Source organism: Lepidochelys olivacea (genome assembly GCF_965140295.1).
Source record: "Lepidochelys olivacea isolate rLepOli2 genome assembly, chromosome: 5".
In the NCBI taxonomy this organism is placed as follows: domain Eukaryota; kingdom Metazoa; phylum Chordata; order Testudines; family Cheloniidae; genus Lepidochelys; species Lepidochelys olivacea.
Genome location: NC_140415.1, coordinates 26099336 through 26243514, shown reverse-complemented (window position 1 = coordinate 26243514; position 144179 = coordinate 26099336). Strand labels below are relative to the sequence as shown.

The window sequence follows — 144179 nt, the reverse complement described above, 5'->3', positions numbered from 1 at the left end:
TCACTATTTTCTCTGGTATCATCCCATCTATTACTTATGTATCTTGACCTGTTCGCTTTTTAGCCTGATTTGGCACATTCAGCAACCGTTTTCAGCATCCACAATGACGCCTCTGTCTCTTTTTTGAGGTGGACACTAAAATGTCATTAAGAAAATTAAAGTTGCAAGGTTAGACACATGAAAGCCTGGAAATGCCAAGATAAAAGGTTGTACATCTTATGTGTGTTAAAATGGCATAAGGCAGTATTGTTATACAAGAAAATCTGTATCCTGACTTGTTTTCAAATACGGATATTGTGACAATGCGTCTCTTTCATCATGTCAAGACTCAGCTTTTCTCCCATGGGTGTTGAGGAGGCCTGGGGCAAATCAGTCCCACTCCAGAGGCTTAGTATTTCACATTGGTTTATTTACAGTGTTTTACAGGGTAAGCCTTAGGGGTGGCCCGAGGGCTTCTTTAAACAAAACCCAAAACATTACATTTCCTAACTCCCACTGGAGTACTGCCTCTTCTTATGCTGGCTACCAGTCCCCAGCCATTTGCTCTAACCTATGCCTGGCCTCTCCCCAAAGAGAAATAAACACAATATTTCTCTTTACAGGAGAAAACAGCTCTTTACCTAAGAAGCAGCCTTTTCTCTCACTTCACACGACCCTTCTACACTTGCTTCCCATCCCTCCTCTCTTTTCTGTCTCATTGAAGAGGTTTTTAAAGGTTACAGGCTGCCCTTGATTTGACGCAGGTGTCCATAATTAACTTGAAGTAACCTCTTTCAGTTTATAGGAAAAAGACCTTTAACCATTCTAAGGCTGATATACCGGTTTCAACCACTCTTCCAGAACTGTCAGGTCTGACTTTGTCACAATACAGTATGGATAGATATTATTTCACTTTTCATGTATCCAGAGCTGCTTTGGTTTCCATTTATGTGCATGTATACCTTGTTTCTGTTTTGCATGGATTTGCATTCCCCTGAGTTTTAGTCTAAGTTTTTGGCTTCCTTTGAATTCTAAGTGAGATTCAAACCAAAATGCTGTTTTGCCTGAGCTGGGGCAAAAATATGAAAAACCACCAAGTTTCAAGTGGTTTCAGACTAAAACTATAACTCAACACAGGTTCATGTGAAACTCAGTGCAAGCCCAATGTCTCCTGATTTCTAGGTTTAATTATGAAGGCTTTGCACAGATCTGAATCACCACATCACTGAATTTCCTCACTTGATCAATCCTTATTCCCTATGTACAATTTAATGAAATCTGTAGGAAACTTTCCTCTGAACTTGTACTTTAAACATGGGTAAAACTTGAAACAAAAATAATTTGATTTGTTTAAAACAGCTTTCTACTCATGTCCACTAGATGTCAATGTAAACAAAGAATTAGCACTTCATGAGTTAGGGTGGACTTAATTCCTATCTACTGGGTTGGTGCAAGGCCTGTGAACCCTCTTAAACATAAAGAGGGAGATAAGAGCATGGTCTACACAGTAGGTCTACGTAGCTCTAGTGCTCAGGGGTGTGCTGACCTAATTCCCAGTGTAGACACAGCTAGATAGATGGAAGAATGTTTCTGTTGAGTTAGCTCCCATTGCTCGGGGAGATGCAGTTCCTTCAGTGATGGAGAACCCCTTTCTATCACTGTAGGAATTATCTGTACTATATCACGACAGTGGCATAGCTATAGAGCTGTAGCACCCACAGTGTAGACCTTAAATCATTTGATTGGCCTTCTGCACTCAATTCACTCATAAGGAACAAGTGCCACATCTCTCCCAAACACATCCAATATTTCAGTGGTCGATATGGAGTTCCACTTTACTATCAATGATAATAGTAATAATTATTATATTTGTTTTACAAAAGGTATTCTTAGGAACATCAATAAAAGATCAGAGCCTCATTGTGCCAGGTAGTAAGACTTTCTAATCTGCACCCTAGCAAATGATTCCATTGTAAAATGCAATATTGGCAAGTCTGAGTCTCAAAAAATCATGAGACTGGTTCGGGGGGGTGGGGGTGTCTGGAGGAAGATTTTTCTTTCTTTCTTTCTTTCTTTCTTTCTTTCTTTCTTTCTTTCTTTCTTTCTTTCTTTCTTTCTTTCTTTCTTTCTTTCTTTCTTTTCTTTCCAGGAGCTGAGGCTTTCAGAAAATCACTAAATATTGAGAGACTTGGGCTAGATCACAAGAGTTGATAACACTAAAATTGATTGTGTAAAATCTTCATCAGAGGGCAGTAGGGTGACCAGACAGCAAGTGTGAAAAATTGGGACGGGGGTGGGGGGAAATAGGAGCCTATATAAGAAAAGGCCCTAAATATCAGGACTGTCCCCATAAAATTGGGACATCTGGTCACCCTAGAGGGCAGAATTATTTTGTGATCATAGAAAACAGCAGGTTCAACTATTCCTTGACTTACATTGGTGCCATAATTTACATGTCATAAAGAACACCCTCGGAACTTTTCACATCCTGTCACATTTATTACAAACAGTTCAAATGTATTTCAGAATGACATCACTGTAACAAGGCTAAATTAACAACAAAAAAACCCCATGCTTCAGGGTATAAACAAGTCACTGAGACTGGTCACAGCAGGAGCTGGGAAGGAATCTCCTCCTTCCCCCCACATACAGTATTGGCTAGGTGCAGCATGAAAATGTTTCATTTTCTGCTCAACCATCAGGACAGACACGTCATCCCTCCAAGAGCACAGAAGGCCTGACAGGCGGCAGAATCAATGTGCATTCACTGTGCAGGGGCAAGAAGGAGATGAGTGGAGCCCATGCAGCAGGTCCAAAATCCCTCTATATGTCAAAGTTTTGATTTACAGGAGTTCATCTATATTACTTAGCACCATTTTAGGATGGGTTAGAGCAGGCTGGTCAGGATAGCATGGGGCTAAGGCAGGCATGATCACTTAGGGATCTGTTTCTATATAGTTTCATCAATCAATCCCACTCATGGAAGCAACAGTCTATCATGGAGGCTATTACAACCCTGAGGCTGTACTATTGTCCTCAAAGAGGCCTAGAGGAAGGATTCCAATCCCCCTGTCCAACACAGAACCTTCCTGTACCAACCTCTTTACTCAGGTTTGGTGTAGGGACTAGGAAATGGGCCACAGGTGTGATGTTGGTGAGGGACTAATGGTCTGATGTGGTGTGGGAAATGGCATTGTTCCAATGTCATTTTGGGATGTATAAGTAGGGGCATAGCAAGCAGATCGAGGGACGTGATCGTCCCCCTCTATTCGACATTGGTGAGGCCTCATCTGGAGTACTGTGTCCAGTTTTGGGCCCCACACTACAAGAAGGATGTGGATAAATTGGAAAGAGTCCAGCGAAGGGCAACAAAAATGATTAGGGGTCTGGAACACATGACTTATGAGGAGAGGCTGAGGGAACTGGAATTGTTTAGTCTGCGGAAGAGAAGAATGAGGGGGGATTTGATAGCTGCTTTCAACTACCTGAGAGGTGGTTCCAGAGAGGATGGTTCTAGACTATTCTCAGTGGTAGAAGAGGACAGGACAAGGAGTAATGGTCTCAAGTTGCAGTGGGGGAGGTTTAGGTTGGATATTAGGAAAACCTTTTTCACTAGGAGGGTGGTGAAACACTGGAATGCGTTACCTAGGGAGGTGGTGGAATCTCCTTCCTTAGAAGTTTTTAAGGTCAGGCTTGACAAAGCCCTCGCTGGGTTGATTTAATTGGGGATTGGTCCTGCTTTGAGCAGGGGGTTGGACTAGATGACCTCCTGAGGTCCCTTCCAACCCTGATATTCTATGATTCTATGAAATGCTACGTTTCTAATCAAATTTCTTCTAGGAATTCACTGAAGGGAACAGAGGGTCTATTATCAACTTGATACTTGAAGGATTTATATATATAACTTCTGTTAATGTAAAAGGGAGTTCTCTACATAAATGTTCTGCCCACCAAGACAGTAACTGTCACCACAACTTGTGAGTGATGGAATTAATTAATTAATTCCTTAGCCTTAAGCACACTTGGGTTACTACCCTTTACAATTTGCAATATATACATGGCATTATTCTATTTGGCCAGCCAAAAGAATGCTTGTGGGTGAAATAATAGGCACTGGAGTCACTGCATGTTGATCTCTGCCTTGTAACCAGACTATTAGCCTTTTGTAATCCTGACCCACATAAGGTGAATGGGTGCTCGTGTGTGTCATGGCCTTATTTGATTTTGATTGTGATGGGGTGAGCACCCCACACTAGCCCTGAAAGGGTTAAGGAAGCTGAGAAAGGGCTAGTTAGTGAGACAGCTACACATGAGGGGATTAGGCTGGGGAAGCAACCCCTGTTTGGAAGATGGAGCTCAGCTGAGCAGGTTTTGGCAGGCTAGTCTAAAGCTAGGGAGCTGGCAACAGAAGTGGCTGGATTGAAGAAGTCTGCAGCCGTCCTCTGTGTACTAGAGAGGGAAGGAGGGAGTCTAGGAAAAGAATAGGACCCCAGGAACCTGGCCCTGAGGAAAGGAAGTACCCTGACGAGACAAGGGTGGGGAAGGGAGCTTGTGGGGAGGCGAGTAGGAAGCAGGCCAGGGAGAGAGCAGCAAGGCTGGGGACTGAGCAGACCTTGGCTGCATGCTGTAGGGTCCCTGGGTTGGAACCCAGGATAGTGCGTGGGTCTGGGTTCCCCTACCAGCCCCTGATGGAGTGGCATTGCCCGGACATTAGCTCCAGTGAGACTGGAAGGGGAAACCACCTAGTGACCTGGCCAGAGGGCTGAGTCATGAAGAAGAAGCTGCAGCTCCCAGAGTGAGAGAATGGCTGCAGAGTGAGTGAGAGAGAGTGAGCACTGGTCTACACTAGGAGTTGAGATTGAATTTAGCAGCATTAAATCGATTTAACCCTGCACCCGTCCACACGACGAAGCCCTTTTTTCGACTTAAAGGAGTCTTAAAATTGATTTCTTTACTCCACCCCTGACAAGTGGATTAGCGCTTAAATCGGCCTTTCCGGGTCGAATTTGGGGTACTGTGGATGCAATTAGACGGTATTGGCCTCTGGGAGCTATCCCAGAGTACTCCATTGTGACCGCTCTGGACAGCACTCTCAACTCAGATGCACTGGCCAGGTAGACAGGAAAAGGCCTGCGAACTTTTGAATTTCATTTCCTGTTTGGCCAGAGTGGCAAGCTGCAGGTGAGTGCAGAGCTCATCAGCAGAGGTGACCATGCAGAACTCATCAGCAGAGGTGATCATGATGGAGTCCCAGAATCACAAAAGAGCTCCAGCATGGACCAAACGGGAGGTACGGGATCTGATCGCTGTATGGGGAGAGGAATCCGTGCTATCAGAACTCTGTTCCAGTTTTCGAAATGCCAAAACATTTGTCAAAATCTCCCAGGGCATGAAGGACAGAGGCCATAACAGGGACCTGAAGTAGTGCTGCGTGAAACTTAAGGAGCTGAGGCAAGCCTACCAGAAAACCAGAGAGGCAAACGGCCGCTCCAGGTCAGAGCCCCAAACATGCTGCTTCTATGATGAGCTGCATGCCGTTTTAGGGGGTTCAGCCACCATTATCCCAACCGTGTGCTTTGACTCCTTCAGTGGAGAGGGAGGCAACACTGAAGCAGGTTTGGGGAACGAGGAAGGTGATGATGATGATGAGGTTGTAGATAGCTCATAGCAAGCAAGCGGAGAAACCGGTTTTTCCGACAGCCAGGAACTGTTTCTAACCCTGGACCTGGAGCCAGTACCCCCCGAACCCACCCAAGGCTGCCTCCCAGACCCGCCAGGTGGAGAAGGGACCTCTGGTGAGTGTACCTTTTAAAATAGTATTCATGGTTTAAAAGCAAGCGTGTTTAATGATTAATTTGCCCTGGCATTCGTGGCCAGTACAGCTACTGGAAAAGTCTGTTAATGTGTCTGGGGATGGAGTGGAAATCCTCCAGGGACATCTCCACAGAAGGTTTCTGGGGAGGGCAGCCTTATTCCGTCCACCATGGTAGGACACTTTACCACGCCAGGCCAGTAGCACGTAGTCAGGAATCATTGTAGAATAAAGCATTGCAGCGTATGTTTGCTGGCATTCAAACAACATCCATTGTTTATCTCTCAGTGTTATCCTCAGCAGAGTGATATCATTCATGGTCACCTGGTTGAAATAGGGTGCTTTTCTTAAGGGGACATTCAGAGGTGCTCGTTCCTTCTGGGCTGTTTGCCTGTGGCTGAACAGAAATGTTCTCCGCTGTTAGCCACGGGGAGTGGGAAGGGGTGAGGGGCTAGCCACGTGGTGGGGGGAGGCAAAATGCGACCTTGTAACGAAAGCACATGTGCTATGTATATATTGTTAACAGCAAGGTTTACCATGAAAGTGTGTACCCATTGTTCTATAAGATGTGTCTTTTTAAATACCACTCTCCCTTTTTTTTTCTCCACCAGCTGCATGTGTTTCAAGGGTCACAGGATTTTCTCCTTCCCAGAGGCTAGCGAAGATTAGAAGGTGAAAAAAACGCACTCGTGATTAAATGTTCTCTGACCTCATGCTGTCCTCCCACACTGACAGAGCACAGACAAATGCATGGAGGCAGACAATGTCAGAGTGCAGGAAAGCACAAAATGACTGGGAGGAGAGGTGGCGGGCTGAAGAGAGGGCTGAAGCTGATAGGTGGCAGCAGTGTGATGAGAGGAGTCAGGATTCAATGCTGAGGCTGCTGGAGGATCAAACTAATATGCTCCAGCATATGGTTGAGCTGCAGGAAAGGCAGCAGGAGCACAGACTGCCGCTACAGCCCCTGGGTAACCAACCGCCCTCCTCCCCAAGTTCCATAGCCTCTGACCACCCAGCAACTCCATCCCAGAGGATTGCCCAAGCAACAGAAGGCTGGCATTCAATAAGTTTTAAAGTTTTAAACTTTTAAAGTGTTGTGTAGCCTTGTCCTTCCCTCCTCCACCACCCTCCCGGGCTACCTTGGCAGTTATCCCCCTATTTGTGTGATGAATTAATAAAGAATGCATGAAAGTGAAGCAACAATGACTTTATTGCCTCTGCAAGCAGTGATCGAAGGGAGGAGGGGAGGGTGCTTAGCTTACAGGGAAGTAGAGTGAACCAAGGGGAGCGGGTTCATCAAGGAGAAACAAACAGAACTTTCACACCATAGCCTGGCCAGTCATGAAACTGGTTTTCAAAGCTTCTCTGATGCGCACCACGCCCTCCTGTGCTCTTCTAACTGCCCTGGAGTCTGGCTGCGCATAACCAGTGGCCAGGTGATTTGCCTCAACCTACCACCACTCCTCCTTACTCTCACAGATATTGTGGCGCGCACAGCAAGCAGTAATAACAATAGAAATATTGGTTTCGCTGAGGTCTAACCGAGTCAGTAAACTGCGCCAGTGCACTTTTAAACATCCAAATGCACATTCTACCACCATTCTGCACTTGCTCAGCCTGTAGTTGAACAGCTCCTGACTACTGTCCAGGCTGCCTGTGTATGGCTTCATGAGCCATGGCATTAAGGGGTAGGCTGGGTCCCCAAGGATAACTATAGGCATTTCAACAGCCCCAACGGTTATTTTCCGGTCTGGGAAGAAAGTCCCTTCCTGGAGCTTTTGAAACAGAACAGAGTTCCTGAAGATGCGAGCATCATGTACCTTTCCTAGCCATCCCACGTTGATATTGGTGAAACGTCTCTTGTGATCCACCAGTGCTTGCAGAACTATCGAAAAGTACCCCTTGCAGTTTATGTACTCACCGGCTTGGTGCTCCAGTGCTAAGATAGGGATATGAGTTCTGTCTATGGCCCCACCACAGTTAGGGAATCCCATTGCAGCAAAGCCATCCACTGTGACCTGCACATTTCCCAGGGTCACTGCCCTTGATATCAGCAGATGTTTGATTGCGGTGGCTACTTGCATCACAGCAGCCCCCACAGTAGATTTGCCCACTCCAAATTGATTCCCAACTGACGGGTAGCTGTCTGGCGTTGCAAGCTTCCACAGGGCTATCGCTACTCGCTTCTCAACTGTGAGGGCTGCTCTCATTTTGGTATTCATGCGCCTGAGGGCAGGGGAAAGCAAGTCACAAAGTTCCATGAAAGTGCCCTTACGCATGCGAAAGGTTCGCAGCCACTGGGAATCGTCCCAGATCTGCAACACTATGTGGTCCCACCAGTCTGTGCTTGTTTCCCGAGCCCAGAATTGGCGTTCCACGGCATGAACCTGCCCCGTTAGCATCATGATGCCCACATTGCCAGTGCCTGTGCTTTGCGAGAAGTCTGTGTCCATGTCCTCATCACTCTCGTCACCGCGCAGATGTCGCCTACTCGCCCGCTTTGCTTTGCCAGGTCCTGGTGCTGCATATACTGCTGGATAATGCGCATGGTGTTTAATGTGCTCCTGATTGCCAAAGTGATCTGAGCGGGCTCCATGCTTGCCATGGTATGGTGTCTGCACAAAAAAAAGCGCGGAACGATTGTCTGCCATTGCTCTGACGGAGGGAGGGGCGACTGATGACATGGCTGACAGGGTTGGCTTACAGGGAATTAAAATCAACAAAGGGGGTGGCTTTACATCAACGAGAAAAAAAACAACAACTGTCACACGGAATGGCCTCCTCAAGGATTGAACTCAAAGCCATGGGAAAAGCAGGCTAATGCTCAACCCAATGCTCAACCCACTGAGCTATCTCTCCCCCAAGTATTTCAGGCAGGACTGAATCTCTATTAAACTTTTCAAGGTGCTCCTGACAGACCTCACTGAAACAATTGTCAGCCATTGATTTCACAGAGGGAGGGAAGGAGGGGGGAGCAAATGAATACAAAACAAATCTGGTCTATTTCTTGTTTTGATCCACTCCATCTATCTTTTACATCTTTGGCTGGCAGCAGACGGTGCAGAAGGACTGTTAGCCATCCTAATCTCCTGTCTGCTCGGCAGAAGACAGTGCAGTAGGACTACTAGCCATCCTCATCTCCTGGCTGCTCACCAGAAGTCAGTGCAATAGGACTGCCAGCAGGACTAAAGAGAACGACCTGGTCGAGTCACTCCTATTTCAGTCCCTGCGCCCATGTCTGCCCAGGCGCTCCTGACCGACCTTACCGAGGCAGCCAGGAGCACCTCAGACATGATGATGATGGTTATCAGGCCTATTGCACCATCTGCTGCCACAAGGCAATGAGCTGCTGCTGTGTAGCAATGCAGTACTGCGTCTGCCAGCACCCAGGAGACGTAGGGTGACAGTGAGCTGAGCGGGCTCCATGCCTGCAGTCGTATGGCGTCTGCACAGGTAACTCAGGAAAAAAGGCGTGAAACGATTGTCTGCCATTGCTTTCACAGAGGGAGGGAGGGCCTGATGACATGTACCCAGAACCACCCGCGACAATATTTTTGCCCCATCAGGCATTGGGATCTCAACCTAGAATTCCAATGGGCGGCAGAGACTGCAGGAACTGTTGGATAGCTACCCATAGTGCACCACTCCGGAAGTCGACGGTAGCCTCGGTACTATGTAAGCACTCAGCCGAGTAAATGCACTTAATGCACTTAGAGCATTTTGTGTGGGGACACACACTATCGACTATATAAAAATGATTTCTAAAAAACCGACTTCTATAAATTCGACCGAATTTCGTAGTGTAGACATATCAGAGAGTACAACTGCAGGAAGGGGTGTTGGCCTGGCTAATTCCCAGAACAATCAGGAGGTGGTACTGCCTAATGGTGAATAGAGCACCCTGTGACAGGGATATATCTTATCTATAGTATCCAGAGCTTTACTGCTCAAGATCTTTCTTGCCATCATGTATTCCCCCAAAATACACATAGATTCAAATCAAACTTATAGGCCTGATTTGCAATTTAGCTTTCAGCTTCCACAGAAGTTGATGGTAGTGCAGAGCACTCAGCACCTTGCAGGAGATTGTTTTGGTCAGAGGATATTTAGAGATCTTAGTGTAGCACTTTATATGACCCACCACTTAGTTTTCTAAGTAACTAGCTTTGGAATAATGTTTCCTTTAATTTGGCTGCGTTAATAACCAAAGGTGGTAAAATCAGTTTAAAAATTTCCATAAACACAGATTTTGTGCAAACATCTCAATTATTTTTAACAGTTTTCTTAAAATTAATATAGTTTGATGGTTTTAAAAGAGCACTCACCACACTTTAAGTGTACATCTCTGGCTTGACAGAAGGGGTCACTGAAGAACTGTTAAAAGAGCAGGAGTACTTGTGGGACCTTAGAGACTAACAAATGTATTAGAGCATAAGCTTTCGTGGGCTACAGCCCACTTCATTGGATGCATAGAATGGAACATATAGTAAGAAGCTATATATATATACATACAGAAAAGTTGGAAGTTGCCATACAAACTGTGAGAGGCTAATTAGTTAAGATGAGCTATTATCAGCTGGAGAAAAAAACAAAAAACTTTTGTAGTGATAATCAAGATGGCCCATTTAGACAGTTGACAAGAAGGTGTGAGGATACTTAACTTAAGGAAATAGATTCAATATGTGTAGTTTCAGAGTATCAGCTGTGTTAGTCTGTATCCGCAAAAAGAAAAGGAGTACTTGTGGCACCCCAGAGACTAACAAATTTATTTGAGCTGTAGCTCACGAAAGCTTATGGTCAAATAAATTTGTTAGTCTTTAAGGTGCCACAAGTACTCCTTTTCAATACGTGTAATGACCCAGCCACTCCCAGTCCCTATTCAAACCCAAATTAATGGTATCTAGTTTGCATATTAATTCAACCTCAGCAGTTTCTCGCTGGAGTCTGAAGAACTGTTGGGAGCACATCCCTCTTTCACAGCTGGAGGGGTCTCTGCAGAACTGGCGAACTCCTAATGCAGTGTTATTTCCTCAGAAACATTGTGCCATTTGCTTGAGCAGGTTTTGATGGGCCATGTATTGTGGTTCAGTATCACCAACCACAGGTGTTCAAAACTCGTAAGTCAGGCCTCCGAGAATCCTGAGACTTGCTTAAAAATAGTAAATTTGAGCTATTGCTTCTTTGCCTTGTGATTTCTGAGCCTTTAGGTTACACTTGAGTTATATTTTCAAGCTCTTCTCTGCAACCATGAGGGCTAGAAACTAACATTTAAAAAAATAAAAACAGATTCTCCTGCAGTCACTTGACTCAGGGAGTTTGAAGTACAAACACCTATTTCCATAAGAGTTGGCAGCACTGAAAGAGGAGGCAACACAGGCCTTGATCCTGTACTATGCAGTGGCCACTTTGCACCAGCACAAAGGTATAGCCAATGGATCTAGCCCTAGAATAGCTCCCCTGCCCAGGAGAATTCTCACGTGGGCCTCAGTTTCTTTGTCACTTCTCTCCTGGCTGCCAGCATGAGGGCTGCAGATGGAGAGAAGGCGTGGTGACCAGGGCCTTCCGTATGGTCTGGGGATACCTGGCAGCCTTCAGGGGCCCTTGGCAGCTGGTGGAGGCTTGAGCAGCTGTGTTTGGGGACTGGCCTGGCACAGACCAGCCTCTGGCAGAGTTAAAGCTGGTTGAAAGGAGTTGAAGACTAAGCAAATCTTCAGTTGAAGCCAGGTAGGTGAGGGGAGCAGGTTTCAGCCCCTCTGATTGGCTGCTTCCCCTTTTCCCGCCTGTTGGGGTTATAAGCAGCCAAGCAGGCAGTGCTCTCTCCTGCTTCCCTCCCCTCAGGAGAACTACTCTCAGAGGAGGGGAGGAGGGCTGTGAGAGCTAAAGAGCCCAACAGTGCAGATCAGTACTGCTCCCTTTTCCCTCCCCTCCTGTAAGCAAGGGACTGCTCCTCCTTCCTGCAACACTCAGCCTGGGAAGGGGGAGAAGAGCCCCCAACTGCACCCCTCCCCTCCCCAGGCCTGGGAAGGGAGGTGAAGAGCTCCTATAGCTTCAGGAAGAACAGAGTTGAGCAGAGAGGGCAGGACTGGGGGGTGGGGGGAGGGCGAAACAGATGTGGTGATGTTTTCATTTCTGTGTTTAAAAAAACAAACCACCATTTTTTTCAGACTACTTTAGGCACTGGGGGAATGAAAAAGGCCTTTGTGCTTCTCTTCTTCAGATGCACTAAGTGTTCCTTGGCCACAGCTAAAGACCTGAATCTTAGTCTATTGATTCATTCCTAATGTGAGGATTTCTCTGAAAAATCTTTACAGTGGTCAAGCACAAGCCTCCTGCTTCTTTGCTCCTGCTCCTTGTGGAGGCAGGGTGTAATTGTTACACCTTATTTCAGTGTTCTGCCCCGTTCCATCTGTAAGGACTGTGCTGCCTGCTGCAAACTTCTGCTTTGTGGATTTCAACCTGTTCCAGAAGCAAGACACACTGTATGCTTGCTAATGGAGACATCATCCTTGTTCAGTCTTCTCTTGTTCTCTTAATATAAATAAAGTTTGTTCTGTCTAAAAGTATATGGAAAAGCAAATGGTGCTTTCCCCCTTCTATAGGTTCGAGCCCTGTCTCTAAAACACCAGGATTCCAAATGCAGAAAGTTTCCAGTGCTAAAATTTTCATTTAGCCTGTTCAGTAACAATTGACTGACAAAAGCAATCTTGTTTGATCATTATAAAGTAAAATGGAGGCTTTGAATGATGCTTACATAAGTGTTGTTGCATCTCCTAGCTTGAAGTGGTTTCCATCACATACAGGGCTTACAGTTTGGTTCAATGGCTCTCCGCACCCCCACCTATACAAATTGACTAACCAATTTATTTGAGCATAAGCTTTCGTGAGCTACAGCTCACTTCATCGGATGCATACTGTGGAAAGTATAGAAGATCTTTTTATACACACAAAGCATGAAAAAATGGGTGTTTACCACTACAAAAGATTTTCTCTCCCCCAACCCCACTCTCCTGCTGCTAATAGCTTATCTAAAGTGATCACTCTCCTTACAATGTGTATGATAATCAAGGTGGGCCATTTTCAGCACAAATCCAGGGTTTAACAAGAACGTCTGAGGGGGGTGGGGTTAGGAAAAAACAAGGGGAAATAGGTTACCTTGCATAATGACTTAGCCACTCCCAGTCTCTATTCAAGCCTAAGTTAATTGTATCCAATTTGCAAATGAATTCCAATTCAACAGTCTCTCGCTGGAGTCTGGTTTTGAAGTTTTTTTGTTGTAATATCGCAACTTTCATGTCTGTAATCGCGTGACCAGAGAGATTGAAGTGTTCTCCGACTGGTTTACGAATGTTATAATTCTTGACATCTGATTTGTGTCCATTTATTCTTTTACGTAGAGACTGTCCAGTTTGACCAATGTACATGGCAGAGGGGCATTGCTGGCACATGATGGCATATATCACACTGGTGGATGTGCAGGTGAACGAGCCTCTGATAGTGTGGCTGATGTTATTAGGCCCTGTGATGGTGTCCCCTGAATAGATATGTGGGCACAGTTGGCAATGGGCTTTGTTGCAAGGATGGGTTCTTGACGGCTTGTAGTCCATCTTTGTGTGGAATGTTGGTGTAGAGGGCTTCTACATCCATAGTGGCCAGGATGGTGTTTTCAGGAAGATCACCGATGGATTGTAGTTTCCTCAGGAAGTCAGTGGTGTCTCAAAGGTAGCACATCGGCGGAAGCACTCTACGTAGAAGTCCAGTCTGCTGTCTCGACCTTCAGGAGGAGTCCACCTAGAATCCTTCTTTTTGTAGTGTTGGTAGGGAGGTCTCTGTGGATTAGTATGTTGTTCAGAGGTATGTTGGAAATATTCCTTGAGTCGGAGATGTCGAAAATAGGATTCTAGGTCACCACAGAACTGTATCATGTTCGTGGGGGTGGAGGGGCAGAAGGAGAGGCCTCGAGATAGGACAGCTGCTTCTGCTGGGCTAAGAGTATAGTTGGATAGGTTAACAATATTGCTGGGTGGGTTGAGGGAACTATTGCTGTGGCCCCTTGTGGCATGTAGTAGTTTAGAAAGTTTAGTGTCCTTTTTCTTTTGTAGAGAAGCAAAGTGTGTGTTGTAAATGGCTTGTGTTGTAAATGGCATTTGCTCAAAAAGCTCCCTGAAAAAGCACAAGATCAGATCCGCACAGACACACCCCTGGAACTCTGACCTGGGATATTCTATCTACTACCCAAGATCCATAAACCTAGAAATCCTGGGCGCCCCATCATCTCAGGCATTGGCACCCTGACAGCAGGATTGTCTGGCTATGTAGACTCCCTCCTCAGGCCCTACACTACCAGCACTCCCAGCTACCTTTGAGACACCACTGACTTCCTGAGGAAACTACAATCCATCGGTGATCTTCCTGAAAACACCATCCTGGCCACTATGGATGTAGAAGCCCTCTACACCAACATTCCACACAAAGATGGACTACAAACCGTCAAGAACACTATCCCTGATAATGTCACAGCTAACCTGGTGGCTGAACTTTGTGACTTTGTCCTTACCCATAACTATTTTACATTTGGGGACAATGTATACCTTCAAATCAGTGGCACTGATGTGGGTACCCGCATAGCCCCACAGTATGCCAACATTTTTATGGCTAACTTAGAACAATGCTTCCTCAGCTCTCGTCCCCTAATGCCCCTACTCTACTTGCGCTATATTGATGACATCTTCATCATCTGGACCCATGGAAAAGAAGCCCTTGAGGAATTCCACCATGATTTCAACAATTTCCATCCCACCATCAACCTCAGCCTGGTCCAGTCCACACAAGAGATCCACTTCCTGGACACTACAGTGCTAATAAACAATGGTCACATAAACACCACCCTATACCGGAAACCTACTGACCGCTATTCCTACCTACATGCCTCCAGCTTTCACCCTGACCACACCACACGATCCATTGTCTACAGCCAAGCTCTGCGATACAACCGCATTTGCTCCAACCCCTCAGACAGAGACAAACACCTACAAGATCTATATCAACCATTCTTACAACTACAATACCCACCTGCAGAAGTGAAGAAACAGTTTGATAGAGCCAGAAGAGTTCCGAGAAGTCACCTACTACAGGACAGGCCTAACAAAGAAAATAACAGAATGCCACTAGCCGTCACCTTCAGCCCCCAACTAAAACCCCTCCAACGCATTATTAAGGATCTACAACCTATCCTAAAGGATAACCCAACACTCTCAAAATCTTGGGAGACAGGCCAGTCCTTGCCTACAGACAGCCCCCCAACCTGAAGCAAATACTCACCAGCAACCACATACCACACAACAGAACCACTAACCCAGGAACCTATCCTTGCAACAAAGCCCGTTGCCAACTGTGCCCACATATCTATTCAGGGGACACCATCACAGGGCCTAATAACATCAGCCACACTATCAGAGGCTCGTTCACCTGCACATCCACCAATGTGATATATGCCATCATGTGCCAGCAATGCCCCTCTGCCATGTACATTGGTCAAACTGGACAGTCTCTACGTAAAAGAATAAATGGACACAAATCAGATGTCAATAACATTCGTAAACCAGTTGGAGAACACTTCAATCTCTCTGGTCACGCGATTACAGACATGAAAGTTGCGATATTACAACAAAAAAACTTCAAAACCAGACTCCAGCGAGAGACTGTTGAATTGGAATTCATTTGCAAATTGGATACAATTAACTTAGGCTTGAATAGAGACTGGGAGTGGCTAAGTCATTATGCAAGGTAACCTATTTCCCCTTGTTTTTTCCTAACCCCACCCCCCTCAGACGTTCTTGTTAAACCCTGGATTGTGCTGGAAATGGCCCACCTTGATTATCATACACATTGTAAGGAGAGTGATCATTTTAGATAAGCTATTAGCAGCAGGAGAGTGGGGTTGGGGGAGAGAAAATCTTTTGTAGTGGTAAACACCCATTTTTTCATGCTTTGTGTGTATAAAAAGATCTTCTATACTTTCCACAGTATGCATTCGATGAAGTGAGCTATAGCTCACGAAAGCTTATGCTCAAATAAATTGGTTAGTCTCTAAGGTGCCACAAGTACTCCTTTTCTTTTTGGAAAAAGGAACTTTTACTGTAAAAATTATCTTTGCCACATGATGGCAGCAGAATCCACCCTGACCAAATTTGGCTATCATTGCTGGGAAACATTTACAGCTTTTAGCAAGCTGATTGTTAAAGAGCCACAGTACATCAAAAAATGAAGCACTGGCAGCATTTGAATAGCTTTTTCTCATTGTGGGGGCTAAGTGGCACAGTGGGTTCATGCCATAGTCTTTTTCTTCTGGAGACCTGGGTTTACATCCTGGCTTAGCTCATAAATGAAGGCAAGTTGGGTGGTCTCATCCTAGTTCCCATGTGTGCACATCACAAAATCTGCCACACAATTTGGCACTGCTGGCAGTCTCTGCTTGGGAGAGGAATAGGATTAGAATAGCCGGGGTGCCACAGGTCAAGAGCAAGGTGAACTGGCACAACTGCATGGGGAAACTTGTACAGCACCTGTTTATACTGAGCTAATGATAGGCACTCTTCGTCAGTGGTACTAAGTTCATTCTCAATTTTAAAAACTATTTCAGTTTGGTTTATCTTCTATGAGCCAAGTCCAATGGTCTTGGCTTTGTTGTCGCTCCAGTTGACATTAATGCAAGTTTTATCTGAGTAAGGAATGTAGGATTTGGCTCTGTTTTCATGCATAGCAGCAAGGAACAAATTAATTTAAAATTTATTTTAAAGTGAACTTAGTTTAGCTGTTCATACACAGAGCACCAATAGCACAGTCAATGGCAGGTCAGGCCCCCTGAGCATCTGCACTGGAGGCACCACCTCTCTGGAGGGTTTAGAGGGTAGTCAAGTCTCAAAGTAGGTATTTATATCTCCTTCATTACCATAGTAGCTGCATACCACACAATCTTTAGTGTATTTATCCTCACAACATCCCTATGAGCCAAAGAAGTACTACTATCCTCATTTTACAGATGGGAAACTGAGGCACAGAGAGGCTAAGTGACTTGCCCAAGGTCACACAGGCAATTTGTGGTGAAAAGAATTGAACATGAGTTTGCCATGTCACACTCGAGTGCCATACCCAGTGGATCATCTTGCCTCCATGTCCAAGTCAACCGTTGGCTTCTCAATGCAGGACATTAATTACAATAACTTCTATGTCTTAAAAAGTTGTAAGTCACACTCTATCTTGTATGGTATGTTCAAAGAAGAGTTACATATGTAATCCAGTATTTGGCACAGAAAAAATGAATGCTCTCAAGCAACAATATGCTTCTTCCTTTCTCCATCTTACTTCATCTTCTTCTTGGACTGCTATGTCTCTCTCCAAACAGCCATAACTCCGCAGAACAATTTCTCATTCCTGAAGAGGATTTGTGTTTCCAGTGTAAGAGGACAAACATCCTTTGCTGGAGATGTTCCCTGCATGCTTTACAGGTTCTCTGTACATTTGAAAGTTCATATTTTTAAAGAAGGGAGAATTGTATTTTGTATCTTTCTCCAATTTCACAAAGAAACAAAACATAGCCAAACTTTTTAAAATCAGAAATAGTTTCTGGTATCATGCATGTAGATCCAGAGTAACTCCATTTGTTTTGGATATCAGAGGAATTAGGAGAATTAAAGGAGAAACTATATTGAGATGAGATTTTTCCCTTTGGGAAACAAAGACTTAGAGCTATTCTGATGAGAGAAGAGAGGCAATAGTGAGGGAGTTTGCAAGAGAGGGAAATTGGAGAAATGAAGAGAAGAGGAGAGAGAAAAAACAGGAAAAGGAAAGGGGAATATGAGTAATGGAGAGGCAAGGAAAATGAAAGAGGGATTGAGAAGAAGGAAATGATGGAGGAATGGACATAAGTTTTTGTAGCCATATAAATAATAGTTAGCTAACAACAGGGAGAATATTAGCGAAACAGGAAGTTATTTATTGCCATTTCTTAAAGGAGTCTTGCGAAACTACTGAAAAACCAAATGACAACACAGAGAAAGGAAATAAGAAATAGTAGCTGTGGGGAAATTAGAAATACAAGGTGCCTGGAGAAAAGAGGTTGTGTAATGACTTCAAGTCAAAGTTGCAGAAACTATCAGAAGCCTGCATCCCAAGAAAGGGAAAAAATTCATAGTCAAGAGCTGTAGACCAAGCTGGATGAGCAAGCATCTCAGAGAGGTTTCAGAGTAGCAGCCGTGTTAGACTGTATTCGCAAAAAGAAAAGGAGTACTTGTGGCACCTTAGAGACTAACAAATTTATTTGAGCATAAGCTCTCATGAGCTACAGCTCACTTCATCGGATGCATCAGAGAGGTGATTAAGAAAAAGCAGAAAGCCTATAAGGAGTGGAAGATGGAAGGGGTTAGCAAGGAAAGCTACCTAACTGAGATCAGAACATGTAGGGATAAAGTGAGAAAGGCCAAAAGCCATGTAGAGTTGGACCTTGCAAAGGGAATTAAAAACAATTGTAAAAGGTTTTATAGCCGTATAAATAAGAAGAAAACAAAGAAAGAAGAAGCGGGACCACTTAACATTGAGGATGGAGTGGAGGTTAAGGATAATCTAGGCATGGCTCAATATCTAAACAAATACTTTGCCTCAGTCTTTAATGAGGCTAATGAGGAGTTTAGGGATAATAGTAGGATGACAAATGGGAATGAGGATATGGAGGTAGATATTACCACTTCCAAGGTAGAAGCCAAATTCTAACAGCTTAATGGGACTAAATCGAGGGGCCCGGATAATCTTCATCCAAGAATATTAAAGGAACTGGCACATGAAATTGCAAGCCTGTTAGCAAGAATTTTTAATGAATCTGTAAACTCAGGGGTTGTACCGTATGGCTAACATATTTCCTATTTTTAAGAATGGTAAAAAAAGTGATCCAGGTAACTACAGGCCTGTTATTTTGACATCTGTAGTATGCAAGGTCTTGGAAAAAAATTTTGAAGGAGAATGTAGTTAAGGACAATTGAGGTCAATGGTAATTGGGACAAAACACAACATGGCTTTACAAAAGGTAGATCGTGTCAAACCAACCTGATCCCCTTCTTTGAGAAGGTAACAGATCTTTTTAGACAAAGGGAACACAGTAGATCTAATTTACCTTGATTTCAGTAAGGCATTTGATACGGTTCCACATAGAGAATTATTAGCTAAATTGGAAAAGACGGGGGTCAATATGAAAACTGAAAGGTGGATAAGGAACTGGTTAAAGGGGAGACTACAGCGGGTCACACTGAAAGGTGAACTGTCAGACTGGAAGGAGGTTACTAGTGGAGTTCCTCAGGGATCGGTTTTGGGACCAATCTTATTTAACCTTTTTATTATTGACCTTGGCACAAAAAGCGGGAATGTGCTAATAAAGTTTGCGGATGACACAAAGCTGGGAGATATTGCCAATACAAAAAGAAAAGGAGTACTTGTGGCACCTTAGAGACTAACCAATTTATTTGAGCATAAGCTTTCGTGAGCTACGAAAGCTTATGCTCAAATAAATTGGTTAGTCTCTAAGGTGCCACAAGTACTCCTTCACATTGCCAATACAGAGAAGGACCAGGATATCATACAGGAAGATCTGGATGACCTTGTAAACTGGAGTAATAGTAATAGGATGAAATTGAATAGTGAAAAGTGCAAGGTCATGCATTTAGGGGGGATTAATAACAAGAATTTCTGTTATAAACTGGGGACGCATTACTTGGAAGTAACAGAGGAGGAGAAGGACCTCGTAGTATTGGTCAATCGCAGGATGACTGAGCCGCCAATGTGATATGGCCGTCAAAAAAGCTAATGCGGTCTTGGATGCATCAGGCGAGATATTTCCAGTAGAGATAAGGAGGTGTTAGTACCGTTATACAAGGCACTGGTGAGACCTCATCTGGAATACTCTGTGCAGTTCTGGTCTCCCATGTTTAAGAAGGATGAATTCAAACTGGAACAGGTACAGAGAAGGGCTACTAGGATGATCCGAGGAATGGAAAACCTCTTTTATGAAAGGAGATTCAATGAGCTTGGCTTGTTTAGCCTAACTAAAAGAAGGCTGAGAGGAGATATGATTGCGATCTATAAATATATCAGAGGGATAAATACTACAGAGGGAGAAGAATGATTTAAGCTCAGTACCAATATAGACACAAGAACAAATGGATCTAAACTGGCCATCAAAGGAAGTTTAGACTTGAAATTAGACGAAGGTTTCTAACCATCAGAGGAGTGAAGTTCTGGAACAGCCTTCCAAGGGAAGCAGTGGGGGCAAATGACATATCTGGCTTCAAGACAATGCTTGATATGTTTATGGAGGAGATGATATGATGGGATAACCTAATTTTGGCAATTAATTGATCTTCGACTACTAGCGGTAGATATGCCCAATGGCCTGTGATGGGATGTTAGATGGGGTGGAATCTGAGTTACTACAGGGAATTCTTTCCTTGGTGTCTGGCTGGTGAGTCTTTCCCACATGCTCAGGGTTTAGCTGATTGCCATATTTGGGGTCGGGAAGGAATTTTCCTCCAGGGCATATTGGCAGAGGCCCGGGGTTTTTTTGCCTTCCTCTTCAGCGTTGGGCACGGATCACTTGCTGGAGGATTCTCTGCTCCTTGAAGTCTTTAAACCACGATTTGAGGACTTCAATAGCTCAGACATAGGTTAGGGGTTTGTTACAGGAGTTGGTGGGTGAGATTCTGTGGCCTGCGTTGTACAGGAGGTCAGACTAGACAATCATAATGGTCCCTTCTGACCTTAAAGTCTATGATATCTATGAATGAGCCATATTGCCTGTTTTCAGAGGCAAATGTTCCTGCAGTGATTTTGGGAGTTTCACACACTTCTGATGGATGCATTTGGGAAATTTATTTGTAAGGGCTTAGTCCACCAATTGTGTGTATTGGGACTAATGTTTCCTCTGTTACGGCTGTGAATCTTGCTGCTTTTGCTGATGTCCTATTTTTTGTTGCAAGTCTGTGTTTCTGGTGTTACATGATGCTACACACCATGTGTCCTGCTTTCTCTTTCTCTCCATTTGTTAATCCATAGTTGCACTTTATGCTGATCTTTCAATAGAGTGATGCCATTAGGAGCTGCAAGGGGCTTAGCCACCCAGCTCTCATTTATTCTACCCTGGGAAACAGTGCAGTTCGATCACACTGGAAGTAAAGTGTGCTGCTGAATAGATGGTTGGCACCAGGCACAGTGTAACTTGCTATTTTATGAAGGATGTGGTATGGTGTTAGTTGAACAAAATGGCATTTCTCATAATGGAGTACAAATGTCACTGTGGAATTTGTGCGAGTACAGTACTTCAAACCGGGAGACAGAAGCACTTTGCTCTGCCCATAATTGATTTTCTACATGAATGATCATTTTCCTTTATGCTGCCCACATGCTGCTTCACAGACATAAACTCTGAATAGGGTGTTCATTATGTACCCCAACTCCCAAATAAAAGCGCTATTGAAAAACTGTAGAATGTCAAGGCCCTTTATCCGGTGAAGGGGGCACTGTTTAACAGGTAGAGCAATTGTGTGGGTAAGACTGCCAAGTGATAAACTAAACCGTTGTCTTTAGCTGTGCCAATGATGGTAGTAACTCCAGAAATAACAGGCCTTTTAATCAATCTGTAAGCAGGAATATAATGGTTTATTACATAAAGTTGGAGAAATCTCACTGGTTCAGTTTATGTACATGATTGCTCTGCAAAATTTCATACAAAACATTTTGCACTTTCTAATACCTTTCAGCCAAAGTGAATGTATTTCACAGTCAAATTAAGTTCTACACGCCCCCCCCCCCCGAGGTAATTATTATTTATTACTATTAACACTACCCATTTTACCAATGGATAAACTTCAGTAAGTACAGAGCAAGTAAGTGGCTTGGCCAGTGTCACACAATGAGTCAGTGGCAGGGCTGGGAATAGAAACTGGACTATCCCAGACTCTCAGTCCCTCTTCTAATAGCATTCCAAAAGCAAAGGCATTCCCATGAGTAATGTATCCAGAATATCTATGTGCATATGGTTCCTTCATTAACAGAAAAAATTCTTAGCAAAAAAGGGAAGAGGCACAATTATAGTTTTAGGTAGAAAATCCTCTGGTTCCCCCCTCTGTTGGAATTCAGGCACGCAATCCTCAAGGGGTCTTCTGGAGGGGTAAGCTACATTTAGGATGAATCCAGTGTGCTCTACCACAGCGGTTCTGAACTTTTTTGGGCTCAGGACTATTTGTAAATGTTTATGACCTATTGCGCCCCAGTAAATAGTCTGGGGGTGAGGGCCCAGCAGTGGTTTTGGTCAGTTCCTGCCCCCCAGAGGGGATTGGATCCTGCCTGGCACTCACCCCACAGTGACGACTCCTGCAGCTCCTGTGCTGTGGGGCTGGCTGGGCTTGGCTCTCCGCTCCAGGCGTTGCAACCACTGGGGTTGCAGAGCCACTCAGGTTTGGCCCTGCCCCTCTGACGGGACCAAATTTGTGTGAGTGGAGTTCTGACCTGGCTCATGAGGTTTCAGTGCCACTCACTCAAATTTGGCCTCCTCAGACTCCTGTCATCATGACGGCCGGGCCAAACCTGAGTGGCGCTGGGACCCCAGAGGCTGCAGTGCCTGGAGCAGGGAGCTGAGCCCAGCCAGCCCCGTGGGACGGAACCACAGAAGCTGCCACACGACCCTTTGAAACATTCTGGCGACCCAATTTTGAGGAATCCTGCTCTAACATAGCTTGAGAAACTTTGTTTTCTAGCCCCACTGCATGTGCTTTGGTCAGCATCATTGGGTCAGATCTCTGGCTCTGCTACAGCTTCTTTGTGATGTTCCAGAGCTACAAACAGCCTCAAACTTAAGTTAGAGAGCTCGCTGAGAATTCACCCTACATAAGGGAGTACCTATGTGGCACAGCAACTCTTATACCAATCTATTAGGGGCATAGGCAGGGCTACATTGTTAGACAGTAATATGCTAATGTCAATGGGATCTAGGGAAAAGTTTGCAGCAGAGTGTGGAAGTTGGGAGAGTTTGACTACTGTGTCTTTTTCCACTACAGTAGGAAATTATACAGCTGCACTGGTGCAAATTTCTAGTGTAGACTTGCTGCAATGGTATAAAAAATGGCTTGCATTGGTGCAGTTTACTTCTGTCCATTGGGGACTGTTTTGAGCTGGTGTAGTTGGATCAGCCTTGGTGCTGCTCTAACCTGTGGTGAGGCCAGCTCATGTGCACCAGGAGAATCAGAAAGCTGTAACCAGCTCCTTAATGCCCCCACCTCCTCACCTGTACCCAGTGGATCTCTGCACAGGAGATGATCTGAGCCACTGCATTTATTGCCACTACAAACTAGTCATCAGTGTTTGAAATGTCTGAAGCAGTTTTTCAAGTTCACATGCAAGAATTCACCTTAAGTCTGTTAAACAGCATGAGAGAAGTGTGATTGTTGGTTTGCAGTCTTTTCTATTAGATACTGTACAGCGAATAATGTCAGATGCTATGTTACTTTTCATCAAGACTGTCTTCTCCAGAAGCAAACACAGAAGTTAAAATTTTAATTAACATTTCAAACCCATTTTACAGCTTATCGTAATGACAAGTGCATCTCACCATGTTAACATTCAGGATAGCATACTAAAAAAATGAGCACAGACATCATTGTAAAAGGAAATTCTGACAATTGTGGGACTGGAAAGGTAACCTACAGTAATATTCTTCTGGGTTCTGTTGGATTTAAATTACCAAAGAAAAGTCAGTTGAAGGAAAACAATTTTGAGGACCTTTTATTATGGCCTACAGCTTAAGAGGTCATTGTGGAATATTTGTTTTAGGACCTAGAGGCAAGATGGGGTGGGAGAACACCACATCCGAACAAACTTCATGAAAGAGGAGTGATTTTAAGCCACTCATCACTCCTAAAGAGACATCAAGGAGGAATTATCTAAAATTTGAAATCTGGGTGGAAGTATGAGAGCATCCCAAAGCCCACTCAGTGGTGTCGAAGATCCTGATCCTGCATTATTAAAGTCAATGGGAGCTTTGTTATGGACCTTTTTTCTTTTACTTCTGCCTCTTGTAGTCCTTTAGACTGTGTTAGGGATACGTTTGTAATTTTTTGTATTAAATATTAGTTTCATTTTTTTCTTGTTAATGGGTTGTTGCTTGTTCAGTTCTGCAAATAAGTAGCCTAAATTTGATCTACCCTTGACATCTGGTCATGTTTCAACCAATACATGAGAGACTAGGGAGTTTCCATTCTGCTCTGAACAGTTATAAGTTAAAAAAGTGGATGATGGAAGCTCCTTGGCTGTGGATGAATTCTCCAGTCTTTGAAACCTGCAAACTAGAGGTAATCTACTTAGGGAAACACTTTCCATACACAATTCTAGTTATAGTTCGAATGACCAATCATGTGGCGTTACATCTAGAAAAACTCCCTACTTTGACCCACCAAAGGAAGTAACTATTTTTGTATTTTAGGTCATGAAAACTAAACTAAATCACTAGACAGTAGAATTGTTGAAAAAAAACTAATACACCCATCAGTGAAAGTGTAATTAAACTACTTCTCAATTATGTTGTAATTCGATGGGATTGTAAGGCAGAACTGAGTTCTAACCATCACAGCATACTCTTTTCCCCCCCAGATTTTATTTTTCTTTGCTTCATTGTGGTGATACCCTAATTAAATCTGTAGGCTGTGGTGGAATCGGTGTTAGAATTATATTTTCTAAATGATTTCCCTGCATTGATCTATGCAATTTACAAGTCATATGAAAGCTCTCATTATACTGTATCTTCAGATTCACACATCTATATGAATTTGAATTTGAACCAAAATAAACTTAACTTGAATTAACATTTCTTTCTGGTTTTTTTTACATCTTTTTTTCCCTTTGTCACATTTTTCTTCCTTTAATCGCCTTTTGCATTCTGTGGAGGCTAACCGTTTTATTCATGTGAGAGTTTAAGAAATGGGCATTTGAATTCTTGAGAAGTACTGATGCATTAATAAGCTTCTGCTGGGTAAAAAGTACAGGATTTCCTGAAACCGTACAATATGAAAGTTCAAATCTTTGGAGTGTGTTTGAAGATTTCCCCACTACAGAGAATTTGAAAGAAATCACACAATACCAGAATAATGTAAAACTATTTTTATTGAAAATACATCTACAAAGTAATGTTTCTCAATCCACATTGGGTGCATCTAAATGCAGAGCCAATGAGAGATGGGGAATGGAATCTTTCTATAGTAATTGATTTCCATAAGAAACAAAGTTAGTAAAAAAAAAATCACAAACTTTGTGACACAATTCATTTTTCTCAACTTATGTCATAGAAAGACAACCAGTTACATTATGTCTTTGCAGGGTATTTCCAAATAGAGTCTCAACAAAAATTAAACTGTTACTCCAGACATTCTAAAGTTAACTTTTATAAACACACACTGAATACAGGATCTATATAAAAATATCTCTAATTACATATCCGAAGATGCCTGTCTGCATTCTAGGTTTTCATTCTGTTAGCAAAAAAAGTTCACATTTTATCACTTTCAGACAGAGATTCATCTAGAGCTTTGAGGTGATTAAAGCACTGACAGCTGAATACTCTCGGCTAAATTCTGCTCACTTCACTCATGAGTTGTTCCTGCTACCATTGGCTGGCCTGCTAAAAATGAGTGGTTTCAGAGTAACAGCCGTGTTAGTCTGTATTCGCAAAAAGAAAAGGCGTACTTGTGGCACCTTAGAGACTAACCAATTTATTTGAGCATGAGCTCATGCTCAAATAAATTGGTTAGTCTCTAAGGTGCCACAAGTACGCCTTTTCTTTTTTCTAAAAATGAGTAGGATTTGTCACTCTTGGAAAAAGAAGCCTGCCTTGTTGCTTTAAAAATGGGAAAAGACTGCCTTCAATCATCACACTCATATTTTCACCACAGTTACATTGACATTTACATATCAATTCTTATGGTCTTCTGGAGACAAAAGCTACAGATGTTTTTGAATGTTTGGCAAGTGGCAGTTGTGGTATGACATGGGAATGTCTCAGTTCTGTCTCTCTCTCTCTTAGTTCAGACCAAATCCAAACATTTAGTTCAGAACAAATCAAACATAAAATAGACCACTCAACTAGTTTTGTGCTTGTGGATTTGTATTCCTCAGTTACCTATCTCTAACTGCACCATAAATCTTTCCAGTTTGACTCCTACAGTAATAGAAGGAGTGGAAAAGGAAAATATATACAATTAATATTTTTCATAAAAGGGTTTTTTCAGGGAATAATCTTGAAATGAACAAAAAAAAGCCATAGGATTCGGAGTATATTTCTCCCCCCCCCCTTTTTTTTTGTTTCCTTCTCTGTGTCTTGAAGGAGATCTACAATATTACTCTTAAAATCTTTTCTTATTATATTTTTAACATTTATTAAATGTATTTACTATTCTTCAGTTTATATATATTTTTCCTAGTAAGTAATAGAGCACCCATTAGTTTTGCTTTCTAAAAATTTATTTTTTATATTTGAGTTGCTGCTGGTAAACCCAAAAAGATATGGGAACCTCCCAGTGAGATGGGGAGTTCTCTCCCCTATGTAAAACAAGGAATATTTGGCTAATAGTTTTACTACTTATTCATGGAATGACACCAGGCTAATTGATGACAATATTTCCATTTTTTGAAAGTGACCTCTTGGTCACAGGTCTTCCAGCAATGCAATTTCAGCAACACAGCAGGTTTACAGCCCCATCCAATTAGGTTCGGAGCATCTCTTGCCAGGTATGAAGTACCTCTTGCAAAGTGCTGGCCCTCTCTGCTATTTTTATTACATATTATTTAGATTGTGAATGCACCCACAGTGTGCTATGTGCCTTCTGAGCACAGATGAAGTACACCTCCCACCCCAAAAAGCATACAATCCTTCAAGCACTTCTCTGCATATGTGTAACATTGCTCATGTGAGTAGTGGCATTGAAGTTAAGGGGACTACTCAGGTGAGTGAAAATACCCATATGCATAAGTGTCTGCTGGTCACTGGGAGCTGAAAGTGCTAAGCACTTGTCAAGAACTGGCCCTCACTGACCCTAAAGTGTCCTATTAAGATGAAATCACCTCCTCAGAAATGACATTTCAGCTCAGCTGATAAAAGTGCTGATTGTGGGTATTTTTTTTACCTGAACATCTCTACTTTTTTTTAAATTTAAAAGTCCTCCTTTTTATTGTCCTGCTAGTAATAGGATAAAGAAATGACATGTCACCAGAAGGGAAAAAAAAGAAATCCTGTTAATTTCCTTGTTTGGGTGCAGTTGTCAAGTTAAAAATGTTGATTTGTGTGCTTACTGATGTTAAGAAATGGGCAATAGGTATTTAAAAAAATAAAACCCTTTTCAGGCTGTATTATCTATTGTGACTTTCCAGCTTATAAAAACGAGATCACATTTACAGGATTGAGTAACATATACACTGGTATGTTTTTTAATGATTTAATAGACACTCTCCCTCTTCCCCCTCTCCCCCGCCCCCAGTTAGCACATGTCTAGCAGGACCAGTATGATAACTCGCCAATTTTTTTTTAAGTGGGATGCAAACACATACCTTGGGCACTGCTAATTCAGAATGTTTTTGATCAGCTCTGTTCCAATGCTATCATATGGGGGAAAGCAAGATATAAATGGACTTCTTGAAAACAAGATATAAATGGTTGTAGAAAGTATGTTTCCCACACTCCTAGTGTTGGAATCATGCCTGGTCTATCCTACATCTTGGTTTCACTGTCTAATGGTTTTTCGCTCTCATTTTCCTGTGAGATCAGTTGGTATGGTTTTTTCATTTCATTCTCCTCTATCACAGAATTACCCATCTCAGCATCCCTGTTCTTCAGCTCATTCCGTGACAAATGTTCAACAATCCCTGCACCAATGGAGTCACCCAAGACATTTGTAGTGGTACGAAGACGGTCCCTGTGGAAAATAGTTGCGTTAGTCTTGTTTTCCCCACTTGTTTAAGTGAAACATTCAGAGTCTCGGTGTAAAATAGCTTTTGAAAATAACCATGAGATGATCCAATACTTCTATGTGTATTCATCTATCAGAAATGTTAATAGCATTACTCCATCTTTGCGGAAACTAACAATTGTACCAGAATTCTAAGCCTAATGCAGTGACCTGAAACATAATGTTACTAGCCATTTCACAGGATGATATGATTGCTATGTTATGAGTGGGCCTGTGGGGGCTCATGTTTGGGGGCTTGTGAGTATGTTACAATAAGTCAGGTGTAATGACCTCCTGATATCTGAATTGACTGAATGTTGCCTTCTTAGCTGTCATTCCCAGAATGAAAATAAACTATTGTAAATAATCTAGGCTGAGATTCATGCGTGCTGCAAAGGTCCAGAGCAAGGGCCTTTGTATCTCTTAAGACTCCCCAATGATTGCACATGGAGACTGCAGGCAAGCAGCCTGTCACTGTATGACTAGCCCCTTTAAGGGCAGATGGGCCCAGCCCTGCCTGTGACTGATCAGCTGCATCCCAGTTGAGGTTTTGAGTAATTTCAAAGGGAGTTAGGCACTTAAATACTTTTGAGGAGCTGGGTGCTGGTCCATATAAAGGCCAGCAAAAATCAGTTGAGCTGTAGGATGGCAGGAATGCTCCTGTATGAGTTCCTGTGTTAGGAGAAAGATCTGGAGTGGCTGAGATGTGAAGGAAAAGCATCTGGGAGTTATAGTCCATAGTGGTCACAGGAAATAATTTTTGACATTTTTGCTTAAGGTTTGGTTCAGCCAATACTCTGTTGTGACATTAGTTCTTCTTGGGCTAGTGGACAGCCCAGCATCTTACCCAGCTCTTCAGGGGTGTAAATATAACCCCTACGTGCTGTGAAAGGGTTGCACAGAAGGCCCCAATGGTAAAGGGCTGGAGGAAGGTCCACAGAGGAGCTACTGAGACATGTTAAACTCATAACACAGCCCATAGGCTGGAATAACAGCTGGAGGGGAGGAAGAATACACAGCAATCCTGGAGGCAGGCTGGGGCTGGATTTCACCTTCTCATCACATCCACCTGTCTAGACCTTAAATGTTTGGGATCTATACACATGGTGAGAATTTCACAGAGTTAGTGATACCCTTAAAAACTGAACATTGTTGTCATAAGTAACACTACTGTTGGGGTAAAGTTCAGTTTTCTTTCTGGTACTCACTGAATCACAACATGAGCCACGGTGCTGCTATATTTTCAGTCCTAGAATAGCACCATCCATAGGCAATCCTGTGAGGAATAGCATAAAGCGTAGGGATGGGCAAATGACCCTAGTATTGGGAAACTGTTTAACCTCGCATATATTTCATCTGAATTTCCCTGTACTCCCTCTCAATGGGCTCAAACGCTTCTCTACACTTACTTTGAGCTGCTGTCAGGAAGTGGGGGTGGTAATAGGAATGAACAGTTAGGTGAACTCTCATCCCTCTCTGGATGTCTTCCATGGGAGAACAACAGCCATTTCATCTCTCCCCTGCCTTCTCACTTTTAGCAGCATTCCCCTTTACTCTATCTAGATAAGAAGTAGGACTGTGAAAAGGACATAACATAAGAAGGGCCATACTGGGTCAGACCAAAGGTCCGTCTAGCCCAGTATCCTGTCTTCCAACAGTGGCCAATGCCCAGTGCCTCAGAGGGAATGAACAGAAAAGGTAATTATCAATTGATCCAAACAAATACTCTCTGAAGAGCTGGGATGGAGAAAAGGGGAAAAATGGCTGCTATCCTTCCCTGACAGACATTGACATGGAGTGGAGGAACACCTACCTCTTCAATTACCCTAGCCCCACAAAGGCATCTCCTGGTAAGTGGATCAGCCTGTCTGTCACCCTTATTTGCACTGGCAGACATGGAAAGGTTCTTGGCTTCTGCTGCTGACAGTGATGCTGTTCTATCCCTATAACCATGCACAGAGAAATGCAGCTGGGCCTAAGGGGATTCCACAGGTACTTACAGATGTAGGAAGGTTGCTCAGTGTTCTCCTCCTTTAGCACAGTGGTTCTCAACTGAGGGTCCATGGCAGCTGAAGCCTGGAGCCCTGAGCCAGCCCCCAACTCCCTTTCTCTGGCCCTGGAGTTTTTATAGCATTTTGGGGAGACCTCAGAAAGAAAATGTCGAGAACCCCTTCTCTAGCAGGCACAGAGGTGGGGAAACAAATGAGTCAGCCACATTAGCCAAATGTCTGGCCATATTCAGATGGCTGATAAGGCTAATATTCATATTATTCAGAAGACTAACTATTCAATTCATCCATCCTTAGGGAAAGCACACAAACCTTCACTGGTCTGGACAGCCAGAAGGGTTGGGATAAATCAACTCTAAACTGATCCACTGAATTTTCAGACTTTGAGCCTCCTTCATGGTAGGATAAAATTTTATTCTTCAAAATAACCACATTTTTCAACTATTTTCAGTAAAGGAATAAGCCAACTAATCACATGATCACAAATCAGAAATTATCAGAATGTCCCTGTCCAATGTATTTTATAATATGCTATAGCCCTTTAAGGACTCTGTAAGAAATACTCACAAGAACCAGTCTACTGCAATGATAAGAGTGATGTCCTCTGTAGGCAAACCAACAGATGTCAACACAATGACCATGGTGACCAGTCCGGCTTGAGGAATTCCTGCAGCCCCAATACTGGCAGCTGTAGCTGTGATGCTGTGTAGAGAGATGACAGTGAAGAAATAAGTCAGTTTCCAAAAAGAATCCTCCTTACTATTTAGTAAACATTTTAAAAGTTATGAAGAAAATTACTGATTTTAGGATGAATACATGTTATAATTATGATAGCAACTAGCAGCCCCAGGGATGGAGCAGCACACCATTGTACTAGGCACTGTACAAACAAAAAAGGAAAAGACAATTTTCCCAATTGTATAAAGGGCTCTAGAGAAAAATCTGAATCAAGGCAGGCGTTCGAGTGGATGGTTTTCTTTCTGATTTTTCATACAATTTCACATTGTTGGAGAAACACATGGTGCAGAGACCTAAGGGGTCTTTAAGTAGAAATGCTTATTGTAGAGACGGGTCTGAACTAAATCCCCAGTCTGAACACATGCAAACTTTATGAAAGTGTGGATCTGGATCCAAACTTCATAGTTAGCCCTTATCTTAATAATGGCTGAAACCCTGGATCGAAGCACTTTTGGGCTTTAGAGAAATGTGGATCTCGATCTGAATTTTCTTGGTCTCATCTCATCCTTGTTTGATAAATAATCTTCTTTATCTTATGGAGGAATCAAGATTTAAAGCACAGATCTAATGATAACACATCATTTATCATCCCTATGTAATACTAGAGAACTTAATCTAAAAGACAGTATGCATATAATCCATAGCAAGTTTCATATATGTACTGGAGAGCAGACATCCAAAACCAAAATGAGTCATGAGGGTCTGAAAGCAGAATTTTCCCTTGTCTTGATTGAATATTGAACTAGGATGACCGTTTTTAAAACTAGAAATGCTTCTTACAGCACAAAGTTCATAATTAACAAAATCTGAGATTTCTCCAATTCATTTGTATTCCCTTAGCATTAGTATTGTAGCATGTTACTGTGTTGATTGCTTATGGTGCATACTTCACATGCAGCTGAATCACAAATAGAAAGAGACAATTAGACAACACCAACTATAGTACTTTGCTATGTCTCAGTAACACCTTTTCTGCTCCTAGCATTCTTCATAGTAACAACTTACTCTAACACAAATTGCAACTGGAGTATGCACCCACTGGACAGCACTGTGCAGAATATAAACCTACAGCTCTTAAGCGCTGCACAGATACTTAAGCTATCTAAAGTAAAATACTTTTAAAATGATGGCTGTTGCTGACCCTCTTAAATACAATGATCAGTTGTTCACACCATTGTTATTTAAAGGCACGTTGAATCAAAGTATATCGATAATGGTTTCTGTACCTGATTGTGATAATCTGCCCAAAGTTCAGTTCAAAGTTGTTAACCTGTGCGATGAAAATTGCAGCCAAAGCCTCATATAAAGCAGTCCCATCCATGTTAATTGTAGCACCCACTGGGAGCACAAATCTTGTAATACGCTTGTCCACTCCATTATTCTCTTCTAGACATTTAAATGTTATGGGTAGGGTGGCAGAACTAAAACAAGAAAAAAAGACAATATACATACTCATTTATATAATAATCTTCTATACTAGAGAGGAGTAGGCCTGAAATAGTGTCCAAAAGCATAAAAAATTAGTCTATGACAATGAATTTATTCAGTTATATCAGCCTATGTTGTTCATCATACCAATAATATTATAGCGTAGATTTCTCAGACGTAGATATTGTTTTAACTTTGTGGGCCTAGTAATTACAGCAGTACCTCCAGTGATATTTGTAAATTTCTTCATGGCAGAAAACCATCTTTTCTAATGCTGCATGGTATTTGTGTAGACTAAGGCCCTCTCATTGACATCTGTTGGAGATTTGCATATGGACTGCAGGATCGGAAACATTTTGGTCAGATTTTATTTATAATTGGGATTTAAAATTTCATAGCGTACCTTGAAGATGTTCCCAAAGCTGTGATCAATGCCTGCAGAAGTCCTCCAATAAATACCCAAGGGTTCTTACGAACAACCAGGAAGTAGAGTAGTGGTAGAACAATAATAGCATGAATGAGCAAACCAATGATAACTGTTACAGTGTACATGGCAAGTTGTCCACCAATCACACCCATATCTTCCATCTCAACAATTTTCCCAGCAATCAAGAACATGATACCAACTGGGGCATACCTACAAATAAGTAAGCAAATCAATATGTGTGAACAAATAGATGTTTGTTTGTGTACAAAGTTATACTGATATAATGACCATAAACCATCCTGGACCCAATTCAAGATCCTGGGCAGTGGCAAGTCAACCTGGTGGAGGCTACAGCAGTGAAAGTGGCTGCAACACTTGCATGGCTCTGCTGGGGTCAGGGACAGCAAAGAGGAGGTCAGGAACAGAATGCAGTCAGTCCATCTCCCAGCCATCGACAGCTGATGGACTCCTGTGGAGTCCTGACTGCCATTTAAAAGCCACTTTAAACAATTCCCTGAGGATTCCCCCTGTGGGGGAATGCCTGGGTTGTGTAGGGCTGGCGTAGTGGCTCCTTTGCTACCTGCCTCCTGGTTCCCAGTGCTGAATGTGGTTGGGGAAAGAGGTACAGCCAGAAAGCTATTAGGTTTGGCTCATGCCAGGCTGCTTCAGTCCATAGGCAGCTGGGCATGGGATAGGTAGAGCCACCTGGAGGCTGATTTTATGATGGAGACTGTGCACATGGCTGGGGCTTTGCAAAAGTAGCTTAAACCACTTTCCTCTGCTGTGCCAAATACTACCCAGCCAGAGCTGAGGTCAGGCTCTAATGCTCAATATGGCAACCTGCTAGTTAAGGTATATAAAAGATAATCTTAACTGCAGCTGGACTTTTCACAGGGTCTTATTTACAAAGTTGTTACCTGTCATTTTACTACACTCATGTAAAATAACGTAACTTGATTATGACATTGATTATAACATTACTCTTAGCAGCCATCAAACCCACCTTGAAGTTTTCCCAATGTAATAATTCTCTCCCCATATTTTAAATTCTCAAACATTTCCAGTATAATAATAATAATTAATAATGTTTAGAGATGTGATTGTAAAGGACAAAATGTATGAAAAAAATATTAGAAATTTTTATAAAAAATAAACTTTATAGCTTTGCATCCATTACTTAAGGAGTTTCCATGACACTGGAGATGTATAGGTGTGTAAGATGATCTGCTGTAGCAAATGAGGGAAGATGTCATTTCATAAATGAATTGTTGTATTTGGCCTCTGACTGAGAAATGTTAGACTTTGTAAAGATTTTATGGTAACCCTTCTGAACAGGGATTTAATTTTTATTTGTCTGTGGAATACCATATAAAAACTAACAACAATTCACAGGAGAATGAACATTTGTGAATAGTAGTGACATATTACTATGCTATGCACATTGCAAACGCAAATAGTGTTCTGAACTAATGAAAATAATGGGCATATTGTTGATGAATGGGATTGTGACAAGGTGCCTATCTCTTCCTCCCTATAGAGTTAGAGGGAAGGAGTGATAAGAGTTAGGTACGGTAAGAGAATCTTTATATGCCAAGCAAACTCTGTCATGGACTCTAAAGAGTATATTTACCTCTTAATGGTAATGACAATAGGAATTACTTACATGCATCAAGAGATGAATATACATTAAAATATTTAGATCCTTTTCAGATGATCAGTGTGCAGAACTCAATTTTAAAACATTATGTTTAGTTATAAATAGCTAAACAGGTATTATCCTTCAGGACTGGATCCTCAGCAGCTGTCAGTTGGGGTAGGTCTAGTGAAGTCAATGGAGCTATACCAATTTTCAGCAGCAGAAGATTCTTAGATTCATAGATTTTTAAGGCCAGAAGAGACCATGATGACCTCACTGTACATTAAGCTGTGGGGGCATTGTCTGGCTTGAAGGAAAAGATGTGTGGCCCTTTTTAGGCTGGAAAGGCTGCCCCCCTGGAAAGACTGCTGAGTGTGAGAGTGACTTGCTGCAGTAGCTTCAGACCAGGTCAGTGTGCTGACCCATCCCCTGCCCCCAGTGACTGGAAAGAGAGGGAAGACTATTTAGGTCCGTGCTGATGCAGGAAAAGCCCTCTTTTTACCTGGATCAGGTAGAGCAGCACCAATCCTCCCACCCCCAAGAAATAGTTAAATACCAGGTTTTTCATGATCCGCTGTGCAGATGACGCCAGTTGCTCCTTTCTCAGGGGTCTGGGAAGGCATTTTTCCCATACCACCAGATTGGCCAAGGCAAGGTGGGTTTTTTCACCTTCCCTACAGTGGGTTGGGGGCTTAGTTGGGGCAAACATGAAATGACGGTTAGGCTACAATGTCTCGACTCATTATGTAAATGTGGGTGGATATCTAGTGCAGGTACTCAATAGGGAAGGGATACAGTGATCATATAAAATGGATTGGTAAAGGATTTAAAGGAGATATTCTTTAAATGAAGAGAAGGGGGGCTTCAGGGCTCCTATGACTGGCACAACAAGGAGCCAACCCCACCTCCTTTATAGCCCCTCTTAATCTACATTTGAGCGGCAGAGGTGGTGAGATTCCAGCAGTTGGTTGGCTGGGGACCAGGATGGGTAAAGGGGGAGGGCTGATAGCAGCGCCTCCCCCTCAGATATATGTAAACGATTATGGAATTACCTGCATTGTACACTTTTATCTGCCAGGTACTCACTGACATTTAGGAATAAACGTGTGGCCTAATTAAATCACAGCCAGTCTCTCCTGTCCTCCTTCCAGCAAAGCTGAACAATGAATTTCTAATCTGATCTCCTACGAAACACAGGTACTCAGTATCCAGCACATGCTGGTGCTGAATGTTCAAAACATTTTGACATAATAATTTAACATAGCACTTAACAGAGGCACTTACCACATGATTAGAGCTACCAATCTCATGATAGCTTCATTAAGGCTATCAAAGAAGTGTCTTAATGGCTGCCCTTGCTCCTTCATGTTCCCAATCACCAATCCGAAGCTTATTGAGAAGACCACCAGTCCCAGTGCATTCACTCCATTTACGGCACCTGGAACAGGGATCACCTCCTCTTTCATTCGAGTTAGGGTTTCCATTGCTTCTGATACATTGTTTATTACGGAAGCCACCACGGATGTTTCATTGGGTGGAATTGCTACTCTAAATATTCTCTTGTCATAGTTTGTTTTGAACTTAAAAAAAAAGAAGAAAAGACAGAAAACAGAGTGACTTACTGCAAAAACAGATGAGTACACTTGTCATTTATCACTCTCATGTGAAACTAGCAGTATTACTTCCCAATTTTAAAATGTCTTTTGAGTTATTAGTTTGTGTCATATTTAGGGGTAAAATAAAGTTTTAGGGTGAAATTCTGGATCTCCTGAAGTAAATGGAAAACCTCACATTGGCTTCAGTGGAGCCAGCATTTCACCCTTATTTTCAAGAATTCATGTGCTCAGATTAATATTTCAAACATACAGCTTTGATGAAAGCTGTATGCTTGATCAAAGCTCTATGTTTGTCAGAGATATGATTTTTGTGACAAAACTGTGTCTTTTAGTTTTTGTTTTTATAATGAGTCATGATTTTTTCACTGAGTTTGCCTACTACTCAGCAAGACTTCCATGAATTGGCCTTTTTTGGCTCTTTATATGCTTTTAAACTATTGATTACAGATATTTCATACTTTTCTACTGGAAAAATAAATGTAAGGATAATATAAGTATCATGACTTTTCCTTTTTTAAATACTGAAATTAGGACTTTTACATATTTTTTCCCTAACAAAGCCATGAATTTTTCTCTCTCTTTTTAACCATTTGTTATTGATTTACCTCTTTTTTACAAAATAATTTTGTTTCGTGTGACCACTGACATCAGGTGGACAAATGAGATTCAAGTTCTCAGCATTCTCCAAATCTTTGCTTTGAAAATAATATTCCACAATGTATTCATTTCTATTTTTCCCAGGATAATTTCATATCCTGCATATTTATATCTGTACCAGAAAACAAATCACAGCCCTATCCTGTCTAAACACAAGGAACCTAATTCTCATTTACATAAAGGCATCTTTACACCTCCCTGGGTAACATTTTTTAAAAGCACCTAAGTGACTCAGGAACTTTTATCTCATTGCACCCAATGGTATTTAGGCATCTAAGTCACTTAGGCAATATTGATAATTTTACCCCATTACACCTACCCACTGATAATGAGGATCAGACCCAAGGAATTCAGTATTATTAATATTATTAATAGTTCAAAACTATTGCAAGACTTTGGAAGTTTTTAAGTGAAATGAATGCACAGTTGGCATTCTTGTGACTAAGAACAGGAACCTGAGTGTAGGGGAAGAAAAGAGTTCAACTGGTCTGAGGTATGGTTAGATTCCATACATCAGACACACACTCTTGATGCACTGCTCAAGAATATTTGCTTAACCATTGCAGTCAGGAAGGTGGATTCAGTCCTTAACTCCCAGTGGAAGTACCTTTCTGAAGATTTAGTGGAAACCTTTTATACAAGGACACATTTGTCAAAATAGTCAGATATTCAAGGGTTTTAAATAAAATTTGTAAAGAAACCACTAATCACTAATCATGCAATCTGAGAAATGGAAATTACCTAGAATTTATAATTAAAGGAATATTATTTATTTGACTCAGTAATATCTCTCCAGGTACCATCTGATGTGGTACTTCAAACATTTCCAACTCTTTTTCCATGCACCTAGCAATGGTAATTGTGACTTATATATTTGTATTCTTGCTTTTAGGGGGAAAAAAGTGCCCAGGAGGCTTTATGAATGCAACAGGTCTGCAAGCGGTGAATGTGCAGGAGTGGTGGGTATGTAAATTACACAATCATTTTTTTTTAAATTAGACTTAGGAGACACTGAGTTAATGTCTTCCATCTTGCACCAGTTCTCAAATTCCATTTCAATAGAGGGAAACACTTGATCCTTTATTAGATAATATTATCTTTAAGGGCATGAAATAGGGTATCAAGTTCAAGGACCGTACAGAGAGATTCAGAACTCTTCTGCTGATTCATCCTGATGTCAGGTGCTAGAACCCTGCACAGATGTAGAGCTTTTCTTCTGACTCACCCTGTCAGCCAGATTATGTCATCCTTTTAATGCCAGACCAGGATATGAAAGGGTCTGAGTGGATAATGGGTGTCATTCTGAGGCACAGAAAACTAGGGTGTAAGACACAGTATTAGTGCAGGGAAGAATTCTAGTTGGTCTCAGGAGAAAATATAGGCTGAAAATATAGGCTATATATATTTTATTGTTGCCTTTTAGGTTACAATCAAGGAAACCCCAAGAAGAGGGTAAGTTTGGCCTGAAGCCAATGAGTGTATTGTGTTAGGAGCAGGGTGGGAACTCCACCTGCATACAGATAGTGTCAGGGCAAGATGAAACAGCTTCTTCACAAAGGGAGTAAATGTAGGAGGTCTTGAAATCGATGATGGAATTGCTGAGTCATCAGCATCAACCGCAGGCTGCTGTTCAACAAGTCTTGCTGCCATTTATGTAGGAGTACCAACGGCAGCAACATTTCCAGGAGCAACTGCTTTGAAGTCTCTGTGATGGACTGTGTTCATTGGTGGCATCACCTAGTGGTTAGGGGGCTAGGCCTCTGCTTGCCCCACCTCCAATATTTCCCCTTGGCTACAGTCATGATCCTTCAGTCAAGTCACCCATCAGTCTTATTTATTTGCAGGTTGATAGAGTCCTAAGGAAGTCATGGTGTCCCCCACCCTCAGGATTGGGGTTGAGGGAACCTTTAGTCTATCTATTGATCCCTGTGGGTGTCCAATCCCTGCTGCAGGATTCTAAAGGTCTATATCCTCTGCTTCCTTCCCCGAGGGAGAGTCTGGAAGTGAGGATTTTCATGCCCTTCTTAACAAGCGGGATTCGGAAGGGAACCCAGGCCCCCTACTCCATTAGTCTGTGGCCCAGAGTCTTGTAAGAGGCCAATGTCCAGCACCCAGGACTGCCTTTAAGCTGTCTCCCCAGACCACTTCCTACCACCCACTCTCTCACCAAAGCCTTGCAGTTTGCCTCAAAGTAGTGAAAGAAGAAGAGAATAATTGAACCTTCAGCCCCTCTGGGCTCAGCAGGCAGGCTCTTTCCCTCAGGGAAAAGGTTTCTGCAGAGCCCTTCTTCAGGAGCTCTCAAGATAGCTTTTTCTCCCTGCCCTATCAGGTCCCTTCTGCTCCACCTCCAGCTGGCACATGCTTTGCAGGTGGGGCTGGATAGAGTCACCTGGGCCCTGAGTTTCTCCTTAACACCTTTCGTTCCAGTGTGGGGTTTATACAACAAATCACAGTCTCCTTAACTGAGATGCAGTGCCTGAACTGCTAATAAATCCCAGCCCTTTTCAGTCCAAGCTGGGAACCAGAAGATGGTCACTTTTAAGTAGACAGCTACTGCATCTCAGTGGGAGGATGACTAGGTTATCTGTGTGGGCCCTTATGTGAAGGGAAAGGCACAAGCTATATATTGGGGGCTGGGTGAGGATATTTCTATAAATTACAGTGTTAAACTGAACTCTGGTAGAGTTCGATCAAAGTGACATTTTAATGTCTTACTTACTGATACTGCGCGTCTTTATTCTTTTGACTATTTCTTCAATGGAACTACTCATGAGAGTTAAGGCTATTCATGTAAGAAAAGCATTGCAGGACTGGGGTATCAGGAAAACAAGGTTGTTATATTTTTGGCAGTAATACACCATGTCCAAGTTACCAATACATGATGGGCCAGAGATCCTCACAAGCCGATGGAGCTATGCTAATTTATACCAGTGGCGGATATGGCCCCTTCGTTTCAAGGTAGAGCCTTTTTTCCCTTGATAGCATTATAGAGATTAAAATAATGGCATTATTGGACTTTTGCAAACTATGGTGTTCTTTCAGTAATAAATAATATATTTCAAGATGAATTTTAATTAAATTATCCTAGTATGAAAACAAACAGTATTGATTGCCTTACATACCAAAATGAATCATCACTGTATTTGGTGATACAAACCATTGAAAGCAATTTGATTTGTATTTACTGCATAACATTTAAATTAGCAAACTCGTACTAGTGTAGTCGAACACTTCAGTAATCAACTTGCAAAAAAGATAGTGACATAAAATGGTTACTATTAAAATTCAGTTTTTAACAACAGAGGTAACACCATGGTATGTGAGATAATGCAATTAGAATATAATGTAAATTTGGTGACTCGGATACGTGGTATAACTTTTGGTGAAATATTTTTTAATGGTGACCATTGTACCAGCTCAAACCTCCTAACCTGCCACTACCAATGTGAAATACACTATAAGAGCAAAAATAAGAAACACTTCTGTTCCATTGTGCAGGGACTTGCAGGAAAGAATAATAATAAATGGATGAACAGGTTCAGAAAAAATACAGTTAGCAGGATGAACCTTGCCATTCTCTTATGTCAGACTTTCTTGATTTCCAACATTAGGTGCCACAAATTTTTCTTTGTGATACTTCAGTAGGCTTCAGGTTCCACTTATTTTCAAGTGAAAACCGCTAAAATGCTGACCATCCCACAAGCTCTTGTGCTTCCTTTCCTTCCCCATGACCATCCAGTTCATCTTGGTCTCCCTCGCCCCTGTGACATAGCCTCAGAATGTGAACCCCAGCTGCAGGTTGCTAATTCTTCTGGGTCATACCATAGGCTCTTCAAATTTAGGGGAGGAAAAGAAATGAAGGGATCAGGGTCAGAGACAGAAGGCAGTGCCAGGGATCTATTAGAATGTCACGAGTGAGAGAGAATATGGGGATTATGAATGGAGAAGAGTTTGAATAAATTCATCTAAGCTTCAGATAAGCACCCGAGCTATCTGGATACTGACTGGAACTGAATCTTTTGAGATTCATCCACTGCTAGTAGAAACCGCAAAAACAAGTTGTCAATGTACAGTGGAATGAAGACTGACACTTATCACATGGATGTACACAACTGGTGTAAAGACTCACACAATTTGGTTTAACCCTATGGGGCTAGCAGTGATCTGAACCTGTTATTGATGCACTGGAAGAGATGCTGAGAGAGACAGGGAGGTAGTAGTATATGTGTTCTTCCACAGTGGGAGAAGAGAGTAACACAAAAAACAGTGACCTAGGCAATTCCCAAACATCTAGGGAAGTGTATTGCCTAGATTAGAATGGGAGGTTGGTAGTGATGATGAACTGCCTGAGGAAAAGCAGGGGGCCAGAGCTGGTAAAACTGATTTATTGGGGAGGGGGAGAGCACTTTATATTTCCTGACAAAATCTATGTGTCAGCACCTTTCTTTCCAGCGTGACACACCAGGGCAGTGTGGGTCTTTGTCCCTCTCTAGTGCCTGGTCCACATAAAAGTCCACTATAGGCTCCCTCAGCCTGTGGGGCTAGAGCCCAGTGGTGGGGGCCTGACAACCTTGTGCTACATTTTTGCTGGGAATTTGTTGGCAGGGTTTTCCCAGCTCTGACGAACATCCCACGCATGCACCCAACAGGAACTGAGGAGGGCTTTTTTGCCCTGTAGTGACTCCCCCTGCCCACCAGTGGCTGCTATGGTGCTGGCGCTGAGTGCAGAGAGACTGTCTGCTCCACCACTCCTCTTGCTGGTGCAGCTCTTGTGGAGATACCTGCTGGCAGAGAGGGGGAGTGCAGGGAGAGGAGGCAGCAGCTTGTTGCCTCGGGGTTTTGCTGATAGAGCAGGGAGGGGGACAGAGTAGGAGGTGGGGGTGGTCAAAGGGCTGAAGGGTGGAAAGGAAAGCGGAAGCAAGAGCAGAATGGGGATTATGTTCCCGGATTACGTTCCCCTTTCTCCTGCTTTCCTCAGTCATGCAAATGGAAAACAAGCGTCCACCTCAAGGAAACGAGTCACAGTAAGGACAATATAATGTCGTATATCACAGTATTGTAGCATACCATTAATAGTTGATATATATGTGAGCATGGGCTGTAGCCCATGAGAGGACGGAGTACAACATTTGGAAATAACTGGTCTGCTCCACTGCTGCTTAATAGAGCTACTCTTTTAATTCAAAGGTAAAGGCTCATGTTTCCAGTGCTGAAGGTCATAGATTCAAACCCCAATGATTCAAACAGAATCATTATACAGTACTTCTATGTAAGGCAGGGGGATAAAACCTCAGTATATTTCATTACATTATTTCCTGTGTGGGCTAGAAGGATAAAGAAAGAAAAGGCTCTAGTGCATATTCAGCAAATCTCTTCAAGCAAATACATTCATTTTTGAAGGAGACAACAGAGCTGAGAACCGTGTGACCACAGAATTCACCACATAATCTTATTTTTCAAAAGATTATCACAACTGCTTGATTTTGATGCAGATTTGATGCCAATTTGGATATTGAGTTGTTGGCAATTATGGTTTCCATATTTCTGCAGCCACACATCATTGTAATCTCTTGGGAGCAAAGGATTATGAAATATATGTATCAGAATTTTCAGTCTTTATGCCAATATTTAGAATGTTAGTGAACCGGACTATGCAAGTTAAATAATACCTTCTTCACAAGTCTTCTGAGAAACACACCAAAAACCCTTAAGGTAAGTTTTTGAAAAGAAGTCTATAGGGCCATTGTATTTTGATGTCTAAATACCTTTGTAAATCTGGTCCATAATTACTTCTGCTGTGAAATGGATTGATATTTTATATTACAGATTTGATAAAATAATTTCTAGTTTCTAAAAGTTGCACTGTATTGTATCTATCTTACTTGATTTGAAGTTCAAGGGTATGATTTAAACATTAATAACGCCGATATGGACAGATTTAAAGAGATGCTTTCTCAGTAAGCACAGTCTAATGATGAAAGGGACCAGCCAGAAACAATTGTCCTTAAATATCTCCTATTTATTCAGCTATTTCTGGCAACTCTTCTATACTATGAGTAAATTGTGAAGCATGGTATGTTTGTCAACAAAACCTACAGAACATTTTTATTTGCATAACAGTTCTTGCATTGTATAGAGTGGAAATTGTGCATTTAAATAAAAATTTAACTCTCATACTTAAGGTAAAATCTCCTTGCATATATTGGGTTTAAAACAACTAATATGAACTATTTTGCTGTTCACTGCTATCAGTCATTTAAACTGGCCTCATTGAGGTGTTTGTTCAGAACTCTTTTCCACGGTAGCTTGGAGTGTTACTGAGACTATTTAATAAGACTAGACCCCTTGAGTGCTGAACACATGAAGATGAGACATTTTAAAGATATTGTAAGGCATAGAGAAGCCTCAAGATACAGCTATGGCTCCAGGCAAAGTTTCTGATACATAATGAGGGGTTCTCAGACTGGGGGTTGGGACTCCTCAGGGGATTGTGAGGTTATTCAACGGGGGGGGGGGGTGTCACGAGCTGTCAGCCTCCACCCCAAACCCCGCTTTGCATCCAGCATTTCTAATGGTATTCGATATATTTAAAAGTGTTTTTAATTTATAAGGGGGGTTGCACTCAGAGGCTTGTTATGTGAAGGGGTCACCAGTACAAAAGTTTGAGAACCACTGCACTAATGAATGGTGTATAGCATCAGCTAAAGATGAGAAACTACAGTATCAGAAAGAAATAATCATATTCATGGCAATATATATGTATATGTAGAAAGCTCACTGTATTCATGTATTGCCCTCCAAAGTTTTTTAAGGGAATTTAAAAATCTCACTAGTCTCTTTTATTTTTCCCTTTTAACAGGAATGTTGGTTAGGGCTAGATTACAGGTGGAGGAACACAATAAGTAACAATTAAGTGGCATTCCTGCCTTATCATCAGGCAGTAAGTGAGAAGTACAAGCAATGCTTTATATTAATTTGACCTATATGCTTTGCTTTTGAAGTATGCAGAGTTAGCTCCTCTACTTCCAACCTATGTTCTTTGCAGACTTCCCATGTGATATTCCTGGATGTGTTCCAGCCTTTGTACCACTAGTACATTGATTATTCACCATCTCTTCATCCCCCTGAGCCCAATATTGTCTTTGAAAAGAAAATTCTCCATTGATTTTCATTAAGCTTGCCTTTGGCTCATGAATCACGCAAATCTGGAGAAGTTTTAATTTTTGAGCTTGCTGGCCCAGGTGGGTTTTCCCAGTTCTCACAACAAGTACCACTGTACAAATGAACAAAAACAAACACCCATTTTAGTTCATTTTCTTTAGCTGAAAAATAATAGTACACGTCCATGACTGCTGTAAGGACAAGCAAAATCATTGGCTGTTCCTTAAAAATACATGAATAACATATCAGTCTTTAATTTACTACATGAAAGATACCACACTGGAGTTTCAATTAGAAATAACAGCACATTTTTACCTGTTTAAAGCAGGCTTCCACCAAGTTTGGAGGGAACATGTTTCTGTGAAAAGGAGAAAAAATGTCAGAAATATTAATCACATTCTAGCAACATATTAACCAGTAGCTCAGCTGATGGGGATAAACTGATTACTGAAGGATCACTAAGATGAAAAAATACATGTGTATATGTTATAGTGAATAGGGCCTCATTTATAGTATTACCTTATTACCTTTTCAGGACAAAATTTTGGATGGTTTGGGCAAGCGAGTAAAGAACTGTGTTTCAAATCCTACATAACAGAATGTTGGTGGGTTTGCCAAATGAACACGATTAGAGGGTCTGTACTGACTCTTTTTTGGTATAGGTATTTATTAAAATGATCTGGATACAGATTAACTTTGCTCAATATGAAATGCAACTCCGCTTCTTTTCAAATGAAAACTGCTGACATTTTGACAGTCACACAATCTAGGGTATTGTGATTACTAAAAGGGAATAGTCAATATGTTTTCCTAATTAGAGCTGGATGAAATTTTTTGACCAAAACATTTTTTTCAGCAAATGATGCAGATTCAGTGACACTTAAACATTTCACATATTCACGTCAATTTTGCCAAATTGTTTCAGTAAAAAACAAACAAACAACCTAACAAAATTCCCCCCAAAATACTGAAACATTTTGTTTTGACACTTTCCAAACAAAGTGTTTCAATTTTTTGATCTGTAATGACTTTTTGTTTTGAAAGTTCCTTTTATTTTACTTTTTTAAATTAAAAAACATTAATGTACAAAAATGAACAAAAATGTTTCATTTTGTTTGACCCAAAGCAATTTTTTTTTCAGTTTTCAGTTTGCCTAAAATTTTGAAAAATTTTATTTTTCATTTGATCCAAAACAATTTTTTTATTATTTTTTGAAATTGCCAGCAAACTGAAAAATCCGTTCATACAGCTCTCTTTCTAATGTTTAAAGTACATTTGACGTGGCATACAGTATTTTAGAGTAATATTTTATACGTATTACAAGTGTTTTTTCCACAATGCTGAAATTTAATTATCTTGGTGAGTGAAAGCCTCTTCTTGCTCCATTCTGGAGACCCCCTTCCTGGCAGCCTGGCTCTCGGAGGCCTCCATCCATGTCTGTGCTCTGTGACCCTCTCTGCTGGAGTTAACAAAGCATGAACTTCTTCTGAATTTCTTGGTGGTAAAGCCACTGGGTTCACATTCATTATCTGCTTCCCCACTTCCTGGCACACCTGTGGAACATCGGTTGGACAGAAATGGCACTGCAGAGTTTCTTTTAGCTTGGAGAAAACAGGCTACATTACTTCTGCTCCATTCTTCCATGCATTTTATCTACTTTCCCCTAGTTTCTCTCTCTTCTCAATGCAAATTGAGCAGAGGTAACCATATGGCCCCAAAGCAGGGGCCGCCATGTAAAGGAAGATGAATGACTAAATGAATAGATTCAGGTGGAATGAGATTCTTGTTGGAGACGGGGGCAAAGGAGAGGAGAGGAACTTGGTGTTAGAAGATGTAGTATGCGGGCAAGGAGAGGAACTTGTGGAGGCAGTAAAGCAGGTTTCTGAGCACAACATTGCTTTGAATTTTAAAAGCAGTTTCTTTCCTTGCCACTTTGTTCGGCTGCTTATTTGAAAGTACTTACTGTGCTAGTTCTGTATTTTGTAACGACACTGTTGGCATCACCAGCTTCAAATGAAGTTTGGCTAGTTTAGCTAGTCACTGTCCCAGATTTTCTGTGTTAATTTTCCTTGTGATGTACATCTAAATATTGCTGTTGTTGCCATTGCTACAGAAGATGTACAATATAATAGCCGTACCTGATTAAGTCAAGAAAGGCATCTGCTGCTGTCACTTGCATAATTTTGCCTTCTCTGTGCATATTTTCCTTTGTACCTTTCCCAGGGTGGATGATAACCACAATGATTATGCCAATTATTACAGCAATGATCGTAGTACTCATGTAGTAGACAATTGCTCGCATTCCCATCTTCCCTGATGCTTTACTATCCAGGGCAGCCGTTCCTAATAAATTTAAGCACAAGGACATTCACCTCATAAAACTGTGCGTGAAGATTGTAAACTCAGCAACCTGAGGCTTTGTGAGAGGAGTTCTAATAACAAGTACATTTAAAGCAACCGAAGTTATACTGGCCTAGTAAAACTACTCTGTTCCTCTTCACAGGTAGTGCTGCTATTGTTACATCCCCCGCCCCCCATGCTTGTTATTACATAATTATCTGTTAGGAGAGCTTAACTCTCCTCTGAATTATCTGGTTTTAGCAACTGTTGGAATCAGGATAGGGAACTAGAGTGACCATTGGTCTGATCCGATGTGGCAATTCCTTTGTACCACAGAGATAATACATTGAGTTTTGGTTATCAGATTAAGTGTAATCCAAAAATGCTTCATAGAAATCTGATGCACTTAATCTGGAATGGCAGGGAAGAAATCACAGAGTATCTTCAGACAATATTGGCTACCTGATGTGTTTATAGAAGTGTGTGTGCATGGAGTGCCGTTCTTAAATGTTTAGTACAATGACCTGGGTTTACCTCTGGCCCAAGCCATGGGAGATTCAAATAGATTAAGTGACATTAGTTTAATTCAGAAAATCCTTGTGATTGTATGAATTAAACATTTGGAGTCTTTTGTAGGCATCCCAAAAGTTTGAGATATTAATCCTAACACTTGGCTGATCTTAGTGCAATTCTGATTTAATGTGGATACCAGGGTGCCCAATGTGGCATCTACTTAATCATCTGTTGACTGGGTTGCACAAACAGGGTCAGATTGTGGTTTTCAAGTGGAGGAGCCTTTCTGTAGTAGGAGGCCCAAGAGGAACTGTGGCTCCCTAAGTAAGAATTTCCCAAGGATCCTAGGAAGTGCACAGTTGGGGTGGTTGATCCATCACTCTTTCAACAGATATGGTTACTGCTCCTCCTGTAACCACTTTAAGGGGTGAAACGCCTTCCCAGTCTGCATTTGGAATGCTAACGCAGCTATTTAAAATCAGTAATTATGCTTCCATTGAATTTGTACCTACCACCTGTGGAATGATGCAAGGGATGGGCAAGGATCTCTATACCCTCTCCATCTCCTCCTTATGGACTCATATAGTGTTGGGCACTATCTAGCCTAGGGTATCTACTGTTTCTGTCTGTCTGCCTTTCTAGATTCTTACATTGATACCAATCACCATAGTATCTGAGCATTGTCTCTTCATTTATATCTGTCTTTGAATTTATGAAGTACAGTGAAAGGCACCCATTTTGTGCTCAGAGAACCTATCTCATAGGTAAAACATGCAACATATAAAAAAGGGACTGCCATGAATATAAAGAATCTGAACATAAATAATATGCAAACCTAAAACAAGAACCATAACCTAGTTAAACTGATTAGTTTTTGTAAAATTTATTATACATTGTAATTGCTGTAAATATGCACTGTTTGGAGTTACAAGGGAATTACCCTAGATGTACACTGATGTAACTAAGATCAAAAGAGATATCTGGGTTCCATTCCAGGCTCTGCCATAGACTTCTGGTGTAAATTTGATCATGTCACTTAGGCCTAACCTTTCATTTGCACTACCCTTTTTATGTAAAAATTGCACCCACAAAATGTTGCAGAAGAAGATTGCTATACTGACATCTTTAACTGCCTGCATTATACTTCTAATGCAAGGACAAAATTTTACAGGCACAAATTGCATTGTCAAATGGGAATCCAACCTTTGGAATATATGGCCTGTCACTCCTCTGTGCCTCAGATAATTTGGGGTAATAATGGGGTAAAATGGGGTAATAATACTTGCCTATGGTACCTCACTGTGATGTTGTGAAATCTAATTCCATATTTGTTATGTGCTTTGAGATCCTTGTATGTTATATACTAGTGAGTTCAAAGTATTAGTATTGTTGTTTTAAACAGGAAGTAAATCATAAAAACCCTTTTATCTAGGAATGGGCATTGCTTTCCTCCCCCCCCCCCCGCAAAATTCCACAAAAGAATTCAAATATTCACCCTACTTTACTAATATGTCTAAACACAAACTTAGTAATTGTTGGCCCTTTCTGGTTCCATAATGCACATGTACAATTTTTATACCAGATGGGATTTGTTAGGATTATGTTATTTTTAGTTCTTCAATGTGATAAAAAAATGTATAATTAACAAAGATAGAAAGAAAATGTGAGATTAACAAAATCAAGAATAAATTTATATTCACTTTTTAAGTCAATTTGTTCAAAACTTTGCTTATGTATTTTGAGTTTAAATGATCATATGTTCTTATTCCCCTTGTACTATATTACAAAACAAGTAACAGTATGCTGTGTATTTTTTTCCTCTGCATTTTAGCTAAGATCAGGTATAGTCTCTGTTATATCCTCTGTCAGGAGATACTGTCCTGCTCTTGCCAGGTGACTGGGGGCTAATGCTGAGTGCATTTACTCCCGGAGATTTTGTAGGTTTGGCCTCTTGATGCTTTTATAGGTTTTACCATCTCCTTGTACCACTGGCCAGATACCCCGGGACTGAGTGGCCTCAGCTCCCAAAGTCTGTGGGAATTGGGGCTGCTCAACACCTTTCTGGAGGTGATCAGCACTTTTGCAGAATCAGACCCTATGATCATATTTCATTGTTGGACTGGCATGGGGGGAGTGTGATGAGCTGGATTTGTTGTCTTACAGTACGTCTACACTACAATAAAAGACCTGTGGCTCAGCTGCAGCTGGACCAGGTCAGCCGACTCTGGCTCATGGAGTTTGGGCTGCTGGGCTATAAAATCGCAGTGTAGATGTTTGGGCTTGGGCTGGAGCCTGAGTTTTGAAATGCTCCCCTTGCAGGTACTCAGAGCCCAGGTTCCAACTCAAGCCTGAATGTCTACACTGACAGGTTTCAGAGTAACAGCCGTGTTAGTCTGTATTCACAAAAAGAAAAGGTGCCACAAGTACTCCTTTTCTTTTTGTGAATGTCTACACTGCAATTTTATAGCCCTGTAGTCCAAGCTCTGTGAACCTGAGTCTGCTGACCTAGGTCAGGCCTGGGTCTTTTATTAGAATGGACATACCCTGAGGGGCTGATCCAGAGCTCAGTGAAGTCAATGGCTTCAGTGGGTTTTGGATGAGACCCTGAGTAGGTACCAGGAGTCATACTCTTTTCTGACTAAGCTGCATTCCAACTTGGCTTCCTCTTCCGCGTTCATGCTGTGATGTTGCCTTGTATTTAAATTGTTCTGGTCTTATTCCTGCTCTTCTTCTTCAGACAAAGGATTTTCGAGTTTGAGGCCAGGAGGGACTGACTGCTCTGCCCCCTGTTCTTGACCTTTAAGAGTACTAAAATAAATGTTCAAGATAGAGTGTTGAGAGACAAATATTAACAAACGATCATGTTTCGCTATATGAGGAGAAGGCAAATTTCCACCTCACAGCACCTCCTGGGCGGTACTGAGTATCCTCACCTCTTACTGAAGTCATTGAGAGCAAAGGGCACTCAGCACCTCATGAGAAGCTGCTGGCACTTTGCAGGATTGAGCCCAAAGCTTTCAATAGCTTTCATCGTGTCAACACTAAAAAAATTATCCAAAATAATTCAGATTTTTTAAAGCAAGAAAGAATGAAAGCTTTTATTTTCTTAATTATTTTTAAGGGTTGACGAAGCTTCTTAGGGCTGAATGGGTCTCTGGCAAAGTCCTTAATGGAGAAGCAATAAAGTTAGCTCTGAGGCTTTTATGTGTCACAGGCCATTGTGTACATATTCTTTTCTTCCATAGAAAGCCAGCAAAAGCTCCCATTGTTCTGTGGAGATGTATGTGCCCCTTTAATCCTGCTCGCAGCTCGCTCTCCCACATGGCTGCTGGCTCTCAACTACTTTGCCATCTCATTCATCTCTGCTCCATCTTCTTCTTCTTCGTATGCCCTCCCCTTCCCCATGGGCCTGGGAAACTTGCAGGCCCACTGGTCACCATAAACAAGAATGCCTTGAAGTTGTCAAGGCAACCGTGAGCAGAGTGCTGGTAATTTTTGTATCCACGCACACACAGGCTGAATGGGAATCATGTTTAGGGGAAAAGAGGTTTCTAAGATTCAAAACAAACCCAAATTCCTGCCCCCCACTTCACATACTCTCTGCCCCTTTTCTCCTGAAATGAGTGTGAATCAGTCATACTGTGGCTGAAATAAAGACATAACACGCAGTTCTCCAGAGTGCTTGGAACAAAGGGCAAAGCAGTACATCACTCCCTAACAAAGGTGCTAGATAGGAAATTGAACAAAATGTTTTGAGAACTAGGAAAGGTAGCAACAAGTATGGTAATTGAGAGGGAGTGCAAAGAGTTGCAGTTAATTATTGGCATACAATAATTACAGACTGCACCTTACCAAAAATGGTTGACTACCAGCCACTATTTTATTCCTTCCCATCCAGATCACAGCCATACAAATTAGCCTAGGGCTGTGCTTTGGTGATTTTCTTGAACCCAGTTGGATTATTATTATTTTCTTTTCTTAATCATTGCAAACAGGACTCAGTAAAGTTGTTCTGAGATGGGTGTAAGCTAATTTGTAGTTTTGTGTTGTGATAAGGTAAAGAACTAACCAGAGACTGCACTGAATACAGCAGGTATGATTACCTGCCTTGTAAGCCTTGTAAGCAGGTGGCATATGTGTTGCATTCAGTCCAAGGAAAAAAAGCTCTCAGAGACCGAGTATGGGCTCTTGAGAGCAGAGTGGCTGAATTGGAGGATCTAAGGAGACAGAGAGATACACAGATGAGACTTTCTGGGACACAGTAGACCGGTCCCACCCCAGTCTGACAGCCTCTGACAGTGCCGTTGAGGAGGATGAAAGTCTCGGGCAAGGAAAACATCAAACTGGAATAGAGGGAAATGATCCCATAGTTGGGACCCTCCTTTCAGATGATGTCATGGTATCATCTCAGAGTGAGGATACTTCTCAAGGGGAGGGAACCCAGTTATTAGGAAGCAACAGGTAATAGTAATGGGGGATTTGACTATTAAAAATATAGATAGCCGGGTTTGTGATAACTGGGAGATCTGCATGGTGAATTGCCTGCAAGGTGCAAAGGTTGCAGATCTCTCGAGACATCTTGACAGACTTATGTGCAGTGCTGGGGAGGAGGTGGTCATGGTAACAATGACATGGGAAAAGGTAGGAGAGAGGTTCTGGAGACCAAATTCATGCTGTTAGATAAGAGATTAAGGTCCAGGACCTCCAGGATACCATTCTCTGAAATGCCTCCAGTTCCATGCACAGGGCCAATTAGACATGCAGAACTGCAGGGTCTCAGTGTGTGGATGAGACAATGATGTAAGGAGGAGGGTCTTAGGTTTATTATTTGGGAAAGGAGGAGCCTATAAGGAAGGATGGGCTCCACCGAAACCAAAATGAAACGAGATTGCTGGCATGGAAAATTAAAAAGGTCTTAAAGGAGTTTTTAAACCAAGAGCTAGAGGAAAGCTGACAGCTGCAGAGGAGTTCAGAAAGAGACAACACATGGGGAGGATCTACTACTGGGGACTCTCTATATTCTAGTAAAGAGGAGAGGATAGAAGTTGATAAAGTACACTTAGGAACTGAAGAGAAACAGTCAAATGAAAGAGTCCAATTCAGTTACATCACATGAAAGCAGAAAACTAAAAAGTGAAAATTAAAAATATTTGTATACTTATGCTAGAAGTCTAAAGAATAAAATGGGTGAATTTGAGTGCCTGGTACTAAGTGAGGTTATTGATATAATAGGCATCACAGAAACTTGGTGGAAATCAATGACTTGGAATCTTGGAATACTAGGGTACAAGATATATAGGTACTAGTATCTTGGAATACTAGAGTACAAGATACATAGGAACGACAGAATAGGTCGTTCTGGTGAGGGTGTGGCACTATATGTGAAAGAAAGCATAGTATCAAATATAGTAATAATCTTAAATGAGTCAAACTGTACCATAGAATCACTATGGATAGAAATTCCATATTTGACTAATAAGAGCATAACAGTAAGAATATGTTACTGACCACCTGACCAGGATGGTGATGGTGATTGTGAAATGCTCAGGGAGATTAGAGAGGCTATATATATATAGGCTATATATATAAGAATAGTCATACTGGGTCAGATCAAAGGTCTATCTAGCCCAGTATCCTGTCTTTCAACAGTGGCCAGTGCCAGGTGCTTCAGAGGGAATGAACAGAACAGGTAATCATGAAGTGATCCATTCGCTGTCACCCATTCCCAGCTTTTGGCAAACAGAGGCTAGGGACACCATCCCTGCCCATCCTAGCTAATAGCTATCGATGGACCTATCCTCCATGAATTTATCTAGCTCTTTTTTGAACTCTGTTATAGAAAACTCAATAATAATGGTGGATTTCAACTATCTCCATATTGACTGGGTACATGTCACCTCAGAACAGGATGCAGAAATAAAGTTTCTAGACACCATTAATGATTGCTTTTTGGAGAAGCTTGTCCTGGAATGCACAGGGGGAGAGGGAATTCTTGATTTAGTCCTAAGTGAAGCAAGGGATCTGGTCCAAGAGGTGAATATCAGTAATAGTGACCATAATGTAATTAAATTAACATTCTTCTGGGTGGTAAAATGCCAAAGAAACCCACCACAGTAGCATTTAACTTCAGAAAGATGAACTACACAAAAAAGGGAAAGCTAGTTAAATGGAAATGAATAGGAACAGCCACAAGAATGAAATGCCTGCAAGCTGCATGGAAACTTTTTAAAAAGACCCTAATAGAGGATCAAATTAAATGTAGACCCCAAATTAAAAAGAATAGTAAAAGGACCAAAAATAAATAAATGAATAAATAAATAAATAAATAAAACCACCTCTGCTAAACAACAGAGTAAAAGAATTGGTCAGATGCAAAAAATCATCGTTTAAAAACTGGAAGTCAGATCCTACTGTGGAAAGTAGAAAGGAGCATAAAATGTGCCAAGTCAAACGTAAAAGTATAAGTAGGCAGACCAAAAAAGAATCTGAAGAGCAATTAGCAAAGGACTCAAAAACTAACAGAATTTTTTTTAAGTACATGAGAAGCAGGAAGCCTTTCAAACAAAGGATGACTGAGGTGCTCAAGGAGCACCGAAAGAAGGTAAGGCTATTAAAGAGAAGTTAAACAAATTCTTTGCTGTGGTCTTCACTGCAGAGGATGTGAGGGAGATAGCCACACTTCAGCCATTCTTTTTAGGTGACAAACCTGAGGAACAATCCCAGACTGAGGTGTCAGTACAGGAGGTTTTAAGGAACTCAAATATGAAATTGCAGAATGTTAGGGGGCTTATTCCTTCACCCACTTACTTCCCTGGTCCTTCTCGCATGAACAGAGAGCAACAATACCCGAAGTCCGAAGGTGCAAACAATTCGATGTTTATTGGGGTGAACTTCCAGCAAGCTTAAATACAAGTTCCTTTTTTCCTTATTTTCGAATCCCAACTTACTTCCTGTTTGCCCCTAATTTATATAGTAATATTCTTAGCTATACCTTAACCAATCAATACTAAGTGTAGTATATAACCTATCACTAAAATCAGCTTCTGTACCAGATGACTGGACGATAGCTAATGTGACGCCAATTTAAAAAAAAAGACTCCAGAGGCAATCCTGTCAGTTATGGCTGATAAGCCTAACTTCAGTACCAGGCAAATTGGTTAAAACTATACTAAAGAACAGACATATTAGACACGTAGATGCACACGATTTGTTGGGGAAGAGTCAACACAACTTTTATAAAGGGAAATCATGCCCCAGCAATCCATTAGAATTTTCTGAGGTAGTCAACAAGCATGTGGAGAAGGGTGATCCTATAGATGTAGTGTATCTGGAATTGTGGAAAGCCTTTGATAAGGTCCCTCTTAAGGCTCAAAGCAGTCCAAAGGCTCTTAAGCGAAGTAAGCAGTCATGGGATAAGAGGGAAGGTCCCCTTGTGGATTAGTAATTGCTTAAAAGACAGGAAACAAAGGGTAGGAATAAATGGTCAGATTTGAAAACGGAGAGAGGTAAATAGTGGTGTCCCCCAGGGATCTGTATTTGGACAAGTGCTGTTCAACATATTCATAAATGATCTGGAAAAAAAGGGTAAATAGTATGGTGGCAAAGTTTGCAGATGTTACTAAATTACTCAGAATAGTTAACTCCAAGGCAGACTACAGAGAGTTGGGGATCTCACAAAACTAGGTGGCTGGGAAACAAAATGGCAGATAAAATTCAGTGTTGATAAATACTAAGTAATGCACATTGGAAAACATAATCCCAACTATACGTACAAAATGATGGGGTCTAAATTAGCAGTTATCACTTTAGAAAGAGATCCTGGAGTCATTGTGAATAGTTCTCTGAAAACATCCAGTCAATGTGCAGCAGCAGTCAAAAAGCTATCAGAATGTTAGGAACCCTTAGGAAAGGAAAAGATCGTAAGACAGAAAATATTGTAATGCCACTATATAAATCCTTGATATGCCCACACCTGAATACTGCATGCAATTCTGGTCACCCCATCTTAAAAATATATATTAGAAATGGAAAAGGTACAGAGAAGGGCAACAAAAATGATTAAGGTTATGGAACAGCTTCTGTATGAGGAAAGATTAAAAAGACTGGGACTATTAAACTTGGAAAAGAGATGAGTAAGGGGGAATAGGATAGAGGTCTAGAAAATCATGAATGGTGTGGAGAAAGTGAACAAAGAAGTGTTATTTACCCTTTCATGTAATACAAGAACCAGGGGTCATCTGATGAAATTAATAGGCATCAGGTTTAAAACAAACAAAAGGAAGTACTTTTTCACACAATGCACAGTCAACCTGTGGAAGTCATTGCCAGGGGATGTTGTGAAGACCAAAACTATAACTAGATTCAAAAAAAGAATTAGATAAGTTCATGGAGGATTGGTTCATCAATGGCTCTTAGCCAAGATGGTCAGAGATGCAAGCCCATGCTCTGGGTGTCCCTAGGCCTCTGACTGCCAGATGTTGTGATTGGACAACAGGGGATGGATCGCTGGATAATTGTCCTGTTCTGTTCATTCCCTTTGATGCTCTGGCATTGGCCACTGTCAGAATACAGGATAGTGGGCTAGATGGACCATTGGTCTGGCCCAGGGCGACCATTCTTGTTCTTATGTAAGTAGCTTCCTTATTTGGGGTTTGCCATATGATGTCAGTGGAAAGTGTGGGCCCCTTACTGAATGAGGGAGGCAACCTAGTGACAGAGGATGTGGAAAAAGCTAATGTACTCAATGCTTTTTTTGCCTCTGTCTTCACTAACAAGGTCAGCTCCCAGACTGCTGCGCTGGGCATCACAAAATGGGGAAGAGATGGCCAGCCCTCTGTGGAGATAGAGGTGGTTAGGGACTATTTAGAAAAGCTGGACATGCACAAGTCCATGGGGCTGGACGAGTTGCATCCGAGAGTGCTGAAGGAATTGGCAGCTATGATTGCAGAGCCATTGGCCATTATCTTTGAAAACTCGTGGCAAACGGGGGAAGTCCCGGATGACTGGAAAAAGGCTAATGTAGTGCCAATCTTTAAAAAAGGGAAGAAGGAGGATCCTGGGAACTACAGGCCAGTCAGCCTCACCTCAGTCCCTGGAAAAATCATGGAGCAGGTCCTCAAAGAATCAATCCTGAAGCACTTGCATGAGAGGAAAGTGATCAGGAACAGCCAGCATGGATTCATCAAGGGAAGGTCATGCCTGACTAATCTAATCGCCTTTTATGATGAGATTACTGGTTCTGTGGATGAAGGGAAAGCAGTGGATGTATTGTTTCTTGACTTTAGCAAAGCTTTTGACACGGTCTCCCACTGGGAATTGGTCCACAGTATTCTTGTCAGCAAGATAAGGAAGTATGGGCTGGATGAATGCACTATAAGGTGGGTAGAAAGCTGGCTAGATTGTCGGGCTCAACGGGTAGTGATCAATGGCTCCATGTCTAGTTGGCAGCCGGTGTCAAGTGGAGTGCCCCAGGGGTCGGTCCTGGGGCCGGTTTTGTTCAATATCTTCATAAATGATCTGGAGGATGGTGTAGATTGCACTCTCAGCAAATTTGCAGATGATACTAAACTAGCAGGAGTGGTAGATACGCTGGAGGGTAGGGATAGGATACAGAAGGACCTAGACAAATTGGAGGATTGGGCCAAAAGAAATCTGATGAGGTTCAATAAGGATAAGTGCAGGGTCCTGCACTTAGGACGGAAGAATCCAATGCACCGCTACAGACTAGGGGCCGAATGGCTAGGCAGCAGTTCTGCGGAAAAGGACCTAGGGGTGACAGTGGATGAGAAGCTGGATATGAGTCAGCAGTGTGCCCTTGTTGCCAAGAAGGCCAATGGCATTTTAGGATGTATAAGTAGGGGTATAGCGAGCAGATCGAGGGACGTGATCGTTCCCCTCTATTTGACATTGGTGAGGCCTCATCTGGGGTACTGTGTCCAGTTTTGGGCCCCACACTACAAGAAGGATGTGGATAAATTGGAGAGAGTCCAGCGAAGGGCAACAAAAATGATTAGGGGTCTAGAACACATGACTTATGAGGAGAGGCTGAGGGAGCTGGGATTGTTTAGTCTGCAGAAGAGAAGAATGAGGGGGGATTTGATAGCTGCTTTCAACTACCTGAAAGGGGGTTCCAAAGAGGATGGCTCTAGACTGTTCTCAATGGTAGCAGATGACAGAACGAGGAGTAATGGTCTCAAGTTGCAGGGGGGGGAGGTTTAGATTGGATATTAGGAAAAACTTTTTCACTATGAGGGTGGTGAAACACTGGAATGCGTTACCTAGGGAGGTGGTAGAATCTCCTTCCTTAGAGGTTTTTAAGGTCAGGCTTGACAAAGCCCTGGCTGGGATGATTTAACTGGGAATTGGTCCTGCTTCGAGCAGGGGGTTGGACTAGATGACCTTCTGGGGTCCCTTCCAACCCTGATATTCTATGATTCTATGATTCTAAGAAGCATTGTGCCCTTGGTATAATTACTTTTCTTCTTTAATTTGGGAATTTGGGGTAATCCCCAGCTCCTAATGTCACCTGTTAAATCACACTTTCAGAGTTTTTCTGCCTCTCTCTAACAGAACCTATTGGTGAAAATAAGAGACTTACTTCTTTGCTCTTCTACAATAAATAAATATCATCTGAGACAAAACACAGCAAAGATTTTGCCCCAAACCTTTTAAAACTTTTTGCTTTAAAAAAAAAGTAAAGCTGTTGTAATAACATAGTTTTGATGTATAATTATAAAGCACTTGACAGGATCCGTGTTTAATTTTTAAAATTACAAACTAATATCCAACTGATGACTGGTAATAGAGCAAAGTCATTTATATTTTTCATGAATATTTAATATGGTAGATAAATAAAAAGTCTAGGGGCTATTTTAAATTAATGATGTCTAGGGGCTATTTTAAATTAATACTGTCTCCACAGTCTCAGTTTTTCAAAACATGACATGGAAAACAGAATCTTTTTGTTGCTATTTATTTTCCTGTTTATCCTTTTACAGACTCTTCATTATGAGGCTGTAGTTTCTAGGTAAACTGTTTGATGGTAAAACAGTGGTAAAGCCAAGTGATGGTTCATGAATGTGGCCCTAATTTTGTTTTTTTTTAAGTTGTCTTTCCCTAAAAAGCAGTCTTAGGCCTCATCTACCATGCAGGGACTGTATCAGTAAAGCTGTGGCATGATAGCTATGCTGGCTTAACCCCTTAATGTAGACACAGTAGACAGTGACAGAAGGGGTTTGTCACACTTCAGGGCAACTGCTCCTATATTTCCCCTCAGTGGGCTAGCAAGGGCACCCACTCACAGGCTTCCAGCTTCCCAGAATGGACACATGCATCTCTCTCCCTTGTGACTGGGGTATTTCCGGGCTGCACAATTCCCTGCCCTCACTATGTTATTCACAGCACAGACAGGTTGCTGAAGGGCACCTGTTTGCTTCGTCTTCAGAAATGGGTAACAGTGTGACGCCCACAATTATAGTTACCACACAGGTCTTTCTGAGCAAGCCTACTTTAGCCTGAGGTAAAAAGAGAACACATAATAAATATTAACAGAGAAAACATACCAAAGCAATGAAAGAACCTACACACATGCTAATGCTCTTATCAGAGGAATTCTTTCCCCCCCCAACCCCCATTCTAAGATGGATTCTGGGAGGAGCAGTCCTTCAAATCCCCACCCCAGAGGATTCCTTGTGGTTACAAGTTCATCACAGCACCCTCATAATAGGTTTAGTTTTCCCTTTATACAGTTCAGGGGGGGTTGATCTGAAGTTGTCAGGAGCAGGTCATTAGAAGATAATTCATTTTCCTCCCCAGAGCTTAGCTTCAAAAGGGTGGATTCAAAGTGGGTCATTTGCATTCCCCAGGTACTTCCTAGGAAATCCATTTCACACGTATTGTTCTAAAGTCTTCTGAAATTCCTAATACCTTCCAGAAATAGCGTTAGTCAGTCTCTTACAGAAGGTGCATACATACAATCCGACAATAACACGCACACAACTACATGTTTAATACAATGTACCCCAAAGGTATTAACCCTAATTCAATAAGGTTTAAATGAGTTCAGTAAAGTTTATCTTAATTCTGTAAGGTTTGTTCAGGTTATTACAGGATATTGTCAGTCTGTCATATGGTTTTTCTGTTGTTGTAGGAACACAACCTCTTGAGTACTGGAAGATAGGTTGACAGAAACATTTCTTGTGTTGACCTAGTTGCCTCTACGCTTGGGGGTTAATTTAGCACTGAGGGGTGTGGATTTTTTGCACTCCTAAGTGCCACCATAGCTATGTTAGCCTAAATTTTACATGTAAACCACTCTCTAACCCTCACATCCTTCTGAGCACTGCAGGATGAGTAAGCTGACATCTTCACACTATAAGAATGATTCTCACTGTGGGTGATGATGACGATATGCGGAATGAATAACAAGATCAGAGCAAGTATCTGCCTGGAAAAGTTCTAAAGCAAAGTCATTAGTTAGTTGAAACCAGTGGGAATTTTTGTCTGACTGTAATCAACATGCTTGGGCTCAGAAAGCCTGATCCTCAGTGGCATTGAGTGTCTCCTGGGAGGTACTGACCACCCCTCACTCCCACTGAAGACAATGGGAGTGGAGGGTGCTGAGCACCTTGCAGGATCAGGCCCTAAATTAATACAGAGTTAGACACAACTACACTCCAGACTTAAGAAAACTAATTAATCAACATAGAAGGAAATAATGAAATAGCAAAGAAGTACAACATTGTTAATGTTTGCAGATACTTAATACTGTAGCTTCACATTAACTCAGCAGTGTGAAAATTAATACAGTTGATGACAACCTGAATTTCACATAAAAGATGTGTCTAAAATGCAGCACTGTGTGATTTTTGCTGTGTGGATCTGCTTCATGATGAGAGATGTTGACAGGACCCTTGAATTTCTCAATTTCCCTTATCTTTACGTAGCTAGAAGTTTTAATAATCAGATTACACATTTCAATAGGTTTTGCCAGCTTTATTCAAACACTGCACAAGAAAAAGCCTCACGAAAAAATAGTATTAAAGTAATGTAAGTAAATTCAATCCACACAACATGGTTGTGACTAATTCAGCTGCTCATCTAATAACTGTGTGCAGGTGTTGCCAGTGAAAATCCCACGGCATGTAAGAAGAAGTCCCATTCCATGAGACAAAGAAAGAAAAGACCGTAAGAAAACCATGGGAATTGACAGGGTATGGAAAAGCCCAGATGAGCAGCCAAGTAGAGTGATGTGCTCTAAGTGACTCTCTCAGTCCCTTCCACCACCAGACTAAAGGGATCATTGGGATGATTCCCTGCATATGATGGAGTGACCCCCTCTCTGGAGGCTGCTAAATCATCCCTCGCAGAGATGACTAATCCCTGATGATTGTACAAGTACTTTTGAATAACTCCTTTTAAATGCACCAGATTGCACTAAATGCCAGATATTTTTGCCAGCAATGGATACCTCTGGATATTTCTGCAAAGTGTACGCATGTGCGCACGCGCACACACACACCATCTCACATGACACAAGTAGGAAGAACATTTGCTCTGCTATTAATAGGTTCAGTATTTTTTGTCAGACAATAAAAGTACTGCTACAGTAGCAAGTATGCCTAATATAGGGTGGTTTGCCAAGTGGCGTTTCATCCATCCCTCGTTGGTTATTGCTATGAGAAAATGTTTAAATGGCTAAACATCTGAACAGATTTCCCAGTCCTCCATCCCTCCTGTCTGCAAACACATGCACTCCTGGCTACACAGAATTTTATCACAGGAAGGAACACTTGTGTGGTAGCCTCTTCTTAAAATATTGGCAAGACATGAGTGACTGAATGTACACTCTAGGCACTAAACAAAACTCAAGTGGTTTTATGCTGCTTTTTGCCTTTTGATACTTTATACCACACCAAAATTAAATGCTATAAAAGTATTTTTTGTTGTTGTTATTGACCATTAACATTTAACATCGTTATTGCTTTCTTTTTGGACTGTAAATCTTATAAAACCATGTTTGGTGTCAACGCAAGAAAACAACCAATTTGTCAACTGCTGGAAATGGCCCATCTTGATTATCACTACAAAAGGGTTTTTTTTCTCTCCTGCTGGTAATAGCTCACCTTAACTGATCACTCTCGTTATAGTGTGTGTGAGAACACCCATGGTTTCATGTTCTCTGTGTATATATATATATCTTCCTATTGTATTTTCTACTGCATGCATCCGATGAAGTGGGTTTTAGCCCACGAAAGCTTATGCTCAAATAAATTTGTTAGTCTCTAAGGTGCCACAAGTCCTCCTGTTCATTTAATATAGTAATTTACAATAACAATAGTGCATGATTTGCTTGGAAATGGTTTCAGTTTGAATATTGCAGCTTCTTAATTAAATATTCTTTCTATTTTTCCTGCATGAGTTGTGCATGCTGTACATAAAATAAATAAGGAACTATTTTTTTAAGTTCTTTGTTATATGTTCATCAGGACAGAATCTATTAATGAAGGCAGGGGAAAGTTAAATAAACCTATCCAGGGAATGACCGGTATTATGAAGTAATTAATCTGAAACTAGAGTACTCTACCTCTCAATTAAATGAAGGGTATACTGTATATACAGTGCTCTCAAATGCTGCATCTCATTGTATGTAATTGATGTTCCTGTTACTGCAGGAAACTGCAGTGCAACTGTTGCAGGAATATATTGTAGTGTTTTGCAGACCAGAAATGATTTACTTCGAAGTGCTGCAAGGTAACAGGAAACTTTTGGATAACCAAATGCTGAAGTACATTTCCTGAAACCCACATCTGCCAGAACAGGGCCCTGCTGTGGGGCTGTTTAGATACCCATTTAACTCTTTGCATTATTCCATCCTTTGCTCACAGTATTGGAATGTGCCAAACAATATGGTTTTTGAAGGCAAACTAGGGAGTAATTTATCTTCTTTATGTGTGCTAAGCAGAGCAGGAGGGAGAAGCAAGTGGGGATTCACAGCAAGCCATGAAGCAGTGATTAGTAACAGCTGACAATCTCAGACCAAGACTCTTTTTTACTTTGGTTACTTCATTGTAATAACAGAGTACAAAGGACTGACTGTCCCAGTGCCAAGAATCAGAAACCCAGGAACACAGAAAATAGCTGCTCAAAATGTTTGTTGGTAACAAAACACTGCTGCTACCTGCGTAGTGCAGTTCTAAAAAGCATTAAAGACGAGACTAGTATGTTCTCCTAGAAATGTGATTTTTCTGTTTAGGTTTAAAGCTTCCCTTTCACTAGAACAGTGGCAAAAAATCAACCAGAGAACATTTGCTTCAGAAAAAGGATTGCCAGTTGATGATTTGTTTGGCTCTACTAATGTTAAATAAGCGTGATGTAACATGGTAAATTACTTCAGTTTAATTAGAAGTAAGTTCATAGTAGTAATTGGCAAGGCGAAGCACATTAACATAATTTGAAACCCACAAAGTTTGTAGTTATAAGACAAAAATAAATATCCCAGTAATGTAAGAAACATCTAAAGTATGAAAAATAACCAAATGAAAAATGTTGCCTTCCATTTATTCCGTAAATCATTGCCAAAAATAACGCGTTTATATTCTGGCAAGATACTACAGTTCAAGAAGATGTAGGCAACTTGTTTTCCCAGCTGTGTTAAGCATATTCCACCTGTGTTCCACAGGCTCCACTGGCTTCTAAATGCAGTTCAAGGTATTGGATTTAATCTATTAAGACTTTGATCTGGATTCTGGCAAATTAAGGCCCTGATCCTTCAAAGACATATGCATGAGCTTAACTTTAAGTATGCATGTATTCCCATTGAATTTGGGTTTCAACAGCTGAACCTGAAAGTGTGAAGAAAAAACTTATTTTGCAAGGCAAATTAAACACTTACGATACACAATACATTTTGAACATATGAAGCATGACATTCTAGGAACAGACAGTGCAAATGTTATCTGACTGGATAACTCATGATGAAATCACAAAATGTGACATTTCTAATACAATTGTGAGCTTAATGTATTCCTAAATTAATAGTACCTACTGTATGTTTATAATATAAAAGTATATTTGCTTTTAGATCTTTATTTTGTGATACATATATTAGCATACATTTATGTTAAATTACTTTAAAAATGAAATGAATTCAGTGCTTCTCAGAAAGGTGCTGATTGAAAGGAAACTGAGATTCTCTTTCTAAAGAAAAGATATGTATATGGGGTACAGGCATACAAGATTTCCTATACTGTATCCTAATTCGCCTCAGCTCTGACCTGAGGGACCACTTTAGGGTTGAGAAGCTAGTTCAGTCTCGTTGTCAAGTCTCCTTTGCTGCATCTTCCAGTTGTAGTGACAGTTTCCTTGGCGAGGCTGCTTGTCCACTGGGAACTGGACTGACACCACTAAAACTCATTTTACATAGTTCACGGAACAGCCATAGATTGGATCTTTTGCTCAGTCACAAGTGACTTAATCAGGATTTGAACAACTAGAGCAGGAAGGTTCTGTATCTCATTATCAAATGCAGAGCCATTTTCCCCTTTTAAGCTAATTAATGTCAACCATGACATTGGTTCTGAGTTTACACAAAGGACAATTTTACCGTCCAAAAAGTAGACTCTTCACCCAGAAGCGAAGTAATTCTGAATCTTCTATATTGGGTCAGATTCTGATGTCACTTATCCTGCTGTAAACCAGGAATAAATCCACTGAAATGATCTAATATGTGTTGGTGTAAAGCTGGTGTAACTGTGATTACAATTTGGCCATAGGATTTCTACTTCCAGAGTTTAATTCTTGACGCAACTGATAAAGCTCTGAGATGTCACCTTTCTTCTGTAATTTAACAATATTAAGATGACCTGAAAAAAGTGTGGTGCTGAGAATTGTACACGTATTCTCCCAACTACATTTTCTCCCAAGGGTGGTGTTTAATTATGTATAGTGAATCCCTAACCCATGTTTTCTTGTGAAAATGTCTTTATTAAATCCAACAGACTTGAGTCTTGGATTCTAGTAATTACCACTCAGTGGGGAATCAAATATAAGATAAAGATTTTTAATGGTGTAATTGTAGTTTCTCATCAGTACAGGATTTGTTAATACATGAACGTATGCTATCCCATTCCTTGGGTTTTGTTAACTTGATCTCATGTTATGTTATGTAAATTCTTAGGGTTATATTTGTGTCTTCTCTTTCATTCTGTCCTCAGGCCTAGGCTCTCATGAAGTCTTGTTGCTTCTCCCTCTCTATAACTTTAAAAATCCACCTCTTCCTCATCCCTCTTTTGAAACCCTGGTTTACGACCTGGTTCTCTCTCTCCTAGACATTTATAACTTTGACCTGGCTAGCTCTCTCCTCTTCAACATTCAGCAGCCAGAATAAAGTTCCTCTTTTACTGTTCTCAGCATGTCATCCTGCCCACCTCAAGTCCCTGCACTGACTTTCTGTGATTTTCTAAATTCTATACAAATTTCTTATCCTCATTTTAGGTCTATGCACAGCTCAGCATCTGAGTACATCATCTCTTATATGCTGCTTCTCCCCATGTTACCTCCTGTACTCTGCCCACTCCTTATATCTTGTTGTTCCCTTTGTTTCCTCCTCCCATTTGCACCTTCAAATCTTTCTATCTTAAGGGGCGCAGCACAGAACTTGCAGCTCTTGAGGAGGAGGGGCTAAAGTGGGTTTATGCCTTAACCCTTTGTGTCCTCTCAATCCAGGGCTGCTCCGGAGGCTGGAGAGGCCACTAGCATAACTTCGACAGCTCTGGGGTCCTGAGTTACAGCAGTCTCCCTGCACTGTTCTATGGGCTGCATGCTGCAGCCCTGTGTCAACATGCCCCTCCCATCCTGGCACTTGCACTGGGCACCTCAGGAGGCAGCCTTAACGGAGTCTTTCCGTTGACTTCAGTAAGCTTTGGAACAGGTCCGTACTGAAAAAGGGGAATATAAATACACATTTACAGTTGTTCTAGATGACACAATTGTTAAAATGACAGTGGCTGCTGCTGCCTTGTCTGCACTAGGATACATTGTTGCCACCAGTTGAGCTACTCTAGTAGTAGCAATAGTAGTAGTAGGCATCCTTTAGTCTCAAGAGACCATGGATATCTGCCCCTGAGAGGTCAAGAATTTACTCAGTTGTTTTTATGGCAACCATAGCTGTGGCTGAAGAGATCCACTCGAGAGAGACAATTTCTGCTGCATCTGTCACATTTAAAGGTGGTGTTTTGACCCTTTGGGCTCTGCCTTCTGCAAGCTCTTTTCTCCTCTGCTAAGCTGGACAGCTTCCTCTTGTAAATCCAGAGACCTTTGTTAAGCTTTGTTTCCAAAGGCTGCGGACCTGAGTGTGATCTTGCCAGTTATCCACATCCATGTCCATTTCTTTGAGGTCTCACTTGCACACATCTTTGAAATGCAATTTTGGACATCCTTTGGATCTTTTTTCAGATGCCAGTTCGCTATAGAGGATGTCCTTTGGGATGCGCCCATCATTCATTTGGCACACATGCCCATACCAGCAGAGGCATCTCTGTTTGAGGAGTGTTTGCATGCTGGATATACTGACTGGCTTGAGCACCTCAGTGTTGGTGACTCTGTCCCTCCAGGAGATTCCAAAGATTTGATGAAGGCAACATGTATGAAAGCTGTTGAGCCTGTTTTCCTGATGAGAGTATACAGTCCATGACTCACTCCCATACAAAAGTGTGCTGATAACATGCATGATACACACAGATCTTTGTGTGCTCTGTCAGTTGTTTGTTTGGCCATACCCTCTTGCTCAGTTTAGATGTTGTTGTGGCAGCTTTTCCGATGCGGATGTTGAGTTCCATTTTAAGTGAGAGGTTGCCTGCGATAGTGGACCATAGGTATGTGAATTTGTTCATCACTTCAGGTTCATAAATGTTGATTCTGATGGAGGGTGGTTCTTCAGCTCCTTGGCACATTATGTTTATCTTTTTTAGGGTTATGATAAGCCCGAAGTCTTGGCAGGCTTTGGAAAAACTGTCCATGAGGTTTTGGAGATTGGCTTCTGTGTGGGTTGTCACTGCTGCATCGTCAGTGAAGAGGTGGTGTTGGATGAGGGCCTCCCGAGTCTTGATTTTAGATCTGAGTCTTCAGATTGAACAGCTTTCCATCAGATCTTGTGTGCAAGTAGGTTCCCACAGTTGAGACACCAAAAGCTTGTTTCAGTAGCAAGGAGAAGAAGATCCCCAATAGAGTTGGGGCAAGTACACCCCCTTGCTTGACCCCGCTACGAATCTGGAAAGCCTTGGAAACTGAGCCATCATATTGGATTGTGCCGTACATGTTTTCATGGAAGAACTAAATCATGCTTAAGAGCTTGGTGAGACATCCAGTCTTTACTAGAAGCACAAATAGTTCACTTCTATTGCCTTAGCCCTGGTCTACACTAGGACTTTAGGTCGAATTTAGCAGCATTAAATCGATGTAAACCTGCACCCGTCCACACGATGAAGCCCTTTATTTCGACTTAAAGGGCTCTTAAAATTGATTTCCTTACTCTACCCCTGACAAGTGGATAAGCGCTTAAATCGGCCTTGCCGGCTCGAATTTAGGGTACTGTGGACACAATTCGACGGTATTGACCTCCGGGAGCTATCCCAGAGTGCTCCATTGTGACCGCTCTGGACAGCACTCTCAACTCAGATGCACTGGCCAGGTAGACAGGAAAAGAACCGTGAACTTTTGAATCTCATTTCCTGTTTGGCCAGCGTGGCAAGCTGCAGGTGACCATGCAGAGCTCATCAGCAGAGGTGACCATGATGGAGTCCCAGAATCGCAAAAGAGCTCCAGCATGGACTGAACGGGAGGTACGGGATCTGATCGCTGTTTGGGGAGAGGAATCCGTGCTATCAGAACTCTGTTCCAGTTTTCGAAATGCCAAAACCTTTGTCAAAATCTTCCAGGGCATGAAGGACAGAGACCATAACAGGGACCCGAAGCAGTGCCGTGTGAAACTGAAGGAGCTGAGGCAAACCTACCAGAAAACCAGAGAGGCAAATGGCCACTCCGGGTCAGAGCCCCAAACATGCCGCTTCTATGATGAGCCGTGTTGTTTGACTCCTTCAATGGAGATGGAGGCAATACGGAAGCAGGTTTTGGGGACGAAGAAGAAGATGATGAGGAGGAGGTTGTAGATAGCTCACAGCAAGCAAGCGGAGAAACCGGTTTTCCCGACAGCCAGGAACTGTTTCTCACCCTGGACCTGGAGCCAGTACCCCCCGAACCCACCCAAGGCTGCCTCCTGGACCCAGCAGGCAGAGAAGGGACCTCTGGTGAGTGTACCTTTTAAAATACTATACATGGTTTAAAAGCAAGCATGTGAAAGGATTACTTTGCCCTGGCATTCGCGGTTCTCCTGGATGTACTCCCAAAGCCTTTGCAAAAGGTTTCTGGGGAGGGCAGCCTTATTACGTCCTTCATGGTAGGACACTTTACCACTCCAGGCCAGTAACACGTACTCGGGAATCATTGTAGAACAAAGCATTGCAGTGTATGTTTGCTGGCATTCAAACAACATCCGTTCTTTATCTCTCTGTGTTATCCTCAGGAGAGTGAGATATAATTCATGGTCACCTGGTTGAAATAGAGTGCTTTTCTTCAGGGGACACTCAGAGGAGCCCATTCCTGCTGGGCTGTTCGCCTGTGGCTAAACAGAAATGTTCCCCGCTGTTAGCCACAGGGAGGGGGGAAGGTTGAGGGGGTAGTCATGTGGTGGGGGGAGGCAAAATGCGACCTTGTAACGAAAGCACATGTGCTATGTATATAATGTTAACAGCAAGGGAGAAAGAGTGTAGCCACTGTTTTATAAAATGTGTCTTTTTAAATACCGCTGTCCCTTTTTTTTTCTACACCAGCTGCATGTGTTTCAATGATCACAGGATCTTCTCCTTCCCAGAGGCTAGTGAAGCTTAGAAAGAAAAAAAAAACGCACTCGCGATGAAATGTTCTCCGAGCTCATGCTGTCCTCCCACACTGACAGAGCACAGACGAATGCGTGGAGGCAAATAATGTCAGAGTGCAGGAAAGCACAAAATGACCGGGAGGAGAGGTGGCAGGCTGAAGAGAGTAAGTGGCGGGCTGAAGACAGGGCTGAAGCTCAAATGTGGCGGCAGCGTGATGAGAGGAGGCAGGATTCAATGCTGAGGCTGCTGGAGGACCAAACCAGTATGCTCCAGTGTATGGTTGAGCTGCAGCAAAGGCAGCTGGAGCACAGACTGCCACTGCAGCCCCTCTGTAACCAACCGCCCTCCTCCCCAAGTTCCATAGCCTCCACACCCAGACGCCCAAGAACGCGGTGGGGGGGCCTCCGGCCAACCAGCCACTCCACCACAGAGGATTGCCCAAAAAAAAGAAGGCTGTCATTCAATAAATTTTAAAGTTGTAAATTTTTAAAGTGCTGTGCTTAAAGTGCTGTGTGGCATTTTCCTTCCCTCCTCCACCATCCCTCCTGGGCTACCTTGGTAGTCATCCCCCTATTTGTGTGATGAATGAATAAAGAATGCATGAATGTGAAGCAACAATGACTTTATTGCCTCTGCAAGCAGTGATCGAAGGGAGGAGGGGAGGGTGGTTAGCTTACAGGGAAGTAGAGTGAACCAAGGGGTGGGGGGTTTCATCATGGAGAAACAAACAGAACTTTCACACCGTAGCCTGGCCAGTCATGAAACTGGTTTTCAAAGCTTCCCTGATGCGTACCGCGCCCTCCTGTTCTCTTCTAACCGCCCTGGTGTCTGGCTGCGCGTAACCAGCAGCCAGGCGATTTGCCTCAACCTCCCACCCCGCCATAAACGTCTCCCCCTTACTCTCACAGATATTGTGGAGCACACAGCAAGCAGTAATAACAGTGGGAATATTGGTTTCGCTGAGGTCTAAGCGAGTCAGTAAACTGCGCCAGCACGCCTTTAAACGTCCAAATGCACATTCTACCACCATTCTGCACTTGCTCAGCCTGTAGTTGAACAGCTCCTGACTACTGTCCAGGCTGCCTGTGTACGGCTTCATGAGCCATGGCATTAAGGGGTAGGCTGGGTCCCCAAGGATACATATAGGCATTTCAACATCCCCAACAGTTATTTTCTAGTCTGGGAATAAAGTCCCTTCCTGCAGCTTTTGAAACAGAACAGAGTTCCTGAAGATGCGAGCGTCATGTACCTTTCCCGGCCATCCCACGTTGATGTTGGTGAAATGTCCCTTATGATCCACCAGAGCTTGCAGCACTATTGAAAAGTACCCCTTGTGGTTTATGTACTCGGCGGCTTGGTGCTCCGGTGCCAAGATAGGGATATGGGTTCCGTCTATGGCCCCACCACAGTTAGGGAATCCAATTGCAGCAAAGCAATCCACTATGACCTGCACATTTCCCAGGGTCACTACCCTTGATATCAGCAGATCTTTGATTGCGTGGGCTACTTGCATCTCAGCAGCCCCAACAGTAGATTTGCCCACTCCAAATTGATTCCCAACTGATCGGTAGCTGTCTGGCGTTGCAAGCTTCCACAGGGCTATCGCCACTCGCTTCTCAACTGTGAGGGCTGCTCTCATCTTGGTATTCATGCGCCAGAGGGCAGGGGAAAGCAAGTCACAAAGTTCCATGAAAGTGCCCTTACGCATGCGAAAGTTTCGCAGCCACTGGGAATCGTCCCAGACCTGCAACGCTATGCGGTCCCACCAGTCTGTGCTTGTTTCCCGAGCCCAGAATCGGCGTTCCAAAGCATGAACCTGCCCCATTAGCACCATGACGCATGCATTGGCAGGGCCCATGCTTTCAGAGAAATCTGTGTCCATGTTCTGATCACTCACGTGACCGCGCTGACATCGCCTCCTCGCCCGGTATCGCTTTGCCAGGTTCTGGTGCTGCATATACTGCTGGATAATGCGTGTGGTGTTTCATGTGCTCCTAATTGCCAAAGTGAGCTGAGCGGCCTCCATGCTTGCCTTGGTATGGCGTCCGCACAGAAAAAAGGCGCGGAACGATTGTCTGCCGTTGCTCTGACGGAGGGAGGGGCGACTGACGACATGGCTTACAGGGTTGGCTTCAGGGAGCTAAAATCAACAAAGGGGGTGTCTTTACATCAAGGAGTATTTCAGGCAGGACTTCAAGGAGGGTTCCAATAAGAAATGGTGCACCTAAGTTATTGTTCTTATTGGAACAAGGAGGTTAGCCTGGCCTCTGATTGATACATGGCTAGATTTACCTCGCTGCACCTTCTCTGTGAGTGACTGCAGTGTAACCTAGAGGAATGAGTCCCCTAGACAGGGGAGGAGGCAAATGAGTACAAAACAAATCTGGTCTATTTCTTGTTTTGATCCACTCCATCTATCTTTTACATCTTTGGCTGGCAGCAGACGGTGCAGAAGGACTGCATGCCATCCACATCTCATGGCTGCTCGGCAGAAGATGGTACAGTACGACTGCTAGCCATCCTCATCTCTTGCCTGCCCGGCAGAAGATGGTACAGTACGACTGCTACCAATCCGTATCGCCTGCCTGCTCACCATAAGACGGTTCAATAGGACTGACTGCAGGACTAAAGAGAATGACCTGGTCAAGTCACTCCAAATTTAGTCCCTGCGCCCATGTCTGGCCAGGCGCTCCCAGCCGACGTGGCCAGGAGCACCTCGGACACGACGAGGACGGCTATCAGTCGTACTGCACCGTCTGCTGCCAGAAGGCAATGGGTTGCTGCTACTGTGTAGCAAAGCCGTACCGCCTCTGCCAGCACCCAGGAGACATAGGGTGACGGTTATCTGAGCGGACTCCATGCTTGCCGTGGTATGGCGTCTGCACAGGTAACTCAGGAAAAAAGGTGCGAAACGATTGTCTGCCCTAGCTTTCACGGAGGGAGGGAGGGAATGTGGGCCTGACGATATGTACCCGGAACCACCCGCGACAATGTTTTTGCCCCATCAGGCATTGGGATCTCAACCCAGAATTCTAATGGGCAGCGGAGACTGCGGGAACTGTGGGATAGCTACCCACAGTGCAACGCTCCGGAAGTCGACGCTTGCCTCGGTACTGTGGAAGCACTCCGCCGAGTTAATGCACTTAATGCACTTAGAGCATTTTCTGTGAGGACACACACACTCTAATATATAAAACCGATTTCTAAAAAACCGACTTCTATAAATTCGACCTTATTCCGTAGTGTAGACATACCCTTAGAAGGTGAAAAGCTTTTGAGAGAGGGATGAAGGCTACGTAAAGGGGCTTTTTTTTTATCTCTGCATTTCTCTTGTAGTTGTCTCAGCAAGAAGATCATGCTGATAGTAGACCTTTCGGCTCTGAAGCTGTGCTGTGATTTAGGATAGATTCTGTCTGCAAGGGTCTGAAGTCTGTTCAGGATGGCTCGGGCAAAGGCTTTTCCCATGATACTAAGAAGGGAAATGCCATGATAGTTGTTACAATTGTTCCTGTCACCCTTGTTTTTATACAGAGTGTTTCCCATTTCTTGTGGTACTTCACCTTCTTTCCAGCACAGGCAGAACAACTCATGAAGGTGTTGCAGTAGGATAGGTTTTCTGCATTTTATGACCTCTGACAGTATGCAGTCTTTTCTGGGGTTCTTTCCATTGGGGGGACGATCTATGGCAAGGCTAAGCTCCTTGACTGTTCATCATCGAGTTGGTTCATAACAGGCAGGCTTTCGATGGTGATGATGTCTGCATCTGTAACGATATTTTCACGAGAGTAAAGCTCACAGTAGTGTTCTACCCAGTGATCCATCTGCTTGGTGGGGTCATTGATTGTTTCCCCTGTTGTTGATTTCAATGGGGCTGTCTTCTTTGAAGTTGACCCAAGGTTTTCTTGATCCCAGCATATTTGTCTCTGATGTTGCCTGTATGGGTTGCTACTTGGATTCTTTTGCATAAGTGCAGCCAATAGTCATTTGTGCAACATTGAGCAGTTTGTTTTACCTTGGTTCTTGCCACTCTCAATGGTTGTAAGGTTTTTTCATTTGGGTCTCTCTTGTAGTTGGTTTGGGCAGTGTGTTTGGCCTCTATGCCTGTTGTCATCTCACTGGAATATGCATCAAACCAATCATTAGTCTTGTTTTCCTTCTTCCCAAAGACTGACAGAGCTGCATATTAGATTGTGTTTTTTAGTTGCTCCCATTTCTGCTGGGCGCTTGTGGCACAATCTGGAATCAAGGGTTTGTTGTAGTATGTTCTTATACTGCTGTGACTTTTCTTGGTCCACTATGTTACTGATATTAATATGAGGACATCCTTTTGCTTTAGATCTCTGTATTTTCTTTGGATTAAGTCTAACTTTGCTGCATACCAGAGAGTGGTCTGTGTCACAATCAGCACTTTGATATCTGTGGGTAATGAGGATGCTGTTAAGGTTGTTATGCCTTGTGATGATAAGATCCAGTTGGTGCCAGTGGCCAGATCTGGGATGTTTCCAACACACTTTGTGTTGTGGCTTTGTCTGGAAGAATGAGTTTGTTACACAGAGGTCATAATAAGAACAACATTCTAGCAGTCTCTGACTGTTTACATTCATCTTATCAGTTCCATGTTGACCAAGACAGTCCATGCTTCATGATCAGCTCCCACCCTTGCATTGAAGTCCTCTAGCAGGAAAACATATTTATGTTTTGGAATCATGCTTATAGTGGTGTTCAACTGGTCGCAGAACTGGTCTTTGATTTCAGAAGACGAGGAGAGTGTTGGGGCATACACACTCACAAGGTTGACTGGGCCCTCAGATGTGAACAAGCAGAGTGCCATAATTCTCTCTGATCCATTTGTAGGTGGCTCAGTCATCCCCAGAAGTGAGTTCTTGATGGCAAATCCCACTCCATGCTCTTGTGTTTTTTCAGCAATTTTCTCCTGCCAGAAAAATGTGTAGTCTTTTTGCCTGAGAGATCCACTTGATGCTAGCCATGTTTCTTGAAGTGAGCTGTAGCTCACGAAAGCTTATGCTCTAATAAATTGGTTAGTCTCTAAGGTGCCACAAGTACTCCTTTTCTTTTTGCGAATACAGACTAACACGGCTGTTACTCTGAAAAATATCCACATTGTGTCATTTCAGCTCATCATTGATCACGGCAGTTTTATGTGCATCATGATTTGTTGGAGGTCCTCAGATAATCTGGTTGTCATGATGAAAACATTCCAGCGCCACTGTTCCCTCTAGGCTGTGCGCATGTGCGCATGCACACAGATCCTAAACCCTGTGCACACGGTGAAACACCGTGCACACAAAAATTTGCACAGAAGCACAACAATTTGCATAGAAGAAATTTTTTGTGCACACAGCCTGTCAAAAATTAGAGGGAACATTGTCCAGCGCCCTATCTTTAAGGGTGTTACTTTTCTTTTGCTTCATTTGCCTGGTGCATTGGTTAAAATCCACTTGTCAAGTTATAAAACTCTAAGCTTCAAGCTCCCCTAGTCCTCAGTGAAATGGTGTGAAATTTGAAGAAAAAAAATGTACTGTAGAGAAGACTTACGTACTTTAAAGTTTATTACCAAAGACAGTCGGATAACAAAACACTAGTTCAGATTCCCGAGTGGCTGTTCTTAGTAGTAAATAACCAAGATGTCCTGCACCTAACTCATTTTTTCTTTTTTCCTCTCCCCCCCCCACGCCCGTCAGCCCACATAAGTAAATTACAAATACAACCCCACTGTATTTTCAACTGATAATGATCAAATGGGATTTAGAAGAAAATTGTTTCTTATTTCTGTGGTTAAGATCGTCTGACAATGTGCCACAGTAATACTAAGGTGTCACATTGTTTTAGCTCATTACTTTTCTAACAGCACTTATACTTCAGTTATTTTGTAACTCAGTAATGTTGTTTATACTGTTAGCAGAACTCATTACAAAAGTGCAAGCTTGACATTTCTGTGAATGGGCTTTTGTTTTCATTTTGCCCTATTCTTTGTTTTAGTGACCCTTGAACTTCAGGTCACTAATGCAGTCAAAGCCTTACATGATCAAAGACCTACATTTTTGCTTTATCTTTCTACACATGCTTGTAGGAGGCAATGGGAAGAAATGAGATTTCCTCCAGAATGCATGACAGTAGCATTCAGTGCTTTTTAATGGTATTATTCAGCTTCTTTCCAGGTCCTGATGTTGCTAAATAGGGCTGAAAAATATGTTTTGGCTTACACAGTTCATGTTGCCATGTATGCAGGACCCAGTTAAGGCCAGCGTAAAGGATCAGAAGTTCTAGGGGGTCTGAGGTCCCCCCAAAAGTTGGTGATTTTTGAGGAAAACAGATGAAAGAGAAGATATTTTTAGAACAATATTATTATTAGACTTCTGAAGTTATGCAGAGCAGATAGGAAGACTCTTCGCATATTTCAAGATATTGAACATTAAAAAGCAATATTTAAACATCCTATCTTGATTCTGAGGGCCTGATTCTCTCCCCAAATCCACTCCCTTTGCGTCACTTGTACAGTGCAAAAGGGCAGATATGGGCTACATTTAGTCAGCTGAGAATTCTCCAAATCAGTTGTTTTGAGTGATTTAAGGGTTAAACTCACTGCAGTTGTGAATATGAAATAAAGTAGACTACTGGAGTAAGAACATTTTGTTAATAAAATGGCCATTCATTAAGTGAACTTTTGACCAAAACCTACTTTATTCTAGCTCTGAAAAGAGTCTCTTTTCATTGGAGAATCCCTGATACTATCAAAATATTTGCATGTACACTAGGAGTAGGTGGGTGAAATGGCTTTTATAATGTAATTATTGAATTTTGCTTTATTAATTGTGGTGTTTCAATAGGGGAAAGATAATTATTGGTGCCCAAAGTGATGGCATCACAGCCTTTTTTAAACTACCACCAGTGAAAAGTGGTGATATTGGATAACCAACTATTACCTCCTACTGTGGAGAAATCTGAGCACATAACCACAATTGTCTGTGGGATTACGATAAGATAGGGCCCTTAATCTGCAAACATTTACTCATGTGCTTCAAGTTAACATACCTGTAAGTGTTTTCAGGATCATGGCCTGGGATAGACCACAACATTAAAAAATATTGCAAACATATATACAGTATAATCACACACCCTGTTTCATACATCAATGAGAACAGACCTGTAAAATACTCTTTACCATTGCTGAATTCAAGTGTCCAAAAAAATCACTGGAACATTTTTTTCCAGATAATTAGCATTTAGTTTGGTGACTCTTTAAGTGTTTCTTTAACCAGTGGTCCTCCTAGAGGCTCATGTATGTGACTTTTTCATGTACCACAAGCAGCTCTATCAAATCCATGTTTGTTTGGGCTTCTTTCACTCTGCTTGATTTCAAGCAGAATAAGAAACATACTGAGCCTCTTCCTGCACTCAGTCACAACCATATAGCTGAAGAATAACTCTACTGAAGTAAATGGGGTAACAGTGGTGCAAAACTGGCATTCTTTTTCTTCCAGCATTTGCAATGCTTGCTGAGTCACCCGACAGCACCTTCATCAGCAGTATGAAGAGCCCTAAGACCACCATGAAATCTAGTCAGTCAACACTCGTCAATAGTGTGCACCATTGACTAAATGGGTTGTTGCACAGACCATATACATTGAGATTAGCTGTGCATATTCCTTGGCAAGTTCAGAACCTGTTCAGCAGAGTCCAAAGGTGATGTGGCAGGTCAAATCCTGGCAGCCAAATGGTTGGATCAGCGACAAGGAAACATTCCAAAGGTCTTTAGCCAACCACTCATCATGCCATATGGTTGCTGCTGACAGATTCCGGTTTGGCAGTTGAGACCACAATGGACACCACAATGTAAGTCATGCTCTGCAGTGACTGAAAATGTCCGTGTACAGTGAAAGACCTGGACTGGCACAAGTTTTCTACTAGTCTGGCTGTAGACGCTCTGTGATGAATGTGTGGAGAAGCTTTGTCGCTCAGAATTGGTAGCCATGGGATAGGAGTGGGGCATGAGTGCCTTTGATAACATGTATGATTGAGTTCAATTCAACGTCTACCAATTTAGTGTAAGGTGAATGATGCCACACAGGGGCACAGTTTTCCACTGAGGAATAGCACTGTGCTAGAGCTGATATGTGAAGTGTCTATGTGCTTGCACCCCATGTTGAACTGGCTAATTTGCTGATTAGATTATTCCTGGTCCTGACTTTGGCAACAGTCTTTTTTAGATGGTAATGGAAAGTCAAAGAGCAGTCCAGTGTGACACCAAGGTAGACCAGTTTTGCCTCGTGTTTCAGTCATTTTCTGTTGAGGAAGATGTCTAATTCATGCTTGTATTGTGGAGGTGGAAGATGCCTGAAACTGTCTTGGTCACACTTGGTTGGAGGAGCTAACTGTTAGAGTAGGCTCCCATCTTGGTCAGGTCAGCATTCAAGATGTTCTCCAATTTGGTGAAAGAGTGCCACTAGATATTGCAGCAGATGTCATCTACATAAATAAACTTGCATGACTGAGTCAGTGGCAGGCCATTTGTGTACATATTGAACAGATGGGCACAAGCACAGAGTCTTGGGGTAAGGAATTGGATTGTCTTCTTCATGCACCTGTTCTATCACCCATAGATACATGAAAATGCCTGTCATGAAGTAGAAGTTCAACTATGACCACCACCAATGCTGGGAGAGCTCTTGACATTTTTACCAGAAGACCAGTGTGCCATACTGTATCGTAGGCCACTGTCAGATCCAAGAAAACAGCTCCTGTCTTCGAGTTCTATTGAAACCCATTTTCTATATATGTAGTGAGGGCTAGGACTTGGTCGCATACACTTTGACCCTTCTGGAAGTCAGCTTGATTGACACTGAGAATTGTCCTCACCTCTGGAGATATAAGTTGGAGGATAAGCCACTATAGGACTTTAAAGACGAAAGATAGCAGAGAGATTGGTCAGTAGCTAAGCCTCCCCAAACAGCTGGCCCGCCACCTTTGGAACGCACTGGTGAAAGGGAACTCTGACTGTGGTCCTGCCTGGGCTCTGCCCCAAGGCCCTGCTCCCACCCATCCTCTTTCCCCCCCGAGATCCTGCCCTCCCTTTGCCTCTTCCCATCCCCACTCCACCCACATGGGAGCCTCATAGGAGGGGGCGAAGAGTTGCATGTGAGTGATGAGCAGCCGGCCAGCTGGCAGGAGCTTGGGGGAGGCGGCGAAGAGGCGCACAATGAGTGGCTGGCTGACGAGTGGGGGGCCCTCAGGGAGGGGGTGAAGAGGCATGAGCAGCGGGCTGGGGGGGGGCCTTGAGGGAAGGGGCCAAACAGGGCTGGGGGTGGAGCATGGGCTCAGCTTCGGTGGGAGGAGGCCGGGCATGGGCAGGGCCAGGGTTCAGGAGCATGCAGCCTCCCCAAATGTCACGCAGCACCCATGCTTGGCAGGTCGTTCTGGGGTTTGATGTTCCTCAGTAGACATTTGACACAGAATTCTAGCCATAGCTAAAGTTATGCCCTATCCTACTTCTCCCTGCCCTTTGGAAGTCTTTCACTAGTGATGGCCCTGCAATTCAAATCCCAAATGCTGATGGCCCTTGAGTACATTTCAAATCCCATCAAATCTCCTCCCTTTTTTTTTTTTTTTTTTGAAGTTCAGGTGTCCCTGACCTGATCATCTCCTTTTCTCCTTCCTTTCTTCTCCACTCAACACCAGGACATAATGATTTCTGTAATATGGCTTTCAATGGTATATACTTTTTCCACCTTGGTCAATTTTGCCCCCTAAACATATTCAAGAAAGTGCCCATAAGCAAATAATTTTCCAGCACTTCTTTCAATCTGCCTGTAATTCTGTTGTATTTTAAGTCAGAAGCTTTGGAAGTATATGGCCACTGAGTGATGGGACAGCCCCCCACTCATGACAGCTTGCTTTGACTGAGATCTTGAGCTGTTTGTTAATTTCCAAATATTTTAGTACTAGTGCTTCTTGGACTTCTTTTTAAATTCCCCAACGCTTTTATCTTGCCATTTTCTACCACTGTCAAGCAGCACACTGAGTGAAACACTTGTGGCAAATTAGGGTACATCTTGGGATTTTCATTACATCATTATTAGAGTTCAGCACTCCCACACCATGCACAGTACTGCACACGTCAAGAGGTGCATTGTAGAATGTTGGGGTTGTTGCCTGTTTCTGAAACATCAAATCATTGGTGGAGACTACCAGACTTGATGCAACTATTAGTCTAAACAGGTATTGCAAACCCTGTGTTCTTGTGTAATTTTGCCCATGGAGTTTTATCCGTCTGACTTCTGTTTCCATGGAAATGAGGTCCAAAAGGTTGCTTATACCCAGCAGGCAGTCAGCCTAGCAGCTGAGCATCAGAAGTCTTGTTGGTAGATTTCAGCTGCTTACTGTCAAGTCAAAGCTGCTATAAAAGTGCTAGTTTGCAAAGAAATTGCTACAGAGTATGGACTCAGTCCTAGCAACCTTTCTTCACATGTTCTTATTCCCACAAATAGTCCCATTTAAATAAAGATTGGGAGTGGGTCCTTTACAAACAAAAAGATTTGTATGGCCAGATTTTTACCTGGCTTCAATTTTGTGCAAATGCAGGCATTTCTGTGTGTGCACAAACAAGCATTTGGACAATCAGATCAAATAGTACAATTGTCCAGTTATACAAACTGCATGAGTAAATGCTTGTGCACATACAGAAATGTATATGCCCCTAAAATGTACAAGGACACAAAACAGAAGCTGCCTGACAATTTGGTTTCTACAGCTATGGAATACTTGGGAATATACTGATATTGTAGCGGTGGGGTAGGCGGAAGTTAAAAGTATATTAAATACCTTATGTTTTTGTTTTCTTAAGACACATTTTAAAACACTTTGTTGTATTTTAATTAATTTACAATGTGTTAAAAAATGAATACACTCTAAGTTGGACAATTTTTGTGGATACTGACATCTAGTGTGGTTGAATAGACTGTAGGCTTGTGTGTCTGCTATAGTCTCAGACCTTATCATGTCACTGATTACTTGTGCTGTCAGGGGGCTGATTAAGCTTACTTTATAAAGTAGGCAGACAACACAAAACACATTGGGAGACCCAAAGGAAGGGTTAGTTATAGGGGCAGATCCTGCTCTTAGAGCTGGGTTAAAAACCCAGCAGAAAGCCTCCCATGAGTTTCAGGCCCTAAGACACTACTGTAAATCTGGAGTAGATCTGGTAAAGGCATTAACTAAAATCAGAATTTGACTCAAAAAAGGGAATTTTTTTCTGCTTTCACTCCCTTCTTACCTATAACGGGTCACAAGATTAGTATTAATGGGCGTTGTGGAAGGTTAAAGAAGATTGGCAAAAAAAATGGGCCATCCTGATTATCACTACAAAAGGTTTTTTTCTCCTGCTGATAATAGCCCACCTTAATTGATTAGTCTTGTTACGGTTGGTGTTTGAAATGGGCCATCCTGATTATCACTACAGGTTTTTTTCTCCTGCTGATATAGCCCACCTTAATAGATTAGTCTCGTTACAGTTGGTATGGCAACACTCATTTTTTCATATTCTCTGTGTGTGTATATATCTTCCTACTGTATTTTCCACTGCATGCATCCGATGAAGTGGGTTTTAGCCCATGAAAGATTATGCCCAAATAAATTTGTTAGTCTCTAAAGTGCCACAAGTACGGCTTGCTTTTTTTGCTGATACAGACTAACACTCTGAAAGAAGATTGGAAGAGCACTGGGGATGGCATGCTAAAAAACAAAGATAAGAGTGAAACAACAAAACAGTGAGAAGTGAGGCAGGATTCAATAGTGGAATGACTGTAACTGGGACTTCTGAGGCAGCAGTTTGGCAGCTGGGATTGCTGATGATTGAGAGTAGAGATGCAGGCAGAGGTAGAGTTTTGAAGGGCTTTGAAATAGAGAAAATTATGTTTTGTATTCTCTGATTCTGAATACAAGAAATCAAATTATTCAAATAATCATATAAGTGTATAGATTAGCATCAAGATTCAGATGTCCAGAATCTTGATGTTGATAAGTGTACATATTGGGGGAGATTCTACACAATTCAGGTATTCCTACACCCTGGGAATTCTCAGCTGGTTGATAAAGCCAACTTTTTATATGAGCAGCACAGTACAAAGGTCTTTAACTGAGGTCAGAATCTGACCCAATATTTTAAATTCTAAAACCTATAACATTCCAGAAGGCTCTAAATTATGGAATTTTGTTTTTCCCCTTCCTAGATGGGACCAGTATGTAGATCATAAAACCATATTAATTTCAAATAGATAATTCTTTTCAGTAGAACTGGCAAACACTCCACATGCTGAAGCTGAAGCAAAACAAAATAAATAGCTCTTATATTATTCTGATAAGTAAACAATTGGATTTCTCTACCAGGTGTTTTATTTCTCAGTTGACTCTGCACTTAGATTTTTTTTTAGGGAGTTTTTTTTAGAGCCTATAAAAGAAATATGTGAGAAGTCTGTGAAACATATATCACTCTTATGACCTACTGTACAGGGCAAAATATTACACAGGTGTTTCTCAGTTTTCATATATGTACTATATGAGCTGGAGTAGGAATGTTAGCTTCTCTTAACCTGAAACACGGAAGGCAAGGACAGAGTGGTGCTCCAATATATTTAGCTTCCATCTCTGTTCTCAGTACCCAAACTGTTACACATGCAGCATACAGAGCCAATGGTCTCCTCCAAAATATGCATGGAAGGAACTTTATTGCAGTGCAACACCTCCTTCCTTCATGTAAGAGGAGGAATATTGGCTGCATGGCCCTGGATCTCCCTCCCTGAAACCCTGTGGATGCCATTCCACTAGTGCTCCTGGGACTGGATGTTTATGGAGTTTTGGAGCAGGAACCCATAGACTTTAAGGTCAGAAGGGGCCATTATGATCATCTAGTCTGACCACCTGCACAACGCAGGCCACAGAATCTCACCCACCCACTCCTGTAACAAACCCCTGACCTATGTCTGAGCTACTGAAGTCCTCAAATCGTGGTTTAAAGACTTCAAGGTGCAGAGAATCCTCCAGCAAGTGACCCATGCCCCACGCTGCAGAGGAAGGTGAAAAACCCCAGGGCCTCTGCCAATCTGCCCTGGAGGAAAATTCCTTCCCGACCCCAAATATGGTGATCAGTTAAACCCTGAGCATGTGGGCAAGACTCACCAGCGGGACACCCAGGAAAGAATTCTCTGTAGTAACTCAGATCCCACCCTATCTAGTGTCCCATCACAGGCCATTGGGCATATTTAACACTAATAGTCAAAGATCAATTAATTGCCAAAATTAGGCTATCCCATCATATCAAGTTTAGTCTTGAAGCCAGATATGTCTTTGGCCTCCACTGCTCCCCTTGGAAGGCTGTTCCAGAGCTTCACTCCTCTGATGGTTAGAAACCTTCATCTAATTTCAAGTCTTAACTTCCTGATGGCCAGTTTATATCCATTTATTCTTGTGTCTATATTGGTACTGAGCTTAAATAATTCCTCCCCGCCCTGGTATTTATCCCTTTTGGTTAGGCTAAACAAGCTCTATTCTGTTCAATCTGTGGATTTATATATGGAAATCAAGGAGGGAGTTAAAATCTGTTTTGAAGCAGCATTAACTGTTTTGACTGAGACTAAGCAGATGCAGCGGGCCTTAGCAAATAGTAGCATGATTTCTCCAAGGAGACTTGTTGCCAGATGGAGATAAAACCATCAGAGCTACATAAAAGGGTTGAAACTCATGCAGCATAGCTCCGGTCTCTACAGATCTGGGGGTAGAAGGAAGATTCCCTGCCTTCCTTGTTTGATGGATTGATTCCTAGAAAACATCACAAGGTGAACATCCTGGAGTTTTTTGCCTTCTTTAGCACTCAAGGATGTTACTGCTCAGGAGGGGGGAATCTGTTCCTTTACGTTGTCTACGAATACTCATGTCCATGTGTTAGAAAAGGATATTTATGACTGTCAGAATTATAAAAAATTACTAGAGGACTGTCACAGGGCACCTCCATCGCTAGCTGGTGAACCACACTTCCTGGCCAGTTCAGGTAGTTTCACAGTCACAAACACACATTGTTTTTTTTTTTTTCTTACATAGTAACACACTGCAATGCAGATTTACAGCAAGGGTAGGCTTCCCTGCAGCCCTCATGCCTCAGCCCTGGCTCACTCTCTCAGCCTCCTTCTGAGCTGCCCCTTGCTTCCTGTTTCATCCACTTACATTCTCCCAATTACCTTGTTAGCTCAGTGATTGCCACCCAAGTACTCTCAATCCCCCAACAGAAAGCCTATAATTCCAGCTGGGCCTGCAGCCTTCTTCAGACTGCAGCAATGTCAGTGTCAGGGTGCTGCCAATAGGGCCCTGTCACACACCTCCCCCCTTATTTCACGTGAGGCCTTTTCTTGCCTCTGAAAGAGGTCCTCTTTGCTGCCCATGCACTACCATCTTTATGGGGTTAGGATTGTACTGGGGGTGTCAGTGCCCTTTGGGGATAGCCCTTCATGGGCTACCAGTGAGGGTCTCCTGCCTTCCATTCACAAAAAATACATTTTGACAATGGAGGTTATCCCTACAGCTCCACCTCAGCCCATAGGTTATTGCACCAGTCACATCCCACAAGTGTTTGCTCCAGTTCACTTGGCTCTGAGCTTATATCTACCCACATGAACTGTCCCTCTAGGGCCATAATTTTGGGATCCCTCTCTTCCCCTGCCTTATCTTTCCCCTGGTTTGGGACTGCCAGGGTGGGTTGGCCCACCAAGGCTTCCTTGTCAGGAATCCACCTTCCTTCAATTCAGCTTGTTCTTTGGGGGGAGGGAGGGGGTGAGGAGGGGCAGGTTAGCTGAGCCTCCACCCTCTTTGTCCTCTAGGTGTCACTGCTTTATCATCCCAGCTTCACTGTCCTCTCACATTCTCCCTCCCCCGAAGTCCTCCAGTGTAATACATCTTCCTGAGTCTGTTTTCTTACATCTAGAATTATCACACACTGGACCTGGAGGACTCCCTGGAGGGTGTCCACTCGTGAGCTGTTCATGCTGACCCATCAGTTAGGGTCCCTTCTCCCACTTTCTACCCTTTCTACATAAGAGGAATGGGGTCTAGTCAGTTCCTAGCATTACTGTGTAAGACAATGACTTTACTATCCCTACTTCCTGCCATCTAAACTTCCCCGCTACTTGCAAGGGGATTAAGGCCACAGGATAAATGCTCTTTTCCCCATGTATACAATAGATCACGAATATCACCCCCTCCTGTCATCACTGCTGCCTTACCAGGGCACTCCATACAAGGGAACATGCTGCCGCTGAATCCACAACACCCCTTGTTCTTCTTCTGCCTACTTTGATAGAAATCATTCTTATCCCAAGTCCCCTTTTGACACCTGTCCACTCTCAGAACCTGTAGTCCATGTAGGGACAGTCACTCTTTATGTGTCCTTTGCCTCCACACTGGTAGCAGACTACTGCGTGGGCATCTGAGGCACCATCATTTGCTCCCCACGTTCCCTTCTTGTGCTTCACTGTATGAGATTCTTCCGCCTTCTTTTCCCTGCCCTTGGTCATCAGGGTACCCAGCTCTTTTATGAAAAGTCCACTTCCACATACTCTTCTGTTAATTTCACCACTGCCTCTAATGATTCTGGCTGGTGCCTGAACTCATCTTGAGTAGGCTCTGTGTAAACTGCTCCAGAATAATGGAGTCAATTAGGGCCTCAGCGCCCTGTTTATCCGGCTGCAACCACTGTGTGGCCCCTGCTGACAATTTCTGCACAAAGGCCCTGGGATGTATCCTGCTGTTCCATCTGGCTGTCCTGAATTTTTGGTCATATTTCTCAGCTGACAGGCCAATCCTGTTCAAAATAGCAGCCTTCAGTGTATCATAGTCTTTGGCCTGGTGTTTGCTCAGGGCCACATAGGTTTCCTGAGCCTCGCTGGCCAGATAAGAGGCTAGCCAAAGTGTCCATAAACCCTTGTCCATTCTGGCGCTAGTAGCTACCCACTCAAAGGTTAATAAAAAGGTGTTGGGGCCATTTCCCATTCACCTTACATAATCACAGGCTCACCATTCAATCTCCAGTTCCTTCACTGGAACTAGGGTGACCAGACAGCAAGTGTAAAAAATCAGGACATCTGGTCACCCTAACCAGCCCCTGCAGGAGCAGTTGCTGTACCTCAGCCTGCTCCTTGATTAATTCTTGCAATGTTCGCTGCTGCTCTGCCTGCCAACTCAAAAGTGCTTGCCTCTCCACTTGCTGGTCTGCTGCATCTCCTTTCATTGTTCCACTAGCCAGTGCAGTATCTTGTTCATGGTGCCTGGATCTCTTGTCTTCGTGCAGGTCCCCTCAATAGGCTTACAGCAAGGGTAGGCTTCCCTACAACCCTCACTCCTCAGCCCAGGCTAACCCTCTGAGTCTTCTTCTAAGCTGCCCCTTGCTTCCTGTTTCTTCCACTTATATTCTCCCAATTATTTTGGTGATTGCCATCCAGGTGCTCACAATCCCCCAACAGAAAGTGTATAATTGCCTCCAACTGGGCCTGCAGCTTTCTTTAAGCAATGTCAGTGATCAGGGTGCTGCTGATAGTGCCCACAGGTGTCATCCATAGAACCTACTGGAGTGGAGTTTCATCCAGTTAAGCCTTAGAGGCATATTTATTGCCTGATGCCAAAGGTAATGTTATCAAAACTAAATTAATACATATGATGCATGATTGTCTGATGGCTCCTTTTTAGAATAATGTCCTTAGACAAATGGAATTAGTAAAAGAAACCAATTTGGACAGAGATGCAGCAGACCTGGTACTAAGATACACCAGGACAAATTCTCTGTCATAAATAGGTATAACTCCATTGATGTCCATGGAGTTTTGTTCGCTTACACCAGCATAGAAAATAGCCCATCAACTCTAGATAATTTGAGTAAATGTGGAATGAGACAGCTCCTGAACACAGAACTAGCAGCCTTAAAAATTATACCAGTAAACTGAAAAACCAAAACTACACCACATACTGATGTATGAATTGTTGTCTACTGTACAGAATGAAATGTGAATGCTCCCTTTTTTTTACTTGAATAATATAAACATATATGATCTTATGTGCCAAACCATTTGAGAGCATTCTACCTGTTTGCTCATCACATTTGTTCAGATAGTCCATTTGTTTTGGAATTTGGGTACAGCTAACAGCAATCAAGATGATTATGTATGCTTGGATAACCCTTCCATACCCAATCTTCTACACTGCATTGTTACATAAGTATCTTTGGGTTAAGAGAATTCTATAGCATTTGGAGAAATATTTTGATCTTGTGGAGAGGGCAGTGGGACTGGGAGTCAGGAGATTTGGTTCTATTTTCAGTTTTGCCATTGACCTGCTGTGTAATGTCAGGTAGTCACTTCATCTCTCTGTACCTCTGTTACAACTCCATGTGTGTTTGTCTTATTTATTTAGATGGTAAGTTCTTTGGGGCAGGACTGTCCTTCAGTACTTGTTTGTGCAATGCCTAGCACAATGAGGCCCCAGTTTTGATTGCGGCTCCTTAGCTCTACTATAATACACATAATAAATAATACTAAGTGTTAATGAAAGATTGTGAAGAGTTAGGCATGCTGTTTAAATCTACAAGTGTCATTCCTTCTTTAGACAGCCATATTACTATTGCATGTCTCCTTGTATCTGGACACTAGGGTAACCAGATAGAAAGTGTAAAAAATTGGGCAGGGAGATGGGGAAATAGGTGCCTATATAAGACAAAGCCCTGAATATCAGAACTGTCTCTATAAAATCGGGACATCTGGTCACCTTACTGGGCCCACTCATTGCCACCTTTGTGTCCAAGATAGGATATTTCAACATGGGAGGACAGGGAAATCTATGAAGAAGATGCTTGGAAGCCCATGGTAGCAGAGGACCAATTCCCAAATTTGTGAACTTGCTTTGAAGCTACCAAACAGCCAAAGAGTCATAACCTGATTTGTCTTGATTGCTTTTTGTTGGATGTTCTTTCACAGTTGGAGAAAGGAAAAATAAAGTTTGTACATGTTGCATTCTGTCTAATTCTTTCCTCATGCTGTGATTTTGTGGGGCAAATAGAAGAGAGGTCAAGATACACTGAAAGTGTCTTGGGAGGGTGAGGAAGGGAAGGACACAGTTCTGACCATCACAGTCCAGAATTTGGAAATGCTTGTTAGCAGAGCCTTTAGATGTAATTATAGGAAATTGTATGTGGCTCATTAAGGGCAAATGACTGCACTGGTGTTGACATCCTGGGTTTTCTTAGAAGTACACGTTCAGTTCAATCGCAGTATGTTTGTACAATGCTGAACACAGTGTTGTGATAATGAAATAATTGTGTCATCTGGTGTTAATAACCTTCCCCATATGTTTGCTGAGCCTGTCAGTTCTACAGTACTCTTTGAAGTGCTGCAGCAGATAGGGACATTATTTTGATTCCTGATTCCATTTTCTAGAATCTTCAAGATTAAGTTTCAGAGTAACAGCCGTGTTAGTCTGTATTCGCAAAAAGAAAAGGAGTACTTGTGGCACCTTAGAGACTAACCAATTTATTTGAGCATGAGCTTTCGTGAGCTACAGCTCACTTCATCGGATGCATACCGTGGAAACTGCAGCAGACTTTATATATACACAGAGAATATGAAACAATACCTCCTCCCACCCCACTGTCCTGCTGGTAATAGCTTATCTAAAGTGATCATCAGGTGGGCCATTTAGATTGTAGATTAAGGTCTACAATACCGTAAAAGCCTGATCTAAAGCTCACTGATGTCAATAATAGTCTCCGTAGGATTTGGAGCAAATCCAAAGTGTGTAGGCCTGTGGAGCTTTTGCAGAATCTAGAATTGTTACCTTTAGAAAAAAACTTATTTTTTTCTTAGTGCTTTTTTAGTATTTTATATCACATTTGATAATCCCTAAATAAGTTTAGGGAGCTGCACAGATTTGTCACAAGGGTGGCAACGGCCCTTTGGCCCTGCTCCTCACCTGTGACTGGCCAACTGACCCCCAGGTGAGCTTTAAAAGAGAGCACCTGGGCTTAGAGAGAGAGAGAGAAAAACCTAATGAAGGGGAGCCTGAGAGACAGTCAAGAAAGGGGTGCAGAGAGCAGACATGGCCTTCACTGCCTGCTCTTTGGGAATAGAGAGTCTTGAAGAGCAGCAGGACTGTCAGAGTCCCTTGGGAGGGAAGGCTGGGAAGCAGAAGCAGCCGATCTGTTGAAGTCCCCAGGACTTAACAGGGCAGAAGGAATCTGAGAACTAAAGAGGGAAACACCCTTGGGAGATGTAGCCCAGAGTGGGCCGAGGAACTGTGTTTTTGTTGATTTGATCTAAGTTTGGACAGTAAAACAATCTGGACAGAAACTGTGGGCATGGCAGTGAGCAGGGGAAAAGGCCTTTTTTGTTACAAGGATTTAGTCACAAAAAACACTTTTAAAAATCAATGATGTCTGTATAACTAAATCCCAAACTACTACAAAAATATAAGGGAAAGAGTTCCAAAGGCTCCACCAGTCTGGGATACATTTAGAGCTTTGCAAAAGTTTGCAATGAAATTTTCACAAAACTCCTTGGATTTCAAATTTTGTCTCAGACTCTGCATAGAGACTATGTTCTTTAAAAAGACTGCTCATGAATAATTTGGGTGAATTTTCACTCAGAAATGTGTGGCTTAGACATTAAACCATACCTCACTATGATACCATTGCACACTGAATAATTGTCTCGCTGTTTGAAATACTCAGACAAATCTTGTAGGGCAAAGTTTAAAGCTTTATATTTCAATGTAGGCATTTTAATTGCATGGTGATCCTGATGTAATGTCTCAAAAATGTTGGTACATAATCCTCATAAAAAGTATTGCAAGACTAATGACCCTTGCAAAGTATATGGTCAATAAAATTGCTTTTAATAAATCCATATATGCTTATTTCTGTTAAATATTACAATAGCCAAAGAAAGGAGGTTCTGAATTGTTTCTTTTGGAAAAAGACCAAAATAGTCTCGGGATGTGAATGTACAGCCAATATGTTGTCTTCAGCCTTTGAAGTTTATTCTCCCATGAATTTATGTGTATAACTTTCAGAATTATGTAGATGTATTGACGGAAGATTAGAACCCTTCAATTTCTGAATTCATCTATTACCTGTGTAACAGCCAGAAACTATTGTGTAATTATGACTCAGTTTTACACTCTTGTAACTTCTTCTACACCTCAGTAATCCTCAACAAAATTAAACAGCCCCGATCTATTTTATAGTGTATGGGCAAATATGTCACCATATACACCTCCTGGGATTGTCCACACATCCAAATATTTTGGTCACACATACATAAAAGTTTGCAGAAACCCAGAGCATTATGTTCTGTGAGACTCTCTCCCAAATCTACAAAGAACAAAGGTATATATTCAAAATACTAACAATAACAGCTTGGATTATATGATACCAAGTCTGGTTTGAGAAGCATTAGGCTTTTAGCTAGTGAGTTACTTATAATACACAAAATATGAATTTAATTAAAAATTACATCATACTGTATCTAGAAAGATGATAATCTGTCATTTATAAATTAAATACTTACTGCATACTTACCTGAGTGTAACTGTGCACCAAATCCCCATGTGTATATGTTTATAAAACCTCTATGCAAACAATTTGCAGAACTATCAGTTTAGATAATGTTGCACCAAATATCTATGTATATTGTTATTTGTAGCACTAGAGCACCAAGTAGTATCACTGCGAAAGTTTAAATCAATGGTTCTCAATCCGGGGGCTGCTTGCGGCCCAGTCAGCACACAGCTGCAGCCTATGTGACATTCTCAGAGCCATACGGGGAGTATATATATTGTGTGGATGCAGCCCACATAACCATAGAGAGCTGCATATGTGGCCTACAATGGTAAATAGTTGAGAACCACTGGTTTAAATTGATAAAAAATGCGTAAAAATAAACACTGATATTATCCAATGAATTTATTAAAAAATAAAAATATATAAGCACTTCCTTGGAGAATCAAATCTGTCCCTTGTGGCCTGCATGGAGTATTCTGCTCTTCTCCCGACCCTGGTTGAGGTACTGTGGGGTTTTATTATATATTATATTAATTATATTATATTATATATTTAGTTTATGTTCAAAGCATAGAGCATGGATTAGCCCTACCTCGCAGGAGTGCTGTGAGGATAAATACATTGAGGCACTTAGCTCCTATAGTGATGGCGACCATATAAGTACCTTAGATGGATGGATAGCTTGTCAGTTTTAGCCAAAACCTTTAAATGTGGTAATATTAATGCCTCTCATGAAAAGGAGAAGACTAAAAAAAGTACAAGGCTCAGAGGAGTGTAACAGGAAAAATATCAGCCATGAAGATCTATAAAACTAGGAGTTGCTCATATCAGGTGATGTAAGGTTCTTTCAGAAGACACGGGGCTGAGAACCCATTTAAAGACTGTTGTTTCACAAAAGCCTCTACTGAGGCCATGGACGTTGTGCAGAACAGGCTCTCTCAATCTGTCTTCTTTCTTTTTTATTTACACTTTTGAAAATAAGACAATGCAAATCACTACATGGGCTTTCTTCCAAATGTCTTGCTTTGCTGTTCCAGCTCCAATTAGAGTCTCTCTCACTCACCCAGCAGGGATGAAGGGATACAGGGACTGAGCAGGGGTTTTATTCCTGCAGTGATTCATCCAAGTCACTGGGGGTGGCAGTGGTCTCAGCACTGAGGGCAGGGAGATTGACTCTCCTCTTCTGCTTTCAGTGCCTTCCCATGCTGGTGGGAGGAGGTGAAAGGGAGAGAGTTTGAGGGGCAACAGAAGGATGGAGAGCAGGTTGGGAGAAACGGGAATCAAAGGAAACAGGATCCCAATTCCCGTAGGGAGATGTACAACTGAGTCTCTAGTTTCACTTTGGGTCAGACTTTCCACATCTGTATAAGCTATGTACATAGAAACAAACTCCTCTATCTCACTAACATTTGTCAAAATAAATACTATTATAACACTACATACTTTAGCAATCTAGTTTTTCATTAATAGCTGATATATATGAATATTGTCTCCTGGGCATTATTTCAGAAAAATTCAAGGAGTGCAAAGTTGTGTCAGCATCCCTACTTCTACCTCCCCACTGAGGCTCTGGCTCATTGTAGGGAGTTAGCAGGCCATTCCCAACCTGGAGGTGGCGTCCCTGTCTTATCCCAGGGGGTGAAGGGCTGGGAGGGTGTCTCATTGATGGCTGTTCCATGGCAGGGATCGGGGTCTGGGTCACTCTCTGCTCAGTTCCAGCCCAGGCCATCGCTGCTGCTTCCTGTCTGGCTAATGGGGACCATGGGGTGATACTGACATCGCGGAGATTTGGCCTCTGGTCTGGCCTGTCCCACAGCAGCTCTCATGGGCCTGGGGGGAGATACCACAGTGCCAGCTGGCGAGGAGCTATGCAAAGTCAGGAAGGGGGGCAATTCCCCCTTTGCCCCATAGCAAAAAGAACCCATAATTCTCTAGCACTTGTGAAGGTGGAGTCTGTGCTCATTTGCTTTCAGAAAAGTGGGTCTTCATGGTAAAAAGTTTAAGAACCACTAGAACAGAAGATTGCTGTACTCAGCGTATGGATAGGTTGACCAGACATCCGGTTTTAAAAGGAACAATCCCATATTTAAGCCCTCCTGGAGGTGTCCCGACTTTTTCTTAAAAACGGGCAAATTGTCCCGTATTTTCTGCCTCCCCCTCATCAGAACTAGCAGGTCCTGCTGCTGGCCGGATCCCTGCTTGCCAGCTGCCTGCCCACCAGCGGTGAGTGGGGGGGGAGGGGAGGTCCAGTGGCCGACAATGGGGGAGGGTTTGCAAGGCTGGTGGCAGAGTAATGCTGCTGCGTGTGGGGTCGGACGCTCCCCCTGTTGGTCCGTCCGTGCAGCCCAATCTGCAGACTGGCTCTTGATCACCAGAGTCCTGTCCCCCATCCTGTTTCTGGCTGGCACTGCACTGCGAGCTGTGGTGGCTGGTGAGTGTGGGCAGGCGCCAGGCAGCAGCTGGTTATGTGTTGCCTCTGGCTCCCACCCATCAGCCCTTTACATGTTCTCCCTCTTGCTGTCCTCTCCCTGTTTTGTCCCTTTACCCCCCAACCCCGCTGCCCCTCCATATCCCTCTCGGCGGGGCACGTCCCGCTCCCAGCGCTGTGCGGAGAACCAGCCCCTGGTCGGAGTGCTCAGCGCACCAGCAGCCTCGCTGGCAGGCTTCTTCCTTCCTTCACTGCCTCTGGCTGCGCCGGCGCCCCAGGAAAGCCCAAGACCCTTCGGCCCAGGGCACTGGCCAGGAAGAACCGAACCCTGGATGTGACAAAGTCCTGCACAGCGCTGGCACAGGGAAACCTCGCCACCCCTCAGCTAAGCTCTGGAGTGGTGTGGGGACGGGGGGAAGCAATTTCCAGCCTGTTCGTGCCCCGACCCTGCAGGTTCCACAGAAGTGCCCTGGGCAGGGGCTTTGCACCCTCTTCACCCGCCCCTCCACCCCGTCCTGGGTCCTGCCCCACAGGGAATGATGGGCTGCTCGGTCCCCTAGGCACCTGTCCCTGCTGAGCCAACTCTCTGGCTGGGTTCGCTGAAGCCCCAGTAGTCAGGTTCCCTAGGTCCAGGTGCACAATTCATCCTTAGGGCTTAACCTCTTCCTGCCCGTGCTGTAGCCAGGGGACAGGAGGCAGCTCGGTTATGTCGGTAGCCAGCAGCAGCCTGGAGGTGTTAGCTGCCTTTCGACACTGTGCGGGCAGGAAGGGACAAGCTCCTTCCAGTCACAGGGAAACAGGGGAGGGGTGGGAAGAGATGAGCTCTGCAAAGACATGGGCCAGGTCATCCCTTCCCCACTCCTCACCCCTGTGGCTGGAAGCATCTGAAAGCATCTGGCCACATTCTGGTGTGAACCCTGGCAGAAATCTGGGGATGGAGGCATGTGACCCTGCATGTCCCCTCCTCCCCCCCATGAGTTGCCTCAGGAAGATGTGGGGCCAGGTACCAGGAGAGGCGGATCTGTCCCAGGGGCTCAGCCAGGCATGGAGGGCAGAGAGTGCAGGGCAGGGAGGGTCAGGTTGGTCAGTTACCTACCCTGTGCGAGAGAGGTGTATGGGAGAGTGTGTGTGTTACCTCTCCCTGTGTGAACCTTAAAGATAAGAAGGTAAATAAAAAGAATCCAATTACGCAGTATTTCTTTTTAACAAGGGCTCAATCAACTTGATGTTAATTTGAACATTTGTACTGCATACTTCTGATTGATTGCCATTGAATTCGCTTGAATATGAGTAATTTTACCAGGTGTCCTGTATTCAGCAAAGGGAAATATGGTCACCCTATTTATGGATCTTATACCAGTAAAGCTAGTGTGGCCTTGTGCTTAGATCATAAAATGGAGTCATATGTTCTGGATTCTATTCCTAGCTGTGTCACTGAGTTGTGGTGTAACATTAGAAATCGTAAACCTCTCTATTCCCCAGTTTCTTCTTCTATTAAATAGGGATAATAATACTTTCCTACCTCACATATATGTTGTGAGCCTTAATTAATTAACATTCAACCTTGTAAGAAAGTCACTAGAAATGGACAATGCATTATTTATTTTTATTATTCTCCTTATCTGCAACTTCATCATCACTAGCTTGACTAATACCAGGAGCAAGTTGATAATGGGGTCTTGAGGCTTAGAAGAGCCTATTGGGTGGAAAAGGGAAACCAGAACTGAGGAGGAAGTTCCACAAGTGATGGAATGGAGGCTGAAGTCTCTTGCACAACAGATACATATTTTCCTGGCCTCCATCCTGCCACTGAACAGACTGGAGGTAGACAAGTATGTGACAGAGGAGTGGCAGAGGTACCTGCCCAAACTCAGCACAGAGTAATTTAAATCTCCACCCAGTCTTGGAACAACAGTGGAATATATACTATTCTCTTGCCCTTAATGGCAGTAGGACATTGTGGAAGACAGTTTCTGGGCAGGATGTAAGGGCAAGGAAGAAGAGTACAGTCAACTGCAACTTGATAGTAGATATGTTGTTTTGTGTAGTTACAATGACTTTGGCATTTGAAAAATCCAGCTTTTGGATCATTTGGCTGTTTTTTGAGTGTGGATCTACTTTTTTGTGAGCAATACCTCATGTTGCAGGTTAGTATAATTTATTATATAGCTTTGCAATGCCATGTCTGTCTAGATTATGGAGTGTACATTTTTTTATGACTTCATGTTTTTATCTTTAACAAATTCATGAAGAGGAGAGAAAACTTTTAAAAAGTTGATTAGGCTTTTGTACCTGTAACTAAACTGGATACGATGAGTGGTAAGACCAACATCTGCAACATTCTCATCAGTAGTTCTCCTGGAAAGGAAAAGTACTTGACTTCCCGGTAGCTCATTTTGTATGGTCGGAGACAAAATCCAAGGATTATGCCTGAGGGAAACAAAAAGCATGACTTACTTTTCTAGGTTAAGCACTAGTAACATAATCTGAACATAAATATGTGTGCAGTGATTGCCATTAGGTGTCTCAGTAGAACATACAGAGTTTATTATGGACCAGATTCTCATATCCTTACTCACATTGAGTAGTCCCATTGAGGTCAATGGAATTGCTTCTGAACATGAGTAAGAATATCAGAAGGTGGCTTATTGCTTGCACTATAATTTTATTTATTTATTAAATTTATAGAAAATATTATTCAGTCATTAGGTGCCCAGTTAATGCTCCAGGTCCCTTTACAATATTAAAATATACAATTTCAAATAAAAAACAGTAATGCACTGAATATTAGGTCATATGGCCTGGGGAGAGAAGGAATCTATGAGGTTACCTGGTCACAAAGCATGTTATAGAGTTGGCACCTTGCTCTGTGGATGGAGCTGTCCTTAAATTCTCCTGCAGTATGATTGTGGTTGTTCTCTTCAAAGGCGATGTATCTGGGGGGGGTATATGTGAGTCAAGTGCCGCCTCAGATTAGCCTGCTGGGGGTGGGGAGGAAAAGGGCTCTGTCGTTCTCTCTCTGTGCCTCCCTCCCTGGCACATTTGGCTACTCTCTCTGGCAGCCGCGTGGGGGGCGGTATGGAGCTGCTTCTGCCCGAGAGAGCCTGGCTGTGAGGCAGCGGTGGCCCACACCCTACCCAGGCTCGTCTGCTAGGGACAAGGGACAAGCATGCTGGGGCGGGATGGGGGATCCCTGCTGCCTCCCAGCCAGGCTCTCTCAGGCAGAAGCAGCTCTATCCTGCTCCCCGCCCGGCTGCCAGGGAGAGCGGCCAAATGTGCCAGGGTGAAGTGCGGGGAGAGAAGGACAGAGCCCTCTCCCTCACAGGTAATGTGGGGCAGGGAGAACACAGCGGCCTGGGTTGGGCTTAGGGTGCGGGGGGTGTCACTGCGCAGAGGAGACACATGGAGCAGTCATGTATTCTCCCCTTTAGATTGTGCTCCCCCACCCCCCAGTATGGAGAGGCATGAGTTGTCTGTGGTCCTCTTCTTTGTATGGAAAACACAATTCTTGTGCATAAAGAATCTATTGGAGTAATGTATGTGGACACTTCATTTCTACACTTAATAAGCACCGTACTGAATAATAAGCAAGTAGAATAGACGGGCTTCTTACTTAGGCTCTGATCCTGTAATTATCTTCAGATGGAGGCATCCTTTTGCCCCACAGAAATCAGTAAGGAAGGGTCTTTGAGCATGTCAGGATTCAAACCTTATACAGTGTTATAAGGGCTATATTTTCTGTCCACTAAGGCCATTTTTTGCACATAGTGGAGACTTGGGGCTTCAGTGAATAGTTCTGTGAATATTATCTGAATGTGAAAGCAGTTACTGCAGCTCCTGAAACTTGAGATGCCAACTTTCAGAGTGGCAGCCGTGTTAGTCTGTATCCGCAAAAAGAAAAGGAGTACTTGTGGTACCTTAGAGACTAACAAATTTATTTGAGCATAAGCTTTCATGAGCTACAGCTCACTTCATCGGATGCATCCACTGCATGAATCCGATGAAGTGAGTTGTAGCTCATGAAAGCTTATGCTCAAATAAATTTGTTAGTCTCTAAGGTGCCACAAGTACTCCTTTTCTTTTTGAGATGCCAAGAATTTCTGCTGATTTTTCTGTGTTATTTAATATGCTGTTCTGTAAACCACTGTATGCAATATTACAGTGGTTGTCCAGCATTACATAGTAGAAGGAATCAGAACTTCTGAGATGCAGAGAATGATCTAGGGCTGAGCAGAGGCTTGGGAGCTATGAGATGAGCTCTAATCTTTGCTTTGCCAATGACATCATGTATGGCTGAGGCAAGTCATTTAACCTCTCTGGATCTCAGTTTCCCCTCTTGTAAAACTGGTATAATGATACATAATGTACCTGCTGGAAAGGTTTGTTTTGAGGATTAATTATGGTCAGATAATGTTATTAGCAGTGCAGCAAAGGATTTAAAAGAATAATTCCCTCCAGTGCAGGAGTCACTAGGGTGAAATTTTATGGACTCTGCTGTGTAGAAGGTCAGTCCAGGATGATCATAATAATCCCATCTGACCTTAAAATCTATGAAAAATAAAAAAGATATTTAACATGAACTTAGTAGTGATTTTAAATATTTAAATACCACATTTTATATCCTTGCTATAGAACATATTTACAATGTTTTTTTAAAGTGACTAATAAGTCTGAAAAAGATATGGCAAATTTTCTTAACTTGTTTCAATTCATCTGTAGTGCTATCTTTTAAAAGTCTTAAACAATGAGACAAAGCAGCTTATCGATGTAGTGGACCTTTAAAGATAAAGTATAGTGATAAGGCTATCTATTAAAATCAAATCAGGAAGCAGGGCCTGATCCAGTGTTGCTGTGAAGCAGGGTGCTTAACACCTCTTAGCAGTTTCTAGTACCCTGCAGGATCAGGCTTGAAGAGGCTGAATGCTGGAGCTGGCCTTTTTCAGTAAGAGTTTCAGGTTTCTGATTCCGTCTGAACATTGGACTGAAACAAAGCCTCACATAAAACGTCCCGCAACCTGTTGCACAGGTTTTTCCTCTACCTTTTATATAAGTAAAGAGCAAGCAATCTATGATATCAGAAGCCCAACTTTCTGAATGGTAAAACGGTGCACCACTTCTGCATTGTAGTGGAGAACCATTTTGTAACAGAATCTTTTGGCTTCTCCAAGACAAAAATCAATACTGTTTGTTAAAGTCAGTGAGTGGAATTTTAAAAGGTAACTATAGTACAACAACAAAACCAGACCCTTGGTTGAATTGTACAGTTATTCTTGTAAACAGAAAGAACTGAGGTTAGGAATAATCAGAGACGGGTTTTAGGATGTACCCATCACAGATGCAACTGAATTCCTGGAAAACTCCCAGCTTGTGGGACAGTCCCAATGATGGAGTCTTTTGCTGTCTTTCTGCATTAGTTGACATTTCACTAATGGCCTAGCAATAGATAGTGCTAAAAGTGCGGAGGACAGTGTGATCTCTGTTGGCCAACTGTGAGAAAACACCCAGCTGCTAGAACTTCTTCCTTTATTTGACTAGAATGTGGGGATGGAGGGAATTTGATGCTGTGCCCCAATTTCCCCTGGGACACATGAGGAAGAGTAAATTTGAAGAAAGGAGATACAAGATGAAAACGTGGTTGGGAGGGGAGGAAGGAGAGTAAATCTGCCATGAAGAACGTGGGGCTTACAAAATCCTAGACCCAGCCTTGGGAATATTTTATTGCAGTTTTTTTTAGTGATTATATTCAAATGAGATTCAGCATGTTTAAACACAATGGACAAAATGGTCCAAAACACAAATTATTCATAGAAAGAAAAAATTAATAAGGCTGACAGTGGCATAGGGATGAAAGTGGGTAAAATAGTTAGATGTGATCTCATAATACAAATGGCATCAAAAAAAGGCAAACGTGCTTTGGGGCTGCTTATACAGAGCCATGATATCATAGGACAGGGAGAAGCATGACTCTGGTGAAACTAAAACTGGAATACTGCATTCAATTCTAGACACTTTCGCACCAAGAAGATGTAACAAGTTTAGAGTGCCCATTTTCCACATTCATATCTTAGAAACTATACCTGTTTCTCTAGTGGCTAGGAAACATGACAATTATCTATAATTATCCAAAAGGTATAAACACCAGGTGGAGAGTAATTTAGTGTGCTACAACTAAACTTTCTGCTAGAAGGGAGACCAATTAATTAATTAAAATTAATACATTTTAACTAATGCATTTTTGAGAATAATTTATTTATTAAAATGATTCTTATTCTTTTTCCTTTGAGTAACAGTGAATATAACGGATATATTCTTCTATGTGGGCAAAACAAAAGGAGTCTTCTGAGATTCTACGAGAGGAATCTAAGCACCAGCAGTTTATTTTGAAAGACAAAATTTATGCGTCATTTTGTAAAATGAATTTTAAAAGGAACATAAAAATCCCCTTATCGAGCAGATAAAGAACTTCTTATAGTCCTGTCTATACTTCAGTATGGGCTTGGTCTTGAAATGGTAGAAAACTGTTTCAGCACCTGGCTCATAGTGTTGTATAGATGGGATGGATGGCAGGCCACACACTATCAAACAGGATTTAGTTTCTACATCAGTAGAACCATCCGGTCACAGTTAGAAAATTAGAGGTCGACCCTAACCCACTACGAAGCACTTCTGAATTCTAGGGAAATTTAAATCTAATCTTCTCTCTAATGCTGGGCTTTTTCCTGAGCTCATCACCTTGATATCTGAACTTTGTGGCTGGGTCCTTCACTAAGTTTTGTAGCTTCAATAGATTTCTTCCCCTGAAATAATTGAAATATTGAAACTAGCACAGAAATTCTCAAAGATAAAAAGACAAACAATTTTGAAATGAACATTAACAGGAACTCAGTTTTGTAAAACCATTGAGTTTCCAGTTTTTAAAAGTAATAGTGAATCCCTAACCTGTTTCTCTATTTCAGAAGCATGCAGTTGTGGACATAAAGGACTGTAGATTTATTTACAGTGCATATTTCTTAAATAAACTTTCTTTGTGGAATATTTCAGAACAAAATATAAAAATAAATTATTTTTATTTTTGACATGATCAAAAGCCAGACCTAGCTGTTTTAAACTGAAAACATCAACATGTATTCCACAAGAAAATTACTAGACAGTGCTTCCATTACAAGGTACAAGATCTGAATTTTCCTTCCTGGTGCAAACAGAAGACACCAAAACCTGACACCTAACTGAGACAGACGTTCTTACTCTTCTACTAGGTAAAAATAACGCACCAAACTGAGGGTGGCTGTTAATGCTGATTCAGCATCAATTCTGGGAATAATGTTCTGTTTCAAATAAGACATAATGAACAACTGCATGCCACTGATTTACATGGGTAGTAACGGAACCTGCCAGGTCAGATCTGAGCACTTGTCTAGTACTTTGTTTCTCACAATGACCAGAAGCAGTTGCTGAGGATGGTGCCAGTTCTTAATTAGAGACATATATGGAATGCAATAAACCTCTTTCTCACTCTAAAAAGTTAGTGATTGGTTTATGCCCTGAAGCGTGAGAATTTCTATATTTTATATGACTGTGGATGTTTCCACAATCCATATAAATGTGTAATCCTTTTTTTGACTTCCATTAACCTCATGGATCTAATGATATCTTGTAGCAGTGAATTCTGTACGTGGATTATGTATTTCATAAAAAGTTTCAGAGTAACAGCCGTGTTAGTCTGTATTCGCAAAGAGAAAAGGAGTACTTGTGGCACCTTAGAGACTAACCAATTTATTTGAGCATAAGCTTTCGTGAGCTACAGCTCACTTCATCGGATGCATACTGTGGAAAGTGTAGAAGATCCTTTTATATACACACAAAGCATGAAAAAATACCTCCTCCCACCCCACTCTCCTGCTGCTAATAGCTTATCTAAAGTGATCACTCTCCTTACAATGTGTATGATAATCAAGTAGGGCCATTTCCAGCACAAATCCAGGTTTTCTCACCCCTCCCCCCCCACAAACCCACTCTCCTGCTGCTACCAGCTACGTAATAATAATTTCAATGGTGTCACTGTCTAGGGCATGGCAGGGAGGGCTTGCTGCCTCCCCCTATCCTGCACCCCCGGCTCCCAGCTCCAAGTCCTCCAGTTCATAGACATTTTGATAATAGAGTCTTTGGAAATGGGTTGAATTTGGTATCATTTGAAAGTCTTTTCTCACATGAACACAGTAGTACCAAACATGACAAATCTAAAAGAATTATGTAGATATATTTGAGAAAATATTTAAACATCAACTTTTAAAAATTGTACTTTAACACAGGGTTGTACTGCTTACATTGAAAAAAGGTCTTTGGGAATCCTAGAGAAGTTAGCCTTGACAAGTAGGACTGAAAACATTTATTCATTAACATCATCTTCAATGTCATCTCCATCTAGGACATCACTGCTAGACAAATTGTCACACTAATCCTTGTCTAGGCTACACTCACACAGGTCCATACAAGGTAGGCTGCTGGCTAAACATTTGCTGCGTGGTGAGCATTTGGATTTGATTAGCTGCAGGATTGATTTGGAAGCACATGGTATTTCACACATAACTGGTATCATTGGTCCATCTTTCAAGACCCATACATGCCTGATAGGGGAGGGTAGTTTTGGATGAACTCGATCATCCTGGAGCCATTCCATTGCTTGATAATTTGCCCCCTTGAAGCAGGTATAAATGCATCCCTTCTTGGTGGCAATTTTGCTGAGTGAACTGAGCGATCAATGGGGCTAACAGGTATGATTGGCAGGATGCATACACAGGTCATTTGCTCCAGTACCTCGTATGGTGCTGAATTAAAGGCTGACCAGGTTGGAATGTACCTTTCTCCTTAAATGGTTTGGTATGATATGTCCTGGGTGTCTAGATCATTTGATGGTACATCTTCTGTCTCTTCATCTGAAGCCATACTCAATGATTTTTAACCTCTGGAGTGCATCCCAGTTTTGCACAATAACCAAGTGAGATCAAAGATAGTGAATATAGAAAACTCTGTTACAGTCAATTTAACTGCTGCTTCACTGAAAACTGGACTTCTTGGCTTCAGATTTTTTGTACCTTAGTAGGAAAGTGAGTCATTAAGTCAGGAAGCTCCTTCAAGGAATTGTTCTTTGATAGTCCAGACAACACTTGAGGTTGAGACTGGTTCCCATTAATATACTCCTGACCATGACAGTAGCATAAAGAGTACCATTGCCATCAGTTGTATCTTCAAGGAAGTCTAAGTTATCGGCAGCACAAAATATAAACTTACCCTTGATGAGGTCTGGGGGAATGGACAACCCTTCATTCAGTTCCACGCAGCAAAGAACTTTGTTTGCAATTGCAGTCTCCAGGTAGAATACTTTGTTACAGTCAATGGAGAAGCCAATGCTCTGCATATGTAACACTGATAGATCTCTCTCTCTCTCTCAAACCAACAGCTACTTGTTATGGTAGACTATACATATGATGCGCAGTTATGTATGTGTTGGAAACCTGCCTTGCATTGAAGCACTTGTATATGAGGCTGTCAAGGTTCCTTCCCCACTCTGAACTCTAGGGTACAGATGTGGGGACCTGCATGAAAGACCCCCTAAGCTCATTCTTACCAGCTTAGGTTAAAAACTTCCTCAAGGTACAAACTTTGCCTTGTCCTTGAACCCTATGCTGCCACCACCAAGCGTGTTAAACAAAGAACAGGGAAAGAGCCCACTTGGAGACGTCTTCCCCCCAAAATATCCCCCCAAGCCCTACACTCCCTTTCCTGGGGAAGGCTTGATAAAAATCCTCACCAATTTGCATAGGTGAACACCGACCCAAACCTTTAGATCTTAAGAACAACGAAAAAGCAATCAGGATCTTAAAAGAAGAATTTTAATTAAAGAAAAAGTAAAAGAATCACCTCTGTAAAATCAGAATGGTAAATACCTTACAGTGTAATCAGATTCAAAACATAGAGAATCCCTCTAGGCAAAACCTTAAGTTACAAAAAGACACAAAAACAGGAATATACATTCCATTCAGCACAACCTATTTTACCAGCCATTTAACGAAAGGAAATCTAACGCATTTCTAGCTAGATTGCTTACTAACTTTTTACAGGAGTTCTGAAGAGCATTCCTGATCTGGTCCTGGCAAAAGCATCACACAGACAGACAGACCCTTTGTTCCCCTCCCCAACCCCCCCCCTCCAGCTTTGAAAGTATCTTGTCTCCTCATTCGTCATTTTGGTCAGGTGCCAGCGAGGTTATCTTAGCTTCTTAACCCTTTACAGGTGAAAGGGTTTTGCCTCTGGCCAGGAGGGATTTTATAGTTCTGTATACAGAAAGGTCGTTACTCTTCCCTTTATATTTATGACAGAGGCTTTCTGATAAAATGGCAGCCTTGTTTTCCACTTGCTTACTTTCATTCTCATTGGTGCTGAAGTCACTGCAATCACCAATGCACCACTTCAGGAAGTAGTACATGTCATATGGTATTATTTTTCAGGTTTGGCATCAGGTTTTGATCCCTGAAACTCCCACATACTGCAGGACAAAAAGCTTTTCTACAAAAATTTAGCAGCTGCAAACAGTCTTCATATTACTGTTGACATCCATGCGTTCTGCCACTTTTGATAGAGCCACATCTTTTGCAGCTTTTAAGGATATGCATTGTGATTCATTTCTGCAGATAGGATTGCTAAAAAGTATGTCCCTTTCCCACAGTTCATCTTCAATAAATGCTCTAAGAGCCTTTCTTGTAAGCATTTGTTTGTCTTCAGTGCCATTCAAAGCACATTCTTCTCTGTACTTAGCTTCTGCATCAGCTATTGACACCACTTCCCCATCCATTTGAGCCTTTTCAAGGCAATTAATGATTTCAGCTGTGGTGCAGTAGAAACATGGGTATTTGTTTCTGTTGCTTTTTACCATTTGACACAACCCATTACATACATTCTTGGTGTAGGATTCAATGTGATACACAATGTCATATGTGTAGGCATCTTTTGGGTCAATGCACCCACTTAACTTTACTTTCCATGCAATGTTCATGAAAGCTCTACAACCTCATCCCCATGAACCCATCTGAGGGACCTCCTACATGCTTCCCAAGATACACAAACAAGAGGAGCCAGGCAGACCCATCACAACTGGCCACCGTATTCTTAATGAAAGAATATCAGGAGTCCTAGAAACCATCCACCAACCACTCACAGCAGAAAGGCCCAGCTTCCTCCAGGACACAACCAGTTTCCTCCAGAAACTCTGCAACATTAACAACCTCTCTCAGAACACCATCCTTGCCACCACGGAAGTCACCTCCCTATATACCAATATGCCTCACTATGACGGCATTGCTGCCTGCCTCAAATATTTACAAGATAATGGACAACCTTCAGACATCTGCCCCAAACACATTGCCAAACTCATCCATTTCATCCTTACCTATACAAATTTTACATTCAAGAACAAACCATGGGAATAGCCATGGATACTAGGATGGTTCCCCAATATGCCAACCTCTTCATGTGCCTCCTTGAAGAAGAATTTCTGGACAAATGCACCACATAACCAATGATATATCTGAGAAACATCTATGGTATTTTCATCTTCCAGACAGATGACCTAAGCTCCCTCGTAGATTTCCACCACAACTTCAGTGGCCACCACCCATCCATTAATCCCTCTCTAGAACACTCCCACCAACTTCCCATACACCACAATCAGCTTCAGCAATGGAACCCTACAGACAACTATATACAAGAAACCCACAGATTACCATCCTTACTTTCACAGATCCAGGAACCACTTCAACCATGCCAGGAAACCTGTTATCTACAGCCAGGCACTCAGATACCACAGAATATGATCCGAGGAGAAATTCCAGGATATACACCTTAACACACTTAAAACCAACTTCACTAAACAACGCTCCATGAGAGAAGTAGATTGCATCATGGAATGGGCCACCCTAATGCCCTGATAGAACCTGTGTTGATACAGAAATAAAACTTCCTTCAACTGCACACTTCTGGATGTCATCTACCACCCCACACTGGAACCCATACTGTGTATCATCAAACAGTTACAACTTATACTCAATAGGGGCCACATCCTGAAAGAAATCTTTCCTGGACCCCCTCTTCAGACCTTCAACTAACCCCCCAACCTTGCTGAGCTCATCATCAGAAGCTAGGTCCCCACAGACCAGGGCATACCAATTCAAAATGGCACCAGACACTGCCAGAACAACAAATATAAAATGTGTGGACCTAGCTCCACTGTTATGATGATCAACACCCCCCACAACACACCTTTTGAGATCCATGGGTCCTACACATGCCTATCACCACATGTGGTGTAGCTCATCCTGTCCACTAAATGGCCCAATAACAACTAGGTGTGTGAAATGAGATGGTTGCTATGCTCTCAAATGAACTCACACAGAAAAATGATAAAAGAGAAAATCATTATATCACCTGTGGGTGAACATGTTTCACAAAGTGATCACAGTCTGACCTCTCAGTCCTCATCGTCAAAGGAAACCTGTACAACCCCTTCAAAAGATGAGTCTTGGAGCTTAAATTCATAAATTTGCTAGATACTAAAAATCATGGTCTGAATAGATTTATGGCTTATTACAACAATCTATGACCCAATTAAACCCTCCTCACAGCTCCCTCCCCCTTTTCTCCCTTATGACTGGAGAAGCGTTAATAGGCTACTTCACCTTGAATGGTTCCTTGAAATATGTATTAACTACTTATGCTAAACAATCTATTCCATCTTGTATTTAGTTGTGACTCTCTGAGTCCCTTTCCCAGACCTGAAGAAGAGTTCTGTGTAAACTCAAAAGCTTGTGTCTGTCACCAACAGAAGTTGGTCCAATAAAAGATATTACCTCACTCACCTTGTCCCTGGGATCAAGATGGCTACAACAACACTGCATATAAAGACTTTGATTTATTTACCCTTTTTATTTCCATCTTACATGTTATCTGCCCTAGTTTATGTTTCTTTCTATTGGCTTCATATAGGTTTGATTTTTCATCTGAAATGACCTCCTGTACATTGCCATTTAACCCCATTACTGTTTTTCTTGCCTTCTTGTTTCCTTTGTTATTTAGGGGTCGGCATACTTTCTGTGACTCCATTATGATATACTTAAGTAAATGCCATGATGAACCTAAGGATTTTAATATACTCTTTACTTTAGGAACTTTTTGACTAGATTCTCACCTCCAGATTAACTTGATCATATTGTTATCAGTATTGCTCAGTGGCTCGACTATAGTTACTTCTTAAACCAACTCTAGTTTTCCTTAGGACTCGGTTGAGTATAGTCTTGCCTCTTGTGCGCATGAGAACTAATTGTTCCAACATGCAATCATTTAAATTGTGGAGAAATTGATTCTCTAAACCTTGTTTCACTGTGACATATGACCACTTTATATGTGGGTATGAAATCACCCATTATTACTGCTTTATTATGCCTCTTTGATTTCCGTTCATAGTGTGTGCTCAGTGCGGGAGATTCTAACCCCATCTTCAGCCCCTTCATTTCAGGTAAAAGGGGTGAAATAGCCTAAATAGGTTTTAAATGTCCTTGTTCTAGCCAGGGGAGAATTCCCTTAGTGCAGGAGGATGCTGTCTTCCTTCTACAAGCTGTCTGCTGGAAGCTCTGGAGTATGAGGCATGCCAGGGACTAGCTAGGAGCAGGAGGGGATTGTCAGGGGTAGGACTGTAGGACATAGTGTTTCTGGGCTGCACTGATGCCTATAGGCAGCCAGGGACCTACTGCAGTAATTCAGACAAGCCCCCAGGGCTAAGTATGTGGGGGTTATGTCAGCCCCTGGAGCAGCCCAGAATTGGGAGGGTGTTAAGATAGTTTAAAGCCACTTTAATTCCCGTTCTCTTATGCTAAGAGATCTGTGAATTTTCTTTTAAAGATGCAGAACAGAATATCACCCAATATATTTTCTTGGTAGTATAATCCTCCTAATTTATCTGGGTGTAGTCCCTTACTAGTTGGGGGCTTGATAGAAGCAGCTCCCAGCACTTCTTACAGACAAAAAGAAAAGGAGTACTTGTGGCACCTTAGAGACTAACCAATTTATTTGAGCATGAGCTTTCGTGAGCTACAGCTCACTTCATCAGATGTAGCTCACGAAAGCTCATGCTCAAATAAATTGGTTAGTCTCTAAGGTGCCACAAGTACTCCTTTTCTTTTTGCAAAGACAGACTAACACGGCTGTTACTCTGAATTCTTACAGACAGCGGCACAGAGCAGAAACTGAGGGAATTGAAACAGGGACTGCTTGCTTCCCCTCTGCTTGAGAGACAAACAGTTTGGGGGCCAGACCAGCCACCCTATGAACAAGCCAGGCACCGAATTGCAGGCCCCAGATAGCCTGCACGTGGTTAGGACTTCCCCACCTGTGAGCTGAGAACAAACAGGAACAGTTTGTGGGGATAGAACTGGCTGCAAAGTGACAAGTTACAGCAGTCGGAGGGGAAGCAACCCAAGGGTAAGATGCTGTTTTGTTTCTTTCAGCCAGAGGACCTGAGACTGACTCAAAGCCCACAGCTCCCCAGGGAAGAGAATGAATCCTCTCACTCCACTGTGCCTGTGAGGACTGCCTGCCCCCCAAGCCTGATAAGTTTCCCCTGCACTAGAAACCAGGGATGGCCAAGGCTTGTGGCCACCAGGGACCCTCTCCAGCCAGAAGGAAGAGCTAGGGACACCAGCAGCCTTTTAGTTCTCATTGATCTCCAACTCCATCAACCAACTATAGCCTATGGGGAGACTATAGAGGCATTTTTGTTATTTTTACTTAGTTTGTGCACATTTAGTGTTTATTGCTGTGGGATTGGTTGATTACTCATTTATATGACATCCTTACTTCCTTTACTTGTTCCTTTCCCCTTTCCTGATGAAGTGAGGTGTAGCTCACGAAAGCTTATGCTCAAATAAATTTGTTAGTCTCTAAGGTGCCACAAGTACTCCTTTTCTCTCTACATGTGAGTATGTCTCATTTGAGATCAAGAGCATGTCTCATCTTTTGCAGATTCCTCCATGATGAGGGTGTAAAAATCACTAGAGGTTCAGGTTCCAAAAAATGAAACTATCTGGCAGGACATCAGCTGTCACAGATATGACCTTTAATTGCTGATTTGATCAGAGACTCTTCCCACAGTAAATAAACCAAAGCAAACAAACAATAAACCCCCAAACACTTCTACTCTCAATACTGTTTGACCTCCTGCATTTCTGTGCTCCCAGAATCACCTGGATGCTTTCTAATAACATCGGTATATTTGAAATCTTCCTTAATATCAAATGGGTGATCTCAAATTATCAAAATTTGATTCTTTCCATTCCAGGATCTGTGGCTCTGAGGCAGCCTCACTCCGTGGACTGCCCTGCATGGAGCTGGGAGCCTGGGAGTCCAGAAATGTGCTACTGAGTCCCCAGGTACCTGCCATGTGGACCACCTAAGACCCTCAGGCTTACTGGTGATTCAGGCTGCCAGCTGGCCTGGGAGTCTGGAAGCCCTAGTGTCTTTGGTCTGGGGCAGCCCACATGTCTAGGTTTCCCCAGAGCCACAGACCCTGGGAGCTCCAGGCAGCTGCTGAGTGAAACTGTCAAGAACATCAATTTCACTCAGCGGCTGTCAGGGTCCTTGGGAGCAAATTTAGTTTCAGAAACACCATGTCTTGGTGTTTCTGAAACAAAATATTCTTGGAATTTTGGTTTTCAGGAAATTTTAAAATAGCAAAATTTCCTGTGAACCTGAACTCATGTATTGGCCAATTCTATTTGTATTGGGTGATATTGCAAGTGCCATGATAAGGCTAATTACTTGCAAGCTGCAACTATAAACGTTTTAAAAACAATCACTATAGTCAACCCTTTGCTACCTTCAGACGTTCCTTACCTGCTGAGTTGTGCTGTACATTTGTTTATTCTCAGATCTCTCATCCACCTCACTCTCCTTACTTTTTGGCTTCAGTACTTCTTTTAGGGTACCCTATATACCTAGAACTTGTATACTCTCTTGCTTCTTAGCCACCAAATGCTTTCTCTATCATTCTTCAAGTTTCTTCTTAAAACCCTCTTCTTCCATGAATCCTTCTTACATTGGTTCCTCACCAATGATTTCTCCTTTACATGAACTGCAAGGAAAGAGGGTCATGTGGCTAAAGCATAGGACTGGGAATCTACAGATGTGGCTTCCATTCCTGGGACTGTTACAGATTTCTTGTGAGTCACACGACTTCTTTGTATCTTAGTTTCCTCATCTGCAAAATAGGGATAATAATGCAGTAACTACTGTACCTAGCCAATAGACTTGTGTGGAGAAAGGTAATTCCGTTTCACTGGGGTTTTCAATATTTTGAAATTTGATTTTGTTCCGATTAGGAATGAAAACTAAAAATTTTGAAAATCTGTGTAAAGGAAAGTCCTGGAGTCTTTGTCTCCAGAGCAGTCCACCTGTCTCGCTTCCTCAGAACTGCAGACCGTAGAAGACTTGGGGTCCCTGACTCAGGGGCAGTTCACATGTCTGGCTTCCTCTGAGCCATGGATCCTGGGACCCCAACTCTGGAGCAGGTTTTCTGGCTGGCTGCTCCAAGGCTGTGTACCCTGGAATCCCTGGGACTGAGAAGCAAGCTGGCAGGAAACCAGACGTTTCCAAAGTTGCCTGGCAGGCAGAGTGCCATTGGAATTTTGTTGAAATAGAATAATCTTCACAGGATGTTTCAATTTTGATGAACTGAATAATTCTGTCAGAACTCTCAGGGCTGCTATAAAACATAGTTCATTAATATGCATTGAGATCCTCAGATGGAAGTTATTTAGAAGTGCAGAATAATACTGTCCTATTTTTAAAATCTGTTTTGAGGTAGAGGGACAGTTTTCAATGTCAGTTAACATTACTCTGTCAAAGAAGGAAATTTAGATTGGTGCTTGACAAATCCATGTTGGCTATTACTTATAACCTTATTATCATCTAGGTGCTTATAAAATTATTGTTTAATAATTTATGCCAGTATCTTTCTAGATATCAAAGTTAGCAGGCCAGTCCCTAGGTCCTCTTTGTTCCACTTTTTAAAGATAAGTACTATGTTTGCCCTTCTCCAATCCTCAATTATCTCAAAGATAATTGCTAGTAGTTCCAATATTGCTTTAGCTTCATATCATACTTCATATGACATCAAGCTTCATATCATACTCTAATTCCTATCACTCACTCCCTCTAACTCTATTGGGAGGGAGTCATAGGCACCACGTCACAATCCCATTTATAAATAATATGCTCATTATTTTAATTAGTTCCTGTTTGCTCTTGCAATATGCATAGCACTTTAACATCCAGAATATATGATCTCTGTAGAGACCTACCATAACTCCTGATTCCTGCAATGACTACCCATTAATGTATGAAATCTAGTACTTGGGTAGTCTAATTGTGTAATTGAGGTGTCTGTCACAGTGCTAAACAAATGTTTGTTGAATCCAACTCTGCTTGTGCCAAAAGTATTTTATGCCTGTAAATATTAGGGAGTAAAGGTGTTTCATTTCATGCAACATAGACTTTTGTGAGAGACATTGTCAAAGGATTTTTGAAAATCCAGTTCAGTTATATTTCCAAGTTCTCTTTTATCCAATATTTCTTGACACACACAAATAACCTGAGTAGGTTAGAGCAAGGATTTCCCTTCACAAACGTCAGGCTGGTTTGTCCTTATTATATCATGCTTATTAAGTGTTTTTATAATTTTTAATGATCATTACAATCATATCTCCTGGTATTGAAGTACAGTAAGACTTTCTGATCTGTAATTCACAAGATCACCTCTAGCAACTTATTAAAAGATAGGTAGGTTCCTGTACAACGCTTGCAACCTTCTAGCCCTCTGGTATAGTAGCTGATGTTTAATAAGTTGCATATTTTTGCTAAGCCACTTCATTCTTAAATTTCTTAACAATTCTTGGATGAATACTGTCCAGTATTACTGACAGTACAGTCTGTTTAATGTATCTATTTGTTACAGCACTTCTGTTGACACTTCAACCTCAGAGTCTCTCATCTGTATCTTCCCAACATTCTCTTTGGTGCTCAACCTCTTGAAGGATCACACCTCTAGGAAGGGTGGTCCATGAATCATGATTCTATAATCCTGTTGCATACAGGATCAATGAATGTATATTCACATTACCTGCAGATATGGCATCTGCAAATAAATCTTCTGATCTGTTAAACGTTTTTCAGAAAGGGCTACAACTCACTCATCCTAAAGGCTACCCTAATGGCAAAAAAGGTTAGGTGAAAATAATTGTAAGAAACACCAAAATCTGTGCACTAGACAGTGTCATATGTGAGTTGCCTTTTCTGTACTTCCAATAATATCTGATTAAGTAGCATCTTGATAGATTGATACCCAGAGAGGTATATGGCATTTTTTGTTTTTTTTGTTTGTAAAGTTGGTCCTCATGAAATTGAGGAACGGATATAATAAACTAGATGCAGTTAGGTATAAGTAGACACCTAACTTTCTCTGTATACAGTATTTCACCTAAGGCATATCAACCAGGATGCACAACGCATCTCTTATTCGATCTTATACCTTTCTTGAACAAACATTGTGTCAGTTCTGCCATTTTGCAAAGAAATGCGGAAACCATGCCAATATCTACTGAGAATAAGGATAAGACCAGCTACTGATTTCTATTTATGACCTAGAACCCATCCCAATAGCCAATCTCCAGATTTGTAAAAAAATCAAACAAGAAAATGCATAGAAAACACACCTACTTCTTCTATACATGAAGATTTAAAGTTAATTGTTTGAACTACCTCCAATTTCCTTTATCTCTTCTCCTACTTACAACCCTGCAACTCTTTCCAGGTGTACTTTTCACCTAGAACTATCCTTTGCCCCAAATCACGTCTTTCAAAAATTTCCTCAAAATGCAATTATTTTGGACATCTTTTTACTATTAGTTCGCTATCACTGGCTGTCTCTCAGTGTATCTTATGTAGCCAAGGATATACTAGATAGTCCCAGAAATCTAACAATTTTCTTTTTCCTTTTTTTCATGATTCATACTAAAATCCTTAAAACCAGGAGCCCTTTATTTACTTTCCAAAATACTTTCTCCCCCAATTCATCTGTAAACATAATAGCTACATATAAAACACTATTTAATCTGCCATATCATGGTGTCTTTGGAATTACCCTGAAATACGGTTTAAATATTCATATAATCTTTTAGATTCCAGGTTATGTTAAAGAAATGATAGTGAAAATTTCAGCCTGAAAAATGAAAGTTTCAGAAATTTGTAAGCAACTGAATCATAGATTAGAAAGGGTCAAGCAACATTAACAGTAGTTTTTACAATAGCTCCTGCTAAAATAGTGTTTTTAATCCCCTTTAGGCATATGCTGGGTGTCATGCAAATATGCAGCCCATAAAATGACCTTCAGACAAAAGAATGGGTGACCGGAACATCTATTAACATATTTTTTTTCATAGAGCCTTTGCCCTGTCCTGCTATCTTTTCACATAGAGAATTTCTTATTGAAATCATAGGTAAAGCCACACTTACATCTTTAAAACTGTGCTCATGCCAACCTCTCACGTTCCATGCAACACAGCCTTCAAATCTAGTCTGTAAGTAGCCTTAAATCAGCTTAAAACAACTTAGACTGAGTTTTTAGCAGCTCTCTGACATCTTCTATTTAGAAAACGTTATGATATTAGCATAATTTGTATGTAGAGTGCAGTAAATATGTACTTCCACACACAGATTTTGTGACAGCTCCAAAATGTTATTTTTCAGCACTATTCTACCCTATGATAGTTCCAGGGTTTGGAGCATAGGAAGTTTGTACATATAGTTATGTATCTAAGAGCACTTGTACCTTGGTTGATCTGTCCCCAATATGTACATTTTTGATTCCCAAATTGACCAAGTATGTGATTTCTCTGTACTGCATGTGGCTTTAAATAAAATAGTAGTCATTTGAATTTTTAGATGCTGTTTTTTTTCAAAAGATGAGAGTGTGCAATAACTGCAAAATTAAAGGTATGGTAGTATTGTAAAAAGAAGTAACTGATAAATCAAACTTGGTACATTTGAACTTTCAGGTTTTGTTCTGTTGTAAGAAAATTAAAGTGATCTTTGACATTTTTTTCCCATAGTGATTTTTTTTTCAATCTTAACTCCAATTTAAGTGTTTGCCTGGGAATATGCTTGAAGCGTTTTTGAAAAGTTTGGAATTACTCAGTGAGAGGAGTCAGTGAGGAGCTTGTGAACTGTGCAGTTTCTTCAGCAGAACACTGGAACTGCACAGAGACTGCTCTATTGCTTCTGAATTCCGCGTGAGTGGAACTCAGTTCTTCATAGACCACTGCCATCTTCTTATGTGTCTCTGTCCCTTTTGCTTGCTTCCAGGTGAACCCTTTGTGCCCTATGTGATGTGCTCATGCCTGCTCACCTAAAACCACACCTTGTTGGGTTCCTTACTATCGTAGCCTGATGTCTTGGTCCCATGTGAATTTTAAGCGCTCTATCTCAGGCACTTACAAAGTGTATATTTGGGTCATGTGCATCTTACATGGGGAAAATTATACCCCTCTTCTTGGGATACAGAGGCCCCTTGAGGAGCAGCTTCACCACACCAGGGAGGTAAAATTTGGGTACACCATGCTGAGGTACACATCACCTGTGTTCTACTCTTTTGTGGGGTGAGGCAGGAGAATCTTCTGCTGTGCACATGCTCTGGTCCTTCACCTGTTCCAGCCATTAGGCTCAATTAGCAGTCACAAAGCAGCACCGCTTTCACTCCCTGGACTGAGGAGTGGATTCCTTCCCTTTCCCCCATGGAGTGTCCCAATGCACAGCCAGATTAGTTAGGCTGAGCACTGTGAAAAGATTTTAGCTAGAGAATTCATTAGGGTCATGATCACCTCACAAAATATGCAGGAACTATTGCTGATCTTATGTACTCCCCACTCTCCTTTAGCACCACTGGACCTCTCAGTTTTAATAGTGCTCCCCTGTGACCAGCTTCACAAGAGTTCTACTCAGAGCCTCTGTGTGACTTGAGCTTTTCCCTTGTGTAGCCACCAAACTCTACGGGAGTTCCTGTGTGGTTTCGGGGTTCTTCTGGAAAAAATCTGGACTCCTGTGGACTTTTGGAAACTGGGTGGTGGACACCAGGAATCAGGAGAGACTATACAAGGAGGGAAGCATGGGGAATGGAACAGCCATTGAGATTATGCCAGAGTTTTTGGTGAACATTTCAAAATCTGTAACACCTCCTGCAAACTTTCCAAAAGCCATCAGGACCTGCAGCACACCTTAGAAGTGTTACTGGTCATTTTGTCATATTCAATTCACTAGTGAACAACTTCCCAAATATGCCTTTCTCCATCTCAGAATAGGTCCTGTACCCTAGATCTTGCCAAGATCCACTGAAAAGCTCATTTAAAGTTTCTAGACAACTCATTTTGCAGACAAAAAAAAACTTCCAGGAGTTTTCAAAACTTTAGAATGACCTATTTTTTTCCACATCATATTTCTCAAAGATAGCTTGTTTGAAATCAGCTCCAATTTTATAAAAATATAATAGTAATAATGATCCCCTGGCCACAGACCATACATGCAGAATTTGATGCCAAAATTTTTTTACTTTAATTTGCTTTTATTTCAGCAGCTATGGAAGCCTTTTATCTGTACCCTAGCCATTGATTCTGTGCTTCCCCCTCAAAGAGAGTTGGCACTTTGCACTGCCTTCTCTCATGTTTCATGCTTTGCAATAGCATGTATACACCCATCCTTTTTAATCAGTTCTGTTCATTCTCTTCAATTTTCATTGCAGTAGCACCTGAAGTTAGAGGTAATAGATACACTTCCCCTTATCTTGTGAGGATCATGATGCTGTTTCCCTGTACACTATGCTCTTGCTTATAGGTGAGTGCTAGGTAATGTCAGTTAAGTCAACAAAATATATGTGCACAAATCAGATAAATATGTATCCACTTTGTATGAGCAAATATATATCTATGCATTCATAACAATTATTACATGAACTCAGAAGGACATTTGAAACTATGGTCCTGAAATTGTGTGCTAAGACCTATGATCCTACCAATTTAACCTCTACCAGAATCAGTCCTGCTTAGCAAATTAACTGGGAAGCGCCATATTAAACATGCTTTCTCACCTTGACAAAAAAGGCCTGCAGGAAAGTGTTTGTACACCAACATTCATACTTTCTTTTTTAACCTTTGATTTTACTATTAGTGAATTTAGTCCTTGTGAAAGCTGCTGTACTGACAGCCCTGGAAACTAAAGCCCTTGGTTTATTTATCTAATTGTTAGAGTCTGGGCTGTCAGCAATGAAAGCTTCCTCAAATGTGCCCTGCCTGCTACCCCTTGGTGATGTTTCAACCCTACCATGGCATAAAAACGCAGTTCATGTTCATTCAAACCTTGGTCCTTTTACTGAGACAGCTAACAAGGTTGTCAATTCGTGCTAACTGTGATTAGTTTTGTGATGTGGACTATTGTCCACTAGGAACTAAACCAAGCCCACCATCTGATTTTATGTAGATTGCCAAACAACTGATGGATGGTAATTGCCAAACAACTGATGGATGGTAACAAAATTTAGTCGTTACCAACCTGAGCCAGATTCAGAGTGACAATTTAGAGATGTCCATACTCTTAAGCCATCCAGTCCCTTATTAATATATATTTCTACCTCAGCATACCAGTAACAGGAGGTCTACTTATTTATAACCACTAAAGAGTGAAGTTGCTCCTTTATTGAGAACCATAGATATGCCTCCCCTTTATTCATGCATATACTGTAAGTTTACATATCATTTTTACAAACAGAGGCAAATTCTGCTTTCCATTGCACTCGTGTATCCAAAGTAACTCTTCTGAAGGTGCTGGAGTGAGAGGTACTCCAGATACACCAGTGTATGTGCAGTCATAATTTGTCACAGTGACCTTTTCTACACGGGGAACTTTCAGCAGTTCTAGCACCACTGCTGCTCCACCAGTGCTAGCAGCGGTGGATGCGCGAGTGAACATGAGAGCCTACACTAGCGTTCCCACCATTGGTAGTGCTGGAGGAGCTGCACCAGCGCGAGACCAGCCCTGGGAGAATTGCTAGTGCCTCCGTGTAGACTTAATCAGATTCCCTGCTGTGAGCAGATTACAGTCTAAGAATTAGATTGCTTTAGAATTAGATCATATTTTTTAACTTTAGATCCTGTAATGCACCTTTCTCAGTGGACAACCAGTTAAAAACACTTTATGTTTTATGTTACTGATACTAGTTAATTTTTTTGTCAACTGTGGCAAATTCTTACTTAGAAATCAAAACACTGTTAACCAATTACCACCCGTAAAATGGGAATTCTTACAAATAATCCTACAGACATGAGGACCTTTAAAAGCAACAATGATGTCTGATTCCTAAAGCAGCTTAGGAAATGAAGCAATCAAATCCACATAAGAAAGCATCATTACAGCAGTTTCTACAAAGTGTTAATGGGACTGCTCACCCAAGCATGATTTGGCCTCATTTGTAAACTCTAAGATTTGGCATTTGGGTGAGCGGGTTAATATGTTTAGGCTTGAAATTAATCTGATCACAATTTTTTTTTATTACAGAACCAAAATCTACTTGCTCCACAATAGAAGGAATTGTTTTATTCAAAACAAAAATGCAAAATTATATTGTTTAGATAGCGAAGTTTCAGTTAAGAAAAATACCCATTATGAATAACAATAAAATATTTCTCTATAGAGCACTTTTTGGTGAAAATTCATTGTCTTCAGATAAAAAGTCTTTCCGTCAAACCAATCTTTTATGTAGCTAAAAATAGTTTAAAAGAATATTTTAAAATTTTGACACATTCTAAATCCAGCAATGCTCATTTTGCAGGCCAGACCCACTCCCATTGAAGTCAATGGAAGCTGAAAATTTTGGGCATGCTGTTTGATCTACTGAATTTCCACCATGTATAAAAAAATGTCTAATCAGGCACCATCCTGCAGTCCGTGAGCAGATAGAACTCTCATTGTCTCCCAGATTGTATCTGAAAGATGCAAGTGTAAGAATAAGAGTTATTGAGAAAGCACAACTCTGGATTTAGGTTTGTGTTTTATTTTATATTCACCAAGGGAAAGCACAAAAGTTTTAGACTCTGGGATCTGATCTCTGATATTTGGCTTGTCTGAGAAGTAAATGATCCTATAATTAATATTGGGGACTTCTCTCTCTCATTTCAACATGTTAATTGCATGGGTTAGTGGAAAGTTGTATTGTATTCTGTGGCATTGTATTGCAACTGCTTTTTGGCAGAAACAGATTTTGTTTGATTATTCATTCCTTTTGATTCTGTTATAGCAGGGTTGATTCTTAAATAGAGGAGTTAATAAAGCAGCTGACTTAATGTCCTTCACCAAAATGATTCACCTCTTTGAATACTAGAATAACTAAAATTATACTTTCTCCAAAACTTCAACATACAACTTTCATAGCCAAAAATGCTGCAAGCCAGCAAGTTATTATCAGTGGAGAAGAATTTGGGATCTCTTTCAGAATGCTAATTGCTGAGGCCAAGTGACATTTTCTAAGGCTGTCAAATGCAATGGAGAAACAGAATATCCCTATTGATCAAATTACTCACCAACAATGACAGCAATGATGGTGAAGAGCACAAAGGCATTCCTCACTAGGTAACTTTTAACATCATCCTTAGTTATGCTCTGCACCTTCTTTTTTGCCAGTAATGTACGTTTCCGGACTCCTTGCTGAAAGCGCTCCATCCTATTTCCAGATCTTGGATCTTCTCCGTTACTTTTAGTCATTTATATTTTGAAAAGTGATTTCTTCTTTTATAATTTACTGCTGTTAAAATCTCCCCAGAAAGACAGAAGACCTTCTTCCTTGGGAAGTGCAGGAGGAAGCTAGAAGACAAGATATATCAAATGTCACAATAAGTTAAACTTCAGAGGAATAATCAATATCTGCACATGCAGGCAAATACTCATCATATAACAATCAGACTTGGATTATTTAGATTAATTAATTGATTGCAGTATGTGGTAAATAACTGCAATGTTGGGTGGAAACCTGAGTTTAAAGTACAGATTTTGTTCAGATCTGTATTTCTCGGTCTGCAGGGAATGGGCCTGATTCTTCTTTCACACTGGTATAAATGAGGAGTAACTTCACTGCAGTCAATGGAGTTACAATAATGTAAAATGAATGTCACAGGAGAATCAGATGCTGAATATCTATAACTATTGATCAAGCCTCATTTTCATCTATTTAGCAGGCACACATTTATCTGAACAGAATCTGCCTATCCCACCTTCTAAATGAAACTTCTGATAAATAATACCTTTTAAAATCATAGTATTCAGAATACTATGTATTTCAGATGTTTTTAGATCATTTTAATGCTTTGTCCTGCATTGATTTCTCTCCTGTTATATGGCAAAACACAGCAGGAATAGTTTATCTCTTTACTTACTACTCAGGAGGTATGCCTTTGATAGTAACATTCATCTTTGAAGTGTGTAAGCTACTCTGACACATCTGTAAAACATCAGAAGATGTAACCCAGTTAGCTTGTTACTTCATGTTTGTTACAAGTTCACACTACAAGATAATGCTTTGCATTGCCTGGCAAAGCATTGATATGATTTGATAATTATCACACTACAGATTTGGCTTTAAGGTTTTTTTTAAAAGCTTTCATTAAAATAGTTGGGATATGTTCGCAAGATAATCTACTTTTTATTTCAAACACACTAATTTTTTTGACTGCTTGAAATTAATTTATTCTGTAATTAAATCTGCACAAAACTATTTTGCAAAGTGGGAATCTGCTTTTCCACAATGTTGGATAACACAACTATGCCTGCTACCTACTCCAGTATTTCTCTGGTAGGGTCACAAATTTATGAATGGATATAGCTGGCTTCAGCACTGAAATCCATTTTCAATTATATAGATCATTTATATCTTTCTGCCTTGCTACATCTATTGCCTAATTAGCTTTGCAGAAAGCATTTAGAAAGTTCAAGTTTTAGAAGAGGGATGATTGAAGGGGCTATCATGTTATTTAAAAAGGTAAAAAAATGTTTTTGATGGGATTTGGTCTTGCTTTTGGAGTTAAATATATGTTTAAAACTAGTATGCTAATATACTATTTCCCCTCCATTTTAACACATTGTAATATGTCTTTTAAAGAAGATTGTCTACACACACGCACACACACACATCTCCCATTCCCCCTTTCCTGTCTCACCTCTCTCCTTTTTTTAACAAATGTATATTTTAAATTGGAAAAAGCTATAATAGGTAATTAGTCTTTTCTTAATTGGCTGCAGAGTGGGGAAAAAATTCTTAGGCTGAGCTAAATGTATTGTGTATGGTATTTTTGATCTTGGAGGTGTGACTGCTGTGTGTGTCTCTGAAAGAGTTTTCTTCAGAAAATTAGTTTGCAGTATTTTGTAACAAGCTTATAGATTCACCCAGCCCCCTTTTCCCTCCAGGATCATTTAACACAATATCATCCCAATCTACGCTTTATAAGTAAGATTAAGATCAAGAAAGAAAAGTCAGTATACCCCCAAAGCATCATTATATCAAATGACCTAGAAAAGTATTTTACAAAGGAAGAGAATGAAAAGCGAAAAACACCAACAAAGTAAACAAACTCACCTTTTTAAATTCTGCAATGTTCCAAGCACAAAAGACAAGCAACAAGGTAAATTTCCCAGTAGGTACAATAGAGATGAAAAATTCAGTGAGCAAGAGAAGGAGAAGACTGACAATATGCATGTGCTCCGGATACACCAACTTACTATCACTGCAACTTAAGAAAAGGGGAGGAGTCTATTAATCCAACTCTGGAAAAACATAAAAAACACAACTGAAGGGGGGAAAATAGCTGAGCTTCTGGAATATTGATTAGTCTTGGCACAGTAAAAACAGGGTTGCTTTCTTTGTTTTTTCCCTTTCGACCACTTTCACGCTTTGTCAGTTCAGCTTCATTAGAAATGCAAAATCAGGACTCAGGAAGAACTGAAGAATGACACACAACACAGAAGGCTGGAAGTCTTTGTGATTAGAGATTTGAAACCAGGAGTCAGTAAAAATTAAACATAATTATATAACATTATTCCACTACCTTTTCCAAAAAAATGGTGAAATATATGAGGATGTTAGTCTACTTTAAAAAGTGTTTTAGTTTGGGGTTTCAAGGCGTTTTCAAATCCTTAATGACAGTTATTTAAGGAAGCATCTTTCTGAAAGGTGGGGAAACAGCTTTACATCTCTCAGGAGTAACTGGAACACTATCAAGAATAGATCAAAATATGATGAGATACAGTTCTTTGTAGTTTTCTTGTTACTCAAAAAGCAAGATGAGACTTGTCTGTAGTTCAGTAATTTAAACTCTTTTAGAGTCAACCCAGTTCAGAAAAGATTGTCTCAACAGCACAGTGTGACTAATAAAGGGAAAAGCACAAAAAATCCAGCTTTTCCTAAAAAATAAGTGGCCCTTTTTGCATTTAAAAGCTTGCACCATTGGAAGAAAAGCAGCATCTTTTACCTTTTCAGAATATGAAAAGATTTTAAATGCTAGTTGAGTCACTGACAGATGCCGGATGATAAATCATGTTGTTTAAATACTAGAGGCTTACCTTTTAGCATATCTTTCATCAAATTCCTGAGCTGTGACTCCCGATTGAGATTATAGATGAAAAGTTTTAAGTATACTATGTACTAGATGCTAATATTATTATTACTATTTTGGAGGACAGGAATTTCAGTTAATAAGCTTTCTGTAAAAAGAAAAAATATAAAATGTCACAACCATCATACAAACTAGACATAATAAGGATAAACGTGGAGAATAAATTTGATAGGATTAGAATTATTTGCCAAAAATCACACCAATGTTTCTGCTTTCTTATTTAGGGAGTAAGTCTATATTCACCATGTGTACTGTGCCTGATTTCAGCTGTTTTCTAAATAAAATGAGGAGTATCTAAAAAGATCTCTATCAAAACCAGGCAGAGTCAATGGATAATTACTGTCTACTCTGCTTAACAATGTTGCTTTTAGACACAAAGAATATTGGATTAAAGAACAACATTTGTAGTTAATTTAGGTCCAAATGCTGAGTAAAGCCTGAAGAATCTGGTACTTAGATATTTAATGCTGAGTAAAGAAAACAAACATCAAAATTGAACTCATTTTTAACTGCCAATAAATTGGATGAATGCATATGTCAGGGCTCCTTCCCCACTCTGAACTCTGGGGTACAGATGTGGGGACCCGCATGTAAGACCCCCTAAGCTTATTTTTACCGGCTTAGGTTAAAAACTTTCCCAAGGCACAAATTCCACCTTGTCCTTGAACAGTATGCTGCCACCACCAAGTGATTTAGACAAAGAATCAGGGAAAGGACCACTTGGAGTCTTATTCCCCCAAAATATTCCCCCAAGCCCTACACCCCCTTTCCTGTGGAAGTTTTGAGAATAATATCCTCACCAATTGGTACAGGTGAACACAGACCCATCCTTGGATCTTAAGAACAATGAAAAATCAATCAGGTTCTTAAAAGAAGAATTTATTTAAAAAAAGATAAAAGAATCCCCTCTGTAAAATCAGGATGGAAGATAACTTTACAGGGTAACAAAAAGATTCAAAACACATAGGATTTCCCCTCCAGGCAAAACTTTAAAGTTACAAAAACAGGGATAAACCTCCCTCTTAGCACAGGGACAATTCACAAGTTAAAACAAAAGATACTTTAACACATTTTCTTGCTATTACTTACTATTTCTGTAATATTAGATGTATCATTTCAGTGGGAGCTGGATTACTTGCTTGGTCTCTCCCTTTGTCTCCAGGGAGAACACACACAGAGCACCAAAACAAAGCCTCCCCCCCACCGTCACAGATTTGAAAGTATCTTCTTTCCCCATTGATCCTTCTGGTCAGGTGCCAACTAAGTTATCTGAGCTTCTTAACCCTTTACAGGTAAGGAGGGATTTTATGCTACCCTTAGCTGTATATTTATGACATGCCCCTCAAATCACAGACGGTGCTGGACAGCCTGCTGCACACTGGCTGTGATTTCTTTCTGGAGCTCTAGGAGAAAACAGAATTGATAAGACACATGCACCTCTAGATACACTACTGATTATAGAAAACCTAACAGTATTTTCCACATTTCAAGGATGATTTTAACCAGTTGATTCTGGGAAACTTTCACAGGAGATTGCATCAGCCACTTCGTTAGAAGCTCCTGAAATGTGTTGTATTTCAAAATCAAAATCTTGGAGAGCTAAACTCCATCGAAGAAGTTTTTTGTTATTGTCCTTGACGGTATGAAGCCACTTCAGCGCAGCACGGTCGGTTTGCAGGTGGAAACGCCGTGCCCAAACATATGGGCGTAGCTTTTCCAAAGCGTACACAATGGCATAACATTCCTTTTTGCTGATTGACCAGTGGCTTTTCCTCTCAGACAGTTTTTTACTGAGAAACACGACAGGATGGAATTCTTGATCCGGTCCTTCCTGCATTAAAACTGCTCCCACACCACGCTCGCACGCATCTGTGGTTACTAGGAACAGTTTGTCAAAGTCTGGGGCCCTTAGCACAGTGTCAGACATGAGTGTCACTTTAAGCTGGTTGAAGGCCTTCTGACACTCTTCAGTCCACTGAACAGCATTTGGCTGTTTCTTTTTGGTTAGGTCTGTCAGTGGGGCGGCAATTTGGCTGCAGTACTGTACAAATCGCCTGTAATATCTGGCCAAGCCTAAGAAGGATTGGACCTGTTTCTTTAACTTTGGGACAGGGCACTTTTGGATAGCAGTCACCTTGGCCTGTAGGGGGTTGATAGTTCCTTGACCCACCTGGTGTCCAAGGTAAGTCACTCTGTTTAGGCCTATTTGACACTTTTTAGCCTTCACAGTTAGTCCTACCTCCCTTATGCGCTCGAAGACTTTTTGCAGATGCTCCAGGTGTTCTGCCCATGAATCAGAAAATATGGCCACATCATCAAGGTAGGTGACTGCAGATTCTCCCAATCCTGCTAGGAGACCATCTACAAGTTTTTGGAAGCTGGCGGATGCATTCCGCAGCCCGAAAGGGAGCACATTAACTTCATACAGCCCTACATGGGTGATGAAGGCTGACCTTTCCTTGGTGGGTTCATCTAGCAGTACCTGCCAGTACCCCCTTGGTTGAGTCTAAGGTAGAGATGAACTGGGCACATCCCAGTTTTTCCAATAGTTCATCTGTGCATGGCATTGGATAGTTGTCTGGGCAAGTTACAGCATTTAGCTTACGGTGGTCCATGAAAAAGCGTATCTCCCCATCTGGTTTAGGAACTAGAACTACTGGAGATGCCCATGCACTGTTAGAGGGGTGGATTACACCCATCTGTAGCATGTCCTGGATCTCCTGTTCTATAGCAGTTTTGGCTTGAGGAGATACCCAGTAAGGTTGAGCTCTAATTGGGTGAGCATTACTTGTGTCAATGGAGTGGTATGCCCGTTCGGTCCGTCCTGGGGTGGCTGAGAACATCGGCGCGAAGCTAGGGCACAGCTCCTTGATCTGCTGTCGCTGCATACGTCCAAGGGTCACAGAGAGGTTCACCTCTTCCATGCCACCGTCACTTTTCCCTTCACAGTAGACACATTCAGGCCACTCAGCGTCAGCTCCTCCCTGGGCTGTAAACTAGAAAACCTTTAATTCTCTGGAATAAAAGGGCTTTAGAGAATTAACATGGTATACCTTAGGCTTTAGGTTTGAGGTGGGGAATGCTATGAGATAGTTAACAGCTTCCAGGCGCTCTTGGACCGTGAATGGCCCTTCCCACGACGCTTCCATTTTATGGGCCTGGAGCGCCTTCAAGACCATGACCTGGTCCCCTACTTTGAAGGAACGCTCTCTGGCATGTTTATCATACCAGGCCTTTTGCTCTTCCTGAGCATCTTTTAGGTTTTCTCTAGCAAGGGCTAAAGAGGTTCGGAGGGTGTTTTGTAGGTTGTTTACAAAATTCAGAATGTTAGTTCCTGGAGAAGGTGTAAACCCCTCCCATTGCTGCTTCACCAACTGTAATGGCCCCTTAACCTCGTGGCCATACACAAGTTCAAATGGTGAAAACCCTAAACTGGGATGTGGTACAGCCCTGTAGGCAAAAAGCAACTGCTGCAACACTAGGTCCCAATCAGTGGAGTGCTCATTTACAAATTTATGTATCATAGCCCCCAAAGTTCCATTAAACTTCTCCACCAGGCCATTTGTTTGTTGGTGGTAAGGGATGGCAACCAAGTGATTCACTCCATGAGCTTCCCAAAGGCTTTTCATGGTCCCTGCCAGGAAATTAGTTCCAGAATCTGTAAGGATGTCGGAGGGCCAACCTACTCTGGCAAAAATATCTGTTAATGCCTGGCACACACTTTTAGCCCTGGTATTGCTTAGAGCTACTGCTTCCGGCCATCGGGTGGCAAAATCCATGAAAGTCCGTATGTACTGCTTTCCTCTGGGTGCCTTTTTTGGAAAGGACCCAGAATATCCACAGCTACTCACTGAAAGGGAACCTCAATTATGGCGAGTGGCTGGAGAGGGGCTTTGACCTGGTCTTGGGGTTTTCCCACTCTTTGGTACACCTCACAAGACCGGACATAGGTAGAAAAGTCTTTGCCCATTCCCTCCCAGTGGAATGACCTCCCCAAATGGTCCTTGGTCCTGTTCACCCCAGCATGGCCACTAGGATGATCGTGGGCTAAGCTCAAGAGCTTTACCTGGTACTTAGTTGGAACTACCAACTGTCTTTGAGGATGCCAGTCTTCCTGGTGTCCACCAGAAAGAGTTTCCTTGTATAAAAGTCCTCTTTCTACAACAAACCTGGATCGATTAGAAGAGCTGAGAGGCAGTGGGTTGCTCCATGCTGCCATCCAAGCTCTCTGGAGGCTTTCATCTGCTTCCTGTTCGGTCTGGAACTGTTCCCTTGATGCTGGAGACATCAGTTCCTCATTGAATTGTGGACTTGGGCTTGGTCCCTCAGGAAGCGATGCAGGTGATGGGGCTGTTTCCGTTGACTGTGAACCGCTCTCCGCTGTTGCACTATGTTGTGGTTCAGGCTCCTGCTGAGCCTCTTGCGTAGGTTTAGCTGCTGCTGGCAGGGCAGGCTCAGTGATGTCCTCTGGTGTTAGAGTTGTAGACGGGGTTGCAAGCGCTGGATTCAGTGCTGGCAATGGTTCTGGTGCTGGTTGCTCCACCAGTTCTGGTTCTGGGACTGGCTCTGCCTGGGTCTCTGCGACTGGAACCACTACAGCTGTCGTAGACATTGGCATGGTGTCCGGTTCCACCACCTCAGTCTGGGTCTTTGGTAACACCGACTGGGCCCTTGTAGAAGGCGCAGGAATGGAGCTAGGTGTGAAGGTTTGCTTAGCCTGGCTGCAAGTGACCATTCCCACCCCCTTGGCTAGCTTCACATGGTTGGCCAAGTCTTCCCCCAGCAGCATGGGAATGGGATAATCATCATAGACTGCAAAAGTCCACATTCCTGACCAGCCCTTGTACTGGACAAGCAACTTGGCTGTAGGCAAGTCAAAAGAGTTTGACTTGAAGGGTTGAATCGTCACTTGGACCTCTGGGTTGATTAAGCTGGGATCCACTAAGGATTGGTGGATAGCCAACACTTGTGCTCCAGTGTCCCTCCATGCGATAACTTTCTTCCCGCCCACACTCACAGTTTCCGTTCGGTCTGAGGGTATGTGGGAGGCATCTGGGCCTGAGGACCTTTGGTGTGACTCTGGTGTAATGAACTGCAGTTTGTTGGGGTTCTTGCAGCAGTTGGCCTTCACATGCCCCAGCTCATTACATTTAAAACATCGCCAAGCTGACTGGTCACTGGGGCGAGGTGGGTTGCTGGAGATGGGTGTGGTGGGAGGATAAGGTGTTTGAGGTTTTCCTTGGGATGTAGGTGGGGCCTTGGGCTGCCCCCGGTGGTAGGGTGTTGTCTCTGGTTGCCTCTTCTGATATCCGCTCCAACTGCTACTAATTTTTTTCTTTTCCTCCACCTCCACCCATTTGGTTCCAATCTCCCCCATCTTGATTACAATTTTGGGCTTCCCATCTAGGATGTATCTTTCTATTTCCTCAGGAACACCCTCTAAGAACGGCTCCATTTGCATTAGGAAAGGCAGATCTTCCGGAGATTTAACGCTTGCTCCTGATATCCAGGCATCCCAATTTTTCACAATGTGGTAGGCGTGTCGGGAAAGTGCCACATCCGGTTTCCACTTTAGGGCTCTGAACCGCGGACGGGAATGCTCAGGTGTTAGCCCCATTCTGATTCTGGCTTTTTTTTCAAGAGTTCATAACTATTCATGTGTTCCTTAGGCATTTCAGCCGCCACCTCTGCTAAGGGTCCACTGAGCTGCGGCCTCAGCTCCACTATATATATATATATATATATATATATATATGGTCTGTAGAGATGCTGTACCCAAGGCAGGCCCTTTCAAAATTTTCTAAGAAGGCCTCTGTATCATTGCCTACCTTGTAGGTGAGGAACTTTCTGGGTTGGGAAGCGGTACCTGGAGAAGGATTGCTAGGATTGTCTAGTATATTCTGCTTAGCCCTTGCCATCTCTAACTCCAGTTCATGCTTCCTCTCTCTTTCTTTATCCTCCAGGGCTCTCTTGTGGACAGCTTCTTCTGCCTCCACCCTGGCTTTTTCTGCCTCCATCTCCAAGCGCCTTAAGGCCATCTGTCTATCATGTTCTTTTTGTCTCTCTTCAGCTTCGAATCTGGCTAATTCTAATTTCTTTTGGACATCACTGTCAGTCATTCTAGCCTTTCTGTGTTTTTAATAAAAAGAACAGGAGTACTTGTGGCACCTTAGTGACTAACAAATTTATTAGAGCATAAGCTTTCGTGGGCTACAGCCCACTTCATCGGATGCATAGAATGGAACATATAGTAAGATATATATTTATATATATACACATACAGATAAGTTGGAAGTTACCATACAAACTGTGAGAGGCTAATGAGCTATTATCAGCAGGAGAAAAAAACTTTTGTAGTGATAATCAAGATGGCCCATTTAGACAGTTGACAAGAAGGTGTGAGGATACTTAACTTAAGGAAATAGAGTCAATATGTGTAATGACCCAGCCACTCCCAGTCTCTATTCAAACCCAAGTTAATGGTATCTAGTTTGCATATTAATTCAAGCTCAGCAGTTTCTCCTTGGAGTCTGTTTTTGAAGCTTTTCCGTTGCAAAATTGCCACCCTTAAATCTTTGACTGAGTGGGAGAGAGGTTGAAGTGTTCTCCTACCAGTTTTTGAATGTTATGATTCCTGATGTCAGATTTGTGTCCATTTATTCTTTTGCATAGAGACTGTCCAATGTGATATATGCCATCATGTGCCAGCAATGCCCCTCTGCCATGTACATTGGCCAGTATATACTGGTGATTTGCAAGTATATCTTCATTTAACTACTTGTAGATATTAGGCCTAAGACAACTTTAGAAATGTGGGTAAGTATCATTATCCCCTACTGTGCTGGTGGAGAAACTGAGGTGCAGAGAGTTTACATGACCTGCCCAAGGTGACATAGTGAGTAAATGGCAGAACTAAGAGACAGATGAAGATTAATGGCAATCGTATGTCAGGTTATTTTAGAGCTCCACTTCTGACATGCAGTAGACATGCCTGCATCTGTCTGTGGCTTGTGCCAGGTACATGTTTGTACAGGTATGCTGTCACATCAGGAAAAAGAATGTGTGGCCATTGCCATTCCCTGCAGGAGTGGTTTCAAACCCAGTCCTGTGCTTATTACTTAGCTGTATGTAATAAAGGGAAATCCAATATTTTCCTCTATGCTGCACAGTTATAAATAACAAATTACAATTTGTAGCATTTTGATGGATGTTTATCAACACCAGTGCAAAATTACATTATCAAACTGCGTCTCCTTTCACCAAATGTATGGATGTGTTTGAAATCCAGCATTTCTTCTTTCATTCAAATTATCATGCAGGGCTAGATTGTGCCCTGCTAGTCAATGTAAGGGAGCAAGGATCCTTTAAGATACTGCAGCATGTTCCTGTTATGCTATAGTCTGTTCTATGAGCCAGTGTGAAATGGGGGGACAGGGCCCTCGTTTAGTTCTAATCTGAACAATTTTCTTTGCAAAATAAAAGGCAGTTTCCTTCCAATAGAAGGTACTCTAATGAGCTTCGGTGAGAGATAGCATGGATTCAGCAGTTTATGGAGTACATAGAATAACTCTGGTGCTCAAGATTTCGCAGATGCTGTGAGGAGGCAAAGAACCTCTTCTTTGCTCAGCCATGGCAAAAGACCTTCTTGTCATAACTGGTCATCAATGTGAAACCTCCTCTACTGGCAACTTCAGCCATCTATTTTCACTTCATCTGTTGCAAATAGTCAGTAAGCCAATGTGATTTATGATGGGGAAGTTGTGGAAGAGAATGCCAAGGGGCCATTCTATTGATGATGGAGTATAAAAGATTATTATAAAATCCTACTGAGCCACAAGAAGTGTGATGTTTTGGAAGCACATCTTCTCTGAGATTAGGCAAAACAGTTGCTATCTGATCTGCAGGACTCATATTTTCAGTGATTTATATCTAAATTTGTATTGGTTTTCAAATTACAGTGGTGGCCGTTCCCCTGCATTACTGTGTTTCTGCTGACTGTAGCCAGCAGACAAATCCTCTGATTTTGTTTTTACTTCTTTTCTCTAAAAGCCATTTCATTTTAATTAGAGAACATTTAAAAGTTTTTTTGCCATGAATATAAGTTGTAACTTTATGCTGAGATTTCTGACAGCTTTAGATCTACAACTGCAATGTTCCGCTTTGCCCTGCAATAGTTCTCAGTAGAGAAATGTGAACCTCCGATATCGCCATTCAACATCATAGATTGACTGGACCCTCACATATATTGTATGCATGACTATAGCTGAACAGGCAACCTTGTTTCCTTTAAATATAAGGAGACAGATCACCGCCCTCTAGGACAGAGGTGGGCACACTATGGCCTGTGGGCCATATCTGACTCACAGGACCCTCCTGCCCGGCCCCTGAGCTCCTGGCTAGGGAGGCTAGCCCCTGACCTCTCCCCTGCTCTTCCCCCTTCTCCGCAGCCACAGCTCATTGCACCGCTGGCGCAGTGCTCTAGGCGGCGGGGCTGCAAAGCCGCGAGCTCCTGGGGCAGTGCAGCTGCACAGCCCGGCCTGACCCGGTGCTCTGTGCTGTGCAGTGCGGCTGCCTCTCCTGGTACAGCCGCGTCGCCAGCCACCAGTGCTCCAGGCAGCGCGGTAAGGGGGCAGGGGGCGGGGGGGGAGGTTGTTTAGAGGGCAGGGGAGTTCGGGGTGGTGATCAGGGGCGGGGGTGTGGATGGGGTCAGGGCGGTCAGAGGGCAGGAAACAGGGGGGTTGAATGGGGGCAGGGGTTCTGGGGGCGGTCAGGGAGAAGGTGTGGTTAGATGGGGCAGGGGCCCTGGGGGGGCAGTCAGGAAGGGGGGGGGAGTTGGATGGAGCGGCGGGGGGCAGTCAGGGGCAGGGGTTTCGGGGGGCAGTCAGGGGACAGGGAGCAGAGTCGGGGGGATGGATGGGGCAGGGTTCCTGTGGGGTGGCTGTCAGGGAACATGGGGGGGTTGGATGGGGCAGGAGTCCCGGAGGGGGCCGTCAGGGGGTGAGAAGCAGGGGGTCAGGGGCCAGGCCATGCCTGGCTGTTTGGGGAGGCACAGCCACCCCTAACCGGCCCTCCATACAATTTCTGAAACCCGATGCGGCCCTCAGGCCAAAAAGTTTGCCCACCCCTGCCCTAGGATATGTGGGAGGAAAATGTAGTGGATTTATGCAAGTAGAGAATGCAACTTGGGGCATTTCCCCCCCCCCCAAGCATTACATCAAGGGTATGTATGTGTGTGTGTATACACAATGTACAATGAGGTAGTTTGCCCCATAGAACAAGCTAGGGGTTTGGCCTCCATGTATCAGGGATCTACTGGAGGACTCTACAATGGCTTTTGGAGATTTTGGTTCCAAGATGCCTTGCAGTGTCTCCATCACAGCTTCTGGCAACATTCTGCCTCTTAGTGGGGTTCCAAAGCAACTTCAGGACTAATAATGGAAAGAGGTGTGGGGGGACTGCACTGCAGCCAGAATCCTGCAGTCTCCTCTCTGTCATGTCACTTAATCCCCATTCTGTTTTCCCTTCCCTCTTTTTTTAAGCTTCTCACCAATCAATTCTAACTTTAACCAGTTTGTGAATTAACTGAACTACTGAGAGTCCCCAAGAAAAGTTCTGCCTGGGAAACTGCAGTGCCAGCTGTACCCTTCGAGGTCAGTGCTGGCCAAGGTGGCAAGCGAACAGAGCCCTGGTTCCACTCCTGCCCCTTCCAGAGAGACCAGTGCTATTGGTGGAGCCAGCAGTGCTCACTACATGTATTCCTTTGCTACCTCATAGCAGGCCTCAGTGCAAAGGCCCAAGGCTTCTCACTCCCTTTACTGGGGGTGAGAATACCTGCTTGAGGCTGTGCTAACTTCTCTGCAGATTCCGCACAGGATTAGTAGGGGACAATGTGAATTTCCTGGATCCTGCTGCTCACTCTCCCACCTTGAGTATCCTCCCACCCATGGGATACAGATGCTGTGGAGATGGTGGATGACTCTCTTCCAGGAACAGAAATATCACCGGGGCATGATCTGGCTCATACAATGATCATGGTCACTCTGGATCCTTCTCTCTTGCTCTTCCCCTCTGTTTTCTAGACATTCTGCCCCCATGAAAGCAGTACAGACAAACGAGAAGCATGATTAAAGGAAATTATTATTTCTAAAATGGATTCATTCCAACAGCATCTCTGTATGAAGCCCATATTGTGTCCACACTCTCATTTATGCATCTGCATTTTACCTATAATGAAATTACTGTATCTAAACTAAATGAATTCTGGGTAGTTTTTACATTAGCAAATAAAATACAAATACAAAGAACACCACTCATTTAAATGAAGCTCAATTAAGGAAACTCATTTATGTGGAGCATTATGTTAATGTGAAATTTTTTATACATGTTTACTGTTATAGAATCATAATTATAGCAATCAAGACCACATAGAAATCTTTTCAAAAAATAATTATAATTTAAAACACACAGCTCAAAGTGCTGTTATAATAACGACTATTATAGCAACTGTTTAGCATTTGGACTTTTTTTTGGCAGGAGTGCTATGCATTGTTTATTGTGAAAAAGAAACAAGCTTTGAGAAAATATGCAAATTTTTTAGCAAGGGGCAAATGCAGTTTCGAGTTTAGAAAACAGAATGGCAAAAAGTCTTTTGTGTTACTGTCTCTGTATATAATCAATCCATAACGACTGAGATGATTTCAAGTCATTATGTTCTGCTCGTTGGTCTTTGTTTCATATAACACAGGAGAGAACTCAAAATGCCATTCTGCTTCAGAGTATCCTTGGCATCTGCCATTCATGCTATGTAGTAGTCATCCTTTTTTTTTTTCTCTCTGAAAGCCTGTCCTCTGCTGGGGCCTGATCCAGTGCCCATGGAAGACAGTGAGAGTCTGTTCATTGATTTAAAAGGGCATTGGGTCAAGCCTTTACTGCCCACTACCCTTTCTCAATCTCAAAAGATGGTCAGAAGGCAGCCTTCAGACACTATATGAAAATTAGGCTGGTAGAAGAGCTACACAGCACAGTGGCCAACTCTTCAGTGGAGAGCTGACATGTCATGACATTACGTGAAATGTGGTTTCAGCTTGCTCAGTTGGGTGGCACTAGGTTCTTTCTTTCAATACTCATGTCAAGTGTCAGAGGTGACGTGAGTATTCATGGAACAGACAAGATGTATTTTAGAAAAATTACAGATCTTTAAAGTGTTGTATATTTAAACTTTTGCTTAGAGGGCAAGCATATCAGCAACTGTGATTTTGCTTCAAACCCCAAACCCCAAATCAAACCCCAAACAGTACCCTGTCCCACCCAAAAATTTACTATGTAGTAATATCAAATTATTTTTATTTAATTCATAAATGGTTTCCATATGCATTTGTGCTGACATACAACCTTTATCACAGTTGCTCTGAAGTTGTATACAAGTTTGCACAGAGCAAAAACTTAAAGGATCAAGGCCTGGATGTTTGTCTCACATTTTTATTCTCATTTCTCATGTAGGCCTTAAATTGTACTAGTTGAATCTATCAGAAACTTGCATAATCTGCTTGGTGAGCAGCAAGGATGATTTTCTTCTAAAGCACATCCCAAGTCCAAGTCTAATAGTTTCTGTAGGTAACTACAGAATGGCTTTAAAAATAAATAATAAAGTTTTGATCTGATCTTTCTGTAAGCTGAAAAAAAAAGCCATATAAAATATTTATAAACTTCAAAAAGATCCTTAACACATTGAGTGGTGTCTGATACTCAAAATATGTGGTGGGGTTATAGTGCCGAATGCTGCTCCTCCCCTATTTGTGTAGGGTGATCAGATTTTCAATGTGGAAAACCCCTTCCTGCTCCTAAATTAGCCACCCTTTTCCCTTATCTAAATGCCCACTGTATTGCTTTCATTTTTCCACTTGCTCATGTTCCCTCATTTACATCTGTTCTGCATTTCACTCACCCTCTCTCCCACACAGTTGTCCAGTCACTCATATGTGTACACACTTATCTGCTCTCTCACCCGTTCAACCATTCCGTCCTTCTTGCTGCCGCTCTCACTTCTGTTGCTTTCCCTCTCGCAAGTAGGTCTCTCACACTTCCTCCTATGCTCCCTTCCTCGGTGGAGCCACAACTCTTCACTTCCTCCTGTCAGCCTGGTACAGTGATCTCCAGCACCCATTGACTATCGCTCTGTCTCCACCTCCTTGTTTCCCCATTATTTTCTCTTAGCTCCATTTTTAGGGGGACAGACCTCACTCTCACTGAAATGCGATGAGAGTTTTACCATTGACTTCAATAGGAGATTTCAGGGTTTTTAACCTGTTCTCCAATGATCTTTTCTCATTCTTGCTCCTTGACCCCCTGACTCCCAGTTATACCTTATTTTGAGCTCCTTCTGGATGTATCCTTTGTCCAGAGATGCTGGAACAATTTATCAAGTGGGGGTGCTGCGAGCCACTGAACCAAACTGTAAACCCTGTATATAATGGAAACCACTTCAAATCACGGCGTGCAGCAGCACCCTCAGCATCCCCAGTTACAACACCTGTGCCTTTGTCCTTCTGGTTTTTATTCCTTCATTTTTCCCCTCCTGCTCTATGTCTCCATGGCTCTGTCCCTTTTCCTTTCTCTTTCCCTGGCATCCTCTATTCTCTGTCTTTAAAGCCTCCCCCTTTCTCTCTCTCTTCTCTGTCCTCTCTTTTACCCTCTACACTGGTGTCTACAAATTCCAGACTAAGGCAGGGAGAAGAGAAGGGCTGGAGCAGTACTGGGCCAGAGAGGCCCTGCCGCTCAGGCAGTGTTGAGCATGCTCCTGGGAGAAGACTAGCGTAAAGGGGGCTTCAGCAGCCCCAGAGGCAGAAAGAGGCCATTTCCTGGAGGAGAATTTCTCTGCAGCAAGAGAAGAGGATGCTTCCACTGAGAGGATCTGACTGTGACTCTCCCCTCCACCCCCCACAAACCAGATGCTCTCCAAGAGGAAGGGAAAACTACGGGCAAGGGCTTGACAAGGCTGCAGATGTTGGCCCTAGACTGTGGGCTTTGGAAGTAGACTCTCAGGTCATGTCTACACTTACAAGATTACTGCGGTACAGCTGTACTGATACACTTTTGCTGGCAAAACTTGTTGCTCAGGGGAAAGTTTTTTCACACCCCGAACGACAAAAGTTTTGCTGACATAAGTGCTAGTGTAGACATGGCCTAAGTCTGCTGTGACCATACCCTAAGCTGAGATGCAGTTATAGTAGGAAGTGGCCGTGGGGAAGGTGACCAAGTGGACTGGCCAAATTTTGGCCAGTGCACACTGCTTCAGTTTCAGGGCCATGGGCTGGAACCTGGTGGAGAGGGAGAGCTCAGGTCCCCCTGCCCACCCTGGGGTTATGCCTCTGGCCCCAAGGAAGGGTTACCATCAAAGAGGCCACTGTAGCTAAGGCCTCATCCAGAGGGCAGGGACACCTTGAACTAACAGAGAGGCTGGAGTTGGAGGCGTAGGCCAATAGGTCTGCTGAGCACCCAAAGTACCCCGCTACAGACTGATAGGACTGGAGTCAGAGCCCCAGACAGTAGGACTGCTGGCTGACTAAACCACCCTGCGACAAACTGATAGACTGGAATCAGAGGCCCAGATCACTAGGCCTGCTGACAGAACAAACCATCCCACAACACCCATTCTCCCCAGGATCTGGATATAAAGTTGAAAGTTCTACTCATGCTGAGCTATGGGCATTGAGTCCTTGCCGGTCTATTCCTACTGCCTCTTGTATCACTTAGCTGCAGCCAGCAACAGATGTGACTGACTCCCTCTGACACACAGACCAGCGGAGAAGCTGCCATTGGTTATGCTTCTGTGTGAAGCACATAGAGCAGCATAATGGGAATAGTGGAGGTAGGTGGAAATCTCCTAGGATGATCAAACATGCCTAGAATATATTGAAACTGAAACAATTTCCCATTTTCAGTAAACTAGCAAGGGACACAAGGTCTGGCCCTCAAAGCAGGGATGTCCCATTAACCTACAAATGGAGTGTAAAAAACTCATCGTTTTAATTAGTTTGTTTAACTCAAATGACCTCAAGAGCAAACAACCAGATACCTTGCAAAACTAAACTTTAAAGGCTGATATAAGGCCAAACAAGTGAATTCATTTAAAATGCCACTTTATACAAAATCTTTCACATAACTCCACAAACTGCCTGTATTTCTTCCAGTTATGCCTACCACCTACCGTTAACTTCAAAACAGTGATGTATTAGGTGTCTTACTTAGCTGCTCTGTGAATAGGCCCCATTCAGTATTGCTCCTGACTCATTCTGCATGCAGGCAGAGCTCCCACTGAAGACAATGGGAGTTCAACACTCCTGACCCACTCTTTACTCAGGCAGAACTCCCATTGTCTTCACTGGGAGCTTTACTTGCAAAAGGAGTGAGTCAGAAGTGCTGAATACGGGCCTGAGTCAGCTGTGTCTTGATTTCCATTTCCTGATGATGATTCATTTAGCCTCTAAAATCACTATAAAAACCCTTTTTGTGCTGTTAACTCGCACTTCCAATTCATTCCATAATCTTGAAACACATCATCTAGTGTGTAATGTGATTAAGACATGATCCCATAAGGTGGCTGGATTCTTCCTGAGAAGTGTTGGATGCTCTCAGCTCCCAGTAACTCCAGTGCAAACTGAGACCACTCAACACATTGCAGGCTCAGGTCCCTAATAAATTATTACAGATAGAACTCCAACAATTCCAAAACTCATGGTAGGAGAATAAAATGAGAGCTGTATACCATGAATTTATTAATATCATCAGCATTGTTCATGTTGCCTTCAAACAGCTTTAAAAAAGATTCCTGGGGCTTCGTATCACTATGAGCTGTTAAAGTTGTAAAATTTGTAAAATATGTAAAATTTTAATGAAAAACTGAAAAAATTACTATTTATAATAACATATTTAGAAAAATTGAAGTTAGACTATTATCTGTACATTTATTTAAACTATCTTCAGTCATTATGCCACCTGTGCAGGCCCGCTGACAGGAATTCCAGGCCCCAGGGCAGAACAGGCAATGGGCCCCCTAGAAAGGGATGACTGAGGTTTGTGACACTACTTTTTATCCTGTTGATAACACATTAGAACCCAATATACGGAAGTTGTGGCGTTGCTTGATGTAGTTAATTTTTTTTTCCAGTTACAGCACCAGTATTAAACAAATTGTGAGCCTACATATAAGATGTAGAATTTGTTATTTTGAATTGCATATTTAAATTAAATAAATACATTATAGAATGAAATTGGAGTGAGTCCAGCAGAGGGCAACGAAAATTATTAGGGGGCTGGGGCACATGACTTATGAGGAGAGGCTGAGGGAACTGGGCTTATTTAGTCTGCAGAAGAGAAGAATGAGGTGGGATTTGATAGCAGCCTTCAGCTACCTGGTATGAAACTAATTCTTTATAGGATATGAAGGATCACATACATTACATATGCTATGGAAGAGGAAGTTGAAATAAAACATACAACACAAATGTTCATTGCTAGGAAAAATATTGGACTTTATGTGATCTTGAGAGGAAAAGTCATTTGTATGGATGTGCTGAATGTGAGGCTTTGTATCTTTGGACAGAGACCAATCTTATTGATAGCGATATACTGAACTGCCTGAAAACATCATAGACAAAGATGCCTTCCTGAATATTGCTAGATATTTTTTTAAGATACAAATATGTGAAGTGACAATGGCATGCACTGAATTTGTGCGTGTGTGCGGTGCTGCGCCTGTGCTGGCTGGCGCCCAGCGAGCTGCCAGCTGCGCTGCTGGGCATGCTCTTCCGGCATGGTCAGGGCTTCCACATGCTTGCCTGGCTGCCTTTGCCACCGGTGGTACCACCCCGCGCACGCCTAGGAGCCCTGCGGCCCACCTGGGTGATTTAAAAGAGCCACTGTTACCAACCCACACACGCCTAGGAGTCCTGCAGCCCACTCGGGCGATTTAAAAGAGCCTGGGCCCTTTAAATCACCCAGGCCCCTGGGTAATTGCCCCCTTTGCTCCCCCCGTCAGCGGGCCTGCATCTGTGTACAGAATGAAGGTAGAATATGGCTCAGTTTCTGGTAAAATGTTAGTCTGTTCTTTTCCACTTCCCCAGTCTTTTGCTGATTCATACACACAGGGCCTGATCTTTTCCTGCCCTGAACCCTTTGTAGTCATTCGCACTAGTGTAAAGTGTAGAATGCTGATATTCTAATCTGGTAGTGTTTTACACCCACTCTGCACTGGTGTATAATGACTACACAAGATACAGAGCAATGCTGAATTGGGCCCATAATCCTGAATAACGGTAGTGAATATTCTACATGTAAATGGAGTTACGTTTGTACTCGCACATATGCTGTGCACTACAGAACAAACCACCAAACAACTATGAATCATTCAATTTTATTTTAGTTTATGTGTATTAATAGAAATATATGGCCACTTTTATTGTGGCACAGTACTGTTAAGTGGAATTCAATTCCAGTGAAGGGCACCAAAAGTCTTGCGTTGCTTTAACCTAAATCAGTACACCGTTGTGGGGTATAGGGTAAAACTCTGTGGCTATGAGCTATCATTGAAAAGTGGAAGGGAAATAGCCTTTTGTTTGTGGTTGTTTATTGCCCAGCATGTGGAGTTGTAATCAGTAGTCCATTCCATGACTGCTTAGTTGAGGATGGGCATGAAGGAGACCCCATGGAGTGACAGTAGACAGTACAGGCCATGCTTAACTCATATGGGAGCTGTAAAACCAGAAAGAACTATAGAATCTGTGTCCAGAAGCATCAATAAAGACTCCCACTTTATAGTCATTCCATTGATTTCAATGAGAGCTGGATCAGGGCCTTTGATATTAGTTGGTCATTAAATATAATCTGATAAGAGATTGGAGTGTAACCACTTTTTTCCTGTGATACATCATGCACCAACAAAAAAAAAAAAAAAAAAAAAAGAGGTTGGAAAATTGTATCTAGCCTCAGACAACAGAAAAGAACTATGAGTTGATGGACCAGGCCTGTCTGTCCCCTTGGCAGATTGACCAGAGAGTGGCTGTCTGGCTTTGGTGATTAAAGCATAGAAATCATCTGGAAGCTGAAAGAGTTAAATTTGTGGTGATGGAGACCATATAACTGGACCGAAGCCAAAATGAATATAAAATATTTTCTAGTAGAAGCAAGTAAGAAGGTTTTTTTCCTCTGCACAGGTGAAATTTACTGAACCATTTCCTGCTGAACTGACACTTGATGTAAGTAACAGTTTCTGCCATTGCACTTTTCAGAAGTATGGAGTAGGTTCCAACCTTCAAATTTTCCGTTTTAGTGTGGCTACAAAGCTTACAATAATAAAGCCTTGCTATTTGAAGACCTTTTCAGCTTCCCCTTGATTTTTTTTTAATTACTAAACTATTTTCCCAGAGGAGGTCTGCTACTCTGGTCTTCCAAGCAGTGTTAGAACAATTCACTGTTCTATTCAGTTTCTATCTGAGTGCTCAAGATAAGAGCTCTGAGAAGGGAAGATATTCACTTCCCACAGTAAGGTATTGGAACATTATAATAACCTCTCCCACAGTTCCAAGATCTCGGCGCTATTCACTTCATACAGGCATCTTTAACACAGTACAATAAAGGGACATTCAAAATCTCCATGCATTACTTCCCACTGAGAGCCCAGAGCTCAGAATGCGCAGCGGTCTTCAAAAAGTAAGAGCAATTCTATTATAATCTTCTGTTTTTTATAGCACACTTCTGTCCAAACTCAGCAGTTCAGCTGTGCAAATAAAAATATTTTCAAGACATTTTATGTTTGTTTGATTCTCTTGACACACACATGCTCCCGGTACATAAAGACATGTGTGTGAAAATTCATGTATAGTGTACACATGAGACCAGCTGTTGACTTCAATATAGCTATGCCAGTTCATCCCAGCTGATGATCCAGACCATATTCTCTGTAAACTTTATTATGTATTACAATATTCAGAGTATAGAAAATTGATCAGCTATAATTGTTAACTTCATAAGTTTCTCTTGCTTTTATTTGTATATCCTTTCATATAAGAATATTTTCTACTGTTTGACAGTTATAATACGTGATAAAGTTATTTTAAAATAAAAACTGAAGTTGCAGTTTGTGGTACTGTGGTGTCTTTTTTTCTTTAACAGGACATTATGTACCCTTTATATTACTAAACAATTTTTTGTCAGTAAAATCATCAAAAGAGAGAGTTAACTACACATTGTCCTTTATAGAATATGTTTGAAAAAAGATATCAGATTGCTTTCAGAGTTCAGAATATATTTAAATAAACTTTTTAATTGCAGCCCGAATGGGAATGCAGCATCCTTATACTATTTTTTTTGTTGATATTCTAGAGTCCATGCCATCCTTGCTTGTGAAGAGTTGTTCAATGTCTCAGTTACCTATGGCTTTTCCTTGAAGTTTTTCCTTTTTAATCTTGTTTACTTTACAGGTGAAGCCAGTTGAAACATTTGTATGAGTTGAGCAAAATGGTGAATTTTGCATTAATTGCTGAGAAGGAAAATTAGGGAAACATTTCCAAATGGGATGTTAGAGTCAAGTAATTAGAAGAAGTCTTCAATTGTTGCAAGTATTGAATGTGAACATTTCATACATGTTTTGCTCTTTACATAACAAATGTAATATGGAAAACCTAGATAGTCATAGTGGGGTTCAAATAACTGTTTACTAACTATACACAACATGCAAAGCTTAGCCACATATATACATACTGCTGGAGGTGATGTTGGGGGCCCATGTGGGGTCATGTGCCCCTGCAGATTTGCGGCTTAGCTTGTACTGACCATGCTCACAAGAACTGAGCCCACTATTGGCAGGCACTCTGCACACTGATGCTCTAGCAGGTTTCTAAATATAGAAGACAGAGCACCACTAGTAGAGTTTAGGGAGGGGAAGCATATTATTAGGATAGCAATGCAGGCATGGTAGAAAATAGCATATTCAGGTAAGGCTGCTTTGACTATATGCCTCTGATTTTTCTACTATAAAGTAAAATTTGCACATATTGCTGGAGTGAAAAAGTTTCAAAGTATATTTTTAAGGTTCTCAGTAGGTGGAGAACACCCTCATGATTAACACACATCAGGGGTTATTTCACTGTAAGAGGCTAGTGTGTGGAGTAGTATCTTCACCCAGTATTTGGCAGTGAGCCATGGAGTAGGTATTATTGGCTATTCCTTTAACTCACTTGTTGCTTGGACATGTACTGGTCATGGTAGCTAGAGATGAAAAGCACCCTGAGAACCTTCAGAAAGGATCTGCAAGGCTGTCTGAGCAGGGCCACCCCATTGATATATCTAGTTTGTATAAATCATAATACAAAGCTGAAGTTATCCCCTCATCACAGCCACAAAATGTGTCATAGTTATGTTCCTTTCTGTTGATGGGCAGTTATTTTCATGGTTCCTGCCTAACATGACAACAGTGTTATAGCCTCTAAACAAAGTGTTACACAATGAACTGGAATGGTGTTAATATACTGTGTGGACCAGAGCTTTTGATGATGCCAAGAAACTGATAACATCTGAAAGGGTCCTTACACACCATAATGCACCTTTGCCTGTAAAGTTAGCATGTGGCACTTCCCCCTGTGGAATAGCAGCAGTAATTTCATATGTGATGGAAGATCATATTGAAAAATCTATATTGCCTTTGCTTCTAGATCTCTGTAGAACATACCTGTGGTCAAAATGATAATGAAGCTATCTAAATTTAGTGTGGGAGTTAAAAAAAATTAATCAATATCAGTATGGGAAACCCTCTGGTTACAAATCATCAGCCTCTAGTTTCAATTTTGAACCCAAAGAAGGGAGTACCAGCAATGGCTGTAAACACAATTAAAGTATACTGTATTCCAGAGGTTCCCAAACTGTGGTCTGCAGACCATCAGTGGTCTGTGAGCTCCACTCAGGTGGTCCGCGGATAGTTCCCTCTAACGTGCGCACCTGGGCGGCCGCACACAAGAGAATGAAGGGCCACCCACTTAATTAGTGGAGCCCTGCAGGCATGGCTCCACTAACTAGGTGCCTGGAGAAGATGCACATGTAAGGTGAGGTGGTGGCCTTGGGGGGAATAGGGGGTAGGTGGGAGGGGGCAGTGGGGTGAGAAGAGTGGGTGGGGGGAATTTGGGACCTGCAGGGCTGCGGCATCCAGAAAAAAAGGCAACTTTCCCTAGCTCCAGGGTTGCGGCTGCTGGGGAGAGACCCCCCCTCCTTCCCAGCCCCAGTTCAGAGGCTGCTGCGGCGTGGGAGAGAGGGCACATCCATCGCATTAGAAAGGTAAGACTACTGATCTTAAAATATGAGTTGTGTGCTCTTATTTGTAGAACAAAAAAGTTAATTATTAGGAGTTTTTTTATATAGTGCTTTTATCCAAAGCACTTTACAATAGTTAGCTAATGGTACAAACATCTGGAAAGATCATTAAGTGGTCCGCCAAGACTCTCAGCAATTTTCAAGTGGTCCATGAAAAAAAAGGTTGAGAACCTGCTGTATTCTGTAGAAGTGACTACGTCATGACAACTTTAAACACAGTTACTATCGTGTTTGGGCCATTAGTATAGAACAGTGGTTCTCAACCAGGGGTATGCTTAGCCCTAGGAGTACGCAGGGGTCTTCCAGCGGGTACATCAACTCATCTAGCTATTTGCCTAGTTTTACAACAGGCTACATAAAAAGCACCAGTGTAGTCAGTACAAACTAAAACTTCATACAAACAATGACTTGTTTATAAGAGCATAAGAATGGTCATATTGGGTCAGACCAAAGGTCCATCTAGCCCAGTATCCTGTCTTCCAACAGTGGCCAATGCCAGGCGTCCCAGAGAGAATGAATAGAACAGGTAATCGTCAAGTGATCCATCTCCTCTCACACATTCCTGGCTTCTGGCAAACAGAGGCTAGGGACACCATCTTTGCCCATACTGGCTAACAGCCTTTGATGGATCTATCCTCCATGAACTTATCTAGTTCTTTTTTGAACCCTGTTATAGTCTTGGCCTTCACAACATCCTCTGGCAAAGAGTTCCACAGGTTGACTCTGTGTTGTCTGAAGAAATACTTCCTTTTGTTTGTTTTAAACCTACGGCCTATTAATTTCATTTGGTGGCCCCTACTTCTTGTGTTATGAGAAGGAATAAGTAACACTTCCTTATTTACTTTCTCCAATGAGTCACGATTTTATAGACCTCTATCATATCCCCCCTTAGTCATCTCTTTTCCAAGCTGAAAAATCCCAGTCTTATTACTCTCTCCTCATACAGAAGCCGTTACATTTCAGTGCATAATATATAGAGTAGTATAAAACAAAAATTATTAGGGATATGGAAGTACAATATTTATATTCCAATTGATTTATTTTATAGTTATATGGTAAAAATGAGAAAGTAAGCAATTGTTCAGTAATAGTGTGCTGTGACACTTTTGTATTTTTATGTCTGATTTTGTAAGCAAGTAGTTTTTAAGGGAGGTGAAACTTGGAGATACACAAGACAAATCAGACTCCTTAAAGGGACACAGTAGTCTGGAAAGATTGAGAATCGCTGGTATAAAATACTGCAGTACTTTTAAAATAAGGGTCTAACAGCTAGGGATGAATTAACCAGTTCAGATAAAAATAGATTAACCTGAACTTGAACTGAATATTTCATCATGTTGGAAAACATTAACTATTTCCCTCCCAAACATGCTTCTACAATTCCTTCTTTCAACTGGCACCAGAAATAAAAACAGTGAAATTAGAAAGATTTATTTTTGCAGTATTTTTACATCAGCTACTGCCAGGAAATCTTTCAGAGAAGATGATTCTGATGATATCTCCAGCTCAGTTTTTAGAACAAAGAGGTTCTGATGGGTTCAGAAGAGAATCTAAACCTCTGAACTTTGGAGTGTTCACCCATTTGCTAATTATTACATATACCCCAAACTTGGGGTCAAATTCTCTGAATTACACTAGTGTTACCTTGTTGACATCACTCTGCCTGAGTGTTCAGCCTGCTGCCTTGCAACTTCCCTCTGTACACAAATATGGTAATGAGTAAAATCATCTTGAAAGGAATGTAGTGACCTCATATAGTAAATGCGAGGTTGTCGTCGTCTTCTGTATTGTTTTCCTGAAAAATCGGTACTTTGATCTTGAAGCTGTCCTCCTCCTGGCTCAATACTTGTTACAGTGGTACACATGGATTCCTTGTGAATGAAAAGTGAATATAGACTCTCAGAGCTTATGCAAAACTTGGTGGTTCCAGCTCAAATAAGGTTCAAATAACTTTTTGTTTTGTTCTTGTGGTCTAAGTTTTGGTTTTCAATAAATGTGAAATCTCAAAGCAAATTGAGAAGAAACTACAGAATTTTGAATGGCTTAGAGTCTAAGCCATTGTAACATACCAAGGTACACTCCAGACCAATGTAAGGGTTATGTTACCCCTGCAAATTTGGGTGCCTTACAATGCCTTGCTGAAGTAGCTCCCATCTGGGCTGCTCACAAACAGCCTCCCAGCATGCAAGCCACACTCTGAATGTTTGTGTGTAACTGCAGCCTACCAGCCACACTTGGGCTACACTCTGGTTCTCACCAGCTTTGGTTATACTGCAGGGTATGTCCCAACACACACTCCAGTCTTAGATTTTCCTCCAGAAATACACGTCCAATACTGCCCAGCCCTCTCCTGAACAGTACAAATATTTTATGTCCATTATTCCGGAAAGGAATAACATGCCAGTTTATTATTTCAAATAGTTATTCAGTCACTTCTATTAAAATACACTGGATTAGATAAAACAGTAAAACAAGTTTATTAACTACAAAGAGAGAGATTTTAAGTGAGTACAAGTATGAGGCATAAAAGTCAGAAATGGTTACAAGAAAGACAAAAATAAAATGTTTACTAATGCCTAACTTAACAACTTATATTAGATTCAAGCAAAGTTTCTCACCACATGCTCCATTAGATTACTGACCAAATTCTCAGGTCACACCCCTCCCCCAGAATCCAATACCTGCTTCCTTTGTCTCTTCAGGTGCAGTGAATGCAATAGGCGGCGGGGAGGGGAAGAGGTTGGAGTGTTTGTGAATTAAGCAGAGCAAACATTCCTTTGTTTAGGACAGACCTATTTGACAACTTCTGTTTGGGCAGGGCTGTGGGGTTTGAAATGTGCACTAATAACACCATACAGGGGAATCTCATAACTTTGCATACCATTTTGCCACACATTTTATCAAGACAATACTGACCAGCAAATTATGAGTTTTCAGATGATACCTTACAAGGCATACTTTATAGAAAGATTTATTACAATAGTGTGTAGGGTGTGAATACAGGGGTGTATTCTTCCATAGCCATAACGCCTGCCCTGCACAAGTGGGAAGAGAGGAGGCTTATATGAAACTTGGATTTAGGTTCATCGAAAACATGAAAGTGGGTCAAATTGGTTAGCCCAATAGCTCTAGTAAACTAGTTTTTTCATGTACTTTCCAAAAATGCAAAAGGGTGTATGAAGTGTTTTAGATTAGCGAATCAGTTTTGTGATTCTCAAACTGTTTTAAACAATTGCAGCTGTGAAAAGAAATGCTGTTGAATGAATTAAAATATTGATTGCATACTGTGTTATTCTACAATAAAATACATTGAGTAAGGTCTTTTATGAAAGCTTGTAATGTTTTGAACTTAATAGTCATTATGACATGTATACAGAGCATGGCTATGATTTTATATAATTGTGCATATAGAAAAAATGCTCATAAATTTCAGCTCTACCTCACAGCAGGGCAGTGAGCAGTCAGGCAGGGAGGGACATCTCCTAAGCCAGTTATTTACATGAAATGGGCTTCAGGAACTACCACTGTCTAGCCCAGAAACAGAGTAGTGAACCATGTCAAGATATTGAAAAGAACATCCTGGCTCCAAGCATCAAGTCATGAGGGAATTTCCCCATTCTGAATAATCATGAGTCACCATGGACTGAGAGAGGGGAATAAAAGGAAAAAAGCCTTTTAAAAGCAGGTTTAGCACTGAGGTTTTTATCCAGAAACAGTCTCTAGGCTGGAGGCTGTCCATAAATATTGGATCCTTTCTATAGCTAGGGGGTACATAAGAACATAAAAACACCCATACTGGGTCAGACCAGTATCCTGTCTTCCAACAGTGACCAATACCAGATGCTGCAGAGGGCATGAACAGAACAGGTAATCATCAAATGATCCATCCCCTCTCACCCCTTCCCAGTTTCTGGCAAACAGAGACTAGGGACACCATCCCTCTCCATGCTGGCTAATAGCAATCGATGGACCTATCCTCCACGAACTTTAGTTCTTTTTTGAACTCCATTATAGTCTTGGCCTTCATAACATCATCTGGCAAGGAGTTCCACAGGTTGATTGTGTGTTGTGTGAAAAAAATACTTCCTTTGCTTGTTTTAAATCTGCTGCCTATTAATTTCATTTGGTGATCCCGAGTTCTTGTGTTATGAGAAGGAGTAAATAACATTTCCTTATTTACTTTCTCCACACCAGTCATGATTTTATAGAGCGCTATCATATCCCCCCTTAGTAGTCTCTTTTCCAAGCTGAAAAGTCCCAGTTTTATTCATCTCTCCTCATATGGTAGCCGTTCCATAGCCCTAATACTTTTTGTTGCCCTTTTCTGAACCTTTTCCAATTCCAATATATCTTTTTAGAGATGGGCCGACCACATTTGCACGCAGTATTCTGTATCTTGTTTTCTTTATTTTAGACCAGAAAATGTGTTTTTAAGTGATATAATTAGAGATACAGGTTGCATCATTAGAAAACTAAAAGGCTTATCCAAAGATAATAGCTGTTGGATTAAGGTAGATTAGAGTTATCCCTACTGAAAGGTGAACTTCTAAACCTCGTTGATGGTACAGTACCAAGAGGAATGTTGGTGAGGCAATAGGCAGTGGCCATATGAGCCTCTCTGACAGGGTCTCACTCAGAAGGCTGAGGAAGTTAGATCAAAGTAAAATAAATATATCTCCGCTCATTCAGTGCCCCAGATTGTGTGGTGCACACCTGTATGTTCCGGGAGGAGATGCAAAGAAGCAGCAGCAGTAGTGCTTCCGTGAGCACAGCCTGGCTACCACAGCAGAACACTGACTGGTGCTTTTCAGCATGCCTGTCAACGGGGTGGTGGGACGGGACTTAACAGAAACAGGACATCAGTAAACAACTGGATTGTTCTGCAGGAGCAAATCTTTGTCAACATTAATCAAAACTACTTACCATAAGAAAAATAAGACGGAGACCTGCCTTCTGACATGCTCACCAGCAGCTATTCTCATCGCTCTCACCCAAATGTCTGTGTAAGGGCAAAGTGAAGCTGGAGTTATCCTTTTCTAAGTTGAGTTAGAAAGTGCTGGTTGTACTACAGGGTGTGCTATGTACATCCAAAGGCATCTTTGAATTCAAACAGGGGATGTGAGGGAGCTATAATTAGACACTGACTCTGTGTCCTCTTGCAAGTACCCTGCACATTAACATATCCCCCGGGGTGAAAAGATTTGGATTTTCAAGGTCTTGCTTATGCTAATGATACATAAAATCCTTGAAAATCTAAGATCATGGTAGTAAGTGATTGTTGCTGCCGCAGTGTTCTTCCAAAGTGGATGCAGTTTGTGGATCTGTCCTTGCTGTTGATGTCTTCATTGCACCTCATTGATTTCCGCACAGGCACAAAACATTCTTGTTTCCATGATACACTTCCTGAATATGTCTGCCTGCAGTTGTCTTTGGGGCTGAGTTTAAAGTGCTCACATACAGCAGTGATGACAGCATATGACTACCTAGATATACAAACTGTGCTGATCTTTCTGGCCAGTGCATCTCTGACCATTTTGTCTTCCCATTTCTAACCAGCTCTTTTTTTCTGGGTTATTTTTTCCTTGGCTCTCCTCTTGGCAGAGCAGCTGCTTCTCTCTGGGCCACTGGGTTTTTTTATTTATTGTTGTTGCTAACTTTTGTAGCACAGCCAGTTACATGGGGATGGGTGTTATATAACAATTAGAATAAATAAATAC

General features: G+C 42.1%; 1 protein-coding gene across 1 annotated transcript; it reads right to left on the bottom strand.

The window, feature by feature from the left end:
* Positions 1 to 24964: 24964 nt before the first annotated feature.
* Positions 24965 to 117220, bottom strand: SLC1A3 (solute carrier family 1 member 3). Its single transcript, XM_084628575.1, has 10 exons — positions 117069 to 117220; positions 115024 to 115303; positions 92597 to 92734; positions 45627 to 45831; positions 43804 to 43846; positions 35339 to 35634; positions 32395 to 32628; positions 31790 to 31984; positions 30393 to 30527; positions 24965 to 27783 (listed from the first exon to the last, which is right to left on the bottom strand). The coding sequence occupies exons 2-10, from the start codon at positions 115202 to 115204 to the stop codon at positions 27579 to 27581; spliced, it is 1632 nt and encodes a 543-aa protein (XP_084484701.1). The 5' UTR covers positions 115205 to 115303; positions 117069 to 117220; the 3' UTR covers positions 24965 to 27578.
* Between the last annotated feature and the right edge of the window lie 26959 nt (positions 117221 to 144179).

Excerpts from the sequence above, each read along its gene's own strand:
- SLC1A3 (XM_084628575.1), bottom strand. The coding sequence starts at position 115,204 with ATGACTAAAAGTAACGGAGAAGATCCAAGATCTGGAAATAGGATGGAG. Across the intron at positions 45,832-92,596 it reads CGTATCCAGTTTAGTTACAG|GAACGGCTGCCCTGGATAGT; the intron begins GTACAAAAGCCT and ends TAAATTTATTAG. Across the intron at positions 30,528-31,789 it reads GGGCAGATTATCACAATCAG|CATCACAGCTACAGCTGCCA; the intron begins GTACAGAAACCA and ends CTCTCTACACAG.